This window comes from Tamandua tetradactyla, chromosome 11 (assembly GCF_023851605.1).
Source record: "Tamandua tetradactyla isolate mTamTet1 chromosome 11, mTamTet1.pri, whole genome shotgun sequence".
Lineage (NCBI taxonomy): Eukaryota > Metazoa > Chordata > Mammalia > Pilosa > Myrmecophagidae > Tamandua > Tamandua tetradactyla.
The window spans coordinates 95,526,441-95,649,871 of record NC_135337.1 but is presented as its reverse complement, the minus strand read 5'-3'; the positions used below and the strand labels follow the sequence as shown (position 1 = coordinate 95,649,871).

At 58.4% G+C, this 123,431-nt stretch overlaps 6 protein-coding genes across 20 annotated transcripts in view; 5 read left to right on the top strand and 1 right to left on the bottom strand.

Annotated features, from left to right (window-relative positions):
* The first annotated feature begins 13,982 nt into the window (after window positions 1-13,982).
* GATAD2A (GATA zinc finger domain containing 2A) lies at window positions 13,983-89,352 on the top strand. Of its 8 annotated transcripts, none has more exons than XM_077122056.1 (13): window positions 13,983-14,048; window positions 46,358-46,447; window positions 62,765-63,030; window positions 79,976-80,108; window positions 80,214-80,342; window positions 81,474-81,563; window positions 81,847-81,978; window positions 82,063-82,230; window positions 83,454-83,730; window positions 84,912-85,207; window positions 85,775-85,849; window positions 86,117-86,312; window positions 87,861-89,352. In XM_077122056.1, exons 3-13 carry the CDS (start codon window positions 62,771-62,773, stop codon window positions 87,989-87,991), a joined length of 1,887 nt encoding a protein of 628 aa, XP_076978171.1. In that variant the 5' UTR covers window positions 13,983-14,048; window positions 46,358-46,447; window positions 62,765-62,770; the 3' UTR covers window positions 87,992-89,352. The 8 variants fall into 8 exon arrangements, with proteins under 8 accessions (XP_076978171.1, XP_076978175.1, XP_076978172.1 ...); XM_077122060.1 differs by lacking the exon at window positions 13,983-14,048 and adding an exon at window positions 25,114-25,192 and having other exon boundaries at window positions 62,770-63,030; XM_077122057.1 differs by lacking the exon at window positions 13,983-14,048 and adding an exon at window positions 25,115-25,192.
* A 4,279-nt stretch (window positions 89,353-93,631) lies between these two features.
* TSSK6 (testis specific serine kinase 6) lies at window positions 93,632-95,130 on the bottom strand. The gene has a single exon (XM_077122050.1). The coding sequence runs from the start codon at window positions 94,909-94,911 to the stop codon at window positions 94,090-94,092; it is 822 nt and encodes a 273-aa protein (XP_076978165.1). The 5' UTR covers window positions 94,912-95,130; the 3' UTR covers window positions 93,632-94,089.
* A 60-nt stretch (window positions 95,131-95,190) lies between these two features.
* NDUFA13 (NADH:ubiquinone oxidoreductase subunit A13) lies at window positions 95,191-102,645 on the top strand. Its single transcript, XM_077122051.1, has 5 exons — window positions 95,191-95,849; window positions 100,809-100,887; window positions 101,899-101,970; window positions 102,358-102,427; window positions 102,495-102,645. Exons 1-5 carry the CDS (start codon window positions 95,756-95,758, stop codon window positions 102,612-102,614), a joined length of 435 nt encoding a protein of 144 aa, XP_076978166.1. The 5' UTR covers window positions 95,191-95,755; the 3' UTR covers window positions 102,615-102,645.
* Window positions 102,646-102,905: 260 nt separating this feature from the next.
* Window positions 102,906-107,536, top strand: YJEFN3 (YjeF N-terminal domain containing 3). Its single transcript, XM_077119423.1, is given in 9 exon segments — window positions 102,906-103,110; window positions 103,243-103,555; window positions 104,284-104,393; window positions 105,086-105,640; window positions 105,910-105,929; window positions 106,018-106,675; window positions 106,791-106,853; window positions 106,856-106,935; window positions 107,012-107,536. Coding segments are annotated over 9 exon segments (2,433 nt in total). The 3' UTR covers window positions 107,441-107,536.
* A 1,324-nt stretch (window positions 107,537-108,860) lies between these two features.
* On the top strand, window positions 108,861-115,925 carry CILP2 (cartilage intermediate layer protein 2). Its single transcript, XM_077119645.1, has 8 exons — window positions 108,861-108,939; window positions 109,569-109,667; window positions 109,842-110,114; window positions 110,383-110,538; window positions 111,396-111,674; window positions 112,174-112,282; window positions 112,511-112,668; window positions 112,989-115,925. Exons 1-8 carry the CDS (start codon window positions 108,876-108,878, stop codon window positions 115,322-115,324), a joined length of 3,474 nt encoding a protein of 1,157 aa, XP_076975760.1. The 5' UTR covers window positions 108,861-108,875; the 3' UTR covers window positions 115,325-115,925.
* A 6,459-nt stretch (window positions 115,926-122,384) lies between these two features.
* The window catches only part of CCDC194 (coiled-coil domain containing 194), a 6,158-nt gene continuing 5,111 nt past the window's right edge, over window positions 122,385-123,431 (top strand). For 4 of the 8 annotated variants that reach the window (XM_077122048.1, XM_077122047.1, XM_077122041.1 and 1 more), the window contains exons 1-3: window positions 122,385-122,460; window positions 122,616-122,757; window positions 122,907-123,332. The gene's annotated coding sequence lies outside the window, so the exon portion shown is untranslated. Of the gene's footprint in view, window positions 122,461-122,615; window positions 122,758-122,799; window positions 123,333-123,431 lie in introns of those variants that run through there. The other 4 variants (XM_077122049.1, XM_077122042.1, XM_077122043.1 and 1 more) reach the window with 3 other exon arrangements.

Here is a 123,431-nt window from a genome sequence, read left to right as displayed (position 1 = left end):
ACCCACGCCGCAGTGGGCACCAAGGCCGGCTCTACCCGCCCGTGGCACCTTCCAGAGCCCAGAGCCCAGAGCCCAGAAGCCACTCTCTGGCCCGTACCTGGAGGCAAAGGGACGGCTGCCCTTTGTGTGCCCGGTCCATTGTAGCAGGGCCTGCGGGTTCCAGGGGGCCCTTCCAGCAGCTAGGGCGCCTAAGGTCCCCAGAGTGGTGGCGGGTGCTTGGACGCCAAGTTTACCCGCCAGTAGCCACTGTGGGCCAGGGTCAGGCGTCACGTTCCCCACCCAAATTTGAGCCCCTCTGGCCCAACTCGGGCGGAGAACTTCCTACAGCTCTACAGCCCAGGGAAGGGTAGTGTGGGCACCCATCAAGCACGGCACGTTCTGGGTGTTCTGTCTTTGATGGCTCAGGAGGGGGCGGCAATGGTGGACGGTCCTAGGGAGTCCCCTGTGCGCTGCGATGGGTGGTTCCTTAGGCTTCTGCGGTGAAGGCCAACCTTGAGCCTCAGTGTCCCAGTCCTGCCCAGCTTGCCTACCCCCTGCCAGGCGTCTGCTGGCCTGTCGGGACAGACAGGTGGGGTGTCCTGCAGAGGGCCTGCCCCCAGGGCCCTCTCTTCCCAGGTGCTGACACCCCCAGGCTGTGGGCCTGCTGTGTTCCCCCGAAGGAGCAGGGTGGGCTTCCCCAAGCCTGTTGCCCCTCCCTAGCTCCACCCGATTCCATCACACTGGCCTGGAGCCCTTGCAGCCCTCCTCCACCCACAGGAGCCCCATCCCCACCCCCAAGCCCACCAGCCAAGCATTCTCCCCAACCCCATCCCACCTTTGGCACGTCTGTGTCTGCATATTTATTAAGCCTTTTTTTTGCTTCTAGGGTCTTTTTGTGCGTAGAGCAATTGAAATTAGAGCCTCAAAACTTACCACCCAGCCCTACGTCAAAGTGCTTTCAGGAGCTGCCCTGTCCCTTCTGTGTGTGTAAAGTTAAGGACAAAATCACAAGTTTACAGTAAAAAATTCAGTACTCAATATTTACTCCTCCACCCTGACTTGTAGACAGAAGTCACACCGCATTAGGGCAGCGTCTTGGCGTGTGTGTATGTGGGGGCAGGTGTGTGTGGGTGCAGGTGTACCCGCAGGTGCAGTGCCTACCAGCCTGGAGCCTCCTCTCCCAGTGCATCTTCCCATTAAAGAAAGTTTTTATAAAGCCCCTTCTGTGAGCCCTAAGTTTGCATGTCAGCCTTTCTCATTCAGTCACAAGAGTTTACATCTAGTGGCAAGTTCCCGTGGAGACCTCACATAGTGTCACACGTGAGGACACTGGACAAATCAGACCCTCTTGCCCGCAGGACGCCACGGTCAGCTGAGGCTCCCGTTGGCAGGTCAGCCCTCTGGGGTGCATCCACTGGGCCCCTCCTGGGCAGGGAGGTCCCCCCGGCCCCCCGGCTGGTGCCACCTGGAGCGTGCAGGCTGAGGAAGTGGGCCTGGGGCGGCGGTCTGCTACATGGAGGGGTTTTACGAATGTGTTTGGCAAAACACCTTTTACTTGATTTGTCATGCTTTATGGTTTTAGCAGACTGGCTTCGGCTGGTGCTTTGGATCAGGAAACAAAATTGTAAATACAAAGATATAAAGCCATGTCTCTGCCACTTAGCCGCAGAGCGTAGCTCCCCGTCTGTAAGTTTCCTCTGTACAGTGGAAGTGAACCGCCGCAGGAACCGTTGCTTGCGGTGTCTCCGTGGCCGTATGCCTACTCCTCTCGCCCTGAGTCATCCCCGACCCACAGAATTCCTCCACCCCATCCCCGCCACTCTGGCAACAGACAGTGCATCTGGTTTTCTTCCCAGTCATGCAGGGTGGTCCTTGGGCCTGCACTGTGGCCATCCCTCCGTGGCCTTGGGTCCCACAGCGCTCCCTCTCCAGCCACCCCGTGTCCTCACCCCTCATTCCAGGTGCCCTGGCTCGTCCCTGTGGCTTGTGAGTGCAGACCTCCCTGACCTCAGCTGGGCGGGCAGCCCTGTGTGTCCCGAGCTGGGGGCCAGGAAGTTGGCTTGTGGCCCATGCCATCCCTGAGGTGGTTCCTGTGTCCCGTGTCCACCCCAGGGGTAAGCCGGTCGCCTCTCCTGGCACCTGGGGCTGGGCTCCCAGGAGGAGGTCCACCGACAACGTGGTGCCAGGGGTCAGCTGCGCCGCCCCACGTGGCCCAGGGACACCCTCCCACGCACACATGGGACGCAGACAGCTTCCCCACTGGCAGGGCCATGTCTGCCTCCCCCAGGCCTGTCGCCCAGTACAGTGTCCAGAGAATGTTCTGGAGGAAATCCTCCTAGCAGGCAGCAATCTTCACAGCCTTTCATCCCTCAGGGGTGTTACGTCTGGATGTGCAGCTGGCCATGACCAGTCCTGACCCGAGAGCCCACACTTAACCCCAGGCTGGGGCGCAGGGTGGGAACCCCAGGAGCTGCCCAGGCACATGGGTGTTGGCCCGGGAGTACAGCTGGGCTAGGAGCTGCTTCCAGGTGGAGAGGGAGGTCAGACGAGGCCTGTCCGGGAGAAGCAGACCAGAGAGGGCCACATGCATTGGCTCATGGCTGAGGCGGTTCGGGGCTCCAGTCAGAGAGCTGGGACCTGGTCCCAGGTACAACTGTGGGAAATCGAGGCTGCGCAGGCTCCTTCTGGAAGGACTTGTCAGCACCAAAGGGCCCCATGCAGGACACACTCTGGACAACAGAGACATGCAGGCTGGGAAGGGGCAGGGCCTGGGGGCAAGAATCAGCCTTGATGCCCCTCCCCCATCTCATTCTTTCTCTGTCCCTGACCATCTAGGCGGGCGCCCACCGGAGTCTCAGCCCCCAGCCCCCATCCTGTCACCAGACAGCTGCCCAGCCCTCTCCCCAACCTCCCCAAATGGCCGCTGTCACTTGGCAGCGAAATCAAAACCAAGAGCAGTGCCTTCTGACTTCCCAAACTCCTTGCTAGCTAGCTTCTGGAATGCTCCATGCATGCTCTCCCCTGTCTTCTACCAGGGACGCTTTGCCATGTCTGCCCCCTGTGGACATTGCGTGTCCTGGCAGGTGTGTCAGGCAGCTGTACTCCAAACCAACCTGACCAGCGGTGACCAGGGACAGTCGCCCCTGGCCTAGCCCTGGCATGGGCAGCTCAGGAGGGAAAACAGCCACATGGACACTGCCCGTGGCATGTGCCCCCATCTCACACACCATGAACATAATGCCTGGGGGTCCCCCAGCCACAGGTGGGTGGTCGGAGCCCGGCTCAGGGCTCTCAGTGCAGGGGCCTAGCTGAGAATGGCTGTCGGCAGCCCGCAGTCACCAGGCCCTGGGAAGGCGGTGGGAAAATGGTCCCAACAGGCACTGGCTTCCCAGCCTCGGCCACGTCAAACACTGTGATTGAGATTCCACTACAAATAAATGGATTTCAGGTGAGAAGGTGTCCTGGGGTGAACTGTACCCCCAAACGAGACATGTTCAAGCCCTACCCCTGGTCCAGTGAATGGAACCTTATCTGGAAATAGGGTCTGGGCAGACGGGCTTGGTAATGTCCTCATGAGAAAGGGAAAATTAGACACAGACAAACAGACGCCGGGGAGAAAGCCATGTGACAGCGTAGGTGGAGAGCACCGAGGACAGCCAGCCATCCCCAGGGGAGGATTTCAGGCTTGTGACCTCTGGGACGGTGGGACAATGATTCTCTGCTGTGTTAAGTCACCCAGTCTTGGTTGTTTGTTGCGGCAGCCCTGGGAGGCTAAGACAGAGAGACATTTCTGCCTCTGGCCCTTTTGGCCAACACCTGGGCAGATGCTTCCGGCTACCCCCAGCAAAACCCCTAAAGGGCGTCCAACCAGCCACCTGGGTGCAAGACGCAGCTGGTGTGGAGAGGAGGATGGGGGCAAGCCCGCCGCTTCTGGATTGAGTCATGTCCCCCCCCGAAAGACAAAATCTGGTCTGAGCTCCCGCCCCACCGCCGGTCCAGCCTGACCCTCCAAGGCATGGAACCGCAAACGCCTGCTGTTGAAGCCTGTCTGTCGTGCCTGTGTCACAGCGGCCCAGGTACACTCAGGCCCCACCCCACTCCACGCGGTGCTGAGGAGCCGCAGGGGGCCTGGTTCCCAGGTGGGTGGCAGGCGGGAGTCACTCCCCGTCGCGGCCAGCTAGCCCTGGGGCTCTCTGGCCACAGCCACCAGGTGGCAGTGTGGGCCCAGGAGCCGGCAGGTGCCGCTGGGCAGGTCCTAACAGGTGGGGGGGCGGGGGGCCAGCACCCCCTGCTGGGACGGCCACAGGCCCCATGAGATGGGAGACGCACAGCCCGGCAAGAAGACCTGTCGCTGGACCCACCTGGCACCGGTATGGGGTGGCCTGTGCCCCACTGCCTCAGTTTCCCCTCTTGGGCCCATCCCTACCATTCTCTGAGTGGCACTGCCATTCATTCCCCAACTATTTCTGGTGTGCTTACTGTGTCCGGGTGCTGGGGGCGCAGCAGGCACCCAGAGACACCCAATCCCTGCCACCGGGGGCACATGTTCTCCCATGGATGGGCAGCGAGTGTCACCCCATCTGTGAGCAGAGCACAGAGAGGAGGGGACAGCTGGGGGCACAGGTGGGGAGGCCTTGCCCGGCCAAGCTGTGTAGCTCTGCTCTGGGCCCGGGGGAGAAAGGCAGGGTGGATGCCAGTGGCCCCGGATTGCTGGCCCTGCCTGCAGCCTTTTGAGGTTGGAGTGGGGGGCGGCTGCGTGTGTCCATAAGGCCTTGCCCAGAGTTGACATCCTGCGATATGTGCCAAGGACACAGGGCTCCACAGGCAGGGGAGGAAATGAAGCCCTGAGTCCTTGCGGTCCGCACTGCCCACCCCGCAGGTCATGGGGCGAGGGCGTGCTGGGGTCCCTGGCCTCGGGCTGAGGTTGCTCCCAGGCTCCTGTGACGTCCAAGACGGTCAGGGCTGGAGTCCAGGGCCCTGGTCCTGGCTCCCTGGAGGCCCTGCCCGGCTGCCATGGCACTGCCTCCAGGGCCACCCCTCCCCAGGAAAGGGCTGTCATTTCTCTGAGAAGTTCTTCCTGCCACCGGGGCGGCAGCCGGGCCACACCCGAGGGGCCCTCACTCACAGGCGGCTCCTCAAATGGGTGAACGTAAATTACCCTGTGACCCGCCATCCCCTCCTAGGTGTGTGCTCGGAATTGAAAGCAGGGACTCCGCGGGATTAAGCACCCCCGTGTTCACCGTGGCGTTAGTCACGAGGGCCCAAGATGTGCCCCTCGACAGGTGACCGGAGAAACCAAACAGATCCGCCCACCAAAGGAACATTCTGCAGCCCCAAAAAGGAGCAGCCCCGATCCACGCTGAAGGCAGCAAGCCGAAGGAAGCTAGGCACGGAAGGCCACGCGTTGTCTGATTCCACTTTTTTGAGATATCCGAAGAAAGCAAACCTGTGGGGGCAGAAAGTAGATTTGAGGTTATAAGGGGCCGGGACACGGGGGCCACTGCTTCCTGGGGACCAAGTTTGCGTTTGGGAAGCCAGCAGTCGGCTCCTCAGCCGCGGGGTGGGGCGTCCAAGGGCATTTCATTGACGGGAGGTGGGCCCCAAAGAGTCCCGTTCAAGTTCACACACCCAGGGACAAGGGGGCTGGGGTTTGGTGAGTGCCGGGGGCTCATGTGGACTAGATCATTCAAATCCGAGGTTGACTTCTAGAAGGCCCCCTCACTATATCTGAGCCTGGCACACTTATCCTAAAAAAAGTGTTTGTTCTTTATCTGAAGTTCAAATCTAACTGGGTACTGTGTGTTCTCTCTCTTTTCTCAAACTTTTTATTTTGAAATAATTTCAAACTAGCAAGACAGTTGCAAAAATAATACAAAACTCTTCTGGATAAAGACTTTGTATTGTTAGCTTAAGACTTTACCATAAACACATACTGAATGCTTTTATGCCTTTGTTGAGATGACTATGTTTTTTCTCTTAACGTATTTATATGCTGGATTAAAAAAAAACTTTTAAAAAAATGAAAAAAATAATTCAAAACTCCGAGAACTCCAACATAGCCCCAATGCCCCAGGTTCACCAATTTTAACTTTTTCTTTTCTTTTCTTTCGTTTTTCCTCTCTATCTTTTTCTCTCTTTTTGATCCGTTCTCCCTTCCTTCCTTATTGCTAGCTTTAATCTACCATCTATTTTGTAAACCTTTGAGAGGAACTTGTATATGCATCATGCTCCTTAAACACTTCACCCTTCCATAATTCCTAAGAACAAAGACATTCTTTTATGTACAAGTACAGTTTATCAAGTTCAAGAAATTTAACATTGAGATAAAGCTGGCGGTCTATATTCCAATTTTCCACACCTCCCAATAATGTCCTTTTGAGCTGTTCTCCTCCTCATTAGACCCCATCCAGAATCACATGTTGCATTTAATTGTCACTGTTGCCTGAGTTGCTCTTTTTTTTTTTTCCAATTTTGGAAACATACACAACATCAACGTTCCCATCTCACCCTGCCACCCCACCCCGAGCGTACCATTCTGTGGGATTCATCAGGGTTGGTTGCGCTTCCCTCATCACCCTTTACCAGAACTTTCCCATCGTTCCAAAGAGAATTCAACATAACCCCCATTTCTCCTCCCCCAGCCCCTAACCTCTAATCTACTCTCTGTCTCCATGGATTTGCCTATCCTAGCCACTTTGCAGAAGTGGGAGCATACAATATTTGTCCCCTTGAGTCTGGTTTATTTCACTCAGCATGAGGTCTTATCCATGTTGTAGCTAGCACCTCACTTTTTTTTTTCCCCATGGGCAGGCATCAGGAATCGAACCCGGGTCTCCGGCATGGCAGGCAAGAACTCTGCCTGCTGAGCCACCGCAGCCAGCACTTCCCTCTTTTTATGGCTGGATGGCATTCTACTGTAGCATATGCCACGTTCGGTTCACCCGTTCATCTGCGGAGGGACCTTGGGTTGCTCCCACCTTCTGGCTATTGTGAATAAGGCTGCTGCACCTGTTGAGTCCCTGCTTTCATTTCTTTATGGTGTAGATACCTAGGGGGTGGAATTACTTAGGGGTGGGATTTCTGGGTCCCAAGAACTCCATGTTAAACTTTTTGAGGAACAGCCAAACTGTTTCCCAAAGCAGCTGCCCCATTTCTCATTCCCACCAGCAGTGCCTCAATAACCTTCCGCATGAGAAATGCAAGAATGAAGTCAGGACATTGGAAGATTATCGATTCTAGAGAATGCATTTACTGATGAGAAGCGAGTGCCTACCATAGAATAAAATTCGTGCTCCTCCATCACGGCCTTTCCCACTTCCTCTCCTCCCTCCAGCTTGCCAACAGTTCTCTGCCCTGGGGAGGGTCTCCCTGAGGAAGTGGGTTTGGCTGTTTCCCTCCCTGGGAATCAGTGAATGCACTCACCCAAACACATCAATAAAATCCAGCGCACGTGGTAATTATCCCTTCTTCATTCTGATCACCCTCTGGGCACTCAACTGGCCCACCCACAACTGCCTATGGGGGAGGAGAGAATCAGAGCTACACTGATCACGGTTCTACCTGTCTGGTGGGTGGTCTTGCAGACCACTTCCCATCCTCTCATTCCTTCTATGCTTCTGTAGCAATCTGGGAGAAAATGAGCCGAAAGAGTGCGAGATCCCTTGGTGGGCAGAGAGCATGGATGTGGCAGAGCAGCAGGCGGGACAATCCTGGCCCGGCTGGGTCTCTGGCAGAGGCAGGGTGTTCCAGGAAGCAGGTCCCATGGCCGCTTCCCCCAGACAGACTGGAGGCGGGGGCCGGAATGGAAACACCCCTCCTTAAGGCTCAGGTGTGACGTGCTGCGGCGGGGGGGGGGGGGGGGGGCGCTCCTGAATTCCACCTAGGAGAGCGGGCACAGCTGCTGGATCCCAGCATTCTCCGCTCTGCCACTTGAGCAGCACCAAGTGACTTTTCTCTTGCTGTGTCAGCTTGTCATCTCCCCTTCTTTGGGAAATGAAAAAGATGGACCAGGTAATTTTTTAAGTTCCTCTGGGCTCTAACAGTTCCTGATAGGGAATCTTCCACGTGAAGAGGGGAGAAAGGATTAGGCATTCCAGAAAGGCGGATACCCCAGATATTTGCTGTTTAAAAGCAATTCGCCATGTGTCTAATGAATGTGTGTGCATGCCTGGTGTACATTGAAGAATGTGACTCTCTCCTCTGGGGAGTTATCATCTAGTAGAGAGAGCGGAGAGAAAAGAAAGAAACCCAGCCTACCCACTTTATGCGGTGGGTTGATACAATATATACACAGATGAAGGTTATAAACAGACAAGGCCAGCAATTGACACACTGGCGGCCCCACAGGAGGTGGAAAGGCGCGACCGGAACCGGAATTCTGGTCCCCACCACGCTGTGGCCGAAAGAGCTGGACCGCGCCCAGGCTGGCTCTGAAGCAGTCAGAGGACTTTGGGGAGGCGAGGACGGGAGCACAGTGACATCCAGGTTGGAATTCACACTTTGGTTCTGCTTTTATTCCCGCGTGTCCCGGGCCAAATCAGGACCCCTGAGTCTGTTTTCTTCTCTACAAATGGGACACTAGCCCCCTACCTCACGTGGCCACTAGGAGGGTGAGCTGCAGTGTTTAAGGGACAGAAGTGGCCTGGCCAGGGGCAGGGTTCCAAGTCAGCACGTTTCAAACTCTGTTCTACCCAACACAGGTTCCTTGGGATGTTAACCAGTGTTTTAGGAAAAAGACAACAGTGTCCCATGGAGAAACAATGCCAAAGGGAAAAAGTCCAGGTTTCAGACTTTACCCTTTGGAGATGGAAGTCTTTTTTCAAACCCTTTGTTTTCCTGATTACAAAAGCAACACAACACACCCTCCCTAAAAATGAAAGCTTTTTGATTAGGGGTGTGACATGACCGAATCCAGGATTTAAGAGGCGTTTGTCTGACAGTTTGTACGTGATTGATTCCGAGAACAATCCCCAAAGAGCCTCTGGCAAATGGCCCAGGCTGGGCCTGGGTGGCAGGATTGGAAATCAGAAGGAAGAGATGGAGAGCGAGTGAGTGAAGGAATCACAACATTTAGTAAGTGACTGAGCTCAAAGAATGATGTAAAAGAAAACTCTAAAGACTTAAGAGCTTTAAGCCTGGAATGTGGGGAACATAAAGGAACATAAAACAGGTGCAGAAGCAAAACGAGGACTGACGATGGTGGCTGGTTTAAAGCCTGTGGGGTGGGCCAAGGATGTAGACGAGGGATACAGAGGGTAAGTGCAGGGGCCTGAGACCCTGAACAGAAGCCAATCAGACTGGAAATACGGAACGCAGTCTCTATGGAGTCTTGGCCAAAGGCATTTATTTTCTGAAGAAAGGAAGAGAGCAGAGAGGGGCAGGAGATGAGCAGCCTGGCAGGATTTCCAGTTGGGAGTTGAGCCGAGACTGCGTGTCAGGCTAGGGATAGCCAAGTTCCAGAGAAGCCAATGGAAGGCACCAAGGAGGGGAGGTGTCCCCTGCACTGGCTGGAGGCTGGAGAAAATGAGGAAAGAGAAGAGTTTCTGGATGGGAAGATGATTAGGTCACTGGAGGTATCTTGAGAGAGATTTTGGTGGCAGGATGAGGTGCCAGATAGGAAGGAAGAAATGAAAGGACATTAAAACAGAAGGCTGAGCCACGGAGAAGGCAGAGAGGCACACCCCTCCAGGCAGAGAAAGGTGAGGTGCACAGGGCAAGGGAGGGAGGTGGAGGGAAGGAGTCTGAAAGGCAGCAGGACCTATGTCTCTAGCTCAGATGGAAGCACTTGTGGGAAACCAGAAAGGTTTTCTAGGCTCAGATGGAAATGCAGGTGTGCAACGCTGAAGAGTTAGAAATCAGACAGAACCTCAAGGCGAGTTCTCCTCTGGAGCCAAAGAGGAGGCTCTCTTCCCCACCTGGTGTGGGTTCGGCTCCTCCATTCTGCAGGGAGTGGCTAAGTGGGAAGTCTACTGTGTTGCATGAAACATCACCATTTGGATTTAGGAGTCTTGTTTCAGGCTATGGGCTTGTGGATGTAGGGAACATCTTTTTGCTTCAGAAAAAAGGTGACTGCTAATTCCACTTGATGAGGTCAAAAAGAACCTGACAAGACTTGCTATTGGAGTTCACATTTTCGAGCTTGAGATCTAAAAAGGCTGTGCTTCCGGGGCTCCTGATTCCTTCTGGACTCTATTCCGCATTTTCTAGCCAACCAACACCCATAAAACTGACCTCTGCTCCCCATCCCAGGGTAATCCAGGCCCAGCCTGCCTTTCTCTTGGGGAAGCAGAAGGACAGCTTCAGCCAACATCTTGACTCGGTTGTATCGTTTTTCTCAGGAAATAGATATTGACTTTTCACCACCTTTTCCCTGGGAGAGCCAAGCCCATTCCAAAGGCCCTCCAAAGGACGCAGGTTTCAGTTGGTCAAGCAATTCACGAGTTAGATCCTTCAAGGTATCACACAGTCCAACATTCTTAGCCAGCAGGGATGGACGAGGACCCTGAGAGTACCTGGCTCTCAGTTGCCCATGGATGACCCTGGAAGGCTTTCACTTTTGCGCTTAGTACCCTTCCTGACGGGTATTAAAAAGCTATGGTTCCTTCGTTGCCAGCAGCACCGTGTCCTCCTCCGTCAGAGGCCACAGCAAGCCTAGACCCACCGGGCCCTTGTTTCTCCAATCACCAAGGAGGCCCCGCCTCCCCTGCTGCCTGTAAGAAGAGCCTGGCTCCATTCCTGGTTCCCTATTTGGATGTGAATGTCACTCAGCCAGTTTGCCTGCATGGTTTCCTGGACCCGGAAGGGGTACACCTCGATGCAGAGATGCAATCATCACACACTGATGCAGAGATGCGATCGTGGCTACTACCTTGGAAGGAAAAGCACATCGTTGGCATCCTGGGCCTGTCCTTTCGTTTTTCTTTCCTATTTTTTCAAATGTCAGCAGCTGTGGTCGTGTCATCCATTTTGGCAGGCCTTTCACACCCAGCCATGATGACCCATGTGCCTTAGTTTCTTCAAGGATGAGATTTTCCAGCCAAATGGGACTCATTTACGTTCAGGATTCCAGAGTTCATGGATAGCCCTTCATCTAACATCTCTGCCTCCCAGAAAATACTTTTTCAGCCATAGAAATTCTGCGCCTTCTTAGAAAATAAAAAGGTCAGCCCTACTTAGGGGTCCCGACGTTTCCAAGGGTCAGTCTGGAAAATGCCCAATGTTACCTGAAATAACCTCACTGCATCTGGAACCTCTTTATGACAAATAAAAGTGGTTCCAGATGGGTGGCCTTGGCCCCAGCCAGGGTCCCCCACTGGCCCTTTGCTCTTGGGGACTCCAATGGACCCTTGTCCAGAACCTCCCTTCAGAGAAGCACTTCCCAAGGCTTGCCTTGGAGAGACAAGGCTCAGAAACGCTGCCAGGCTCTTAGCAGAGCTGCGCTGAGACCCAGAACCAGTGCCCAGGGGCCCAAAGCAACATCAAGGCAGGGCTAGCTCAGATGGAGCATGGAGGGGTTTGGTGGGGCAGGAGGCTGTGAACGAGGCCCCTCTGTGCCCGTTTCTCAGGCATAAAATGTAGGGCTGCTCTTTGATCCAGGTTCGGTTTGACACATGTGGGGATGTGGCGTGCGGTGCACTGAAGAACTACTCACCCGAGGATGAGGGTGGGTGCGCGGAAATGGGTACAGACAGGGTGGCCGGGACACCCCATCTCTTGGCACCGGGGCTCCCTGCCAGCCTCCCTTTGCTGGATTCATTTTCACCATTCTTCCTGGAATAGCGGCTCACTTGGAACTACAGTAAGAATCCCCTCTGCACGTAGGCACGCTGCGTTCCGGTCCCCGGGGCCCCTTCACATGCGTCCGTGTTTCATCACCTCCCGCTCTACATCCCCAGTTTTGGGGCCTCCCGGAATAGGCCCGCTTCCCTGTGCTGCGGGCGTCTCGGGCCCCAAACTTCCTTCCATAATTCGAGGATCTCATGATGGGCACCAAGCGGGGACAGCCAAGGCCCCCCAGCTGAATCCTCCCCGCACTCCGGCTGTTTCTCCTCGCTGCCATCTTTGCTCCCTCGGCTGGATGAGAACTAAGTGCCAAGCTGGTTCTTGGGGAGACCTGGCAAAGAGCTCCGAAGTGATGGGGGGCAGACTGAGACCCTGGCGGGTTTCGTGGTGGGTGGGCGGGAAGCTTCCTGGAAGGCCCCCCTCAGCTGAGAAAGGAGGTAACCGTGGGCCAGAGGAGCCCTGGTGGGGACAGCACTGGAAGGGCCACGGAAAGGTTCTCCCCGAGAAGGAAGGAGGGCAGCAGCTTTCAGGACAAAGGGGGCCTTCCCACGACACTCAGGAAGTGCGCTTTCTTCTGTGGAAGGAAGGGCCTCCCCCACCGTTCCCCAGAGCGGAGCAGGCTGCAGCCAGTTCTCCCGGGCAGGGGGCGGCCCGAGCTATTCCGAGGAAGGAAGGCAGGGGGCTCACAGCCCCTACTTCTCCCCAGACAAGGGCGCAGAAGGGTGGTGGCCCCAAGGGTCTCAGAGGAAAGACAGGTGTGCACCCCACACACTCCTTGGGAAAGGCGGTGGGCCCCGAATTCCCCAGGTTCCCCCTAGGAAGGACGGTAGGGGGCCCCCAGCCCCTGCAACTTGTCTGAGAAAAGAGAGCAGGGGTCCCTCATCTGCAAACCCTCCTCCCCGGGCCTCAGGGAAGCGGGACAGGGTCCAGAAGGGTCCCTCGGCGGGGCCAGGGAGGAACCCGAACCCTCAGAACAGGGCCAGGGAGGAACCCAAACCTTCAGAACGGGGCCAGGGAGGAACCCAAACCTTCAGAACGGGGCCAGGGAGGAACCCCAAATTCCCTTCAGTAGGGGACCAAGGAAAGGACCCCAAGATTCTCCCTAAAGGGGGAGCATGGAAAGAATCCCCCAAATTCTCCTCAGAAGGGGCCCCAGGAAAAGAACCTCAATTTCTCAGAAGGGAGTTCAGGGGGAAAGAAAACCCAATTGTCCTCAGAAGTGGGATCGGGGAGAGAGCCCCCAAGAGTCTCCTCAGAACGGGGCCGGGGGGAGAATCCCGAAGCCTCCCCTCAGAACCGGGATCGGGAAAAAGCCCCAATTCTCCTCAGAACGGAGTCCGGGGAGAGGCCGAAAGTTCTCCTCAGAACGCCGGCCAGGGCCAGAATCCCCAGGGCTGTCCTCCAGGAGCCGACCCCTAACCCCGAGGGCGGCACGCGGGACCGAGAAGGCCGCCCGGGGCCAGGGCCGGGCCGCGCTTCGCGCGGAGCCTCCTCGGAGCGCGCCGCCCGCAGTCCCGCCCGCCGCCCGCGGAAGCGACCCACGCCCGCCCGGCCCAGGCCGCCGCCGGTGCATTGTGGGTCGGGCGCCCCTGCTGAGCACTGCGGGGAACCCCCTGCCCAGCCTGTCGCCGGCCGCACGGCGCCCCAGCCGAACCGCCCTCCAGGGTCCGAGCGAGCCGGCCACAGATTGACGCGTCCCCTGGCCCCGCCTCTCGCGGTGTTCCCGCCCTTACGCCGAGGCCCGGCCCCCGCAAGCTCGGATTGGGCCTGAGGTTCGCTCAGCTCTCCCATTGGCTGACCGTCTGTCAGTCACTCCGCCCCGCCCCCACAGGCCCGCCCCCGCCGGCGGCGCGATCCCATGGGCCAGCCGGCCCGCACGTTGATTGGCCGCCTGCCCTTGTCCGTCACAGGGTAGACCACGCCCTCCACGGGGCGCGGAGCCCCTATACCCGGGCGGGACCTCATTGGCCCGCGGCGCCGCCACTCGGCGAGACGCGCCTCAACCCGGAAGTGTGCGCGGCGAAATCTGCCTAGCAACCGGGGAAGCCGGGCGGCGAAGCGGGCAATTTCAGTGCGCGGCGAGCGGCGAGGCCGAGCGGCGGCCGCTCCTCCCGACCGGGTCAGCGCCCCGCGGCGCGTGCACGCGCACCCCCGCGCGGTCGGGCGGCGGGCGGGCGTCCTGTCCTGCCGTCCTGTCTGCTGTCCTGTCGCCGCCGCCGCCGCGGGACGCGACCGGACCGGACCAGAGCGCGCCGCCCGACGCCGCCCGCGGGCGCCGGGCAACTCGGGTGAGTGCGGGACGCCGGGGGCGCGCCTCGCGGAGGGGCCACTCTCGGGGGGACCCCAGGGACTCCGGACGCTCTGGAGGGATCCCCCACTTTCGGAGGGACTGTGAGGGGACCTGAGGGGACCCTCACTCTCGTGGGGTACCCAGGGACCCAGGACTCTGTTAGGCGGGTTCCCACCCTTTGAAGCATCCCGGACTCTTGGAGGGACTCTCCCCCAGGGATCCCGGATGCTCTGGGGGGATCCCCCACCTTCAGAGGGACTGTGAGGGGACCTGCGCTCAGGGGGACCTGAGGGGACCCTCACTCTCTGAGTCCCCCAGGTCCCACTCTTTGAGGCACCCGGGTCTCTTGGAGGGACCTCGAGGGGACCTCTGCCTCTCAGGGGAGCCCCCCACTCTCTGAGGGGACCTGGATCCTGGGCGGTACTCCCAGGGCCTACAGACTCTCTGGGGGGATCCCCGACTCTTGGAGGAACTGAGAAGGGACCTGGGCTCTGAGAAACCCTGCCTCTTGGTGGGAACCCCCCACTTTCTGAGGAGAACCTGAACTCTGAGGGAACCTGAGGGGACCAGACACTCTGGGGGGACCCCAGGTGGCCCTGGATTCTCTGGGGGGTCCCCCCCTAAGGGGAACCTGGATTCTGAGGGACTTTACTCCTCTCTGAGGGGATCCCTGGCACTGTGAGGGGAACCAGAGTCTCTGGGGGTCCCTCCTCTCGGGGGCTCCCCACTTCCCTGAGCTGTTGTCCAACTTTTCTGTCGTCCTGTTAGGCACCCTTCCTTTTCTAAGGGTACCCCGCTTTTCAGGGGCCCCTTTTTTCTTGTTTGTTTCCCACTTCTTTGGGTGACCCCTCCCCCTTCCCCAAAGTGTCCCCCAACTCACTTGAGATGTTTCTCCTTCTGACAGAACCATTCTGTCCCACTTTTGATGGGATCCCTTCCTTTTTGACGAATGCACCCATGTCTCTGAGGGACTCCCCACCGTTCTGACCTGTCCATACCTCCATCGTGGTTCTTTGTTCTCTGAGGTGTCTCCCACTGTTCCGTTTCTGTTGGGTCCCCCATGATTCTGTGGGTGCCACAATTCTCCCTGGGACCCCCTGCTCTTTCAGAGGGCCTCCCTTGGATGTGAGATGTCCCCCTCCTCAGGGGGGCTCCTCGCGTTTCCAGAGCATGCCTCCGCTCTTCCAAGCTGCCCCCTCTCCTGACAGGGGATGCCCTAGGTCCCTCTGCGCTGAGGGGTTCCCCCTTTCCTGAGGGGTCTCTCCTGATTCCATAAGGGAGAAACTCTCCCCCTCCCCCCATTTCTCCTTGCAACTCCCCAATGTTAAGGTCCCCTTGTTTCTCTTTGTGTTACCCCCTACCCACTCTTCTTTCCTGCCAGGCTTGGGGTCTTCTCTGAACTTTTGTCTCAGCTTCCAGGGACCTGGCGTTTTTCACGGCTGGAAGGGAAGTTGGAACGAAAGAGAGGCAGAGAGTGCTGTTGCCTTCCTGAGGCCTGTTTGGGTTGGGGGAGTAGGAGCAGTGGCTGGATGACTCCCTCGGTTACTCCATTTTCCAGCTGCAGAGCCACTGCAGGGCTGTCAGGCCGCTGTGGAGGCAGGACGGACAGGGCAGGAGCCTTGTTTCCCCATTATCACCATGTCAGGCTGGGGACAGACCGACTTCCTGTCCCTCAGCCCTCCCTCCCGCATCACAGTAAAAAAGGAGAGGAAAATGCTCCTTTGGTTCTTCCTGCCGCGTTTTCCCTCCCTAGGCCCTGCCGTTTCCCCCTTGCTCTTTAGCGGGTCCCCCGTTTGTGGGCTACTCGTTGGTTTAAAGGCAGGCCACGAAGCAGGAAACGGGTCACCCTCGATCCAGGGAGGGAGGCGGGGGACAGAGGATTTGAGGACCTTTCTGTGAGTTTTAGGTGACTTCAGCCTAGCCCAAAGGAAGTTTTCACGTGGCTTGCACAAGTCCCTTGTGTGCTTTTTTTCCAGTGGCCCACCCTGGATTCCAAGTCCACTCCAGTAGCTAATTTTATCTGCTTTGCCAAACGCAGGGCTCTCCGGAGCCGGAGCAGATGAATGCTGGCATTGAGAGACGGTCGGAGGGACAGGGACACTCTTGGTGTGAAACCTGAGTAACTTGTAACCACTTCGTGTCCATGCACACATCTCAAGCCCAGAACGTGGGAGAACGTTCCTGAAGCGGCGCTCTCGCAGGACAGGCTGAACTCCTGTTTGGCTGGCTTTTCAACAAGTCCTTGCCTCTGACTCCGCTAGAAAGGCAGTTCCCTCGCGAGCCGATTTAGGGCTGGCTCTCTCCTGTTCGCCTCTGTCTGGGTCTGGCTTAATTTTAGTCCTTTGTGAAGACTCCCGCCGAGGCTATAATTTGAGTTCTAAATCTGTCGGTGGGCCGTGTGGACACAAGTTTCAACTCGAGCCGTTTTCTCCTGCGGAGAAGCACTCAGGGCTCCCCGGGCTCCTTGCTCCCTGTGCAGTCAAGTCCAGGCAAGAGGCTTGGTTACTGGTCTCCTCCTCTTCCTGGTCAGCCATAGGCACAGCTGAGGGGCAGGGGAAGATGGCGGGGAGCAGCGAAGGGTGTCCCGGGGTGGGGCCCGAGACGTCCCTGGAGCAGGTGAATGATTTTGAATGACACGCACAGGACCAGCCGGGTGGGGTGTGAAAAAGAGTTGTGGCTTCAGACCGGTGCCTGCTCAGTACTTGAGGGAACAAAGCGCCATGGCCATGTGGGAAGGGCTGAGCCTTAGGAGCCTCGGTGGACGAGCACGTGGAAGAATCAGAGACGATGAACGGGGGGTGCTCCACGCAGCGCCCCCCACATTGTTGGTGTTCGGCCAGGGCTCGTCCTGGTGCCCCGGGAGATTAGAGGTCCAGCCTGGACTCCCAGACCAGGAAGCCTTGGGGTCTGCCGAGGCTAAATATGCCCAAAGAGAAAGAAACCTGGAGTGTGTCTTGCAATACCCGCTGCCTCCCTGAGTCTTGTGGCAGGAATTTGCCTGAGTTCTGATGCCAGATGGGATTTGGGCTGTGCTCGCCTGGGCCCTGGCTTTTCTGTCTGGGATGGGGTGCTTTGTGGGTGAGGGCAGGCAGGGAGACGTGCGACCGCTGAGCGTGAGGACCCATGGGGAGGGAAGGGAGGCGCAGCCTCAGTGTAAACTGTCTTAGCCATATCCTGGGACTGCTCGAGCGAGCCGTCTGTCCTCACACGGTAGAGCCTTGAGAGAGGAACCCTGCTTTCCGGGTAACGGATCAGATAGGGGGACAGAGGACTGGGAAAGAGGTGGATGGAGGCATTTGATGCTACCAGGTAGTGGTGCTAGGTGTGTGGCTTGGTGCCCACGAGGAGATAGGATTCACCTCCAGCTCCCAGGAGCCCCTGGGATGGCGAGAGATGGTGCCCAGGGGTCCGGGGGTGGGGCAGCTTTTATCTGACAGCTCTAGAATCCCGGCTAGATGGGGTGGAGTTCTGCTCAGCTACTTCACTCCCCGGTAGCGGCCAGCTGACAGCTGCCCCTTGTGGCTAAAACCCAGGGGGGTGCCATGGGTGAGAGGCCGAGCCCCCCAGTGGGTGGGAGGGCCGCTTTTCTCCCCTTGAGATATCCTCATGTGCACAAGAAGCAATTGTGGGATTGAGGCAAAGAAGTTCCTCTGAGTTCTTTCAAGGGTAGAGAAAAGAAAATGTTATTTTTCAAATGTAAAGAACAAGGCAAACAACTTGGAAGGGAGCACCATTTCTGCGAAGTGCCGTGTGCCTCCCGGGTGCCACAGACTTCCCTCTGGCAGGGGTGGTGCCGCCACCCTGTCTCTTTTATCTAACAGGAAGTTTTCTAAACTTCTTTTTTTTTTTAATTGAAGGATCTTTACAGCAGTAAAAACCTAGGATAGTTAGAAACGATATTGATCTGGGGTGCATTTGTTAGATGTAATGTAACGTGGTCATCCATTGGTGGGCAGCCCTAAAAGGCATGCGGGCCCGAACACTGCCCGGCTCCTAACCCTGGACCGAGAAACTGTTGATTTATGTGACTGAAATAGCCAGGGAAGTGAGGGTTTCCTTCCTGTCAGATATGGCACCCAGGGCACTAAATCCCTGTGGGCCTCGATGGAACTGGGCAAGAACTGCAGTATGGAGCGGCCCCGTCCAGATGAATGGATGCGGTTATTTTTAATTTCTGGTATTCACTTTGGCTTCATCCTCTCCGTAACCTGTTTCGAATATGAGTTTAGGCTTTTAACCTGGGCTGTCAGGGGTGGTTGAGCACTTGAAGTCAACAAGGGTTTTACTAACTGCAGGTTTTCCTGTTTGGCCATACGGTAGTTTTTTTATTTGTTTTTTTTATTTTTAATTACATGGGCAGGCACCGGGAATCGAACCCAGGTCCTCGGGCATGGCAGGCAAGCACTCTTACCTGCTGAGCCACCGTGGCCCGCCCTTTTTTTATTTGTTTTAATGCAACTGAAACTGGATTGAAAAATACAAAGTGTTCAATATCCTCTAGCTCATGCAGCCCCCTGTGCCAGCAAGTAATTCAGTGACAGCTATTTGAGCGCCTTCGATGTGCCAGGGGCACTGGGCTAGTGCTGGCCGTGCCCTCAGGAGCTCATGACTAGCTGGGATGCCCAGTCACGAGCAAGCAAACGGGTGGGTGCAAGACCAGCATGGGACTTCCTTGGGAATATCCCGGATGTTGGGATTTTGGGGGACTGTCTCCTGGAGGTTTGGAAATGAAACCTCACTACTTCTCCAGTTTCCTCACTGGGCTCCTTGCTTCCGTCTCCCCCCACTGGAAGGAGCAGAACCGTTGGCGCTTTCCAGCCGATTGTTGACAGTAGTCAATCCGTGGGTGTAATCTCGGAGAATCGAGAGAATCTCAGCTTTGCTTGCAGTCTTTTTTGGCATATGTTTTTGGAAGCCTGTGGTATTTCTTCATGGCGAAGAGATAAACGGCTCTAAATGCCCTTCCCATCTTGCTTGAAATCAAATGAAGGCCCGGACGTTCAGAGGAGCATACCTGGAGTTGCTTAGGGCCCAGGAAAACTGAGGCTTCAAATGAATGAACTGGCTTTGCTGTGTTGGGATTGGCCTCTCGGCCAAGCGTCCCCTCTTCTCCTGGCACTTGGGAAGCCAAGCTGGAAGGCCTAGTTTGATGTAGTCCACACGGGTCAATTATTTGACAGGTGCTTGTATTCAGTACGTGAATTTGTGAGGGGAGAATGGAAGGCAGGAGTGGAAACTTGGGGCCCAGCCTCCAGGGGAGAGGGAGGGTGTCACAAGGAGATTCCCTGGGAGTCTGTCTTCTTTTTCTTTCCTTCCACTCAAGTTGTGGCCCAGCTCTGAGTCCGGAGGTGGTGGAGAGGCTGGCCAGCTGGGGCCGGAAGTGGGCGTGGACAAGTAGTGCAACTCTGCACGTGACCAGGCTCCCACCTCTGGGCTCTGCTGCCCTTGGGAAGTGGATGCTTGCTCCCTCCTCACTTCCTGTCCCCCCTCCCTCCAGGCTGGGTCCTTGGGCCCAGGAAATGGGCCCAGGAAATGTGTTCAGGTTATCACTTTGTCTCCTCTGGCAGAGCTGGGGCGCATTTGCCATTTCTAGGGGCTCAGGTAATGTACCCACAAACCCAGAGGAATGCCTGGTAGGGTGGCCAGCAGGACGGTTTCCTGTTGCATCATCTCAGTGCTTCCTGCAGGGGCTTGCCTGCGTGGAAGGCTGCTCCGGAGGTGCGTCCAGAACCTAAAGCAGCAGAGAGCAGACAGAGAGGTCCTTCGGCAGAAGCAGCTGGCGGCATGTGCACTCACAGGCCCTGTGTGCAGTAGAAACTCTGGAGCTAGGAGTTTTGGGCTTGAATCAGGATTCCCTACCCCCCCCCCCCCAACCTTGCTGGCCGTGTGATCTCACAAAAGTGGCCGAGTATAAGCGACCTGACCTCCTGGAGCCTCAGCTTCCTATTTGTGAAGCAGGGATGATAAACATGGAGCAAGAAGCCAGCGTACCGTAGGTGCCCAGTAAAAGTCATTATTACAGAGTCATGCCAAGGCTGAGTGTTCCTTTTTTTTTTTTTATTATTAATTAAAAAAAATTAACTAACACAACATTTATGAGTGTTCCTTGTGAGGTTGGCACACAGGTCTATGTGGCCCCAGTCTCCTATGGCTGCCGAAGGAGCAAAGCACCAGGGCCTGCTGCCCCGGGCTGGGCGTGGCCCAAGGCCAGTGTCTGGAGGTTCCTGGAGTGGTGGTTCGTTGTAGCCTTAATGCCCAGGGGACTTGCCACCTGGACTGGCGCTGCCTCCTGAAGTGTGCCAGGGTACCTGGGGTAGGCTCAGACCCAGACCTTAGGTGGCCGCAGTGTAGGGGGGACTGCTGGTCTTCAATGTAAACATTCATTCAGCTTGCCAAGGGCCAGGCACCTGGGTAGGCCCAGGAAAAGACAGGAATTTAACCTGGGAAGTGCAGCGAAATGCAGACTTGCAGGAAGGAGGGACAGCTTGGGGCCCAGGAAGGGTGAGGGGGAGCTGCCTGTCGGTGGCACTCCAGGAGGGAGCAGCGCGCACAGGGACACGGAGGGCTAGACCCCAGGTGTGCGCCTTTACCTGCAGAGCGGTCCTCGCCTGTAAGTCAGGGCTTGAACGGAACCTTCGGCAAGGAAAGCCCAAAGTTACCTCCAGAGGTAGAAGGCCTTATAAAACTGTGCCACGGTAGGATCCAAGATGGAATTCAAGTTAAAATACTATTTAAATCGAGTTCTTGATAAGCATCTTCTATCAGAAACTAACACAGCCGGTGACATGAGGCCTTTCTGACTTCATTGTACTCATACAGTTTTAAGAGAATGCAGATTTGGGGGCTGCCTCTGAGTTTTTTACAGTTGAGAATGGTCAGCATTTAAGCAGGTCTAAAATTCTTGCCATGTCAGAGCCATTTTTTTTTTTAAACTTTCATTGCACTTTCAAGCTTCAGGCTTTATATATAACCTCTTAAAGCATCTCTTGAGGGTTGACTTTTTACCTAAATTTGGAATAAAGATCTCACCCTCTCACCAAGCAGGAGCGTGTTCGCAGGTTAGAGAGTAGGGTTGTTTGCCGTCTAACTGCTGAGAAGGACCTACCACCTGTGCTTGTCAGGCAAGGCTGCGAGCCTGGGGGGACGCACAGAGCCCCGGGAGGGACATTCCCTCCCCTCAGTACATCTACTCGGAAAAGCTGCTGTGCCACTGCTGGAGAGTGGGGTGCGAACTGGATGCCAAGTTTAAAAACGTGTTTTTCTTCATGTTTAAGTGGAGGATGTTTGTGAGCAGACCTATGGCGGTGTGACTGGCAGTCCTTCGCAGAACAGGTTTAAATCGGGTGATTTCTAGACTCAAGACGGTCAAACAGCCTTTTTTTTTTTTTTTTTTGGTAGTTTTCGGTTTTGCTTTTCTTCAATTACTTTAGTACGCAGAAAATGCGGTTCACTTACTAACTTTTCAGAGACCTGAAATGGATCTAAATTAGGTGGGCATATCTTTCTGTAAACCACATGCAGACACAAAGGAGATGCTTCTTGCCAAATAGTGACACGTGCCAGTGAAGACAGTGGGACAGGCACTTCCGGTTCTCCGACAATAATTCTGAGCAGTTTGCATTTAACCCTTTAGGGAAGCACTTGAGCTCACAACCCCGTGCTCGCTGGACATCACCTAGTGCACGCAGAGACTCGCCCTGAGCAAGTGGCGTGTAACTGCAGACGGAGCCCGGACTCCATGTTGCATAAACACCAAATGTGTAGAACTGTGGGTAAAAACGACGCTCAGGACAAAGCAGGTGCCTGCCCAGAAAGCAGGCCATCTCGCGAGCTGTGTCCGGAGTTCTTAGCAGCCCTGATAGGGAGAGGGGGAAATGGGCATTGCTGTTTTTCTCCCTCAGCTTGTTTCCCACAGATTCCTTGTTCAGTGTCAGCAAATGACATTGGTGTTCGTTGTCGCAACTGTAACAAGTTGGAAGTATTGTCCTTTTCATAAAGAATCACTGTCATAGTCTCTTATTTTCTGGTCCTTGAAAAAAGTATCAAAAATATCAGCGTACTAAGGAAATCAAATTCACATAGAAATTAATCTTTCCCTCTCCTTTCCCAGCCCAGCTGCATTGTAACCTTACCATGTGAGCGTGCCTTTGCGTTAAATAAGAAACTCTGAAACAGTCTTCCCTCAGGGAGCGTGGTCATTTTGTCCTAAACTCAGCGGAAATTTTAGGCTTGCAGTGCTAAAAACACAAAATATGGAAACCTTTCTCGTAAGGGTGATTTTTTTTCTTGCAACTTGGTGTACTGAGCGCCAACAACCTGTTTCTTCTGTAGAGAGCGGCTCAGGAAGCGGGCCAGAGCTTGGCAGCCTCCATGCTTGGGTCTGCTTTGCTACATGAGCAGTGACTGTGCCTTCTGGGTTTTGAGAGGGAAAGGCCTTAGAAAGCCCCAAGGACCCACCGCCCAGGTGTGTCCAGCTGTGGCCTTGGCTCTGCTCTTCTGCATGCCGGGGATACTTCCCCGAAGTATCACCAAGAGCCAGCTCAAATGTCACCTCCACGAGGACTCCCAAGCCCCCTCCCCTGGCCCGGTGGGCAGCCCCTTCCTCTGGGATTCTTCAGTCTTCCTCTGAAGGCGTTTTCCACAATGCAGTCTTTCCGAGCCCCCGGCCAGCAGGTGTCTGGAGGGGCACCTGCAGGCTCCTGCAGCAAATCCCTTGGGGGAGTGCCCCTGAGACAGGCATTGGGCATCAGTGCTTACCATGGAAGGCTTCTCAAGGTTTGCCCACGAGAAGCTTCTGAGAAGTTTTCTTTGGTCATATTTCTGATTTTAAAAAAAAAGCACAAAATACAGTGCCACTAACTTTCAGAAGGTGGTGCTAATCCTTTCCGTCAATTTTTACACTTCTGTGGCGCCTTTGGCCAATTCCTGCTATAAAAGGGGACATGTTTAATGATCTATTATTAAACATGGAATTCGGCCCAAATTTCTTTTCTCCAGTCCCTCTGCTGTGCAGGGACAGACTCGGATGGTGTTTAGTTCACCTAATAGTCCGCTCGAATGATAATTAGAATATTTTTGCAGTGGTTGGGACGGATTATTCCCGCTGTTATTTGTGAGGATCTGGTCTATGAAAGAGACCAAGTTGAAAGTGAACTTAGAAAAAAATCTCCTTTGCATTAGCTATATAACAGACCTGAAGTCCGTGAACAGCTGGGCCTCCCTGAGTGTGAATTGGTGGCCTTCCCCAGAGCAGAGGGGAATCTTTGACAAAACGTTGGACCTAGCCAAAGTCTCTTAGCGGCTCTTCAGCTTTCCGGTGCTGTCCAAACGCGGTTGCATCATCTCTCAGAACCCCCAGCTGAACTTCTTTGCCCTTTGGTCCAGTGTTGGTCACACGGGTCCCAGGGCCTACAGTCCCAGCAGCCTCTGCTTCCGCCCTGCCAGGCCCTGCCTCGCTGCCCCCGTACCCGTCAGTACCTGGGCGCTGTCCTTCTGCCACACGACCAGCCCTGGGGCCGGTTCCCCCCCACTCTCCCGGCTGGGGAAGTCGGGTGCCCTGTGCAGCAGCCCACCTGCTGCCAGTGCATGCCTGGCCCACAGGGCGTGTCATCACTGTCTTGCAGCTGAGGTCTCTCGAAAGCAGGTGGTTGTCACCGTTGTGACTCACGCAGGGCTTCCCAGCCTCCTCTCCAGGTCCCTGCGTCCACCTCGAACCTCGGGTCTCGCATCTGACCGCACTTTGCCCTGTTTGCCCTAATTAAGTTGGCATTAATCAAGGCCCAGGTGAGCGTCAGTGAGGTAATATCTTGCCTGTATTGCTTTAATACACATCATCTGATCCCTCAATGTGGCGGAAAGGGCTACCACGACGTCCGGCCGCTGGAGAAGAGGGGCCATCCTGGGTTTTTGCTGTAACCTATCCTGGAGCATCGGATGGACAAGGGAGCCTCCTGAATTCCTAGGGCAAACCACCTGTTTGAGGATAAGGCAAGTTGTGTTTGTTTAGTTTTTGAATGTGAACATTTTAATTTCTATGTAGCAAAGCAATTTGCTGACAAAGCTGGGCTAGGGAAGGGTTTTGGGGTCAACAGTTTGTATTTTGTATCATTTTCCAGTTTGACGGATGCTCCCTCTTCTTTTTATACCATAAGTTGTTATTATTCAGCAAAAATTGTTATTTGTGGGGAGGGGCAGGGATTAGCCAACCGACAAACAGCAGTGACAGAAAGTTAGCAGTAGCGCCAGTCAAGACGTGCTTTTCGGAAGGCCCTGTAAAGGGGGACCACCAAATAGAAAAACTTAAATTTGTGATTCATGTTCCAAATCAGTGAGTTTGAACTCTGGGCCAGGACCCACCGTGGGTCCGAGTCGCGCTGCCTTTTCAGGGTGAAGCCGCGTGGAGCGGGGGGCCCACAGCAGCAGGAGGGGGTGCTTGAGTGTTCCATGGCGCACGGGTGTCGGAGGCCGAGCAGAACCCCTTGGCTGAACCCTGGAAAAAGCACGTGGAAAGGGCCGTTTACGGGGACCCTCCGAAGCTGAGCTGCTGCGGGCGTCCAGCGCCTCTTTGCCACTCGAGGTTTCCTGCGAACCCCGCAGAAATGGTTCCCTGCGGCGTCCGGAGCCGGCAGCCCCGGAGCGCCCCGGGGTGGGTCGCAGCTCTCTCCGGCGTCCTTACCCCTGCCCCAGGCGGATCCGTGGTGGGCTCCAGGCGCGCGTACGCCGGGGTCTCGGACCGGGCGGCGGCGCAAGGGCCCGCGTGGGGACTGGTCGCGCGTGGGGGCCGCCCGCAGCCGAGGCGGGAGAGGCGGCGCTTCCGGGGCCGGGTTGCGGCGTCCCGCCCTCCCGGCGCCGGCCCCGCCCTCGGCCGATCAGGCCCCGCCCCTCCCGTCCAGGTCCCGCCCCGCGCGGGCGGGCGCGGCGGCGGCGCCTTTAAGAGCTCCCCGGTGTTTTGGGGGCCGCGGGCCGGGCGCTGACCTGGTGCGCATGTCCCGGCGGTGACGCCGCGCCGGGCTCCATGTGTGCGGCCGAGGGGCGCATTATCTGGCCGGCGGCGCGGGCGGGCGGGCGGCGGAGCGGGCGCGGCGGCCTGGGACCCTCAGGCGCAGCGAGCGCGCGGCCCCGCGCCCCGGCTCCCCGGCCCCGGTAAGTTCGCGCACCCAACTTGGCGGCGGGGCGGGGCGCGGCCCGGGCCGGGGGCGTGGGGTGGGGCGCGGGGGGCCTGCGGGGACCCCCCTCCGAGCGCGGAAAAGTGGGGCGAGCGACCCTCCCCCTGGCTGCGCTTCGAGAACGCCCGCCGGGCGCCGCCCTGAAAGTTCTTGCGCGCGCCGCGCGGGGGGCGCGGGGGTCCCGGAAAGTTGTGCGCGCCGGTCCCGTCTGCTGCTGCGCGCCCTCCGGACCCCGTGGTGGCCGCGCGGGGGGCGCTGCTTCCGCGGGCGGCACGTGGGCGGGTAGGCGGGGGGCGCGGGGTCCAGCCGGGGGTCCCGGGCCAGCCTAACTGGGAGGCGGCGCGGGGCTCGGTGTCAGAATAAGAGTCTCGCGGCCCACGCTGCAGGGCGGCCGGCCCTCCCCCACCCTGGTCCCTCCCTCCTTCCTCACCACCCTCCTCCTCCCTCCACCCGGTTCCTCCCTTCCCCCTCCCTCCCCGGCTGCCCCCCCCAGGTCCCTCCCCTCCGTGGTCCATCCCGCGGCCCCGCCCTCCCGCGCCTTCCCTCCTGACCCTGGGCTGTTCTGCGGGGTCCTTCCCCTTTCCGGGCGCCTCCTTCCCAGGCCCTGCGCTTCAAATTTGCCTCCCGAGCCAGGCGGAGGCTGCGCCGCTTTCTTCTTCCTCCCACCTGGAGAGGGCCGGCCTCGGTGACTTGCCGGCAGCAGCTGGCCTCCTAAAGGGATTACTGCCAAGAGGCGGAATCGATCGCTCCAGCGGGGAAGGGCTCCTGGGAAGGGCCCCGGTCGGGAGTGACTGACACTTGGTGTGTGCCCGCGGGGAACACGAATGAATGGGGACCCCTCCGGGGAGGACCTGGAGACCCACGCTTGCCCCTTGGGCGCCTTTTCTGCCCAGTCTGGGAGTTGTGCAGGGAGGGCTTGGTTTTTCTAAGTAAGGTGATTATGTATCCGACCCCCAGAAGTCTGGAGGTGCGTCCTCCCCCTTATCTTTTGCGCTTTGCATTCCTAAGATCAAAGTCCTGGTGAGTCACTTGAGCCTTTAATTTCCTCTCTTCCTCTGGGTTTTACTTCTTTCGCCTTTCTTGGAGTACCCAGAGCAGGGAGGTCTGGGTTCCATGGGCCACCCCCTCCGTGACCTCTCCTGGCTGGGACGGGTGCTGGAAGCTGTGGCACAGCCCTCAGCCACTGTCTCCCTTATAGGCGCTCTGTCAGTCCAAGGGACACTTTTTGTTTTGGTAGTGGTCGCAACTTTTCTTAAAAGCCTGATTTCTCGGAGTAGCATTTACTTTTGGCTCACACACACTTGCGGAGACAATAGCTTGTTGGCTTGGAGGAGGATAAACAGTAACCTGGGCCACCACGTTTGGGTGCCTGCTAGGAGCCTACTGTCCAGATGAGGAAACAGGCTTCTGGTGCCTGGGCCCCCTGCCCAAGGCTGCTAATGGGCAGAGGGGGGTCTGGGGGGCCCAGGAGCAGTGCAGAGCTCGGCCACAACCCCAGAACATTTCCGGGATCTCCAAAGTGCTTCTGCTTGGCAGTAAGGAGTGACCTGGGGGATTTGGGGGACACCATTCTAGCTCTGTTTTGTCTGCCGAGAGCAAAGTTACCCAGCTGGCCTTAAAGGAGCCGGGCCACAAAGGAAGCCGCTGGGTGTACTGTTGTCAACCTCTGACTTAGAGGAAAGTTGGTTCTTTTCTAGAGGAAGTAATTGAGAATGGAGGAGTGGCTGCCCTCTAATTTGGGGATTGGCTAGACCTTCTCACTCCCCACTCCCACTGTTTCACCTTTTGTCCCCTGTTCTCCTCCCAGGGCCTCTGAAGGTGGCTTTGCAGAGGACTGTCGTGCCTCCTGAAAGGGGGTGCAGGTGGGAGGGCTGACTACTGATGTGAGTGCCCCGACACTTCTACCTAGATGACACAGTGCTTCTAGTGGCGGGTTGTCTGTGTTGGTGCTCTCTGCCACTCAGCAGGTGCTACACGCTTACGTTCCACAACCAGGAAGAACAGACCCACTCTCAGTGGGAAAGCCCTGGAAGGATCTATACCAAAACTTTAACAGCAAACTCTCTCAATTGAAATTAGAAATACCTTTTGTTTCTTTTAAACGACTTGTTATTTCTATATTTTCTGATCTTTTGAAAAATAAGGAAACTTTTCTTTTCCTTGAGTAACAAAACACATTTTAGAGGCTCTGACACTCAGCTCTTCAGTGGCACTACTTTGCATTATTTATGTTGTGGACTTCTGGAACTGCGAGTAGGATTTTTAAATTGATTTATCCTGTACCTAGGTGTGTGCCTACTGTGTCCCCAGCACTGCGCTGGGAGACTCTGCTCCATCACGGTCTGAGATGAGGTCAGTGGGGGAAAAGCCATGGTTTGTTTCATAAACGTGGTTAAACTTGTCAGGTGGCCTGGTGAAGGGCAGACTTCCTCCACCTGGGGCCTGGAGGAAGGGTGAGGAGGTGGGGAGAGGCAGGGAGGAGAGGCTTTCTGGCAAAGAGCACACCTGGGACTGTAGAAGGATGATTGTGGTTGGAGCAGAGAGAGCCTGCGATGAGTGAGGGGCGAACAGCCCCAGGGTTGTGTTGGGGGCTGGAGTTTAAGTGGAGAGCAGCGGGGTGCCGCTGAAGGGCACCCCAGGACCTCAGTGAGTCATGGAAAGCAGAGATGGAGATGTTTTTGGTCTGAAGGATGCTTCCAAAGGACGGGGATTGTAAAAGTAGCGGAGCCATTCTGAAATGTCAGTGTTTTCTTGCATTCGTTCTCTTGGGAGAAAATGGAGAATCATCCGCAGAGTCTTGGATATGTCAATTCCCAACAGAAGAACTTCATGGCCTTATCACTGGATTCGTTTAAGAACCAACAGCATGCTGAAATCTTAAAATCTGCAAGCCTGGAAACCCACATCCTTGTTGAGAGAGTTACTGGCTGCCTGTGGTGCTCCTGTGCCATCAGATGAAAGATGGGCAAGGTTCCTTTTCCCAGACTCTCTTCTCTTCCTGAGGGTTGAGTTAATTTAAGTGCATCGTGGAAAACTAGGGAAATGAAATATGAAACAGAGAAGGAGCTGGGTTCTCCGTGAGCGCTCGTTCCAGGCTGACAGCATCGTGGGGACTGTCTCGAAGTAGCTGCTGGGAGAAGTCCCGGGAACCAGGAGAGCAAGTTGGCGGTGTCTGCTTTTGAGATTTCTCCAGCTGCATCGCCTGCTAAGCGTGGTCATTGCTGAGAGTCGACCCTCTCAAGTTGTTTGCTATTTTAGGAAGCAAGTCTGGCCTCGGACTGCTATCATTTCAGGTAACAGGAACTCTCCTTCTGTGTGTTACCTGTCTAGAGCCATGTCTCTGGATTGAATTAGGGAGGCAAGAGGAGGCTGAGATAGACAAGAAGGCACCAGTCAGGGAGTGGGGGCGCGAGGCACAGCCGTGTGGGCACCGAGGAGCAGGAGGTCCAGGACCCTGCCTGCATGGGTGCACTCCGGGACGCGTCACCTGAGAGGGCAGTGCCAAACCGCAGGCTGCTGGACTCCCCCAGCCTCTCGCTTTCCAGGCTGTTTCCATGACCTCTTTTTTTGCCTGATGAAAATGTAGGTTAGCCTCTTAGAAGACACAGGAACGTACTCTGACAGGATACCTGGAGGCGGCCTCAGGAAGGGACTGGGGTCTTTGCCGACCCTGTGGGGCAGAGGGAGGAGGGGCAGGCTGAGGAGCCCCTGGCCATGCCGCACAGCGTGATGCGGCTTCCTTCTGCATCCTTGCCACCCCCAGAGGTGTTCCCATGTCATGGCTGAGAGTGTCTTCTTGCAGCCCCAACTCCCGGGTCCTCACGAAAGACCTGAAGACAAGCTCTCTGTCCGTGGACCACAGAGGCAGGCGTCTAGGAAGAGAGGAACGAGCGTGTGCCCAGGGGGGTCTCCCGGCAGGCTGCTTGCAGGTGGGAGCTTAGGGAGATGCTTGAGGCTGCAGGCCCTGGGCATGGCCTCAGAGGTGGCCAGGTGCAGCTGAAGCTGCAGGGAGGGTCACTCAGTGCCGGGGTCCAGTGGAGGGGGTGGGAGAAGGCGCAGCCAGCTGGGGCTGAAGTTCTCAGACCTCACTGTCTCTGGCCCGCCTTCTGGTCATGTCCTGTGGTTTGAGCCTCTAAACAGAATTCCACTGAAATGAGTCTGTGCCTTTGAGCACGCTTGGCGTTTTGTTTTAGCAGCAGACTGGCTCTTCGTGCTGCCCAGGGCGCCTGTGCACCTGTTGCCGAGAGCATACCCCTGTCCTAGTGTTGTGGGGCACCCTGGCATGGCCTCCGACAGCCTGGGTGAGCCTTGCCTGCTGGTGCCTGTTTTTGAAAAAGGGCTGACGACTCCTGCCTCGAAAGGCTGTGCTAGGAGTGTGTGGGACCAGCCATGGCCAGGTGGGAGCTCAGGATGTGCCTGGACCAGCGAGAGCTAACGTGTCATAGATGGGCCTGTTGCCACGTGTGTGACACACCTTCACTTTAGTTCGACACCCCGTCCCCATCTCCTGTGCCGCAGGCCGTGCCCAGCTTGCAGGGCATGTCACACAGCAGAGGTGCCTTGCTGATTGGCTTCACAGGCACTTGGCCCCGATGTCTTGATGTTTCCCGCAGGCCTCCCTGGAGACCAGGGATGGCTGCCGTGGTGGTGGGCCGCCAGGAGGAAGGAGGCGGCCTCTTCCTGGCCCCTGGCTCTCGGAAGCGAACTTCCTGACTGAGGGACAGGAGCGTCATCAGTGCAGGCGAGGGAAGTGTTTGCCGGGCAGAGCATGAGCATGTCCTGCCTTGGAGGGCCAGGAGTGGCCCCCTGCCTCTCCGTGTGTCACCGAGTGGACTCCCGCCCTGGTGGGAGGTGGGCCAGGGGAGCCCAGGCTAGAATCCGGTCTTCCAGCCACACAGCCCTGAGAACCCTTGAAGGGGCCTGCAGGGTGAGCCACCTGCCATTCCCCCGTGGCCATCGCTTACTTCCAACCTCAGTCCGGCCTCAGCTTTCCCATCTGTGGAGGGGTTTGGCATCTCGCTCTTGTGAGATGGCTGTGAGGATTCACTGCCACCAGGCCCAGCCACTTACCTGGGGCCTCTGAGACAAAGGACCATTCCCTGCGCTGTGGGGGCACAGCGAAGCACCAGATTGAGGGGTTTACAACAACCCTGTGGCAGCCTAGCAGGTTGGAACTCCTTGGGGCTCATCGTTAGGTGAGCTCCCCTAAAACGTGGAACACAGGGGAGCCTGAGCCCCTGAGCCGCCTGCATGCAGCCTGGGCCTGAGGCTCCTCCCGACCCAGCTGTTCCTGACATCGGGGTCAGGACCCTTCACGCCAGCACGTTCCCACCTCGGTGGCGGCTGCTCCTGTCCCTGACCCCATCCCTGAGTTTCCAGTCAGTGGGGTTTGGGGTCTACAAGAGCATGCTTTCTTTTCGTGTGCTTTGGGCACGCTCACACTGCCAGCATGTTCTTGTAAACTTGGCTGCTGCTGCTCGTTCACGTGCTCAGAGCAAACAAACGTCTCCCAGCAGCTCGACGGGGAAGCTCAATGACCCGCCTGGGGAAAGTGCTGCCCGAAGTGGGCGAGCGGGCGCTGCGGCTTGTCTCCAGGCCAGTGACCCAGGACACCTGGGCTGTTTCCAGGACTTGTGTGGTGTTGGCAGGACACTCCTACCGTAACCTCTCCTGTCTCATGTGTCATTTTATGCATATGGAGGGTTAACCACCCCCTTTTTTTATTGTGGAGGTGGCATATCTGTAACATAAACCTTGCCCATTTTAACCATTCAGGGCCTCTACCCCACCATTTGCCACCAAAACTTTTCTGTCACCCCAAGCAGAAGCTGTACCCTTTAAGCATTAACTCACCACTCCCCTTCCCCCACCCCGCTAACCTCTAGCCTACTTTCTGTTTCGACGAATTTGCATATTCTAGATATTTCACATAAGCAGAATCTTAAATGTGCCTTTAGTGTCTGGTTTACCTTACCCACCACCATGTGCGCACCGTGCGCTCCCGTTGCCGCGTCCATCTGCATGAACCTCATTCGCTTTTGTGGGTGAATGATGCCCCACTGCGTGGATGGCTGTGTTTTGTTATCCGTCCTTAGCTGATGCTAGCTTGGCTTGGTCACCTCTGGCTGTTGTAAAGAATGCTGCGATGGGCTCTGGTGTTCAAGGATCTGCCTGAGTGCCTGCTTTTCGCTCTTTTGGGCCCAGAGCTGGGAGTGGGAGCGCCCTGTTGTCTGATAGTTCTATCTAGAACGTTCCCGGGAACTGCCAGTGTCTCCCACAGCGATGGCCCCCACCACCCTCTGCAGAGGTGTGGTTCTTTCAGAGGATTCTGCAGTTGGAGCTATACCAGGGATTCTTACACCACCTGGAACCCTGGTGCCATTGTGGGGTTTGCTTGTTGTCCTTGACACCTCTGTCGGCTCAGCTGATCTTCCCAGCAGATTGTGTGTGGGGCTCTCCCCCTCCTGCCCTCTCTAAACCTTCTCTAGTAAATTCAGTGTTTAGGCTTTGTCGGTTTTCACCGTGATCCTGAAATCTGGGGAGAGGGGCAGGAGCCTCAAGTGTCAGTGTTAGGAGTTGCCTGGCTTGCTTTTAAAGTCTTCTCTGGGCGTGGATAATAAGGTGCTGAGTCTAGAATGAAGTGTGATTTCAGCCTCACTTTCTATTTGTGCTTGTCAGGACATACCTAATAAATGTAAATACTCTCGGTCGTGGAGCACAGCCATAAGTTTAGGGTTCAGAAGACTGGCTTCCTCCGTAAACGTGGTTGAGATGTCCCCAGCATGAGGCGCGTGGGCTCAGGGTGACCTGGGCAGGCTGGGAAGGGCTGTGTGCGAGGGGTCACGGGCCCCCCTCCGCTCTGACCCGGGCCCCGCTCTGCTCCGTGCCTGGCCCCGCCTGCCCCCCAGTCCTGCCAGTCTTCCTTTCTTTTAGTCCTTAGCTTTATTTTGTTTGAATGCTTTCAGGCTCCTTGTCGCTTTATTTAGGTAGATGGGGTGCGAGCTGCCCTTCTCATGGCCTTATCTCTGAGCCCCCGGGTCGTCCGTGGGGTCTGTGGTGTGAGTGGGAGCTCGGGAATGGGAAGGGAGGAGAAGAGACTGCTCAGGGATTTCAGGGTTGCCTCTTTTCCAAACCGGAAACGGCTGAGCCTGCTTGTCTTCGTCTCCTGAAAATGCAGTGATGGATCCGTTGAACACGAACCTTCAGGTGACGTGTGGGTGACCGTCTCGAGATCTCACAGAGCTGCCCTTGGGGATCTGGAGGTGCTCTGGATTCCTGTGCTAGTCCAGGGTGAGAGAACAAGGATGCCAGGGGATTGCCCGTGCCGACACACGCCGAGGGTCTTTCTCACATAGCAATTGCAACTGGAGGAGTCTGGCAGGCTGCTGATGTGGTCTTTATTGTGCCAGGAGAACTAGTCAAATAGAGTGGGTTTCATTTAGAAAGGGGAGATAGGGCATGGGGAGGCAGCAACAGCTTCCAAAGGCTGACTCCTTCCAGCGTCGGCCTTGCTTCCTTGGGGAGTCTTAGGAAGAGGGCTCCCCCATGGCCTTACCACACACAGGATTGGGTGACCCTGCCACAAAAGGCAGCATAGGTTAAGTTGTGCCTTGGGGAGGGGCGCAGAGCTGTGGGCCCCCACCTGTGAAGGTCAGGGCGCGGGCAGGCCCACCTCTGTTGTCTTGCTCTGTTACAGAAGGGTAAAGGAAGGGACTTAAGTGGCCTAGAAAGTGAGGCTGACTTCCTTCTCTTCAAGCCATCTCTGAGTCCGTGGGCCACTAGCTACCGGCTCGTCCCTGGACATCTAGTAGCGCCAGCTCCATGTTTAGTGCTCTGTGGCTTGATGGATTTGCAGCAGGCAGACACATCCTTGCACTGGAGCCACCATGCGAGTGTGTCAGGGCACCTGGAGGATGGAAGCAGGGCCCTCTGCAGCCCTGCTCTGCCCTGGTGCGCCATCCAAATGGGGCTATACTACGTGATGTTACGTGGGAAGGGGTGGGCAGTGGCTCCCTGCCATCTGCACTCGCATCTTCTGAGGGCAGGGGCGTTTTCCTCCTGTCTGGCGTCTGCAGTCTCTGGGCAGGGCTTCTGAGCCGCGGGGCCAGACCACTCACAGGGCTTGCTGTGGCCTGGAGCCTCTTGGAGCACAGCACTCGTGTGGAAGATCCTGGTGGGTAGGGCTGGGAGTCACAGGCTGTTCCTAACGCAGGCTGTTTACGCTTCATCCCAAAAGCCAGAAAGCAGCGCCTCTGGTTTCTGAGCTCCCATGTGCATTTGTGCTGGGGTGGGGTGGGGGGGATCCCTTGCTGGGAATGAGGGCCGTAGATGAAAGGCGAGCCTGAGCTGCACGTCCTTGCTTCGCCTGATGGGGAGGAAAGGCAGGGCAGGCGCAGGGCGATGAGGACCAGCTGGAGAGCAGGGCCAAGCCGCCACTAGTCTGTCCATCAACTGTTCAAGCCCCTTCCCTGCCCTCCTGCCCTCGGGGGATCGCACGGGTACCCGAGAGAAGAAAGGCTGGGGGAGGCGATCCAGGGGCCATCTGAGGAGGATGCCTGACCCAGGCCCCAGGGTGGGGTGGGGGGAGGCAGAGGGGAGGCAAGCTCCTGGCGGGTGGTCTGGGAGAAGCTACCGTCTGTGACCCTGTCCGCTGGCTCCTGGGGAAGGGCACGAGGTGGAGCTGGATATGCCCTTGCGTCCCTCCACACCTGCCCAGCTTAGGCAAAAACGTGGTACGCACCATTCAGAGAATAGGAGAGAACTGAGGGTCAGCTCGCGTGGGGGATGTGGTGAGCCAGTGGCAGGCGGTGCCGTCACAGGGACCCAGAGCCCCGCGGGCCGGTGAGTAACATGCCTTTTCTGCGTTCCGAGGATTTCCCAGCTGGGTCTGGACGCTTTTCCAGAAAGACCCAGAACCACTAAGACACTTTCCTGAAACATGTAGATGAATTATTCTAACAGCTGTTGCTTCCTGGTTTTAGAAGCTTTCCTCGTTTCACGCATTGCTCAGATGTTTCCAGATCCTGACTCTTGGGAGATTTCGGGGGAGGAGACAGGTGGGCATCCCACTGCCATGACGAAACTGGCTTTGAGGTCAGGCCGGGGCTGTGTTCTGAGTAGGAAAGGGGCCTCAAGGGCTGGCTCTGGGGAAATGGCATGGGTCTGCATGTAGCACCTGGCTGGTGCCTCCCAGAACTAATTTGGGGGTCGGTCAGAATGATGGGCAATAGCCTGGTGCTCCATGTCCAGGAGCGGCTGCAGGAGTGGGGCATGCCCTGACCGAGTCTGTCCCGGCCCCGCTGCCCCGAGGCCCTTCCAGCCATCCTCACTCGATGCCTGCTGGCCAGTGCCTGGGGGCCTGTCTCCTCTATGCTGGGCCCCCTCTGCCCTGTGGTGGCCTCTTGTGTGCTGGGCACTCTGCAAGGGGCAGTGACACACCCAGTTCCTGCCGTGGGGCCAGAGCTGTGCCCCGCCTGTGTCCCAGTTGTGACTGACCAGGCAGAGCGGACCGAGTCCGGCAGGCGGTGCTCCCTGGCTCAGAAACCAGCAGGCAGGGGCTCCGTTAGAGGCTGGCGGTGGTCTGTGCACGCGGAAGTCTGTGGGCTAGTACTTTTGTAAAAGGTGCTGACGCAGCTGCGCGTGCTGAGGGTCCTTGCTGGTCTGTGCCGGCCGTTCTGCTCTCACTCCTTGAGGTTTCCCAGTGCCTCCGGGAGGACGAGGTGGTCTCAGGTGGTTCCTGGGGTCCAGCTCAGACAACAGGCTGGGGTGACCTGGATCTGCATGATGTTGGACCTCATGGCACCCTGACCTGAGCCCATGCCTCGACTTCCCTGAGCCTCAGAGTTCCCGTTTGTGGGTGACGAGGACCCTGCGTGGGGCTGGAGGACTGCGTGGATCAGGCAGGCATGGGCCTGGTGCCCCTTGGGGTCCCACAGCCGACGACCTGGGCTGTCCTTCCTTTAGCGTGCCCTCCTCCAGCACATTAAAGATGGAAGGAAGGCATTCCAGCCTGGGTGGCGTGGGCCTGGAACGCAGCCGCCTGCCTTTCTCAGGGCCCCACCCCACCCCAGCCTTGCCAGCCATGGGCTCTAGACTGCATTTCAGACCTGGAGCAAAGCCCTGCTGCAGGACCAGCCTGAGGCCACTCGGCCTGCAGCACGTTTCTTCAGATCTTGTTTTGGGGTGCAGATTCGGGCGAATTTTGCATCCCACCTTGCCTGCCTCAGCTTGTTTCATTTGTTTGTTTGTGGGTGCATGGTTTGGGAAGCGAACCTGGGTCTCCACATGGAAGGTGAGCATTCTCTCCCATGCATCCCCTCAGCGTGGTTTTAACATGAAGCTCTCCAACCTGCAAGGAGAGCTGCCACCCTGCAGCACTCCCTGGTCGGACTATCCTTCTTGGACCTGTCACCCCCACCCCACCCTGCTGCTGAGCTCGGCCTCCCTTCTGTGGGGCTGTGGGCTCGGAGCCCCTGCAGAGTGGCAGCAGGTGTCTGTGGGGGTTGCTGGAGCGTGACGCTCAGAGAACTCTCCCCTCTGCATCGCCCCTCACCTCTCGGGCTCTTCTCCTCCATTGGTGGACAGGCCCCGCTGCTGCCTTGTTGTCAGAGCCCGGAAGGCGTGGGGTATCTGCACGCCGCAGTCCTTGATCCACTCTGAGCTGCTGTGTGTCGTGGAGGCCACAGTCACCTGACAGCTTTAGATGTCACCTCCCTTTAGTTTCTCCCTTCACCCTTTACGGCATGTTATGAGTCCGTGTTTAAGTTGCTGTGGTGCATTGTCCGAGTTGGTTGATGGAATGGGGCCCTGGGAGCAAGGCTGCGGGACAGCCAGGCCTCTCCCGAGACGTGTGGCCAGGGTGGCCTTGCCCATCTGGGCCTTTACCAGATGGTGAAATCTGAAGGACTTGGCACCTGGGAGTAAAAAGAATTGAAATCTGTCTCATGGAAGTGAGGCTGGTCAGATGGGTGTAGTTTGCATTTATATCCAAGCAGTATTTTTGGAAGGTGCTTCTCGGGCTTCCCTAAGCGTTGGGAGTGCGGTTTCAACGATAGGTGCTTTAAAGGGTTGGGGAGGCGGCAGGTCCCTCCTCCCTTTTGAAACTCGCCCTGGGTGATGCAGCTGTGGGCAGCCTGCCTGGGCTCTCACTCGCTGCCCAGGGCTGACCCCAGGTGGACCCCTAGGTGCGACCGCAGGCACGAGTTCCCACCTGCGTGTTGATGCGCTCTCAGGGATGGCGTTGGCGCTGGCTGGTGGCCAGGGCAGGTGCTCCTGGAAGCCCTGCCTGGCCGTGAGCAGGGGTGGCAGCCAGGCCTTGTCACCTGGTGCCTGCTGGGACACGAAGGCCTGGCCATGCATTCAGGTTAAAGGTGAGGACAGAGGCCTCATGGGGGTTGGCTGACACGTGTTCTCCACTGCGTGCTGCTCCCCGGGCTGGGTGGTGGGTCCTCAGCGCCCCGGCAGGTTACTGCACAGTGCCTAGGCACAGCTCTTACCGTGGTCTGCGCGGGAGCAGGCCTGGATGCTCTGCTTTCTGGGCGTTGGCTGTGGTCTTTTTTTGTTTGTTTTTGCGTGGGCAGGCATCGAGAATCGAACCCAGGCTTCGAGCATGGCAGGCGATAACTCTGCCTGCTGAGCCACCGTGGCCCACCCTGTTTTCTTCATTTTTAAAACAACATAAAACTCCCCGTTGTCACCACGTTCTACAGTTCAGAGTTCAGTGGCGATGATCACAGTCACAAGGTTTGCCACCAGCATCCACCATTGCTAGAACCTTCCGTTCCTGCCTCAGAGGCCCTGCGCTCTAGGGTGTTCTTGAGCCCCAGGTTTTCCCTTCTCCCTTCCAGAGAGAAAGCGTTCTGGAAGGTGACACGATGCTGGCTCCCGAACCTGTCTGCGAGCTGTCTTTTCGTGGGTTTACTAGGTTGTGCCTTACTCAGCTGCTCATTCATCACGACTGCGGAGTTGAAGATTCGGGTCAGAAGCCTGGTGGGGAGGTAAAAACCGTTGGTCTCCCAGCTGTGCGTTGTTTCCCAAGGAGTGCTGGTCTTCAGGGAGAATCTTGGTAACGTACCGGCCTCTGCTGCTGCTGGTAGTGCCCAGGTTGGCACGAGTGACACACTCGGCTGGCAGCTGGCCGCAGATGGGGTGCTCTCTTGATGGTGTGGCGTTGACTTCGGAGTGAACCCCTCTCCTCCCTCTCAGCACACGCAGGCCGCAGGCTGCCCAACCTGGACAGGGCATATGCTGAGCTCTGGGGGGGTTGCCCAGGAGGCCTCTGTGTGTTCTGGTGTCGCCCCCACACAGGTGGGTTTGCCAAGGAGACCTCCTGCCTGCCCCCGCCGGCTGTGGGAAACACAGGCGATCAGTTTCCTCTGTCACCCTCATTCCTTTTCTGTTCAGGGGCAGTTAACAAGTTATGCGCAGGTGCTGGGGCTGCTCCTGGCCTTTACGCCTGCTTTGGGCCCACTAGGGTCACTGCATTCGTTTGCCATGCAGCCCCTGGGGATTGTCATGTGTGGGCGTGGGCTTCGGCCTCGTGGACACCAGCCCCTGTGTGCCCGGCTTTTGGCTGACAGCTGCAAGCCCGTTCCTGCTGAGAGCCGAGGGTGGCGGAGATGTCTTCCTTTTGGAAGACCTTTGGTGTGTCCACACTCCCTCTAGAGTGGGTGGACAGGAGCTGGGGGCTCGCATCCCCCCAGGCCTGTTCAAGGGCCCTAACTTTGGGACAGGGCGGTGTGTCTGGCCTCCTCTCAGAGAAAACGTTTGTCCACCCTGTAGGCGGCTCTGAATCCTGGCAGTGCCAGGCGCTGGCTCATGGCCGTGAGGTGAGGTTGGGACGTCTTCTGCAGATGATGCTCTGGAAACCAAGGGTTGGGTTGGATTTGCGTCCAGGCAGTAGGGTGGAACGTGGGCTTGTGCCAAGTCTATCTGAGGTATATGGAGGGTATTGTGCTCACTCCCCAATTCTGTGTCCAGTGGCCTTTGTGAGTGACTTATTTGGTGTGTGGAGAAGGAGAAGTTGACACTGAAACTCGTCAGGGGCATGGGTTGGGGTGGGGTCCTAGAGCTCTGCTTGTGCCTGGGCTACAGACTCTAGTTGGACCCCTGTGGCCTCAGGGAGTTCAGAGGCGCCATGGGGTTCCAGAAGGCCTATTGCTGCATCATCTTGGAAGCCTTGGGGCCCAGGGATTCTGTGAGTTTCCTTCAGTACCTGGAGGAGGTCTGGATGCCCCCCTTGCCTTCTAGGGTGGCTGGGAGCCACAACTCAGGGCTCGTCGGGCCGGCTGAGTCCAGGAGCAGCTGAGGTCGCAGGTGGGGCCCGCTCTCCCGCGGCTCTTTGTCAGAGATGCCCGTGGGGTGTATGTGGGCTGCGTGGGAGGCAGCAAGACGGGCCAGGCCACAAGAGCCTCTCGGCGTGTTGAATATTTCTAGGGTCTCTGAACTCTAGGTGTAAGCGTTGGATTTCTGGTCACTTAGAATATGGGCTCCGTGGAAGTTTCTAGCTGCCATGTAGATAGCCAGGGGTCTTTGGGGATGGCGTGTAGGCCAGAAGAAAGAAGCATCTCAGAGAGTCGGCAATGTTTTTTGGGAGAGTTGCAGGAAAGCTGGGAGCCAGTTGCTAATGCTTGGGGTTCCTCTTGGTGCCAGGGCCTGGCGTGTCCACAGTGATCCCGAGGGCAGGGCTGGTTGGACCCCAGGCCATCAGGCCTGACCCCCGTTTCACCATCAGACACATTGGGGCTGAGCTGCTCATCGGGGTGCATCAGGAGGAGGCCCTCAGATGTAGGGGTGGTGGGGTAGAAAGGCCGAGTGTGCCACTGAACCGAGGGCAGGCCGTAGGCTCTCAGCAGTCAGGAGGGGGAGTGCGGGCGCCAGGCCCCCAGGCTTGGCCACTTTCTGCTGGGGCCTCGGGGCAGTCCTGCAGGGTGGGCTCCGCTCCCGGCCTCTTGCTGGGGTTGACGTGTTCTGATTGAAGGACGCGGTTTCTGTTTACCTGGTGGTTTTTGCCTCGCCTGCTCAGCACAGAGGTTGGGCATGCCTAACCCACCGGGGAGGTCCTCTCGCCGTTTCTCCCCCCCCTCCCCCCCGCCGCATTGGGGTACAACGATGAGTAGGAGGAGATGTTTCTCCAGGGCTGCGTACAGTCTTTGGGGAGCAGGACCAAATGGGATTCTCTCTCATCACATGTCAAGTTTTGTCTTGGTGAGTGGTTGGAGACAGACCACCGTGATGGAAGGACGTGGTGGGAGGGGGAGCCTGGAGCCAGCTCCGAAGGGTGAGCGGGAGGAAAGGAGGGAGGAAGGGCTCACCCCGTGGTGGGCTCAGCGAGCACAGAGGCCCCGCACAGGGGCGTGTGAGCATGGGGATCAGAAGACACTGGGGGAGCACATTGGTACGTATGTGAGAGTTTGTGTACAGTGTGCATGTGTGGCATATGTGCAATTGTAGTTGTGCATGTAGGTGTGTATGGCATGTTTGTGAGTATATGTATGTGTGTAGATGTGCAGCATGTGTGCAACTGTAGTGTAGATGTGTGTGGCTCGTGTAGGTGCATGTGTAGGTATGTGTGTGAGTGTAGGTGTGTGTGGCCTGTGTGTGTGTAGGTATGTGAGTAGGTGTGTGCGAGTGCGTGTGCGAGTGGTGTGTGGTGCATGTGCGTGTGTAGGTATGTGTGTGAGTGTAGGTGTGTGTGGCCTGTGTGCGTGTGTAGGTGTGTGCGTGTGTAGGTGTGTGGTGCATGTGCGTGTGTAGGTATGTGTGTGAGTGTAGGTGTGTGTGGCCTGTGTGCATGGGTAGGTGTGTGGGTAGGTGTGTGCATGTGCGAGTGTAGGTGTGTGGTGGATGGGTAGGTGTGTGTGTGAGCAGGTGTGTGCGTGTGTAGGTGTGTGTGTGTGTGAGTGTAGGTGTGTGGCCCGTGTGTGTGAATAGGTGTGTGCGTGTGCAAGTGTAGGTGTGAGCCTCAGGCCTCCAGGCTAGAACAGGCAGGCCTTGGCTGCTGCTGCAGGCATTACCCCCTGCCCGAGACTGAGGGGGCTGCTGGGGTTAGGAGCAGCAAAGCTGGTGGGCAGTGAGGGGCAGGTGCCCCCCGGGGAGCCTTGGCCGCAGGACCCAGGGCAGACCCAGGGGCCTCGGTTGCTCTCCGGCCCTCACACTTGTGGACAAAGAGTGACATCCTCGGCCCTTGGCCTTTGGCCCTCGGCAGGGCTGTTTCTTCACATCCTCCCCTGAAGTGACCAGGCCATGCTGTTCTCCCTCCCGCGGAGGGACAGGCCCGGCCTGTTTGGCTTTGGGCCACCTTGACGCCGGCCGTCTCTGCCCCTGCCTTCCCGGGCAGCGCCTGTGTAGTGCATCGCCTCTGCATCTCCCACCCAGCAGCCCGTGAGGACAGGGCTCCCGCCTCACAGACTCTGCAGAGGCTGGCAGGCCCAGGAGGCCGTGTGCGGCCCATTGCCAGGACTCGGCTCGCCTGTGATGGGGCAGAAGCAGCTGTGGCCTGCCTGGGTATGCGCTCGCCCTGTGAAACTTCACCAGGGTGTGCAGGCCTCTGCCCCCCGCCCCATTTTCGAAGACAGAATGTCTTCCTCAAGTTTGCGCTTTCCCATCAGCGAGAACACGGCCCTGAGGTTGGCCCTGTGCTGTGCTCCCTCTTGGCGGGGCTGGAGGCTTGCCCTCCTGGACCATGCAGCCCTGCCGTCACCAAGGCCACGTGCAGGTGGTGTGGTGTGCTTGGCCTGCAGGCAGCGGCGACCTTGTGGGTGTTGCAGATTGTGGAGGAGTGCCCCCAGGGCTGGGATCGGGCCACAACAGGGTATTTGGGACACAGCTCAGCCAAAGGCTTTCCGGTCCGGTGGGAGGTGAAGGGAGGCTTACGGCTTCTCAGAGGCCCGGCCTGTGGAAGGGAAGCCAGGCCTGGGTGCACCTGGGAGGTGCCCGCAGTGCTGGTCCCGGGGCGCCTGTGCCGGGCATGGTGCCGTGACCTTGGCACTCGGACCAGAGCAGCCTGGATGGACAGACTTCTGGCAGGTCTCTTTTCCACAAGTTGTAGGAGTCCCCCTGCCCCCAGCTCTTGGGAGGGCAGAGGGCTTCTCTTGCCAGGGGGAAGCACCTCGATTTTCTGTCAGTCGGTGGCTTGCCCTTCCATGAGGGCCACATTCAGGAAGATTGGGGTTTGACTGCAGGTGCCGTCCTGCATGGGGACTGCAGGTAGGCCTGTGTCCGGCGTGTGCCTGTGCACGAGTGCGTGTATTCAGTCACATGCACAGGTGCACGTCAGGGGAGCAGAGGAACCTCTTTTTTTATATATTTTTAAATTTATTTATTAATTTAAAAAAAAGAATAAAATATGCATAATCAGTAATTCACAATATCATCATCTAGTTGCATATTCATCATTTCTTAGAACATTTGCATTAATTCAGAAAAAGAAACAAAAAGACAATAGAAAAAGAAATGAAACGAACACAGGAAAGGAAAAAAAAATTTTACCTACCATACCCCTTACCCCTTGCCTTCATTGGTCGCTAGCATTTCAAACTAAATTTATTTTAACATTTCTTCCCCCTATTATTTATTTTTATTCCATATGTTCTACTCGTCTGATAACAAGGTAGATAAAAGGAGCATCAGACACAAGGTTTTCACAATCACACAGTCACATTGTTACAGCTGTATCATTATTCAATCATCCTCAAGAAACATGGCTACTGGAACACAGCTCTACATTTTCAGGCAGTTCCCTCCAGCCTCTCCATTACATCTTGAATAACAAGATGATATCTACTTGATGCATAAGAATAACCTCCAGGATAACATCTCGACTCTGTTTGGAATCTCTCAGCCATTGACACTTTGTCTCATTTCCCTCTTCTCCCTTTTGGTCGAGAAGGTTTTCTCAATCCCTTGAAGTCTCAGCTCATTCTAGGGTTTTTCTCAATCCCTTGATGCTGAGTCTCCGCTCATTCCAATATCTCTATCCCACGTTGCCAGGAAGGTCCACACCCCTGGGAGTCATGACCCACGTAGAGAGGGGAAGGGTGGTGAGACTGCTCGTTGTGTTGGCTGGAGAGAGGGGCCACATCTGAGCAACAAAAGAGGTTCTCTTGGGGGTGACTCTTAGGCCTAATTTTAAGTAGGCTTGACCTCTCCTTTTGGGGGTTAAATTTCATATGAACAAACCCCAAGACTGGGGGCTCAGCCTATAGCTTTGGTTGTCCACACTGCTTGTGAGAATATCAAGAATTCAACTTGGGGAAGTTGAATTTCTCCCCATTCTCACCACTCCCTGAAGGGGGCTTTGCAAATACTTTTCCACTCACTGATCAAATCACTCTGGGATTCATCGGGGCATCACTCTGGACAAACCAACAAAATCTCATGTCCTACCTGAGATTCCAAGTACTTGTGGCATTCAATCAAACTATCTACATAAGTTATATTAGGAAATGCACTAGTCAGAATATTAATTTTCTCCCAAGTAACCATTTTTTGCTTTAGTCTCACACAGAAGGTGACATTTAAAAATATTAATTACCATCTATTTTCAGTACCCTGCAATAATGCCATTCCTTTGTTCTTCCTCATGCAAAAACATTTTTAAAATTGTACCTTGTACATTTCACTATTAAACACTCTAGGCATTCCTAGATTATACCATCTCAATCTTGAACATCTGTCTTTCTTTCTGATTTCAATATGTCCCCAGCCCTCCTCCCTCTATCATTCTCACATGCAGCTTCATTCAGTGTTTTAACATAATTATATTACAGTTAGGTAGTATTGTGCTGTCCATTTCTGAGTTTCTGTATCCAGTCTGTATCCCTTCAGCTCCAATTACCCAATATCTTACCCTATTTCTATCTCCTGATGGTCTCTGTTACGAACAAAATATTCCGAGTTTATTCACTAATGTCAGTTCATATCAATGAGACCATACAGTATTTGTCCTTTAGTTTTTGGCTAGTCTCACTCAGCATAATGTTCTCGAGGTTCATCCATGTTGTTACATACTTCATAAGTTTATTCTGCCTTAAAGCTGCATAATATTCCATCGTATGTATATACCACAGTTTGTTTAGCCACTCGTCTGTTGATGGACATTTTGGCTGTTTCCATCTCCTTGCAATTGTAAATAACGCTGCTATAAACATTGGTGTGCAAATGTCCGTTTGTGTCTTTGCCCTTAAGTCCTTTGAGTAGATACCCAGCAATGGTATTGCTGGGTCATATGGCAATTCTATATTCAGCTTTTTGAGGAACCGCCAAACTGCCTTCCACAGTGGTTGCACCATTTGACATCCCCACCAACAGTGGATAAGTGTGCCTCTTTCTCCACATCCTCTCCAGCACTTGTCATTTTCTGTTTTGTTGATAATGGCCATTCTGGTGGGTGTGAGATGCTATCTCATTGTGGTTTTGATTTCTCTAATGGCCAGGGACATTGAGCATCTCTTCATGTGCCTTTTGGCCATTTGTATTTCCTCTTCTGAGAAGTGTCTGTTCAAGTCTTTTTCCCATTTTGTAATTGGATTGGCTGTCTTTTTGTTGTTGAGTTGAACATTCTCTTTATAAATTCTGGATACTAGACCTTTATCTGATATATCATTTCCAAATATTGTCTCCCATTGTGTAGGCTGTTTTTTTACTTTCTTGATGAAGTTCTTTGATGCACAAAAGTGTTTAATTTTGAGGAGTTCCCATTTCTTTCTTTCTTTCTTCAGTGCTCCTGCTTTAGGTGTAAGGTCTATAAAACTGCCTCCAATTATAAAATTTATAAGATATTTCCCTACATTTTCCTCTAACTGTTTTATGGTCTTAGACCTGATGTTTAGATCTTTGATCCATTTTGAGTTAACTTTTGTATAGGGTGTGAGGCAGAGGAGCCTCTTGATTTGTTAATCGTGTACTTAAGGATCACGGGATACATTTCCATAGGCTGGAACCAAGTGTAGAAGCTCTCAGCCGGTGTGAGGTGGACAGGAAAACAGTAAGAAGCGAGGCACCGTTCACCTTATGGAGCGTCCGGCTCCCATCCTCTCACCCGCTGTGGCCTGACCTCGGCGCCTCCGTGAGCCCCGCCTCGTTGTGTAGAGCTGGCTGCTGCTTCTCGTCGCCGCCCCTGCTCATTCAGGGCAAACCCTTAGCTGACGCCTGGCACGCCAGATGCAGTGCTCGACACTTGAAGTTGAGCCCGGCCTCTGGTGCACACACGACCCTGCCCTTGTGTGGTTTACCTTGTTGTGGGCCATATGCTTGTTCTGTCTACAGCAAGCAAAGGTGGCGCGTGCAAGGAAGGAAAGGCGCCGTGGGGTCAGGGGCAGCTGCTGTGGAAGCAGGAGGTCAGGTGAGCCTCAGAGGACAGAGATGGAGCAGAGGCTTGTGGGTGGAGGGGGCATGCTGGGGGTATGGGGGCGCAGACTGGGGCGGGGGTGGGCTACCAGACGAGCACTCGATTCATGGATGTTGGAACAGCCCATCGTGGAGATGGTGTGAGACACCCTGTGAAATCAGGGGTGGCCTTGCTCCCAGTGGGAGCCGCGGGGTCACTGTAGATTCTCCATGAATGACCGTTGCCCAGGGATTACGTTTTTAAAGGTCCTTTTCAACCTGAGGTACAGATTGAGGAGTTGGTTGTTGAGATGAAGTAAATCTGGGATTTAGTTTTGGCAGTGGGAAGGCCTGGAGGTGGAAGGGAGCCCGGGTGCTGGGGCAGCGTGGAGAGGACACGTGGAGAGGGAGCCCGGGTGCTGGGGCAGCGTGGAGAGGAAACGTGGAGAGGGAGCCCGGGTGCTGGGGCAGCGTGGAGAGGACACGTGGAGAGGGAGCCCGGGTGCTGGGGCAGCGTGGAGAGGACACGTGGAGAGGGAGCCCGGGTGCTGGGGCAGCGTGGAGAGGACACGTGGAGAGGGAGCCCGGGTGCTGGGGCAGCGTGGAGAGGACACGTGGAGAGGGAGCCCGGGTGCTGGGGCAGCGTGGAGGTGGCTGGCCCTTTGAGGCCCGTGGCAGATGTGGCTGTACTGAGCAGAGAGAGGCCTTCGGGGAGCCCATTTAGGGTCCTCGGCATTGACTGGGCCCCTCTGGCCCACCTGGCCCTCATTTAGGCACAGTGTCCCCTCAGGCTCACTGTCTTTTCTTTCCAAGTTGCTAATCCTTGTCCCTCTGCTTACTTGGCACGTTCCCCTGTGGCAGTGCTTGCGGTCCCTGAGCCGAATCACAGGTGAGCCCAGTTTAAAAGCAGTGGTTTCCTGTCGCTTAGGCTCCCACAGCCTGTGGGTGCTGCCAGCCAGCTTCAGCAGGCCTGCTGCTCCTGGTCAGCTGGCCGCGGCTCTGCCGACAGGGCTCCAGGAAACCCGTGAGCCTAGGATGTGTTCGGTGCGTGGCGTTCACCCTCCATACCCTGAGCCCTGGGTGTCCATCATCAAACCAGGAGTTAGGAGTCCTAACCCTGACCCTGACGCAGCCAGTCTGTGAGCATGAGCAAGTTCTGGAACATCCTGGCCCCTTAGTTTTCCTGTCTAAGACTGGCAGGGCCCTCCTCCCTGGGCGGGTGGAAACTGTGGAGATATTCACTGGGTAGTCGTGGTTAGGGTCGGAACAAGTGGACCCACCCATGGACACAGACCCTCATCTTCCCGGAGGCCGTGCTGAATCAAGCAGGTGCTGCCTGGAGTCGGGGTCTTGCTGAGGTCTGTGCCAGGCACACAGCAGAGAAGAGGTCAGACTTGGAGAGCAGACTGTGGGGGCCCTTAGCTGGCAGCGCACATGCTCTGAGACCCTGGGCACATGGGATCCTTGCCCAGAAAATGAGGGCGGGGCACACAAGTCACCTGGGGCTGCCGTGAGAACTTGAGAGAGACACACATGTGAAGTACCCACCACAGGCTTTGAAAGCTGCTGTGCGTGTAAAGGTGGTTGCAGGCCACTTTCTTTCTGCTGGTCATGTGCTTGTCAGTCGTGTTGGGCACCGGGTGTCCATGGCAGTACATTTCCTCAGCCTGCGCCAGCATGGCAGGCGGTAGGGAAGTTGAGGTTGAAATCTGAAAACTCGCTTATATAATTCCAGGGGCTGGAGACACTTACAGTTGGCACCGTGTTCCAGAGCTTTCCTATGAACTCAGGTGTTTCTTGCTGTCTTTCCCTTCAGGTTTGTTGGCACCTGCCTCGAGTTGCATGTTGACGGAGCTGCCGCCATGGCCGACTGGTAAAGCCAGCGCACCCTGGACTTGGAGGCCAGGTAGGTGCCTGGGTCTGCGACGAGCTCGGGCCTGTGCTGTGGGGCGTGGAGGTGGCTTGGAGACCTCCTGTCCTACTGCTTCTCTGTGCAGACCTGCCTACAGCTCCTGTGGCCAGGGCTGGCCAGGGCTTGTGAGGGGCTTGTCCCCATTGAAGAGCAAGCCGTGCAGCTGCAGATGGGGAGGCCTGCCCCTACTCAGGGGGTTCTGGCCGTCCACAGAGGACACGAGCTTGGCATTTGGTTGGTTGAGTAATCCTGTGTGACTGATGGCACTCTTGTAACAAAAACATGTTTCCCGCTGCTTTAAAAATGGGCGTCACACTATATAATTCACCCATTTGAAGTGTACGATTCAGTGAGTTTTTTCTCGTTTGTTTTCCTATATGTTGATGGTGCTGTGCCGGCACTACTACTATTGTCTAGTTTCAGAACATTGTTGTCACCCCCAAAGGAGGCTCCATTCCCGTCCGCACACTCCCTGTTCCCCCTGCCCCCCAGGCCCTGGCGGCGCTGGCCGACTTTTCCTCTGCGTGACGTGCCTGTTCTGGACGTCTCATTAAGTGAAATCGGGCGATGTCTGTGCCTTTTACGACCAAGCATAGCATCTCCGAGGTTCTTCCGTGTTGCATAGAAACGTTGTTCCTCTCGATTCTAAAGGCGCGAGGTCGTGGGGCGGCCCCTGCTGAGTTTCTCCGTCCTCTGTGTTCACCCTGGTCGCGTCCACCTCGTGGCTCTTGTGTTGGCGCCGCTGTGAGCACGTGTGTGGAATTGTGACCTGGGTTTTCTCTTCCTTGGGTGTGCACCTGGGCTGGGGTAGCGGACCCTGGTGAGCTCCTTGCCCCACTCTGTGAGGTGTGGGCACGCCGTCTGCATCCCACCCCCCGCGTGAGCGTCCGCCTGCCTGCGTGAGCGTCCTGCTGCCTGCTCCCCAGTGACTTGGGTCGGCGCTCCCGTCCTAGGCTGCTGAGGGTCACCGTGAGAGGAGCGCCTGTGGCCTGGTGCTGATTCCTGGTCATTGACACCGTGGGCATCGAGATGGGCAGAGCCAGCGGGGAGGAGGGGGCATGGGTGCCCCACGGCCGCACACTCGTGTCACTGCAGTGCAAGTACCTTATATTTCCCACGGAGAGTAGCAGGGAGGCTTTGTTTGTTTTTAACTTTTTTTATTGTATAGTATAACATATATACAAAGCAAAGAAGTAAAAAAGCAATAGTTTTCAAAGCACTCTTCAATAAGTGGTTGCAGGACAGATCCCAGAGTTGTCATGGGCTCCCATACGATTCTCTCAGGGTTTTCCTTCCAGCTGCTTCAAAATACAGGAGGCTGGAGGGCTTTAAATACTTTTTTATCATCACAATCGACTTTTTTTCTTTCCTTTTTTGTGAAGAATAACATATATAGGAAAAAGCAATAAATTTCAAAGCACAGCACCATAATGAGTGGTAGAACATATTTCAGAGTCTGGTATGGGTTACAGTTCCACAATTTTAGGATTTTACTTCTAGCTGCTCTGAAATACTGGAAGCTAAAAGAGATAGCAGTTTAATGATTCAGAATTCATATTCATTTGTTAAATCCTAACTTCTCTGTATGACTCCACCATCACCTTTGATCTTTCCGTCCCTCTCTTTAGGGGTGTGTTTGGGCTCGGCCCATTCGAACTTTTTCCTGTGGGAAGGGGCTGTCACTGATGTGGGGCAGGGGATGGAACCAGCTGATGTTCTGGAGAGGCTGGGCCAGGTGTCAGGACTTACCTGGACAGGGACTAACGGGAAGGTTTTGTGCTGTATCCTGTCCCTCCTCTCCATTTGAGGGCATGCTTGAACTTCAGAACAGACGTAACGAGCACCAGTAGCTGCTTATTCTGTCTGTCTGTCTGCTTCTCTTCTGTTAGCCACGAAAATAGCAGCTCAGAGTCTCTGAAGTATAGATGTAAAGAGAGGAGAGACCCGTGGGTGGATAGGGTAAGGCTTTAAGGGAAACTGCAAGGAGGTCCCTGTCAGGTCTCTCCGAACCCTGGCTGGTGGCTAGGGTGCCCTGAAACGGGTGCCCTTAGTGGATCTGTGACAAGTGAGGGCCTGTATGGGCTGGGGCTGGGGTCCCGGGCAGCAGCTGGTGGGTCTTGGCGAAGTGTGGGAAGACCCAATGCTCACGGAGAGCCTTTGGTCCCCACTTGAGCCTTGTGCTCATTCTCCCGAGATGGCAGACCCTGTAGTGCTGTGGTGCCTTCCCTGGTGCCTGCCCGGGGTGTGCAGGGTCTGCAGGACGCAGCGGGTAGGTGGTGCCAGGTGAGCAGCTCACGGGGGCGGAGCAGGGCCCGGCTGTCAACAGGTTCTCCTCAGACTTATGCATTTAGAAATCTCGGGACTTTATATCTCAGAGGGATGCGGAAGCTCGCGTGCTCTGTTGGATGGAGGCACCTGCACCCAGAGAGGACAGGCACTGTCCCAGGTCCTGCCCCTGAGGGTGGGGCCTAAGGACTCTGAGGGGCCCCCCTGCTGATGAGTGCCATGCCTGCAGGAGGCGCTGCTGAGCGGAGGGTGACCGAGGCGTTGCTGTCTGGCAGTCCGAGTTTCCAGAAGGGAGCCCCCATGGCCATCCCAGGTTTTTGTCCCCCATCCCTGCCCACGTCCATTAAGTCACCTAGGGGGAAAAAAACACACGAACAGTCCTGACACAAGGCATTTTTTGATGCTTGGCATGTCATATGGGAAAAACACACTTGCTTAATTATGTCTTCAAGCGCCTACAAGCTCGTCTGTAGATGCACTTTCAGTTGTGAAGTATAGGTCATCCCAGCTAGTAGGGTGCTTTAGGTTTCTCCACAAGATGGAATGCAGCCACACTCGCGGCCCGCAGTGTCCCGCCCACTTTCAGGTGAAGCTATGGCCGGTGGTTGGCAGGCCTCATGGGCAGGGAGGGTGGGCCGGGCTGGGGCAGGGTGTCTGTTCCTGCACGTCTGGCCACTGCGCCTGGGCTGGGGGCTTGCCGTGCCCTCGCCCTTGCAAACGGCTCCTGTATTAAGTGCCATGCCTACAGACACGCTCGTTTGCCACCTGTGTGTGTGGTGTTTGGCCAGCTGTGCCCTTCTGGCCAGGGATATTGTCCCTGCCAGGTGCCTATGCCGCTCAGTTGCTGGAGACAGGCCTTGTGCTGGGTGTGAGGTAGGAAATCAGACGGGCACAGGAAGCAATGCCGATGGCCCTCACCGCGGCAACGATGCCTACTCTGTATCTCCCTGAGGACAGTGCGCAGTGCTGCTCGGAGGCGTCGTGTCTGACTGGGGGGACCCACGGCCCCAAGGCAGACAGCATGCAGGCCAGAAGGAGGCCCTACCACACTCTGCTTTGGGGTTCGCAGGTGCAGCTACTCAGGGGGCGTCAGGCACAGCTACGGATATGTACCCCCTGCTATGTCTGGTTCTCTTGGGGCGTGGTCGCAGCGGTGGCCTGGAGACCGCAGAGTGCTGGCAGGGGAGGGCCTTGGCCACCAGCACCACCCCACCTTGCTGGTGCCACAACAAACATGCTGGAAACAACACTAGGATCTCCCCAAGTCCCACTCACGTGGCCTCCAGAAATGAGAAGCCTTTCCAGTCCTTGCAGGGGTTTTCTGTGCAGAGCCTCCCTGCCGCTGAGCCCAGGCCTTGGTGGAGCTGCCGGCTGTCAGGCCTGCTTTGGGGGGCGGCCTTTGGGCCCCCTGCTCTGGAGACCCTTTACCTAGGTGGGATGTTATCAGCCGCTGCTCCACCACACCATAAGGTGAGATTTGCATTTAGAACTTCTGTTTTATTTTGCAAGCTGCTGGAATACGGTATATAGAAATAGAATGGCTTTTCACTAAGGGGAATTTATTAAGTTGCAAGTTTACAGTTCTAAGACTGTGAAAATGTCCAAATTAAAGCAAGTCTATAGAAATGTCCAAGCTAAGGCATCCAGGGAAAGATACCTTGGTTCAAGAAGGCTGATGACGGTCAGGATTTCTCTCTCAGCTGGGAAGGCACATGGCGAACATGGCAATGGTTCTGTCTTAAAGGGCTCCAGTAAGCGACCCCACCTTGGGTAGATGTTGCATCTCCACAAAAACCATCATAAAGGCCCCACCCAAGCAATACTGAATGAGGATTAAAGGACCTGGCTTAACAGCTTCAAACCAGCCCAGATTTGAAGACCAAAAATGGCTGTTAGCGCGACTGGTTCCGTGCCGCAGGGCCTGTAGCGGTTCCTCTTCAGGGTAACGGTAGAGGCTCCCAAAGGCGTTACTGAGCAGCCACGCTGCAAGTCCTGTGGAGGTTGGGGCCTGCTGCCTTCTGGCCCTGGAGCACCCCGTAGGCTGTGGGGAGGCCCGGCTCCCCCATAGCTTCTCCCGGGCGCGCACGACCCGCCTGCCTCCCCCAGCGTCTCCTTTGCCTTCCGAACGACCTCATTTGTTCAGCAAAGATTCGTGAAGAGTTTTCATCGGCTCTTCCTTGGCGATACCTTCCATGGGCTCTCCGCCACTCACCTTTTCCCTAGCCTTGCTCTGTTCGTCACTTGTCTTCACCTTGGGATTCAGCTCTAGTAAAGCATTTCCCAACCCGCCTTCTCCTCCCTGACATGCCCTCACCCCCCTAGAGCCCGCAGGGCAGATCCCTCTGACTTGGCCCCCATTGGGCGTCGTGGCTTCTGGGAAGCAGGACCTCGGGCCACCCCCACATCTGCCCAGCCCGGAAGGCTGCGTGTGGGGGCCTGCCACAGCCCACCTAGCGCCGAGTGGATGGGTGTGACTGGCAGGGAGTGGGTTCTTCTGGGGGGCAGAACCAGTTGTCCCCTGCATCTGCTTTTCCCCGGGTGAACTTCGTAGAGCAGTCAGGTCTTTGGCTTCCCTGGAAGCTTGAATTACTGTCTATTTTCAACCTGAAACTAGTGTGGCTGTATGCTGGGAATTTGGAAAAGCTCTACTGCTCTCTCTTAACTGGCTGTAAACTTGGCAGCATGGGTGGTGCTTGAGGGAGCGAGGGGTCGGGGAGAGGAGCTGTGGAAAGGCCAGAGGCACTCTCAGGACACTTCTGGCCCCTTCGTGTGCTCCCAGGTAGGGCGGGTCTGGTCCTAGCATCTGTCTCCTCTCCGACTTATGGGGCTTCCTTACTCTCGAGGCAGGGGCTCCGTAGCCAGGCAGACCCTGAATGGGCCTTCTCTGAGTGCTCTGCAGAATCTGGAATGGCAAGAGGGGTGAAGAACAGAGCTGTATCTGCTGCCGGTGCCAGGAACGTGGTAGCCCTGGGGGCACCTTACCCCCACCTCACCCTGTCCTGTTGCGGCTCGGGCAGCACCGTTCACACTCAGAGCCCAGAGGCAGCTGGTCGAAGGGAGGTGGGCTGCCGAGGGACAGCTCCCACAGCAGGAAGAGAGCATGTGCCACGCCTCTGATGGTGAGGAGGGTCCAGCAGGCATGTTGTGCCGGCTGCCTTGGCTCCCGTGGCACAGTCGGCCCTCCTCCCACGGTTCTCGGGGCGTCCTGCTGACCACGGGGAGCCCAGGCCAGGCCCAACTTCTTTCCAGCTACAGGGCCTGGAAGCTCGGGCTCCAATGACTGTCCTGAGCGAGTTCCTTCTGACCCCCCTTGGCTCCTGCCCCCCCTCCCAGCCTCTCTCAGCCCCTGTCCCTTTGCTTTCCGCGGTGACCTTTGTCCTCAGAACTTTCCTGCATGCTAGTCCGATTTCTCTCCTCTCTCATCTGAGGCTCTAAGTTCCCTGAGGGGTGTGGATGGCAGTTTTGCTCACAGACTCAGGTACTCCAGAGTAGGAGAGGGGAGAGACAGGAGATAAAGTAAGAGAGTCACGCCTGGTCTCAGGGTCGACCCGGGCCTGTTGCCTGAGCCCATGGAGGCCGCGGTGGGGCTGTGTTGAGGTCACTTTGTCTTCTTCCCCAGCACGCTCACGCGGGGACCAGGCGGCGACAGGCACAGTGTTCTTGAAAACTCCACATACCTGTCTGCTTCTGCTCCACTTGTGGGCACGTCAGGCCCAAGGGTCTCCTGCCCAAATCGGGGGCCCAGCCCAGCAGTTGTCGCAGAGAGATGTGGGTGGTCATCAGTCGGTGGCCGGGTGGGACTTGGTGCGTGTGCCGGCCCTCCCCACCCCCGCAGCCTCGTCCCCACGCAGCGTGGCCTGCCCTGCCCAATGCACAGGCCTGTCTTTTCTGGGACCATTAAAGCTCACCCCTGCGTGAGCAGGTTTCCTCTGCAGTTCCCTCCTTCGAGTGGCCTGCTTCTCGTGAGTGTCCCCATACGGGGGTTTTCAGGACCTGGGCTGGCCTGTGCTGAAGCCAGCTGACGGCAGTGAGTTCTCTGGAACAGTCTTTTCTGACTTGTCAAAAGTGTTAACTTGAGTCCCAACCTCAGATCAAATTTACAAGCTCAAGTCCTTTTTTCAAAACTTAGCTCTGTGCAGTCAGTTCTGCTACAACACATGTTTTCCTACGCTATTGACATGCACGCATGCTAGGAGCAATTTGGGTAACACAGTTGTTGCTTTCGGCCACGGGCTGTTGGCGTCTTGTGGTGAAAAGGGTTTTCCTGGCAACTGGCCCTGCCCTTCTGCAAAGATACCGTCCATGGCTGCGTTTGGGCCACACCTGCACAGGTGAGTCTTTGCAACTGAGACCTTCTGACCCACAGAGCTGAAAATGCAACTCTGGTGCCTGAAAAAAAAGGCACTGGCAATAGGTGAACCCAGAAAACTGTTCCCAGCGGAAAGCGGCCTCGGCCCAGCACTCAGAACAAGCTTGCCCGCCAGAGATGCCACCAGCCCCCCGGTGTACCCTGCTGTGAGGCCTCCATCCTCCACTGCGTTTCCTCAGCCCTCTCACTCACCGTGACTCGTGCCACATCTGAGGCCAGCATGAGCACAGGGTTTAGGGGCCTCTGAGCCATTTGCCCTGCATCCCGGTGCTCCCGCTCAAGTCACCCTGAAGCTTTTGAGTGCTGTGTCCCAGCCCTGTTTTCCCCACGAGCCCTGTGGCTTGTGCGCTCTTATATCACACGCTGATTTTTAGGCACGTGCTTGTCCTGTCATAGCAGAAGTTACTGCACTATGAGAGCAGGCAGTGGAGGGTGGGGGTTTTGCTCAGGACGTTCTGTTAAGCCTGTCCTGGTTGTGATTGTTTAATGTCTGGCCAGGCTTCTGTGAGAGTCAGGGGGCAGTCGGGCTCCAGCTTCCTTCTGAGGGCTGCTATGTCCCTTGCAAGTCTTGGGGCTGGTGAGTTGGTTTTGGGTCCTTCCCGGCACAAGAGCGGGGCTGGGTCCACGGAGGTGTGAGGAGCATGGGCTCCAGGCCAGTGTGGGGCTTGGGCTGGCAGTGCCCCCGCCCCCGCTGTGTTCCACCAGTGCCCTTTGGCCCTACTGAGCCGCTTCTCCCCCTCTGCTGCAGGGCTTGCATGCGGGTAGGCAGGGCCTCATCCGAGGCCACTCACACGTGATAAGCACTCAGTCGGCCTTAGGCTTCGGCCGTCACCATCTCTGCCAGCAGCCAAGAGGAGTAGCCAGAGCCCAGACCCGAGAGTCCCCATGTCGAGAGGGGCTTGCATGTTGGGCCTGGTGCCGCCCAGAAAGCTCCTGTCTGTAAGATCTGCAGCCTTGTCCATCAGATATCAGCAGGTACCTGCCACGTGGCAGGCTCTGGGCTGGGGCCGCCCCTGCCAGCCTTTTCCCCGGGGGATGGCGATGGCATGGACACGCAGGCTGTGGTCTTCCTTGCGTGCAGTGGTCACAGTGTTGTGCACGTGTCCTTGGGCCCCACCCAGCCTCTCGCGCCGTGGTAGAGCCAGCAGCGTAACGTGGAGCATGGCGCTGGAGGCTGCTGCTCCCAGCCCCGACCCCAGGCCCAGGTAGACCTTGTGTTCTCACATCCCAACTCAGTTGTGGTGACAAGTGCCGTCTGCAGCCCGTGGCGGCTCGTGTGGCCCCCAGCGGCTGCACACTCCTACCCTGTCCTGATCCTGGCCAAGCGCTGGGCAGAGAACATCTCACCCTGGTGTCCACAGCCCGACCCAGTGCTTCATGCTCTTACCGTGCCGGCAGCAGCAATCCTCCCTTCTCCTAGGGTGTCCTTAGTTTTTAGGCCCATGAGAGCTTCATTGCTGCATAGTAAGGTTTCCGGGCACCTTTTGAGAAATCATTAACCTGCAGCGATGTTCCCAGCGCTGGGGCATGGAGGGACGTCCCCCAGCCTCCTGGCAACCCTTCGTCCCTTCCCAGCACCTTGGCAGTGCCGTCCTGCTGCTGGCCTGCTCCCCCGTGAGGGCCGCCCCAACACACACCTGCCTGTGGCTGAGGAGGACGAGTCAGGAATGCTTTTCTTGCCTCCTTGGCCAACCCCCCCACGGAGCCGATGCGCAGGTGCAGCGTGACTTGGTGTTCACTCCGCCCTGAAAACAAGGATGGGGAAGCTATGTGGGTAGGCGTGGGGTCAGGGCCGACGAGGCTGCACCGTTGATGTCCAAGCCAGGGCCTGTGAGGTGGGGGCAAGGGGCCCTCAGGGCAACTGTGGGGCCAGAGGCTGGGTGGGGGAGGAGGCTCTGCTGGCACCTGAGGGGCACGAGTCCCTGTGGCCTGTGACCCTAGAGGGGTTGTGGGGCCACCTGGGCACGGACCTCCAGAGCACGGGGTCCCCTCCCTGCCCTCAGTCTGCCTGTGGGAGCCATTGCGTCTGCCCCCTTGGTCTCCTCCCTCCCACAAGGCCTGGGCTACTGGAGCCTTCTCTACCCAGCCCCCAGGCGGGGCCCCCGGAGCCATCTCTGCACACCTGGGCCCACCTGTGCTTCCCGAGGGGGCACCTCGCGGTTCTGGCCCCGGGCAAGGCACCCCCAGCTCCCTTCCTTTCCTCTGACACCAAGGCTGATGTGCTCCCTTTCGAGACAGCTTAGCCTAGGAGCGTCCGATACCGACATCAGACCTTCCTTACAGCCTTCTCATGGCTGACTGCTGCTGGCCTTAGTCAGGTTTCTTTCAGGTTTTTGTAGGTTGGAAAAGAACATTTTTAAAACCTTTGTTTTGTAATAATCTCAAATTCCAGGAACGTTTCAAAAATAACCCAGAAACAAGATAGAAGACTCCAGTGTATCCCTACCTGGATACCCGGGGTCACCAGCAGTGAGCACTTGGTCGCGTTTTTTTTTTTTTTTTTTCTTAATTAATTAAAAAAAGAATTAACAAAACAATTAGAAATCATTCCATTCTACATGTACAATCAGTAATTCTTAATAACATCACATAGTTGCATATTCATCATTTCTTAGTACATTTGCATCGATTTAGAAAAAGAAATAAAAAAATAAAAAGACAACAGAATAAGAATTAAAACATTAATAGAAAGAAAAAAAAACAAAAAACCTATACCTCACATGCAGCTTCATTCAGTGTTTTAACATAATTGCATTACAATTGGGTAGTATTGTGCTGTCCATTTCTGAGTTTTTATATCCAGTCCCGTTGTACAGTCTGTATCCCTTCAGCTCCAATTACCCCTTCTCTTTTTTTTTTTTAATTAATGGAAAAAAAGAAATTAACCCAACATTTAGAAATCATACCATTCTACATATGCAATCAGTAATTCTTAACATCATCACATAGATGCATGATCATCATTTCTTAGTACATTTGCATCGGTTTAGAAAAACTAGCAACATAACCGAAAAAGATATAGAATGTTAATATAGAGACAAAAATAAAAGTAATAATAGTAAAGTCAAAACAAAACAAAACAAAACAAAAACCTATAGCTCAGATGCAGCTTCATTCAGTGTTTTAACAAGATTACTTTACAATTAGGTATTATTGTGCTGTCCATTTTTGAGTTTCTGTATCTAGTCCTGTTGCACAGTCTGTATCCCTTCAACTTCCATTGCCCATTATCTTACCCTGTTTCTACTTCCTGCTGGACTCTGTTACCAATGACATATTCCAAATTTATTCTCGAATGTCTGTTCACATCAGTGGGACCATACAGTATTTGTCCTTTAGTTTTTGGCTAGACTCACTCAGCATAATGTTCTCTAGGTCCATCCATGTTATTACATGCTTCATAAGTTTATCCTGTCTTAAAGCTGCATAGTATTCCATCGTATGTATATACCACAGTTTGTTTAGCCACTCGTCTGTTGATGGACATTTTGGCTGTTTCCATCTCTTTGCAATTGTAAATAACGCTGCTATAAACATTGGTGTGCAAATGTCCGTTTGTGTCTTTGCCCTTAAGTCCTTTGAGTATATTCCTAGCAATGGTATTGCTGGGTCGTATGGCAATTCTATATTCAGCTTTTTGAGGAACCACCAAACTGCCTTCCACAGTGGTTGCACCATTTGACATTCCCACCAACAGTGGATAAGTGTGCCTCTTTCTCCGCATCCTCTCCAGCACTTGTCATTTTCTGTTTTGTTGATAATGGCCATTCTGGTGGGTGTGAGATGATATCTCATTGTGGTTTTGATTTGCACTTCTCTAATGGCCAGGGACATTGAGCATCTCTTCATGTGCCTTTTGGCCATTTGTATTTCCTCTTCTGATAGGTGTCTGTTCAAGTCTTTTTCCCATTTTGTAATTGGGTTGGCTGTCTTTTTGTTGTTGAGATGAACAATCTCTTTATAAATTCTGGATACTAGACCTTTATCTGATATATCATTTCCAAATATTGTCTCCCATTGTGTAGGCTGTCTTTCTACTTTCTTGATGAAGTTCTTTGATGCACAAAAGTGTTTAATTTTGAGGAGCTCCCATTTATTTATTTCCTTCTTCAGTGTTCTTGCTTTAGGTTTAAGGTCCATAAAACCGCCTCCAGTTGTAAGATCCATAAGATATCTCCCAACATTTTCCTCTAACTGTTTTATGGTCTTAGACCTAATGTTTAGATCTTTGATCCATTTTGAGTTAACTTTTGTATAGGGTGTGAGAGATGGGTCTTCTTTCATTCTTTTGCATATGGTCGCGTTTTTGTGTCGTCTTATCTGTCTGTGCCCTGAGCCTCCTGATTGCTTGTGCCCCACCCCGAGGTGCCTTGTGGAGCTGGCAGGCCACGTGTGGCCCAAGCCTGTGGACCCCGTTGACAGCCAGGCCCCGTTATCCTCCCAGGGAAAGGAGCACCGTGCACCCTGCTGCCCTCCTAGTGGTCTGCGCCCACCTTGGGCTCTCAGATCTGCTCCAGCTGCCCCCCAGCCATCCTCCCCCATCTCAGCTGAAGTCGCATCCATCTCGCCAGTTGCTCAGGCAGAAACCCCCAAGCATGACCTCGTGCCTCGTCACACCTGCTGCGGGATACTGGCTGCCAGGGGCCAGGGGTCTGCAGCACCCCCAGGCCCAGCCTCAGCAACCCGCTCCTCTCCTTCCCCATCTGAGCTGCAGGATGCAGGCGCCCCTCCGCTCAGGCGGGAGGAGTGCACGGGCCACACCTGCTCCAGCCGTGTCCTGCACCCCCCCGTGCCGTCTTCTCACCGCACCATCAGCCTGCGTGTCTCCCGGGGGCCGGGGTGGCGTCTGTCTCGCTCACTGCACTGCTGAGAGGGAAAGATGCCTTAGGTCTGTCACCAACATCAGCTGTGCCACTTGCTTTTTGGTGTGGTGACTTTGTGTGATGTAGAACTTACCGCCTCAGCCGCTTTGGGTGTGCGGGTCCATGGTGTTGTGTTGACAGTGCTGCACCCCCATCAGCCTGTGTCCGCAGGGCGTTGTCATCCTCCAGAGAAGAAGCTCTGCACCCGCTAAGCGGTGGCCCCATCCCCACCCACCACCCCAGTACCCTCCAACCCACTCCCTGCCTATGAATTTGCTTATTCTGGGTATTTCACGTGAGTGGACCCTTGTAACATCTGTCCTCTGGGGTTCGGCTCCCTTCGCCCGGCGAAGGGGTTCCAGGGTGCTTTAGTGTGGGCCTGAGCGTCATTCCTCTATGTGGCTGTGGGGGGAACTGTGGTCCGTTTATCCAACCGCCTGCGATGGGCACCGGGGCTACTGCCCACTTTTGGGTGTGGTCAACAGAGCTGGGTCCGAGACCCTGCCTTCAGCTGTTTTGAACGTGTCCCTGTCGGGGTTGGGGGGGGTCAGCCAGGCCACAGAGCATTGTACATGTTATCCGACCACCAGGCTGTGTTCCAGGGCGCCGTTTACATTCCCACAGCACTTACAGGCTTCCAGTTTACCCGTATCCGACACTTACTCTCCTTTATTATTATTTTTAAAATTTATTTATTAATTTAAAAAAATTTAACAAACGAGCTAAAATATGTTATATATTAACATATGTAATCAGTAATTCATAATATCATCACTTAGTTGCATATTCATCATTTCTTAGAGCATTTGCATCAATTCAGAAAAAGAAATAAAAAGACAGCAGAAAAAGAAATAAAATGAAAACAAACAAAAAAAGATTATGCATACCATACTCCTTACCCCTCACTTTCATTAGCATTTCAAACTAAATTTATTTTAACAGTTGTTCCCCCTATTATTTATTTTTATTCCATATGTTCTACTCTTCTGTTGACGAGGTAGATAAAAGGAGCATCAGACACAAGGTTTTCACAACGACGCTCCTTTATTTTTGCTTTTTTTCTTTTTCTTTGGCTTGGGCAGCCTCCGGGAATCGAACCCGGGTCTCCAGCATGGCAGGTAAGAATTCTGCCACTGAGCCCTGGTGGCCACCCTTCTCCTTATTTTTAACAATAGCCATGGTGGTAAGGGAAGGGCCCGCTCACTGTGGTTTTGATTTGCATTTCCCCATGGCTGATGGTACTGAGCATCTCATGTGCTTGTCGACTGTTTTCATTTCTTTGGAAAAGTATCTACTCAAGACCTTAGTTTTTTGTTTGCTTGTTTGTATGCTGAATGGTAGGGATCACATTTTGTTGTTTTTTTCCACGTGACTATTCCGTTATTGCAGCACCATTTTGCTGAATTTTATTGTTGTTGCTTTTGTTGTTTTTTTGGGAAGTGTGTGGGCTGGGAGCCGAACCCGGGCCTCCCACGCGGCAGGCAGGGATTCCACCAGCGCAGCACCCTCGCGTCCCCAGACCCCAGTTATCTAAAGGGGCAGTCGATCATGTCATGGTTGAGTGTAGGAGCTCTTCTTCCATTCTGGATATTAAATCCTTGCAAGGCAAGGTGTCCAAGTGCTCTCTTGTTCCGCAGGTTGTCCTCTGGTTTCCTGAGGACAGTGTCCTTTGCACATTTAATGTTGGTGAAGTGTCCCCATCACTTCTGCTGAGTGTCCCCCCGGCGGCTCTGGACCAGGCTCTCCCGGAGGGCTCAGAGGCCCTGACAGCCTAGGCTGTGCACGTTCTGTGGGTCTCCTGGTCTCCCGGTTAAAAATTCCGGTTCCAGCATAATTCCCTCCTCCCATTATTGTAGGAGAGCTTGTTTTCTGCCTGGGCTTTCAGGCAGCCTTTTACTAAGGCCCAGCCCTGCCTCACCTCCTGTAGGTAAACTGCATCCTTGCTGGGAAGGCCTCCAGAGAGGAGGAGGTAGGAGGGCTCCAACCTTGGGACCTCTGTATCCCCTCTTCACGCAGGGCTTAGCGGTGCAGGGTCCCCCTGGGCTATGAGTGGCACCTGAGGAGTAGCCGGCCAGCCCTGGACAGGCCTGCAGTTTAATGGTCTCTGCTGTTGGAGCTGCATCCCAATTCTCCAGGGGGAGCCCAGCCTTCTCACTGGCTCCCGTGGGCCCTTTAATGCCCCCCTCCTGTTATGCTTCCATGACCTGGCTGTTTGTGGTCGGTACCTGTCGCCATGCAGCCTTTCTCCCTGGGCTGTGGGCGGCGTTGCCTCAAGGCCTCAGTCCTTCCTGCCCAGGAAGGAGGGAGCTTCCCATGGACACCTGCCCTGTCTGGGGGCAGAGTCCCCCCCACCCGCTCCCACACACTGGGCCCGCGGCCCCCAGGGGCCTTGCTAAGGCAACAGCACATCGCTATGGAGCAGGGCCCCAGGGTGCAGGCTGAGAGCGGCGGCGTGGCCATGCTGGGGGAGGGCCTCTCCCCCACCCAGCCACCATGTCCTCTGGGGGACAAGGGGTGCTGTGGTCCCTGGAAGAGGAGCCCAGGGCCCAGGACTGGGACTGGGGCTGGGGCCAGGGAAGGGGCATGGGGCAGGTGGGTGCCATAGCCGCTGTCCAGTCTGTGCCCAGGCCCAGCCGAGCCCCAAGTCTCTGCTCTGCTTTAACTCCTGATGGTGTCTGTGCCACCGCAGGCACACGCTAGCCACTGTAGGGCCCTCTGCTGGAGACCGCAGGTGGGGGAGCTCCATGGGGACCAGCGGCCCGATTGCGGCAGGAGGGGTGGGAGGGGGCAGCACAGGGACTGAACCCCTCACGGCCTCAGGCTTGTGTGCATTGGGCTGCCCTGTGCTGTGTCAGTGAGGGAGGCCTGAGGGGTGGTGCGTAGTGCACCCCACGGCCTGGCCATCCCGTGGGGCAGATGCACCATGGGGTCTTGGGCACGGGCGAACTTTACTGAAAGAAGCCCAGGGTATGGAAGGCTGGGGGTTGGGGCAGAGGCCGCTTCAGGGGAGCTTGGGGAGGGTAGGAGTCACCCCACTGGCATCAGGCCCTCCACAAGAACTGGGTGCCCTCCTGGCCCTGCCTTTGCCCCCCACCGAGCCCAGGCCCAGGGCCCTGGTGCAGCTCACAGCCTCTTGTGGCACTCCTGGTTTAGCATTGCCCCCCAAAGGAAAGGTGCTTGTGGCTCCCTCGACAAGGGAGGAGGCGGAGGCTTGTCCCCGCCCCCAGCTAGGGAGCCCCTGGTGCACGTCGCAGTCCTCGTGCCTCCTTCTGGGACGATGTGGGGTCCATGGCCAGCGCGGCAGGAGGGCAGCCCCTCTGCGGGAATGCAGCTGCACTGAGGCCTGGGCGGGCCAGCCCAGCAGCCCAAGAGCTAGTAGGGGACCCGCCCTCCAGAGACAGGGTGAGGCGAAGATGGAGCCGGCCTGGCTGAGCCCACACCCCGTGGGGACTGGACTGGGCAGTGCATGTGGTAGGAGCCTCTGGGCTGCCCCACTGGGGTCTGAAAAGAGGATGCAGCCACTTTAGCCTTCTCAGTGAAGTCCATGGAAGGGCAGGTTTGGGCAGGACCCTGCCTTGTTGTGGCTTGTTTGTGAAATTTGCTTAGGTCAGAGGCTGCAAATGAGTTGGTCAGGAGAGTGTCCCCTATGTCCCAGTGACCCCTGCATTACCCCAAACTGCCCTCAAACTCCCTGGGGTGGCAAACAGTGGTGCTTGCATGGCTGCTGTGGAGACCCAGCACCCAGCAGGCGGAAGTTCCCAAGGGCTTGCAGTGCCTGCCAGCCCCAGTGGCACGGGCTGCCCGTCGGCCTTGGCTGCCCTGCCTGGGTCTCAGCCAAGGAGCCCCTCCCTGTCCCCATGCTTCCTTGGAGAACAGCGCTCCTGTGGGATTCGGCTGCCATCCTGGTGGCTGCACTCTTTTTGTCCTCAGGCACTCTGGGGTCACAGCTACCAGTCTCTTCTCTGCAGCCCACTCCCCTAGGGACGTCGAGGCTCAGGGTCAGGGGCCCTCCCTGCGGCCCCTTTAAGAATGCGGCCTATCCCAGCCCACATGGGGCAGTGCCTGGGCCGCCCGCAGACACCGCTGCTGTCCTGTCTCCTGCCTCCTCCCGTCCCTGCGAGGGTTAACAGCACTCCAGCTTGTCGTCTGGAACCGGCTCAGACTGGTTTTCTGGAAAGTGCTTTGTCTCTCCGACTGCATCCTGGGAAGGGTCATGTGGAGCCCAGTGATGTCATGGGATCAAAACCTGACTCAGCTCTTTCTTCCTTCCCTAAGTCGAGACATGTGTGTGCCGCAGGTGCAGGGCAGCGGCCTGGGGGCGTGCCAGGCCTCGGCCCCACTCAGGGGTGGCCTCAGGGGCAGTCCCAGGGCTAGAGGTCCCCCCCAGGTGAGCAGGGAACAGGAGAAGAGCATGTCAACCTCGTGTCCCCACAGTGGACAGGATGGTGCTCTTGGGACAGCGTGACCGCCCCCTTGGATTCCAGACTCGCTGTCACATGCGGGTGCTCGAAACTCCATAGGCAGATGCTTTTGGCCTCTGTTAGCTCCTGAGTCAGAGCACACAGAATTCTGTCCCCAGGGGGTGGGGTGGGGGGCAGGGTCCCTGCCTGCTGCAAGCCCTCAGGACCTGAGGGCCTCCCTGCAGCACTTGAGCAGGCTTGCCTTGGCTGTGGCAGCTCTGCCATTGTCACGTGGGAGGAAGACACCCAAAACTCACATTTTGAGAAGTTTCCAAGAGGACAGCAACTTCATTCTGTAGAGTTAAAATGTTACCTTTTTCTCCTTCCCCAAAAGTTCAGAATGACCGAGGAAGCATGCCGGACACGAAGTCAAAAGCGAGCGCTTGAACGGGACCCAGCTGAGGGCGATGCCGAGAGCAAGAGAATAAAAATGGAGCGAGGGTTGTCAGCCCTGGACTCAGAGACTGACGGAGACTTGAAAGTGAAGTCTGAAGCAGGAGCAGGCCTGGCCCTGGGGTTGTTAAGAGGCGAGGCCACAACTGCGGGCACAGAAGGCCTGCCAGCGGGAGCCGGGCCTCTGGACAAGCACCCCTCCCTAAGGTGAGTGGAAGGTGGCGGAGGGCGGGGCCTGAAGGAAGCTACTCTGGTAGCCCCAGCATCAGCTCTGGACGGCTGTGGTACCATCTTGGCCACGGCTGTCCCTCTGGGGGCTCGTGTCCCCGTCAGTGCAGGAGGTGCATCTCCAAGGAGCATGGCACTCGGGGTCCATGCTTCTGCCCCCCGCAGTCCCTGAGTAAACAGGTGCCTGCTGTGTGCCGAGCTCCACATTTGTGGTCTGTAGAGCTTCGTGTGTGCAGAGAGAAGCAGTCCGGTTTGTCCTCTGGTACCACTAGCTCTTCCCAGGAGAGATTCCTTCGGCGTCTCCCGGAATGTGGGGATGGGAGGGCTTTTTCCAACACTCCCCGCCAGGTGTGCGGTCCTGGCGAAGGTTTGTGCGTTGCTTGCCTTTCTGTGTTCTGCCAGGTTTCACCTTAGTCCATGCACATTGCTTGAAGCGTGACTTCCACCATGTAGCTTTCTTGAGGTTCTTAACACAAAGGCTGAGAGAGAAATAAGGCTTGCTTTCCCACCCCATTTCTTCATTCGAAAGCCTCCTCCTCTTCTTCTCATAAAGAAGAAAGGAAGCCTAGCACCTGTCCCTGCAGAGCCGCCTTCCTTGGAACCCTGGTGGAAACCAGCTCGCCAGAGCTTCCCCTCCAGGGCCCTGAGGTGTGGCCCTGGTCTCCTCAGCCTGCCCTGAGGCAGCTGCTCTTTGGCCTCATTGCTCTGAAATTAAAGCCTAGAAGCTCGTTCTCTCCCCACTGACCACCAGGAGACCCCTGTGCAAAAGGCCAGGGGTGGCCCATGCAGAGCAGGTCAGCGGCCAGAAGCGCGTGGCTCCTCACCTTCCCTGTTGGGTATTGATAGACCCCGTGGAGGTTCCTGGTTCCTGTACATTCTTCCTGTTCAGTCCAATTTGGAACCCAGGCTATTGGAATCATGGCTTTTAATTTTTACTACCTGGAGATCACAGGGGGAGGATTCTGGCCTGGGGGTGTGCTATGGGCCAGAGGGGCTTTTCTAAGAAGCCTGGCTTTACTTTCTGCAGCCCCTGTTCTAAAATCAAGAACTCTTTTAAAGTTCATAAAGTAAAATTTCTCCCTTCCTCTACCTCGGCTCTCAGCTAGGAGAGAAGCTCAGAACTCCCCAGGGAGGAGCAGCTGGTGGCAGATTTGGAGTCAGAGCAGGAAGAGAGACCAGTGTTTGTGGAAGGTGTCCTGGTCCTTCCTGGGCTCCAGGCACGTCACCTGTATTTTCTCCTGTCATAACCACCCCCACCCCATCAAGTGAGTTAGTGTCTTCTGTCCTTCGGGTAAGGAAGAGGTTATGTTGGGCAACTTCAGAGCTAGGACTCAAACCCAGATCTTTCTGGTACTGAACTGCAGGGCTCTCTTGACTTTTCTCCACTGTGTCCATTTGCTTCCAAACTAAGGTCACTTAGTGGAAGCAGTGTTGTAGCTTGAAGCTGATTGGCATGGTGTCCGGTGGCATGCAATGGACAGGAGGGGCTGGGGACAGAGGTCACCCCAAGCATACAGGGTGGGGTGGTCTTGTAGGACAAGAGAAGTCTTCCAGCGTTTGGGAAGGACTCGTCCAGCATCCCGACAGCAGTGTGAGAGCATACCCAGAGCCTGGCTTTTGAGGCAGATGGGCAGGATCACATCACATTCCCTTCGTGATCTTGGGCAAATGGCTGTTGCCTTGGCTCAACCTTGGAGGTTGACTGGAGGCTGAGAGAGAATGTATATCCAGGAGTTGGCCTCTGTGCTCGGAGCACAGTGAAGGGAAGTGACTGTGGAAGCAGTGCTAATGCCTGCCCCTCGCTGTTCGGCTTAGCTGAAAATAAGATGTCATGTGTGTAGCTCATGTCTTTCCTGAGTCCCCAGGTAGGATGTTTTATTCCTGCCTGGTCCTTTGGAGAAGGGTGGCTGTAGGTTTTGGCAGAGTCATAGGATTAGGTCTACCCCAAGAGACGTTGTAAACCTGGAAATATATTCTAGAGTGGTTCTGGTTTTCATGTTTGAGTCCCCATTGAGCTCCTGGCTCAGGACCCCCTTGGGGACCCCTCTGTGTCATGGCTTAGCGGCTCCCCCAGCATCTAAGGGCGCTGTCACATCCGTGGTAGGGGCAGATCAAAAGGCATAGTTGACTCTGAGCATAGCTTATGTGGGCCAAGTTTCTTTGGCTTAAAATTCGTCTTTGGCTTAAGTGTCTGTGTAAGGCCAACATGCCAATTTTTTAAATTATTATTTATTTATTAATTTAAAAAAATTAAGAACAAACAAAAGCATTAACATATCAGTCCATTCTATATATATAATCAGTAATTCTCAATATCATCACATAGTTGCATATTCATCATTTCTTAGAACATTTGCATCAATTCAGAAAAAGAAATAAAAAGACAACCAAAAAAGAAATAAAATGGTAACAGAAAAAAAAGATTATACATACCATACCCCTTACTCCTCACTTTCAATTATCACTAGCATTTCAAACTAAATTTATTTTAAGTTGTTCCCCGTATTCCTTATTTTTATTCCATATGTTCTACTCGTCTGTTGACAAGGTAGATAAAAGGAACATCAGACACAAGGTTTTCACAATCACACAGTCACATTGTGAAAGCTGTATCACTATACAATCATCTTCAAGAAACATGACTACTGGAACACAGCTCTACATTTTCAGGCAGTTCCCTCTACATCTTGAATAACAAGGTGATAGCTACGTAATGCCAATAACCTCCAGGATAACCTCTCGACTCTGGAATCTCTTAGCCAGTGACACTTTATTTTGTCTCATTTCACTCTTCCCCATTTTGGTCGAGAAGGTTTTCTCAATCCCTTCATGCTGAGTCTCAGCTCATTCTAGGATTTTTCTCAATCCCTTGATGATGAGTCTCAGCTCATTCCAAGATCTCTGTCCCACGTTGCCAAGAAGGTCCACACCCCTGGGAGTCATGTCCCACGTACAGAGGGGTAGAGTGGTGAGACTGCTCGTTGTGTTGGCTGGAGAGAGAGGCCACATCTGAGCAACAAAAGAGGCACTCTTGGGGTTGACTCTTAGGGCTAAATTTTAAGTAGCTTTGACCTATCCTTTGCAGGGTTAAGTTTCTTATGAACAAACCCCAAGACTGAAAGCTCAGCCTATAGCTTTAGTTGTCCACACTGCTTGTGAGAATATCAAGAATTCAACTTGGGGAAGTTGAATTTCTCCCCATTCTCACCATTCCCCGAAGGGGACTTTGCAAATACTTTTCCACTCACTGATCAAATCACTGTGGGATTCATCGGGGCATCACTCTGGACAAACCAACAAAATCTCATGTCCTACCTGAGATTCCAAGTACTTACAGTGTTCATTCAAGCTATCAACATAAGTTACATTAGGAGATGCACTAGTCAAAATATAAATTTTGTACCAAGTAAATATTTTTTGCTTTAGTCTCACACGTAAGTTGAAATTTTAAAATAGTAATTACCATCTATTTTCAGCACCCTGCAGTAATGACATTCCTTTGTTTTTCCTCATGCACAGTTTTTAAATTTGTACATTTAGTCACTATCATTATACACTCCTCTAGGCATTCCTAGATTATACCATCTCAATCTTTATCATGTATGTTTCTTTCTGATTTCATTTGTGCCCCTAGCCCTCCTCCCTCTATCATTCTCACATGCAGCTTCATTCAGTGTTTTAACATAATTGTATTACAGTTAGGTAGTATTGTGCTGTCCATTTCTGAGTTTTTATATTCAGTCCTGTTGTATCCCTTCAGCTCCAATTACCCAATATCTTACCCTGTTTCTATCTCCTGATGGTCTCTGTTACCAACGAAATATTCCAGGTTTATTCACTAATGTCAGTTCATATCAGTGAGACCATACAGTATTTGTCCCTTTCCAACATGCCAATTTAAAATTATTCTGCAGGGAGGAAAAAGGAACAAAAAAGACAGAAGACATGTAGAAAAGAAATCACGAAATAGCAAATGTAAAACCAGCTGATCAATAGTTATATTAAATGTGGGTGGTCTAAACAGCCCAATTAACAGACAGGGATTAAAAAACAAGATCCAGCTCATTATATGTTGTCTATAAGAGACTCTCCTAGTTTGGACACAAATAGATCAAAAAGATGAAAGGTGGAAAAGATAGACCATTTAAGTAATTGTCATAGGAGAGCCAGAGCCACTGTAATAATATCAGATAAAGTGGACTTCAAGACAAAAAAAAAAAAATTGGTAGAGCCAAAAAGGGATAATACATGATAGAAGTATCAGCTACATCAGGAAGAAGTTATGAATTATAACAATAGATCGCAAAATGCCTGAAGCAAATTGTTGAATTTCAACAATTTCAGAGGGTGTCAGTAACCCCTTTCAATAATTGGTAAAGCAGCTGGACAGAAAATCAGGAAGATTCTCGATTGCTCAAACACCACTCTCAGCCCAGTCCCCGTAGCTGATGTTGGTAGAGGACTCTGCGTAAGGGTTGTAGAATGCATGTTTTTTTTCCCCGAGTGCTCATGGACCATTTTCTAAGACAGACAGTATGCTAGGCCGTAAAACAAGTCCCAGCAGGCCACACACCCACCAGAATGGCTGTGGTGCAGCAGTGCCGAGTGCTGGCAAGGATGTGGAGAACTGTGTAAATGCCTGTGGGAATGCAAAATGGTATAGCCACTTTGGAAAGCAGTTGGACAGAGACTGAAAGAGTTAAACATCAGCTTATCATAAGACTCAGCAGTTGCACTCCTAGAAGTGAAGCTGTGCGTCCACACGAGGGCAGGTAGTTGGGGTTCGTGATAACCATCGAGTAGAAATAGCCACATGCCCGTGGCAGACCGATGGACAGACCTCTGTACCCCCACAGTGCATTGAAAAGGACAAACTACAGTGGCGGGCGCCTTCAGACCCAGAAGTCCATGTGCCTTATGATGTCAGCTATGGGGCTTGTCCAGAAAACGCAAATTTGTGGAGACAGGAAGCAGAGCAGTGGTGGGCGGGGCAGGGGCCACAGTGACCACGGCAGACAGCCAAAGGGGTGTTTCCGGGTGATGGAGGCAGTCTAGAGCTGGACTGTGGTGGTGGCCATGCAGCCCTGTAAAGGCATTAAAATTTGTGGAATCACACTGACGATGGGAGAACTTTGTGGAATGTAGCTTCCTTTGTGGAGTGTAACCCCAGTGTGGACGTTTGACAAAGTAAGGGGCAGTTGAAATAGCTCAGTTCCCCTCGGGCTGTCAATGGGGCTGACACTCGCTGCTCACGTCCTGGTGAGTACGTTCCCTTCCATGCTTCCCTGTAGAGATTCCTTCCTGTGTCACGCGGGTGGTAACAGCTGCCTCTTTTTCCCCTTTGGGGTGGAGAAGCATTTGAGTTAGTTAAACTTGAGCATCTTCTCCAGAAGTTCCTTGTGGAGACGTTGGACTTCACGATGTTTGCGTGCCTTCCTCGCCGCGGTGCTCTGAGCTGTCAGGGCTGGAGCCAGGTCTCCGTGGCGCCGACATCACGTGTGTCCCTGGGGCAGAGCAGAGGCAGTGGGACACGGTCTGAGCCGCTCAGCCAACTTGGAGTTTCAAAGTGGTGATGCACAGGCGCACGGAGAGCTCAGGGAGTAAGACTCAGTGTTGGGGGACGTGGACTCATTGGGTTCCGGAACGGGCCAGCTCCACCTCCTGATTTTCCTAGGATGGAACTAAGGTCTTGAGAAAGGACTGCTGTGTGACCTGGGCCCTGGGTCCCGTGTTGGGGTCTGTGCAATGCTGGAGCCCCACTTTGGGTCTGTTCCAGCTGGGCTGGGCAGGTGTGGGTGCATGTGTGCCAGGTGGCACTGTTTGGGGCTCTGTGGGAGTGGGGTGCCCTGCCTGCTACCTTCCCGCTGGCCACCCCAGGGCCCTTGGTTTTGGCCTTCTCCTCTGGCCGGCATCGGAACAGCTATTGCCGCTCCTGGCTCTGGTGTTTTTCAGTTCACCTTATGCCTCGAAGCCTTGGTGGGCTGGGAGTGCAGTCAGCAACCTGGCTGTGTTCTCTCCCAGGCCTGGACCCTGGTCAGCAGCCAGGGCGTGCCCTGCACCTGGCCTGGGGATGGTGTGCTTTACTGGCACTGGTGGCTTCAGCTGTGATGCGCGGCGGTGAGCGTGCCCTCACACTGCACTGACGCCAGGGCGGGTGGTTCTACACGGTGGGGCGGTGGGCCTCCTTCTGTTCCGTGTGGACCGGGGACCAGGGAAGGGTCCCTTCCCTTTCCATGGTGGCGTCACGGTCATCGGTTGTGTGATTGTCATGTGTGTAGTTTTGTAACAGCCTCCTCAGAAGGATACTGGGGCCCCAAGTCTGTGTCCAGCCTCGTCATGCATGGAAAGAACTGTTCTGTGAACGCACTCCACTGGAACTCTGCATCCGCTTTATCACCTACCCGTCAGTCTGTCTGTCTCTCTGTCTTGTCACTCCGTTCTCAGTGGTTTGCAGATGTGAGACCATGGCCCCGAAGCACTTTGCCATGTGGAGCACGCATCCATTTTCCGAGCGTGTTTATGTCCCTCTCGTGAGGTGCTGTTCCCAAATGGAAACACAGCTCTCAGCATTGCAGGCGGGACCTGGACCGTAACCTGTACTGGCCTCACCCTACCCCAGAAGGCTGCTCTGCCTGTCCCCAGCCGCCTGGGGAGGGAAGCTGGCCGTCTGCACCCTCAGGACCAGCCTCTGCCGGCTGTGTTCTGGGGTCCACCCTGCGAGCATGTCCATTGCTCGGGCCTCTTGCTCCCCCTGCCCGTGCTTGTGCATGCGCCTGTGAACGGACGCCTGCGGGGTGCCCAGGTGGGCCTGCTGTGTGCACATCAAGACTCGCTTCTGGCAGGCGAGGGGGGCACATGTTTTCTATTTCTTTTTGTCTTTTAAAGAAGCCGCTAGGCGTTTTACCCTAAACAGCTGGATTTATACCTGGACTGAAGGAGAGCTTAGTGGCTTCACTCTTCCATGGTGGTATCATTCTTTTAAAATGTGGCCACTGGGTTTTCAGAGCAATCTGGGCTCAGGGCCTGGCCTCATAACACCTGCCTGCCACCTGGTTGCTTGAGCTTGTCACATCCTCTCTGGGCTCTGTGCCCCTCTGATGATGGCCAGCTTCCAGAAGACCAGGGAAGGGCTAGAGGAGCTAACTGTCCTTCGGGTGCAGTGGCCGCCCCCAGGCCTCCATGACCCCTGAGCGTTCCTTGTTTCTGCCCTGGCCACCTGGTGGGGGTCGGGGGTCCTCGTTGGTGATGTCCAGACCCAAACCTCAGCCCCTGCTCCCTCAGAGCCACGCCCCACAGCAGCTGTGCATGGCTGGGCAGCCCAGCTGTCTGCCGGAATGTTCCGAGACTAATGTAGGTTCTCCAGTGAGACGGCCCAGAATCGACCCAGCTGTTGCGCGGATTGCTTGGGAGAGACTCACGTTTTCACTCTCGAGGATGGGTTTGGTTTACGGCCCTTCACCCGGGCCTCCCTACCATCTTCCTTGGGCACCAAGTGGGCTTGTTGGCGTCTCGGAGGCCCTGGAGCCCTGCACGCAGAGGCGTTTCCAGGAGCCTGTGGGGACGGGGCAGTGCACCCCCTCGGGAACCGCCTGAGTCTGTGCCCTCTGCCGGGAGACTGTTGGCCAGCCCTTAATCTGAAGGGTCTGAGATCTGAAGGGTTCCCCTAAACTTTTAAAGACCAGTAGCCGACTGGGGGCTTCAGGTGGCACCACCCACGCACATAGGGTGGGGGGCGCTGTGTCTGAGCGTGTGGCTCCTCCCAACCTCACCTTCAACACACTGTCCTCTGGACATCGGGGAGTGCCGGGCCCCTGCCCATGAAAGGACATCCTCACCTGACCATGTGCTGGTCCTTACACAAAGCCTGGGACGGCAGGGATAGTCATGGGTAGTGTCCGTCCTCCTGGGAGCCAGCCCTCCTTACATGCCTTGGGGGGTGGGCAGGCCACTTCCTCGGATCACGGTTGTGCTGCTGGGCCTGGCAAGTCCTCCGAGCGCGCTCCCTGCCCGCACTTCAGGCTGCCACGTGCCTTTTCCAGAAGTCACACCTGCAGAATCTGCGGGCAGGGGTCTGGCCACCCTGCCACGCTGCACCGCCCAGGCTGGGTTTTGTACACACCGCCCTTGCCGCCCTCCTCCCTGCCGCGGTGAGAACAGTGAGACCGTGTCCAGCCTGCTGTGGGGCTGCGAGCAGGCACGTTGGCCTCTACGCCTTGTCCAAGGCTCCTGTTCTGACCCGACAGTGATGTAACCCAGTGGAAGAGTGGGTGTGGGGTGGGGGGCCATTGGGGGCACACATGGTGCCAGGCACCCTCTGAGGGGCAAGTGGGGGCTGCAGGCCTTGGGGAGGCCTGGAAGCTGCTGGAACACCTCCATGCCAGGGAAGGGAGGGGAGTGGTCAGCTGCTGACCAAGGAAGAAGAGGGAATGTGGGGTGGTCTCTGGCCTCGGGGGCTCCACACAGGTGCCCTCGCCTCGCCAGCAAGCGCCATCAGGTTCTTGGTGACTTGGGTGACCGGTGGCCATTTGCAGGTCATGAGGACAGGACAGCTCAGTCTTGTTTCCTTGTGTACCTACATAGATTTCACTGGGAAATTAACTTGACATCTATGGACAGGGGAGAATAGGAAGTCCCGTTAAACGTTTAGTCCTTCCTGCTATTCGAGCCCCCACATGGGCAGCTGGAGAAAGCTTGTGGGCACAGGACCTGCCCAGGCCAGCCCAGCTTTTGTGCCTGTTTCACGGCTGCACAGTCGCCCCGTCTGACCACAGGCAGGACCTCACACCCCCAAAAGATGGGGTCTCCTGTCGTTGTGGACTGTGCCTGCTGATAGCTTCCATCCTGGGGTACTTGAAAATCTCTATTAAAGATAATAAACCTGCTGCGAGTTAATATAAATAATGTGCTATAAAAGGGTAACTAATTTGCAAATCTCTTTCATACTTGGCTTAAGGAGGAGACAGCTGGATTCTCAGCCGCTCGGCGTTCCCTCCCTTGCGATACGATATGTTGTTTGTTTGGGTTGAAGCATGCGAGGAAAATCCAGCCTCCCACAGAGAAGCGGTTGGAAGGAGTGTTTAAGGGTCTTCTTGGGTGACCGTGGCTGTCCTTCTTTACCACGGCCCCAGGCGCGAGCAGGCGCTTCACACCCATTCCTGGCATCGTGGAAGCTGACATCTCTGCACTCGGTTTCATTAAGATCCATTGCACATTGAATATTTTGCACTCAATCTTCTTTTTCTTAATAACCTTTTTATTTTAGACAAGTTATTTATTTACAGAAAAGTTGCAGGGATTGCTCTAGGATTCCCCCAGTTGGGGTTGGTCTGCTGCTTTTCCTGCAGTCACACAGGGGTGGTGCCACCTTGCAGGGCCCCTCTCCTCGTGTCCTTCCGGACACGGCTGTCCGCTGGCTCATCCTGCAGTGCTCCCAGGCTTCTGCTCCCTGACACCCACACACGCCGTCCTCGGAAGGAGGTCTCTGCGCGGTGCCCACGTCAGCCCTGGGGGTCATGCTGCACCAACTTGGGAGTGGAGAGTCGGCGCACACGGTGGGGCTCTATCTGGGCCTCTGCTGTTGCTCCCGGGAAGAGCTCTTGCTCAGTGTGGTTTTAAAACGTCTTGAAAGGCAGGAAAGCTAGCTGAGGGAGGCTGTTCTCAGATGGACACGTCCCAGTATTCGATACCAAAAGAGTTGGTTTGTTGGTGTCGTCGTTAGCGAGGACTTGGCTTACACGGATGTTTCTCGTTCTCATCCAGGAGGTGCGTTTGGTCTTCTGGGCACTGGTTGAACTCAAACTGGCAAACACAAGTTTTCCAAATTCCCATTTTGCCTATTGGAAGCTCAGACTTCATCAGTGGTGAAGATACCATCAGGCATTCTTCAAGTGGCAGGCTTGCCTGGGTTGTGTTTGGGGAATTGCCCACTGAGTGTCTGAGTCTGGGAGACCGGCGAGTGTGTGGCGCAGGCGTGTGCAGGCCCGAGCACGCGTGTGCATGCCAGCTGCTCGCTCCGACGTAACTCCGGCCCTCACGCCCTCCACTGAGACGCTGTGTGGCCTCAGGAAGCAGCAGGTGCTTTGCGGACTCACAGAGAGGGGGACTTAGGGGACACGGGGGCTGAGGATTGACCAGCGGTAATGGAGTTGACCCTGGCCTGAGACTCCTCCAGCCGATTGTGGTGTGGCGGCCTGTGGTTCCTGTGCAGCCAGGCTGTGGCCCTTGCTCGCCCTGAGCCTTTTGGGTTTTCACTGGTGGACCTACCCTGGAGATCCGCTGCAGCCCAGAGGCCAGCATGGCCAGGGGTAGGCGTGAGTGTGGGCGGGCAGGTAGGTCCTCCTCAGGCCGTGCGTGTGCACAGCTAAAGGCCTGCTCGGGGCCAGGCATGGGAAGGTAGCACCGCCCCGACTCCGGGATGGGGGAAGGCGGACCCAGAGATAAATTGCCACAGCCCAGAAGGGGCACCAAGTATTGCAGGCCACAGGGAAGGGGGCAGTGAGAGCCTTGCTACCTGGCCGCTTCTGCTGCCAGCTTGAGGTCAGTGCTGGACCACCTGCAGGTGAAGGGACGCCTCGAGGTCCAACCAGGTCCCAGGACACCATCATCCTCAAATCTCTGTGGTTCTTATGGGCCCCTGTGCCTGGTGGGCTGGGGGTGTGGGTGGGCCTCAAGGGCAGGGTGGGACCCAGCGGTAGGCGGGGTCAGGGAGTGGCTGGCAGCAGTTTGAGGCTCAGACGTGTGAAGGGGCTCAGGCAGGAGATTTCCAGCAAAGCGAGCACTTCTCGTTTTGTCCCCAGAGTCTCGTTTTGTCCTGAGAGTCTGTCACTCTACACTGAGCTGGTGCCTTTCTCAGCTGTGGCTCTGCATAGTAGGAGCCAGCCTCGGAGGAGGTGCGTTTCCAGGTCTTGGGTGGGGGGCATCACCGTGCCCCTGCAGTGCGAGGGCTCTCCTGGGGCAGGCCCAGCCCTCAACGCTGCCACATTGCCACCCTGTCCGCTTAGGGCATTTCAGGTGTAAATAACTGTGACCAAAAGTGGCCTTTTCTGGACCAAGCCAGGTTGGAGCAGGTGGTCCTATGCGGCCCAATCTCTGCTGCAGCCAGGTGGGCGGTGCTGGTGTGTAAGCTTGGAAGGTGTGGCGAGGACCGTCACATCCCTCCCACAGAGGTGGCCCCAGCTCTGGAGCACGAGCCTTTCAGGCCACGCTGCGCTGCGGGGCCAGCATGGGAGCGGGTCTGCACAGGTCCTGGCATGTCTGTGCATGGCCCCCATGGGCCCTCCCGCTGGCCGGCCCTTTGCTTGGCCGCTGTGGGCCCTCCTGATGGCCCCTCCTGAGAGGTGTGGGGGCAGGAAAGCCCGGCTCGGGGAGGCGCCACCATGGAATGGCCTGGAGGGGATGGGGCGTTGGCCAGAGTCTCCAGCTTCCCTGCCCCTCCCAGGCAGCCTCGGGGGCTCCGTCCAGCCTAGCTGGGGCAGGGCTCGCCCAGCAGGTCACTCCCAGATCACATCCCCACCGATCACCTGGCTGGCCTGAGGCAGAGGGACACAGCGTCCCTGCCTTCCCAGCCTGGTGATGCAGTGCTGGGCTTTCCTCACAACGTCTCACCCGAGAGGGGTGCAAGTCGCCCAGCTGGGGAGGCCAATGACGGACGCGAGCAAGGGGGCCAGGCAGTCAGAGGGACCATGGCAGGCGGGGGCAGTGCGCCTCGCGGGCTGGGGGTCTGGGGAGGGTCCCCCTTACGGTTGGGTTGGTGTTGTGGCCCAGCCTATCACTCGGCATCCACCGCAACTAGGGCTTCTCGAAGGCAACGGACAGGACGGTGCTCCCAGGCGCCGGCATGGAGCTTCCAGCATAAAGGTCTCCAGGGGTCAGGGACCCAGGGGAGGCTGCAATGAACGCGTCAGGTTGCTTTCCGGTTTTGACTGCAGATGCCCCTGTAAGGGCTGTGGGGCCTCCAGCTGGCCCCTTCTCTTTGCCCTGGACAGTGCCTGGCAGCTCCTGGTTCCCCCCTGAGGTTCCCCAACAGAAGGCTGGGTTGGCTAGGGTGTCCTTTGTGTGCTGTGGTCCCTGGGGTCAGAGCTTCTGTTTCTGTGACCCTTCCCTTTCCCAGTTCTCCTCTTCCTGCTTTCTCCCAGGGTGGAGTCTTGGGGGCCCAGCCGGCTTCCAGGGGCATCCAGGAGGAAGCGGACTCAGGGCAGCGTGGGACAGGCCAGCTGTGACCCCATGGCTTGGAGGCTCACGCAGCACTGGTGGTGTCTGTGTGGTTCCAGGGCTGCCTGGTCTCACCTGAGCTATTCTCGGGCCCTCTTGGGACTGGGGAGGAGGTGTGGGGCCTCCTGCAGTGGCATGGCCAGCCGGTCTGGCCAGGCCTCTTCCCCCTCCTTCCCTACAGCCTGCAGGGACACCGCCATTACCTGAGTGGGGTTCCAGGCAGCCAGGGCATGGCCCAAGGGTGTGGGCACAGGGAACAGCAGGGAGCAGGATTGGGCAACCCTCCTCACTGCCCTCCAGCTGCAGGACCTCCCAGGACAAACCGGACCTCAGTAGCCAAGAAAAAGCCTCTGAGGATTCAGGAATACCTTTAAGTATTGCATTTCCTTGAGCAGAACAGACTGCTTACTCGTGGTCTCGGCCCAAGAGTCCTCGGCACCCCACCCCCCAGCCCCATGGCATTCTTGTGGGTGCCTGGACCCTGCCCTGCAACTTGAGGAGCTAGCACTTCCCTGCATGCTGAACGAGAGCAGGAGGCTTACCTCAGGCCTCTCTAAAGCACCTGGGTCCCCAGACCCTGCCAGCTGCGATGGGGGGGAGGTGGTTGTCACAGCCTATGGCAGGCCTAGCCCCCAGCATGACATCCTGTCGTCCGCTGCCCCCCGCCCCATGCCCGGCCTGCAACTACTTCTCAGAAACTGAGTGTGGGGTAGGCGTCCTTTCCCCCAGGTGTCTTCGTGCCCATAAGCCCTCATGTCCAGCCTGGCCGACCCCATGTGTCAGGGCCCCAGGAGATTCCCCCCTCCCAGCCCCAGGCTCTAAGGACAGCCTCCATGGGCCCTTCTTCATGGACTGCCTCCACTCACGTATGGCCCCTGCTGAGGCCACGTTGGTTTGGACCTCCATGCCCAAGCTGGGACTCGTCCCTGCGGCCTGGTTCTCTAGGCTCCCTCAGGCCTGTCAGTGCCCTCTGGGACTGAAGACTCGGTGGCCCAGCCCCGAGGGTTCCAAGAGCACAGGCTCCCCCCACCCCATCCCACCCCATCCCTGCCCACCGGCGGCCCCCAGTGGAGCTCAGGCCAAAGGCGGGCAGCCGTCAGTGCCTCCCCCTGTGCCCCACCAGTGTGGCGGGCACCCAGCCTGGGTGCTCTGGGCCTCGGCCAAGACAACCTTTTAGAGCTGCTGACCCTCCTTTGCTTGGACCTCAGGCCACCCACTGGCCAGAGCTCTTTCCCACCCCCCAGGCCTGCTCCATCCTCACGCTAAGCCAGGTGGGGTCCCGAGGATGCTCCTGCCCCTCTACTTCTGGGGGTGGCCTCACCCCTTTCCTGGGACAGCCATGTTGGGTCGGCTCTGGCTTCACAGGGCTCCATCCGATTCCTTACCTGTCACATGGGCAGGTCAAGGCCGGGCGTGTTCTCATGGAAGCCGCCCTGTGTGAGGTGATCACCTGAGGGGGACATGGTGGTCCCCCAGCTCCAGGCGGAGGACAGGCCAGCAAGTCTCTGTCCCCCGTGGGCCTGGCTGTCAGAGCCCAATGACTCAGGTGATCTGGAAGGACCTTGGGGGGCTTTCCAGGTGGGCGGTGGAGGGAACATTCCAGAGGGGAACAGTGTGTCCAGGACATATCTGGGGTGGTCCCCGGCTCTGGCTACAGGAGACCAGTTCTTGGGTCTGACAGAGCACCCCTCCCGCTCTGCTCCTAACTCCAGCAAGTTTACCACCTGCCTCCTCTCTGGGCAAGGGGTGGCCGGAGGCCCCGTTGGTGGCCCTGCCCTTTGGCCTCCCAGAGCTGCCTTCCCAGGAGGGCCCCCTGATCCCCAGGCTTCAGGCCCCTCCCCTATGTGGATCTCTACAGCTTCTTTGGGAGTCACTAGGGATCTGCTGAAAAGGTGGGTTTTGATTGTGTGGCTCTGGGGCATGAGGTCTCGTTCCTGAAGAGCCCCTCAGGGCCGAGCTGCAGGGCCCAAAGGCAGCTCCCTGGGGTCCTGGGCCCCCCTGCTGCTCTCCCACCCCTCCCCCTTGTCCGTCCTTTCCGGAGGCCACCCCTTAATGTGGAACTGGGTTCAGTCCGAGGTTGTGCCCGGCTGCTGGGTCATCAGCAAGTGGGAGCAGACGAGGAGGGGGCCAGGCCTCTGTCTGAGGGCCTAAGGGGAAGGGGCGTGGGGTATGGGTCGCTATTTATAGCCGGGGTAACTTTGTTTTCAAGTTTCTTTCCAGCATTCTCCTGGAAAGTTGACTGAGGTTGTCAGGTAGCAGGGTTTGCACAGGAACCTGTCAGAGCAGAGGGCCGGCTTCGTGGGAGGAGGCAGCGGACAGCCCACTTTGATGACAGCCTGGCCTGGTTCCCTGGACTTCTGAAGGTCACAGCAACCCTCTTTTTATCAGGGCATTTGTTACAAAGGGCCCCAGGAGCGGCTGGATTGGCCTAACAGCTTTGTTCCCACACCATGTTGCTTCCGGATCAGTCTTGGCGTGCGGACAGCCAGCTGCTGCCGGCCTCCTGACGCCCCAGGCTGGTCTTTCTCGGCCTCTCTTCTCCCATCCTCCGTGGTTTTTATAATTTAAACAAAAGCTTTAAGTACTTGTACCCTGACTGTGAGCGGAGAGGTTAGAGGGAGGGGCCTTTTCCCTGGACTCTGACTGGACTGGCCTGGGGTACCTGACCTGACGAATGAAGCACAGTCAAGTTTTTTGTCTTTGGAAACTAGAGGGCTGGCGACTCTGGGTGTGTGAAAGGGCCCCGAGCAGCCCCAGCCGCGGGTGAGCAGGAAGCGCCTGCAGCCGGGGCAGCGCCCTGCCTCCATTTGCCTGCAGCACCTGAACCCTGCCCGCCCTTCTCAAAATGAAGGTTGCGGGTCACAGACCGGTTCGAACTGGCTGTTGCCATGGTTTTCGCGTTGGGAGGCATAGTTGTGGGGTCATGTGACCACGGAGGGAAATGCCTTTGTCACGTGACTTTTGGGTGGCCTAATTAGCATACAGGAAGTTCCCTCCCTGCCAGCGCTGGGTGCTGCCGGGCCCTGGTGGGTGACGTCATCACTTGTGCAGCCACTGCACAAGCATGGGCAGGCCGAGGTCTTGCGCTTATCACAGGGGTCCTGGACACCTTCTGGACGCTCTCCCTTCTGGACTCCTCCCTGGGGGGCAGTGCTGCCCTCAGTAAGAGGGCACGAGTGGCCGGTGCTTGTGCTCTGCCCGCCTGTGCGCCCAGGTGCCTGGGCCGCGGGCACTGAGCAGCGCCTGCCCCCCGCGAGGCTGCACCCCCGGGTGAAAGTCCAGCAGCTCCTCAGACCCAGAGTCGGGGCCCCAAGGCCAGAGCAGGGGCTGGTGGGGGAACACTGCAGGTTCAAGGTGGATGGGCCCTGGGCCGGACGTGCTGGGTCACACAGACAGCCTGACCCAGACCGAAACTGGACGTCAGACGTTGAAACCCCTCCTTTCTACCCCTTTCTCTCGCAGGCAGCTGCTCTGGGGGAGGTGATTGGGGCGGGGTGTGCATGGTGGTCAGGGGGTGTCTCCACGAACTCAGGGCCTCCCTCCTAGGAGCTGCCCTCACTCAGTGGCCTCTGCTCACTGGCTCACAGTGCCACCTGCAGGACACACTGCTGGCCAGAGGCGGGCCAGGCCTTCCTGAGCCTCCTTAGGAGGGGAGCATTGAGGCCGCTGGTACATGTCTGGCTGGACCTGACGGGAGAATGAGGGGCAGGCTCTAAACCCAGCAGACCACAAGTGGACACTCGACTCGGAGAACATGGCGTCTACCCTTTGCTACTGTGTGGGCAGCTGTGTCCTCATGCTGACAGAGGCAGGACATGAGGACTCTGCTGATGGGGTTGTGGGCACTGTATTCCTGGCCCATGACTCTGCCCAGTGTGTCCAACGTGGGAAGAGAGGAGCAGGCTGCGGCCCATGGGCTGCCAGGAGGGGCAGAGACACCATCCACAGCAGACCCGGGCATCAGCAAGGACCAGCATGTTAGAAAGAGAAGGGGGTCTGGGGCTAAAATGAACAAATGCTTTCATGACGTGGTTTGGACCCAGGATGTAGGATGGGTGAGGGGGTAGGGTAAGGTCGGTGACAGGTGGGGGTGGCCTTGGCATTGGTGAGTGTGGAGTGCTCGTTCCTGTTAGGGTCAGGGGTGTGGGCACATTGAATGGGGAGCACGTGGTCAGGTCTGTGAGGGAAACTGAGTTCTGTCTTCTTGTTGGTTTCTAACGCACTCCAAGAGCCCTGGAAGGGTTGCCCAGTGGGCAGGGTTTGACCCCTTGTGGGGCATCCGGCACAGGCCAGAGCCCATGGAAGAGCTTCGCCTTGGCAAGGCTTCGCCTTGGCAGGGCTTCAACTTGGCAGGGCAGGTCGTCAGAGGAACGCCCATGGACTCGGGCCCAGCCTCCTGCTGGGGTGAGCCATGTGGCAGAGAAGGAAGCTGCAGAGCTTTCCAAAATGGCATGTCCTCCTCGGGGACAGGCTGGGGCCGAAGATGCCCTTCACTGATGGCCCTGGCCCTCCCCAGTGGTTATCCCTCCGAGCAGGGCAGGGACGTGGTGGGGCATTGGGTACAGAGCTGTCTGCAGGAGTGGCCGGGCCAGGGAGGGCCCGTGGGTAGCGGCCTGCACTCGGCCTGCCCGCTGTGTGTCCATGGGGTGCGCTCAGGGACACGTGGTGGTCAGGATGCTCTGTCAGCTAACGATGCGGTCTCTGCCCTCCACAGCGACATGAAGTCTGAGAGGAGAGCCCCTTCGCCCGATGTGATCGTGCTCTCTGATGGCGAGCAGCCGGCAAGCCCGCGGGTGAATGGGCTCACCAAGACCACGCTGAGGGAGGCCAGCGCCGAGGCCCTCCTGGTGAGCCGCACACGGCCCTGCCCTGCCAGGGCCCCGCTCTCGGGGGTGCCCCATGCGAGTGGCCGCGCACCCTCCCCTTCAACCCTGTCTTCCTCACTCCCGCAGAAAAGTAGCCCTGAGGAGCGAGAGCGGTTGATCAAGCAGCTGAAAGAAGAGCTGAGATTAGAAGAAGCAAAACTTGTCTTATTGAAAAAGTTGCGGCAAAGTCAAATACAGAAGGAAGCCGCCCAGAAGGTGAGGGTTGCGGCCACATGGGCCGCTGTCACCCCTGGGATGCTCCTCCTGGGCCGGGGATGAAGGCAGTCTTCCAGGTGCTCCTCCTGGGCCGGGGAGGAAGGCGGTCTTCCAGGTGCTCCTCCTGGGCCGGGGAGGAAGGTGGTCTTCCAGGTGCTCCTCCTGGGCCGGGGAGGAAGGCGGTCCTCCGGGTGCTCCTCCTGGGCCGGGGAGGAAGCCCGTCCTCTGAGGTGTGGGCCCAGGCACACGACAGAACAGGGACTGGCAGGCTCAAAGGCTGTAGTCCATCTCCGTCTGTAGAACATTCTGGATCCCATTATTTAAAACTCACTTCTTTCAGACGGGAAGCATTCTGTCATCCCTGGGAATGGAAAGCAGGTGCTGGCAGCAACGCTTCCGGGCATTTGTGCCGTCCAGAAAGGCCCCTTCCCCTGCAACCCCAGCCGCAGGGCTCATTGGAACTCTGTCTCTAAACACAACATAACCCGGAGGGCAGCTTGTACCGGAAGTGGCTTGCAAGGGCCTCAGATTCCCAGTTTGCTGTGCCCTTTGTGGACAGGTGGCCCATGTGGACATACTATCCCAGTGAACAGGAAAGCAGAGTCCGTTACTGGTGGCTGGGCCCGAGAGCCTGTCCCCTGAGGCTGGGGCCTTCACGCCGCCGGGTCAGGGTTTCTTTCGTTTCTCCCATTTCCTCAGAAACCTCATAGCAATGTGGGGTCCCATCTCAGCAGCGTGGGGTCCCGTCTCAGCAGCGTGGGGTCCCATCTCACACACACCTTCCCAGACCTTTCAGTATCAGGTGGCCCTGTAGTGTGAACCAGGACACACCTTCCTGGGCCGCAGGCGCTGAGCGCAGCCTCCCTGTCCACATTGCCACTGTCGGCTAGCTTTGGGGGCCGCTGTCCACCCACGTCCTTCCTGTGGAGGGGCACGGGGCTTTAACAGGCCCTGTGGGTGGCCCACCTCACCCCACCCCAACCACGGGAGCCACGGGAATTCCCACTGAGACGCCCCGCTCCTGGCAGAGCCTTCAAGAGCCGCTACTCAGAGAAGGGGCAGTCTGCTTCTGGGTGGTGCTGCTGTCAGCCCCTCAGCCCCTCGCCCCGCCTGTCTGCTGCTCTCTTGCAGCCCGCTGGCTCTTCCGGAAGCTCCGTGACCACCCCGCCCCCACTCGTACGGGGCACCCAGAACATTCCTGCTGGCAAACCGTCGCTCCAGGTGGGTGTCCTGTCTGTACTGCGGCCGGGTGCCCGGGCCAGGCCCACGGGGGCTGCACTGCAGGCAGGAGTGAGCCTTCCACAGGGCAGGGCTGCAGGGCCTTCGTGCATTGCCTCTGTCCCTCCCTGGTCTCAGCGTAAAGAGACAGGCACCGCAGATTCTTTTTTTTTACTTTGCTACTTTTCATATTTTCCTTAACCAATAAGTGCTTGTATGGAAAGAGCAAATCTGTTTCAAGAGAAACAACTGTGTCCTCCTGGGTGGGGCTTGGGGTTGCCGACAGGGCGCTTCATCACGTGTGCCCGGCAGTGCCGTCCCCCCTCCTCTGGTCCGCGGTGGGCAGCAGGCATCCTCGAAGCTGGGGCCGCAGCCTAGCACCCATATCGTCATGCCCCCCCTCGTCAGGGGTGCCCAGGTAAGCAGGGCGGGCCTCGGGCACTGGGCGGGCCTGGGGGTGTGCGGTGCCTGCCGTCACGCTCAGGTTTCCCACCCCCCACAGCAAATCCACAACATGAGACAACATTCCAGCTCGGGGCCACCCCCCCTCCTGCTGGCCCCCCGGGCATCCGTGCCCAGTGTGCAGGTCCAGGGGCAGAGGGTCATCCAGCAGGGCCTCATCCGCGTGGCCAACGTCCCCAACGCCAGCCTGCTCGTCAACCTCCCGCAGGTGAGCAGAGAGGGGGGTGGGCAGAGGGGGGCTCAGGTCTAGGGGTGTGGGAGGATAGAGGAGGCGCCCAGTGTCCCACAGACACTGCTGCCTTTGGCCCAGTGCCTGCTGCGCCCGAGAGGAGAGCACATACATAGGCATCCACACCCCAGCCTGCGCCGCAGGGATGGGGGTCTGTCCCCACATAGCCCCGAGGCAGCAGCTAGAGCCCCTAACAGGAAGCGGTGGCTCCGCGGCAGCCTTGGCTGACAGCCTGTTTGCTGCTCCTCTGCCCCTGTGCCCTGGTAAAGAACGTGGCCAGCAGGGCTCTGGGCCAGGTCCCCAGAGGTCGTGCCGTCCATCCTGTCACCCACATGGTGATGCTCTGGGCAGAGACAGACTCCCCTGTGAGGGCGGTGACTGAGCCATTCGTTTCATCCTGTAGGTGTTCCCAGACACCTGCTCTGTGTGCCATGAGGATGGATGGGGGGCTGGCCATGATGGGAGCATGGGGGTCTGCTCCCCAGGGGCTACGGTGGGGGGGGTGGAGAGGGGCAGGGCTGGGGGAAGGCTCCCCGATGGACTGCAAGCAAGGCTTTGGATGCGCCCATTTCCTCGGTGTGGTTTAGCTTAGGAAAGCTGTGAATGCTGCTGGGGTCAGCTTCAGGTCTTGGGGGAGCACCTCTGTGTCCAGTGTTGCAGGGTGAGCTGGCCGGGGAGCAAAGAGACCACTGGGGGTGGGGGTTGGCCATGGGGACCCAGATGAAGAGCACAGAGGCTGTAGGAATGTGGGGGGAAGGGGGTGAGAGAGAAGAGTGTCAGGCCGCCTGGATCGGTCCCAGGGGTAGCTTCGCCTGTTCCCATACGCAGTAAGAACTCGGGAGGTAACTAAATGTTGGCCCCCTCCACATGCGGCAGGACGGAGGCAGTGATGCCCGGGGAGGGGCGTGTGGGAGCTTCCGGTGCTGGTGGCATGATCCCAGCTTGGTGGCGCTGGCCCCGTGGGCAGGCGCCCCGAGGGCGTCACGTGATGCAGTCTGCATGTGCAGTTTGTCAGCTGTCAGCTGAGCTCCCTGACTCTGTCTAAAACCCGTCACCTGGTGGACACGTACCCCTGCACACTCGTGTTTACAAACCGCCAGGGGCTCCCAAGGCAGTTAGTTTACTTTGTCAAGTGCTGCTAGCACCGGTGTCCTTCCTGACGGGGGCGAGTGCTCCTGACCAGGCCTGTTGTTTCCCAAAAGCCCTCCCCAGCCTCGCTCAAGGGGACCACGGCCGCCTCTGCTCAGGCGAATACCACCCCCAGTGTGGGCCCCGTGGGTGCCTCCAGCGACTCACCTGCCAGCCGGCAAGCTGCTGCCAAGCTCGCTCTGCGCAAGCAGCTGGAGAAGACACTGCTGGAGATCCCGCCCCCCAAGCCCCCCGCCCCGGAGATGAACTTCCTGCCCAGCGCGGCCAATAACGAGTTCATCTACCTGGTGGGCCTGGAGGAGGTGGTGCAGAACCTGCTGGAGACACAAGGTGGGGGCCCTTCCCATGCCCAGCCCTGGAAGGTTGGTCCCCGTCTGCCACGGGGAGGGGAGTGGGGGCAACCAGACCCCACCTTCGGGAACGCGTGGGTTACCTCCCGCGGGTGGAACTGTCCTGAGCCTCTGGGAGGGAGCTGGCCCATCTCCCCCACGAAGGGTTTGGAAAGATGCTCCTGCGTCTCAGAGCTCAGGTTTCAGCACTGAGAGGGCCCAATGGGGATAGCGGTTGGGAACAAAGCAGGAAGTGAGTGAGGCAGCCAGTAGGCTCAGGGAGGTGATTCCAAGAGCCCAGGCCAAGGCTGGCCCTTACCTGGGATGGAACGGGTGGTGGCAGGAGCTGGGCAGTGAGCTTGGACCTTCAGCCCCCACAAGCCCAGTGGGTGCTCAGGGCAGACAGATGTGGGACAGCCTGAGACAGGCAACAGGTCCCTGGCTCCCAGCCATGCTGTCATGCCCCTGAGTGCAGATCACAGAAGCTGTGGGGATGGGATACATGTCAGGCGGCAGAGAGAGATGCTGGGGATGGTCCGTGCTGCCCTGCCGAGCGTTTGCCCACGGCCTGCTCTCAGCCAACAAGGGGGCCAAGACTCCAGAGGTTCCAGGGCTGCCAGGGCAGCTACTGCACCCACAGCTAGGCAGGCGAGTGGGGTGTGGCCTCTGGAACTTGCTGCCCCTGGAGCAGGGGTCCCACGCTCCATGTTGGCCACCGTTCTGACAGGGACTTCAGCTGTCGGCCTCGATTTTGCCCTCGGATCGGAGGTTGGGGTGGTAGCTGCCCCCGGGAGACTGTTGGGAGAGCCAGCCCCTCAGCACCTCCGAGCACGTGGCTGGGGACTCCTCGCTGGTCCACCAGCCGGGGGCCAGGGTCACTGGGCCCTCACCCTCGCGTGGCTGGTCCCAGCTGGGTGTGGTGTGGTCGCTGTGCTGCACAGCACAGGGAGAGTGAGGTCCCCCTGTCGGTTCGTGCACTGCATCCACGCATGGCAGGGGGGGTACTAGGAGGAGAAGCCAGGCTGACATCAGCAGCGCCTTGGAGGATAAACCCCAGGGCCTTTAGCAGTCCCACCCTGCTCCCGTGGGGCCTGTCCCTCCCCGTGACTGGTGGCCCTGGCCTCACGAGAGGCCTCCCTGCCCAGGCAGCAGCCCTCCTGAGCCGCACGCTTCTCTCCTCAGCAGGCAAGGTGCCGGCCGCCGTCCTGCTGGCCCGGGAGCCCTACCTGTGTGCGCAGTGCAAGACGGACTTCACCTGCCGCTGGCGGGAGGAGAAGGGCGGCGCCGTGATGTGTGAGACCTGCGTGACCTCCAACCAGAAGAAGGCACTCAAGGTGGAGCACACAAGCCGCCTCAAGGCCGCCTTCGTCAAGGCGCTGCAGCAGGAGCAGGAGATCGAGCAGCGTCTCCTGCAGCAGGGCGCGGCCCCCGCGCATGCCAAGCCCGAACCGGCCGCCCAGCACCCAGCGCTGAAGCAGGTGAGGCCTGACGGGGTGGGGCCCCGCGGGAAAAGCGTCTCCTTGGCGAGGAGATGTTCCAGAGGCTTCCCTCCCACCCTCGGCCTTCATCTGCCTGATTGTTAACTACATGTCTGAATTGCATTTAATGATGGTGCTTGACCGTGAAAACACTAATTTGCAGTTTCTTTAGATTTTGTAGCTTTCCCTTGCAGCGAGCCAAGTAAAAAGTGCTTCTTGTCTAGAAGGACTTTTCCGAAAGCCACGTTTGTGAGCAATGTTCTGGCTAAATTAGGGAGAGAAACAGGTTGTGGAAATAAAAGTTTTTTGTTTATTTTGTTTTTTTTTAATTTAACATTTGGCTTTCTCCTCTGGAGATCCGACGCTCCCTCGTGACCGAGTTTGTTCCCACGGGTTTCTTTCTGACACCCCTGGATGCGTTCTCAAGACCCTCCTGGCCCCTGAAGCCAGTGGCAGCCACCGCCGCCCTGGGGCGCCATCTCCCTGAAGAAGCTTCCTGCCCGGGACCGCGAGGCCATGCGCTGGCAGCAGCCAGTGTTGATCCCTGTCACCTCCCCATTTGTGTAGGTCGCAAAGCCCCGGCGTAAACTGGCGTTCCGCTCGGGAGAGGCCCGCGACTGGAGTAACGGGGCTGTGCTACAGGTCAGAACTGGGGCGCCGGCCGCGCCGCCCCCCGCACCGCGCCTCCACCAGCCCTCGCCCCAGGCCCTGAGCAGGCCAGGCCGTCGGCTGTCCCGCTGCCATCCTGTCTGTCTGCCCCCTTGTACCGAGGTTCATCTGCTCTCCTGACCTTGGACTCGCGGGGCCCCGCTGGGTGGGAAGAGCCCGGCAGCAAGGACAGGCCCCCCAGCTCCGTGCCCTTGGCACCCCTGGCCCCGTGTGAGTTGCCGCGCACTCTCTCTGCTCCAGGCCTCCAGCCAGCTGTCCCGGGGCTCTGCCGCGGCTCCCCGCAGTGTCCTGCACACCTTCAGCCCGTCACCCAAGCCACAGAACGCAGCCTCGGCCCCAGCCCTGGTGCACAGGGCCGGCAAGCATTCCGAGAGGGTTGTGAGCGCCGGCAAGGGCAGTGCCCCCGCCAACTGGAAGAAGGCCACCGTGAGCACAGGTGGGTGTCCTCTGGGGGCTCAGGCGGCTCTGCCCCCTCGGACTTGTTCTTAACAAAGAGGAACATGCACAGGCCGAGCCGAGCTGGCCCGGAAGTGCAGGCTACCTGGCCCTGAAAGCAGCTAACACTCGAACACTGGCACTTTGGGTCTTTCTTCAGTTCACTAAATAACACGCCCTAGGTAAATGACACCCCTAAGCCCTAATGACCTTCCTCTGTACGTTTGCTGTATTCAAAGTCTCACTCCTTACTCTGAGCTCAGAGCAAGCCAAGTCTGCTTTGGCCTGAGTCTGTCCCTTTGGACTTCCCTTCAGCACAGACCCTCGATTTCCCAGCTCACGGCGACCCCCTTCTCTTACCTTGCCCTTTGTTTTATCCCCTGCGGGGGAGGGTGCTCTCCTCTCAGCCTGTCTCTGAACCTGTCAGATGATGCCAAGTTCCATATAGAACAATGACTGAGGGGGCATGCCAAAGGGTGGGGGCTGGGGTTTAACTAAGTTGAGCAGGGAGGGCCCCCTGAAAGGTGGTGAGCAGAGACTGAGGGGGACACGGGCTCCTCGGCTCCGGGCCTCTTGGTCGTGGCCATCCGCCCCTCGTCCCGGTCTGTGTTCCCTCCTCTTGCGGGCCTGCCAGAAATAGGAATATGAGGGCTGGGCTTAGCGCGCCGAGGGGTGCCTGTGTCCCCGTAGTCAGCAGGGGAGCTGGGGCAGGGCTGCCAGCGGACAGGCTCCAGATGGGCTGAGTGCGGAGTTTGTGCCAGTCGAGCCGATTCATGTTCCCTGGGTGCGGGCCAGACAGATGGAGGCTCCAGGCGTCCAGGGTACTGCGGACGCACAGTCAGGGTGAACATGCTTCCATGGGAAATTTGCACGTATTTAAAGTGCGGGGGGAAAGTCAGCGTTGCAGGCCGTGTGTCCTCAAGGGAAGAAGCAACTGTTGGTTTAGAACTGCAGGGTGAGAGGTGTACGGCTGTCGTTTACTGCAGTGTGTCCCGAAAGAAGTACTCACGTCACAGCCGCCCGGCCTCAAGGGCGCTCATGCACCTGGAGACTCCACCGGGGCTGGTGGGGGGCCACAGATGGGGCCACAGCCTAGAGTCATGGCAGTTACCTCCTAGGCCAAGCTCTGAACTGGGGAGGGGGAGGGGTTATTTTCTTATCATAGAGATGCTACTTGTTTGCCGTTGGGGGTGGAAGGAGGAGGAGGCAGCAGGCAGCAGGGAGCTGCTGCCCCGTCACACAGGTGTGTGCACACCCATGCCTCACACTCAGGGCGTGCCCACTTGCTGCTGCGTGTCCTGCTTGCTTTTCCATCCCAGGTTTCCATGAGACCCTTCTCCTGAACCGTTAAAACCTCTTTGCAGGAGGGATTGTTTCTCAGGGCCACCCAACCTCCACCGAGCCTGAACTCTCTGGGTCAAGCTGTTTAAGTTCTCTTCCGCCCTTCTCGGGCGCGGATCTGCGTTGACAGTGGTGTCACTGCTGGGGCTGGGGGTATGGCCCTGGGCCGCTACCAACCCTGGCAGTGCCTCCTCCTGTGTCCTTGCAGGTGGGGCCCTTGCCTTTGTCGGCCCGGGCCTGGCGGTGCATAAGAGCTCCTCGGCCGTTGACCGCCAGCGCGAGTACCTCCTCGACATGATCCCACCACGCTCCATTCCCCAGTCGGCCGCCTGGAAATAGCGCGCGGGGTCGGGCCTCCGCCCCTCCCAGCCCACAGGCCCCCTGCACACCCTCCACCCCAGGAAGATGCTGCGCTCGCCTGGGAGCGCCGATGCGGCTGGAGCGGCTCAGCTCGGCCACCGGAAGAGCTGTTTTGTAGGTGGAGGGGGATTGCGATTTGGGAGGGACTGTCCCTGTGGGCCTCTTCCCTTCTCTTTTTGCCTTTAGTTTGCCCGTCACCAGCAGAAACACGGACCTTTGGGGGACTGGTTCTGCCCCCAGCCCCTGGCAGGCACGTTCCACCCCGGACACTGTGATAACCTCGGGCGAGGGCGAGTCCGGGGCTGCGGAGTCGAGTGGGGGCTTCGTTTATCGTTTTGCTTTTGCCCACCGCGGCCTCCCAATCTCTGACTGCCTGCCTTCGTGGCAATCTGTAGGTTGAAATATTTTTTAAATCACCTCATGATGATGGAGTTAGTGATGATTAAAAAAAAAAAGTAAACTGTGCAGACCCAGGGATCCCTGCTGGGCACAGCGTCCTGCTGGCCACCCGTGCCCAGGAGGGCGGGCAGCTGACTGGCCGGCGCCACGACTGACCCACAGGCCGCCCCTGCGGCCCCTGCTCCCGCAGAAAGCCCTCTGTTGCTGCTTGTTCCGACAACCCCAGACTTCTCACACTCAGCAGAAGAACAAACCGAAACCCAGACCTAGCCCGAGAACCAGGAATCCCAGAAGCCGCACGCTGCCACCTCAAGAGGCAGAGGAGCTGGCAGCAAGTCCCACAAGCTTGATGGGGAAGTAGGAGGGGAGGGCTGTTGTTTTCTTTGATGTGTTTTTAATTTTATTTTATTAAATCTTTTCCTTTTCTTTTCCTACTGATTTTGGTGGACAAGATTTCAAGCCCCCCGCCCCGACCTGCACCCCTGTTGGTGTAGGCTCACGCCACGTGTCCGGCAGAGCCTCCTCTTCCGCTCCCCCCTCTGAGACCTCAGGATTCAGTTTGGGTCTAGTTTAGAAACCTTTTCCCTTCAGCTGGGGGGGTGCTGTCATGGTTCGTTTTCAGATTTTTTTTTAACCCCCTTAGAATCTCCAGAAATGTTTTTTAAAAGATCAGGTCTGCTGTCGTTTTATTTTGTTTTTTCCTCTCTCTGAACATACCTGAGAAAGGGTAGAAGCCATCCTATTCGTACTTCAAATGCGGGGCTGGGGGCCACCCTGCGCAGGCCCCACCCCGTGTGGAGATGGGGTGGCCCCTCGCCCAGGCCAGCCCTGGCCCTGGCTTCCTACTGACTGCAGTTAGAGACTTAATTTAAAATCCTCATTGTAGGGCCCCCTTCAAACGCAATTATTACAACATTCTAATAAAAGCTCATTTAACTCCCTTTCTCCTGTCGTGTGAATCCTGTCGGTGTTGAGCAAACGTTTCTGACACGCAGTAAAAGATCTAGTTTTGCAAAATGTTCTGATTTTTTGTTGCATAAGGCCCAACATTTCTCGGTGGATTTTTGTTTTCGTGCATAGCTTAGATGGCTGAAGGGAAGGTGGCCCTCATTCCAAGGCCTCAGGATTTGGGGACAAGGAAGAAACTTGACAGGAGGGGGAGGGAGTAGTGTTTTTTTTTTGTTTTTGTTTTTGTTTTTTTCACAAAAAATTCAGAGTATGTGAGCGTTTAAATTTCTCGCAGTTTTCCGTGCGCCTGGTACATAAATGCCGGGCTTTCTGCTCTCCTGAGCTTCAGCCCTCTCTTGGATGGCATGGGCTGGATTTTCCCAATCCTCAAAGGAGTTGCTGAGCCGGCCTCCCCGTCGAGAGGCAAGAGGAGCATCGGGTCTCTGCGGTAAAGGTGGCAGGGCTGTCCACCATGCTCGCCTCTGGCCGGGCAGTGGGCGGTCCTGGGCCTGGCTGGCCTCTTGCGCTCGGGATCCGCGTCCCAGGCCAGGCTGTGCCTTCCTCCTGGGTCTAGGCCTGGAGTAGACCTTGTGACCCTCGCGGGGGAGCCGGCTCCAGTTCTCATCAGGGACCACATGGTGTGACTTTCTGGTCAGTTTTCTTGAGCAGAGTGTAAGATGCCTAATCTTAAGTTCATTTCTACTGTCTTGAAGCGCCGACCCCCTCCCCTCTCTCCTCTGGTTTCCCCTCTGCCCGAAACGGGTGGCTCTGCGATGACGTGCGTGCTGGGACCGTGAGCAGCCGCCTCTCCAGGTGGGTGGGCCGTGCCAGGAGAAGGCGTTGCCTAACAGGGGTGCTATATCGGTCCACAGAGCCTTGCCAGCACGTCCTGCTGCCCAGATGAACGGAGCTCACAGTTAGTGCTGATGGACGATCGGACCACCCCTGGATTATCTGTGACACAGACCATCAGGCAGCATTGGTCACTTATTTGTGGGCTTCCAAACTCAGTCCTCGCCTGTTTTAAGTGGGGTGGCAAGGGGTCAGTGAGTAGTGGTGAAGTTTCCATGGGGAAATTGGTACAGCTTTCTGTCCATGCCTGCGGACACAGAGACACGCATCCGCTCTCAGGGCTGCCCCGAGCTCTACCCATCCTCACCTTGTCTCCGGAATCCCAGAGCAGGTCCCCAGGCTGGGCGCGGCCCTCCTCTTGCAGCCAGGCTGGCCGGGGGCAGCCCCTGCCTGTCTGTGTTGCCAGCACCTTAGGGAAGATACAAAGGGAGCCGGGAGCCCCCCGCTTTCCTACGGCCCCTGGAATCCTCCTGGGTGCACCCCACGCTCCTATCGGAGGAGGGCGCCTGGGGGCGTGTCCTTGCGCACGTGGACTTACGGGCGCCTGGCAGACTTGGCAGGGACTCCTAGCTGCTCTGCCCCGGTTTCCTCTCCACCACGTCGGCCTAAACAATTTGGGCTGGGCTCTTAAAAATGACAGCGAGCGTTCATAATCCTTAAACAGAGCAAGTACAATAGGCAGTTACCACCAGCGCAGGGTATTGGTTTTGTTTTGTGGGGGGTTTTTGTTTTTGTTTTTTGTAGGGTGGTGGAGAGGTTGTCACTTGTATTGACTGTGACTCTGAATCTTTGATAATAAAAGAGAAATGTTTAATAATAGATGTTTGCCACTAAACCCAGAATGACAAATTCCAATAAACGCAGTGGCTGGACTTGATGACCCACGTTGTATGTTGAGGTGATTTTAGAACCCGGAGGACGATAAAATCGTGGACAGTGTGCCTGCACTTTCGTTCTGCCCCCTGGGCCCTGGTTCCCTGAAAGGCCATGAGCATTGCTGTGTCCCGCTTGGGGGGCAGTTGGCAGACAAGGAAGGGGGCCATGGGATGAACCTTTGGCATAACAGAGGTAGCCCCCAACCTCATTTCCCAGGGGAATGGAGCTGCTCTCCAGCTGGCCAGCCTGGACGCATGGCCTCCCGGGTCCCCCACGGGCTGGAGGGAAGAGCAGGAGGTTTTTCCTCCAGCTGCCAGACTGAAAAGCCACACATTCCCAGAACGCCTTTTGGGCTTGGCACCACACTGGGTGTCCTCGCTATAAAATACGGAGTTACAGATGCGTGTTCTTGGATGAGCACGGGGTTACCCGAACCTCAGGACACGTCCCAGGCTTGAGCAACCAGCCAGCTCTGAGACAAGCAATTCCCCCTGAGAAACCTCGAGTTCAACTCACATTGTCTTTATGAGGTGAATCGTGGCTCTATTTCCCTAGGAACTTTCGTTTATTTTTGCTGTTTCTTGGTTTTGTGTTTGCAGCAGTTAGACTCCAGCCTGCCAGCTCCACCCGGGACAAATATCCTGACTTACCCCACGCAGTGCAGTGGCTACAAGGAACATATTGTGGGGTACTTTGGGGGGGCTCGGCCCCCTTCGCGTTCCCAAGGATAGGAGTGCAGCCCAGGCCCCCTGGTTAGGGCACGACTCCTCAGCAGGCCAGGGGTGTGATCTGGGCTGGGGTCTCAAGAGCGGCTCCACCTAGGGAGGGGCACACCTGCCCTGGTCTGTGGCACCCTGTCCCCACCCCCAGCCCCATCTGTTCACAGACACAGCCTTGGGGGCGGGGGGATGTGGCAGGAGCATGATCACACCTCGTGTTGAGGATACAGAGTGAAAGAACAGGGTGTCGGGATCGGGAAGAGGTGGCGTTTTAGGCGGAGCCTTGAATGACGTGTTGCAGGGAGTCTGGACAGCCAGGCCAGGGCCTTGGAGGGCGGACAAAATGTGACACGTCAAGAAACAGCAAGATGCATGTGAGGTATAGGTTTTTTGTTTTTGTTTGTTTTTTTTTTTCTTTTTCTTTCTATTATTGTTTTAATTCTTATTCTGTTGTCTTTTTATTTCTTTTTCTAAATCGATGCAAATGTACTAAGAAATGATGAATATGCAACTATGTGATGTTATTAAGAATTACTGATTGTACATGTAGATTGGAATGATTTCTAATTGTTTTGTTAAGTCTTTTTTCAATTAATAAAAAAAAAAAAAAGAAAAGAAACAGCAAGAGGGCGGTATGGCTGGACCGTGGGGCAAGGGGACAAGGAATGCAGGGATCATGCTGGGTGCAACGGAGGCCCCTTCCCCACAAGCCCCAAGCCCAGGTCAGGTCTCCCTGTACTTCTAGCCAGAGAAGGTGGGCTTTTCTGTCTCTGCTCTGATGTGATTCAACTAGGTTTGGGGGCAAACCAGTTTCCCTCTCTTAGCCTCAGTTTCCTTATCTGCAAATACGGGGAGGGGGGGAGGGGGGCAGGGCCACGGCCTGAAGAATTTGAAGAGGGGAGGTGGAGAACTGGCACTCAATCCCTAGAGCCAAACAGAGGGAGTGAGCAGGGGCGGCACATGGCTGGACCCACTCGTTGAGCAGTGTGTGCCCTCAGATGGAGGCAGGCCTCAGGGAGAGGTGGGGAGAAAGGTTTACTGAGACTTCCCATATACTGCAAATAAGAGCCATTGTTACCACACTGCCCCAGCCCTGTGGGGTCTGCCTTTCCCCCAACACCCCTTTATCTCCACCTCCTGTCCCCCACATTTTGCACAACTTACAATTATTTTATTTGCGTGTTTTGTTTTGTTTCTACTTTTAATTTTACTGCACTTTTCACTTGCCTCCCCACTGAGGACAGGGATGGATACAAGTTTCTCTTTGCTGAGTCCCCCAGCTTGGCCAGCACTTAGCAGGCGCTCAGTAAACGCACAGAAACACAAGTGCACAGAGGACCGAATGAATCAGCTCGTCTGCCTGACCCGTGCCCAGTCTCGCCCTGACTCTGTCGCAGGGGTGGGGGCTGGGGGCAGGCCGGGACACTGCCAAGGCGGGGGACAGGCTCTGTGTCAGGATCCAGCTGTGTTCTTGGACAAACTGTCACCTGCGCCTCAGTTTCTTCAACTGTAAATGTCCAGTCCACTGTGGGACAATCCCACCCACCACACTTCCATCCTTTGGGGTCCAGTCGTCCCCCAGCCCTTGCCAGAATCATCAGGATGCCAGGGGACAACTCTAAACTCCCTTGAAGTCTGCTTGGTCTGGGGAGCGCTTGTAATCAGGATTCGAATCTTCCCAACCCCCTGTTGAGACCTGGAGCTAGAAACTCAACCTACCTCTAAAACGGGGCGCCTGCTCCTGCCTTTCCCCTGGGAAGAGTGAGAACATCCCACACACACCACCGCCGCCCCAAAAAGGTAGAAACCCACAGCTAGAACCAGATGCGAGGAAGAGCGAGTTTATTGCAGGCTCCAGCGGGGGCAGCGCCCAGAGCGCACCCTGCCCCCGCCGGCAGCCGCGGCTGCTCCGGGGACCGACGCCTCCGGCGAGGGCAGCTCCTCCAAGCAGCCTCCTGCCGCCGCGCAGCGGGCGCTCCTTCCGCGCAGGCGCAGTGCCTCCGTCTCTCGGCCCGCCCCTTCCCGGGGCCGTCGGCGGGGACTAGAGGATGCTCTCGCGCCTTCCCGCACTGGGGTGGGGGTGGGAGTGGGGGTGTTCGTGGGGGAGGGGCCAGGCTCAGAACAGGGACCGCTGCGGCCCCGCCACGGGGAGGGGAGAGGAACGGGGAGGAGGGAGGAAAGTATTGGACGCAGGGGCGCACGGCGGCTTCCCGGGATCCCGGCAACCGCGCTGGGCGCTCCTGCGTACTGCCTGGACGGCGGGGACGGCCGGAAGCCCCGCGCCTAGCCGGAGTCCCCCGCGCGCAGCCAGCCGTTGCGCGCTACCTGGCCCGCCGAGGGCCTGGCCGACGGGCTGAACTGCAGCAGCTCCGCGATGAGCGCCTTGCAGCGCTCGGGCAGCTCCAGGCCGTCGGGGTACAACACGCCGCGCTTCTGGCGCCGGGGCAGGCCGGCGATGTCCGAGTCGTCGAAGGGCATGCAGCCAGTGACCATGACGTACAGCACTACGCCCAGGCTCCACACGTCGTACTTCTTGGGGTCGTAAGGGATGCCCAGGAGCACCTCGGGCGACGCGTAGGCGGCCGAGCCGCAGTAGGTGGTGCTCAGATCCGGGTAGCCGTGGGCCTGGCGGCCGAAGCCGAAGTCGGTGAGCTTGACACGGCGCTCGTCGGGGCTCAGGAGCACGTTCTCGCACTTGAGGTCGCGGTGTACCAGGTGGTGGTCGTGCAGGTAGCGCACGGCGCCGGCGATCTGCGCGAAGAGGTCGCGCGCCTGCGCCCCGGGGATGCGTCCGTTTCGCTGCACTGCCTGCAGCAGGTCGGTGGCGGCCGCCTCCATCACGATGTACAGTTTCCCGTTGCACACCTCGATGAACTCGAAGACGTGTACGATGTGTGGGTGCCGCACGCCCCGCAGGATGGACAGCTCGCGGGGCAGGAACTTGTTGACGAAGTCCGGCGGCGCGCGCCGCCGGTCCACCACCTTGATGGCCACCGTCCCCTTGTACTTCTTGGACGTGGCCACCTTTACCTTGGAGTAGCTGCCCTCGCCGATCGTGCGGCCCAGCTTATAGCCGAGTTCGCTCAGGAGTTTGTCGCCCGACATGGTGGCGCCCGGGGCGCTCGGGGAGTAGGAGGCGGCTGCTGTCGGGGGCGCTGCCGGACTCCGATCTCGGGCCTAACCCATGGCGCTTGGCACCTGCACACCCGCACCCCCATGTGCCCACTCCCGGGCCTCCGCCGCTGCGGCGCCTTTTATCGCCGCGGTAACAATTTCTGCCTTGTGAAGTGACCGCGGGCGTCACCCCGCCTCGCGGCCGCGGGGGGGGGGGTTGACCCGCCTCGCGATGGGGGGAGACCCCGCCCCGCGGGCCCCCCAAGCCCCTCGCGCTTTGTGACTCATAATCAACCGGAGTAGCCCACTTCCCGAGGAGAGGCTTCTCGCAAGGGATCCCCGACCACTCCCGAGGGAGCAGAATCATGCCTGGGATTGGGGTGGCGAATCCTGGCGGCCGCCGCTCCCCATCCATCTCTCATCTCCATGTACCCGGCCAGTGGCCCTGTGGAGCCTCGATCTCCCGAGGGGGAGAAAACGGGCAAGGGGGCCTGAATCTGGAACCTGCTCCCTTAGGGGAACTCGGGGATCCCTCCCGGCCCACGCAGCGCCCGGACAGAAGGTGGACGTGAGGCCCTTTCCTGCAAGGACCGGGGCGCCTCGACATGCACTGAGCTACGGCCAGGCCGGCGGGGAGAGGGGATAAGGACTCCTTGTCCCCAGCGGGTCCCCGCTGCCCTAGTTTTATCGCGCGGAGGGAGGAGCGGACCCACGCCCCGGGACCACTCACTCCACAGCTCCGCAGAGACCCACGGCGGAACTTCCGCCACACTCAACATGGCGGCGCCCTCGTGACGTTGCTTCCGCCCCAAACCAGAAGCGCACGTCCTACAGCATGGCTGCTTCGAAGGTGAAGCAGGACATGCCCCCGCTTGGGGGCTATGGCCCCATCGACTACAAGCGGAACCTGCCGCGTCGGGGACTGTCGGGTCAGTGTCGCCTGGCGCCGGGGTGCCAGGGTTGGGAGCGCCGCGGCGGGGCCGGGTGACAGTAATAGTAGCTGCAGCGCTCTGCCGCCTCCTCCCAGCCGAGGAGGTCGGGCCTGCTCATCATCCGCGTTTCCTGAGGGGTGGACTGAGGTCGGGTTAGCTGCGCCCCTGACTCCCAGTTGGGGAAACTGAGGCCAGGAGGGAGGCTGCGACGCCCCCGGGGACGCCCGTGCAAGGCCGGAGCCGATACCCCGAACCCCGCGGGGGTTTATAGGATGTTCTGTGCTCTGGTTCCCCGCCCCGAGCGTGACCCGGGGATCTGTATTCTTCCCGTTTTCAAAGAGCGTTTAACATGAACAACTCAGAAAAAAATGTAAACGGCGCCCTTGCTCGAGTTACCAAGCCACTACTCGTTTGGATCAGGCTGGCGTTCCCAAGGGAGGTGGGGGGCGGCCTGGGCCTGACGGGGCCTGAGGCCCTCAGGAGGGAGTGGGCAGGGGGATGCGGAGAGGAGCAGGGAGATGCCGACGGAGGGACCCAGATGTAGCGACAGGCGCGGGAGGGGGACGGGGAAGGGAGAAGAGAACTGAGCCCGCCAGGAGCTTGGAAAGGAGAGGAAAGGGCTGGGGTGGAGAAACGGCGGGGAAGGCGGCAGGAAAGAGGGGGAAGAGGGAGGAACGGGAAGGAACAATTAATGCAAAAGAAATAGATATACCTTTGCCTGCCTGGGCTCTGAGAACCCATGCCTCCTCCACCCCTCTCAAAAAAAAAATAAATAAATAAGTGGGGGTTGAAGGGTCAAAGGGCCCAACTTTTCCCAATGAGGTATTCCATTTAAACTGGGCAGTTTTGTCAGACTTGAAGCAAGAAGGAATTTGGGGGAAGCTTCCACCATTCAGGGTATGAGTCATTGGTAACTGAATATTGAACATTCTCCCTGTTAATAGAAATATTTAATTCAAACAAACAACAACAAAACAATGCCCAGACTACATGAGCACCCAGGGTTAACCTAAATACAGCATTTAAATGCATTCGCCCTAACTCACTGAACTTTACATTTAGAGCGTGTGTTGAAGGAAAATTATGTCTCAGTTAAAGAAGAATTCATGAGTATGATGAATAATCACAGACAGTTGAAGGTCAGTGTCAGAATTTAAGTCAGGTCTTCTCGCAGACTTCTTTGGGTTTTAGTATCCTAGAACCAGCGATCAGCAGACACCCATTTTGGAAGGGAACAGAGAATGAAGAAGAGTTGGCCAGATGGTCTCCAGCCCCTGCTACGGCTGCCGTAGCTACAGCCATTTACAAATGGAAGAACATTCCTAGCTCAATGACTGTTGACTTGTGGGCATGGCTGGTGTGACCACTTAAGTGCCTTTACTCACCTGCTCTTCTTTCAGCTCAGGACACGACAAAGTCTGGACATCGCTTAAAAGTACCTGGAAAGATGCAAATCAAACCACCATGAGATGCTACTTCACACCTGCTAGAATGGCTGTTATTTGGGGGGGGGGGGGTTAAAAAAAAAAAGCATTGGCAAAGATGTGGAAAAACCCTTACATGTTGCTGGGAGGAATGTAAAATGATGCAGCCACTGTGGAAAACAGTCTGGAAAGAGTGGGAAGAACCCACTCTCGAACCGATTCTTGTACGCTGGTGTTCCTAGTCAAAAGGTGCAAGCAACCCAAGTGTCCATCAACAGATGATGGAGAAACGGAATGGGGGCCACCCCTATGATAGATACTGCTCAGCTGGCAGAAGGAGTCGATTTCTGGTCCCTGTTGTAACGTGGATGAATCTTGGGGGCATGATGTTGAGTGAAAAAACAAGACATAAAAGGAGAAATAACGTGTGATCTCACTAATAGGAAATAATTAGATAAGCACACTCATGGAGTCAGAAAACAGATGACAGGTTACCAGGGGCAGGGATGGGAAATGGGGAGTTACTGCAGCGATTCTCTTTGGGGTGATGGAGAAGCTTGGTCAGGGATGGCAGTGATGGTGGCACAACATGGCGAGCATAACGAACGCCACTGAATTGTACACGTGAAAGCGGTTAAAATGGGAGTCTGTGCATGCACAGGTGGTTCAGTGGTTGGATGCTCACCTGCCATGTGGGAAACTCAGGTTCATTCCTGGCCCATGCACCAAAAAAAGGGGAGGGAGGGGATTTGTGGTTTTGTGTTAGATTAATGTTATGACAATAAAAATGTTAATAGACGAGAGAGAGAAGCAACTTAGCCCACAAAAAAACAAAAAACGCAATAGGAATACCACTTCACACCCCCCGCAGCCCGTTTACACCCACTTAGCTTGCAGCCTTTGAGGCTGCAGAGGGGAGAGGAAGACATCCCATTTGGCGTCCAGAAGCAGCTATCCCCACGTCCCCCTTGCCCGTCTGTCCCCCATTTGGGAGCTGGTTGTTGAGCACAAGCACAGGTGGGCTGGGCAGTGGCCTGAGATTCTGTCCCTGCCCGAGGATCTCCAGCCCAGATGAGGAGACAGGGCCAGTGGTGGAGAGCAGCGGGGTAACCGAGGCCAGCTTGAGCCAGGGCCGGTTGGGAGGACTCTGCGAAGCCCCTTCCAAGCAGAGGAACTAGCATGTGCAAAGGCCCGGCGCTCCTTCCGGCTGCCGCCCCCACCCCCTGCCCTGCTTCTGTCTGAGACCTTGTGCCCCCAGGCCAGGCACCCTCTTTCTGCCAGCCCACTCTCCAGCACTTGGTGTTGGGCTGGCTCAGGCCACCTGCCTTTACTCCATGATGCTCCTGCAGCCCCTTCCATCTGCTCTCTTGGCACCTCATCTTTCCTGCCAGGCTCTCCCCTGCCCCACTGCCCTCCCACTGGGCCCAGGAGTGGCTCTTCCCTTTGTGTCTGTGTGTGTGTGTCTTTAACAACTTAACTGAGATATAATTCACGTACCATACAATGCAGCCACTTAAAGTGCACAATTCAATGATTTCTGGTCTATTCGCAGACTTACGAAACCATCATTAGCATCTGGTTTCACATCTTATTACCGAGCTGGGCAAGTTCTTTGTATGTTTTATGTCCAGCCCCATGTCACATGATTTGCAAATATGTCTTGGGTTGTCTTCACTTTCTTGGTGGTATCATTTACAGCTCAAAGGTTGTAAATTTTGATGAAGTCCATTCTGTCTGTTTCTCCTTTTCTCCCTTTTGTGTTTTTGGTGTCACAGCTAAGAAGCCATTGTCTCATCCAGGGTCATGGAGACTTGCCCCTATTTTTCCTCTAAGAGTTTTATATTTTTAACCCCTATGTTTAGATCTGGGCTCCTGTGGAGTTAATTTTCATTTCCACACCTGGTATAAGGAAGAGTCCAGCTTCATTCTTTTGCATGTTGCCACCCACATGCCCAATTGTTGAAAACTGATCTTTTCCCATTGATTTCTCTTGGCACTCTCGTCAGAAATCAGTTGACCTTAAATGTGAGGGATTGTTTTGAACTCTCCCTTCTGTTCCTTATGCACTGCCTTCCTTAGCTCAGCTGTGTGACGTTTTGAAATCAGGAAATGTGAGCCCTCCCCGTTTCTCTTTCTTTTTCAAGATGGTTTTGGTTCTTCTGGATCCCTTGCAGTTCCACGTGAATTTTATGATCTGCTTGTCGATCTCTGCAAAAAAAAAAAAAAAAGAAAGAAAGAAAGAAAGCTGGATTGGGATTCTTTTGTTTATTCATTTTTTCTTTTCTAAACTTTTCATTTTGAAATAACTCCAGATGTACAGGAAAGTGGCAAAAATAACATAAAAATGAAAGAGGAATTCCAGTGTACCCTCCACTCCCTAGATATGGATTTACCAGCTGGGAAGGAGAGCTGAGCTGGAGTTCTGATGGGATCTCCTGGAGAGCCAGAGAAGAAGTGTTGCCCCTTGACGATACTGTGTCATCCGTCACCGCAGGACGTCTGTACGTCTGTGTTGACATTATTTGGAGCGGCCTGCACACCCTGCTTTGTGTGCCCCTCGTCGGGCCCCCCACCAGGTCCTGAGTCCTTGTGTCCAACAGCGGTCAGCTTTCCAGGGACAAGTCCAAGCCAGCACTGGCTTCTCGCAAATGCGGGGGATCCTAGCCTCCTGGAGGCCACCTCTCTTGGAATCTTCCTGATGGATGGGCCTGGTTTGCTGTGCCTGAGGTCGTCCCCTGGGGTGGTTAAAATGGTGAGGCCCCTGGGGGTCTCCAGGAGTGAGGCTGCGCAAGGTCGGGAGGGCCGGCCGCATGCTCTGGGAGTGGTTCCCAGCCCTGGCGTCCCCTCGAGGTGGCTCAGGAAGCAGGGCCCCCTCATCACTCGGCCTCTTTAAGGTTGAAATGTGCCATCCTGGCTCGCATTAGCAGGCCCAGTGAGGGGGAAGTAGATAGAGCCCGCTTCTCAGCTAGAGCTGGCACGGCCTGCCGACACAGCCACCCACCTCCAGGCCTGGGCCAGGTGGAGGCGGGATGGGGACAGTCCCCTTTATCCCCTCCCCCCACAGGACAAGGCCTGGGGTGGGTGTCTGTGTGCCCTGCAGGGGTGACTGGAGCACAGCCTGCTGACCAGTCAGTGCAGAGAAGAAACCACTCCAAGAGTGGAAGGCTGCCCGGCAGGCCCCCCAGAGCCCCCCGGAGCCTGCTGGTGCCTGGTAGATATCCATGGAGGCCTCTGTCACCAGGACACAGGGCAGAGTGTCCCCCGCAGGCGCTCGCTGCCCCTGGGAGCCCCATCTGGCCCCCATGTGCAGCAGCAGGGGTGGCCCTTTGGGCAGGGGGCCTGGCCTCAGGGCAGGTGACGGGCAGGGCCCTGCAGCACTGTGCTTCTGGGCAGACTGGGGGCAGCAGCACCCCTGGAACAGACAGCACAGGGTACGTGGTCTGAGGCGCATGCCGTCCCTGGGTGGGGTTCGTGGGCCACCGTCTCCGGAGCACGTGTGCCTGCAGGGAAGAACCGTGCCCTCTCCCCGCAGGGTACAGCATGTTCGCGCTGGGCATCGGGACCCTGCTGTTCGGGTACTGGAGCATTGCCAGGTGGAACCGGGAGCGCAGGTAGGCCCCAGGGGTGGGCACCTCGGGAGAGGCCCTATCCTCAGGAGGGACTGGCCTGCCGGGAGCTGGCTGCCGGGCATGAGGCTGGAGCGGCAGAACCCAGATGCCCTGTGGAGCCCACCAGGTGGGCCCGGGAGACTGGGTGGGTGGGAGGGCAGTGGCTGTGCCTGGCCAGTAGACCCCAAGCTCAGCCCTGCGGCCTCCGAGTGCTCCAAGCCCCTGCCAGCTACTGGACAAGGAGTGCCCAGCATGTGAAGGGTACCCCCAGTCGTGGGGTGGGGCATGCTGCACAGCAAGAAGGGCCTGGCCTCCTGGGGCATGTCACCCAGGGTGGGGGCAGGGCCAGCGGTGACCCACCCTGAGCAGCTGTGGTGGGGCAGTGGTGGGAGTGGGCAGGGGCCAGGAGAGGGACCGCAGCCTGTACCCTGAAAGACGAGATACTAGGTCCTAGAAGGGGGTACCAGCCTGGTCCCTGGAGTGGCACTGGCCTGCCTTTTCCTTGGGGCCTCACCCTGCTGAACCTGGACCTGCGATAGGGGTCCCCAGTGCCATAGGTGAGGGGACAAGCCCAGACACCGGCCCCCTCCCCCCAGCATGGACGGGTCCTGTGTGTCAGGCTGCTTGCAGGAAGCTTGGAAAACTCAGGAATGAGGTTAGGGAAGGAGGTGCAATGCTGCAGCCCTCCCCCCATGGTGGCTGCAAGGTGAAGGCAGTGGCACCGAGAGCACCTGCCTGGCCTGGCCATAGCAGGTCGTGCTATTTGTAGAATTGAGGAAAGAAAGCAGGTTTTCGCCATGTAGAGGGTATGAAGTGCTTGTGGATGCTGCAGGCACCTCTCCCAGCCCCAGGAGCCCCCCCCCCCCCAGGCCTGCAGCCCCGCACCTTTCCCAGCCTCGGGAGCACCCCAGAGGCCTGCAGCCCTGTACCTCTCCCAGCCCCGGGAGCGCCACCCGGGCCCGCAGCCCCACTGGGCAGCCCCCTCCCCAGCCTGACCCGGGGTCTGTTGTACAGGCGCCTGCAGGTCGAGGACTTCGAGGCCCGCATCGCCCTCATGCCCCTGTTGCAGGCAGAGCAGGACCGCAGGTGGGTCATGGAGGGCGGCAGCCTGGGCCTGGGCTGGGCGTCTATCCTGCCCATTGGGAATCCTGGAGGAGCAGGATGCCAGCACAAGGCCCTCCAGGCCCCAGGGTGCACCTCGACTGGCAGGGGAGGGCGGCAGGGGAGGGCAGCCGCGGCCTCGCTCACACCTGTCACCCGGGAGGGGGCTGAGGCGGGACCTGCATCCCTGAGCAAGGAGCAGGGAGAAATCAGAAGGCTCTGTGCAGGGTGTTGGGGCTGGGGCAGGAGGGTGCAGTGCAGTTCACCAGGGCTGGGAGGAAAAGGGAACAGTGAGCACAAGGCCCAGAGTGGAAGGGGGGTGGGGAAGCAGCCTCGGGGTTCTGAGGCCCAGCACCTGCCCTGCGCCCACAGGTTCCTACAGATGCTGCGGGAGAACCTGGAGGAGGAGGCCATCATCATGAAGGATGTCCCGGACTGGAAGGTGGGCCCCAGGCGTGGTGGGGGCTTCGGGGAGGGGGAGGCAGCCTGCTCACAGCCCCCCTTTGCAGGTGGGCGAGTCCGTGTTCCACACCACGCGCTGGGTGCCCCCGACGCTGGGCGAGCTGTACGGGCTGCGCACCGAGGAGGAGATTCTCAACGCCAACTACGGCTTCACGTGGTACACGTAGGGCCGGGGGAGAATAAACGCCGGAGACTGCCCACCGCGTCCACTTGCTGGGGTCCGGGGCGGGCTCGGGGGCTCGGGGCCCCACCCACACTGCCGAGCCCGGGTGGGATCCTGCGCCTTGAATCGCTCTCAGGAGCCCGGGGATCCCCCACAGTCGCGGAGGGCGGGCAGGAACCCCCGCGCCCGTCGTTGCCTTTCCAGACTGTTTCCTGCCCAGCGCCTGTGCTCTGGGGACCCCTAACTCCCTCGCTCCTGGCGCGAAAGGGTTAAGTCCTCTTGCACCCACTGGCCAATGGCCGTTCTCAGCGCCTTCGCGGCGCCTCCTGATTGGCTGGCAGGCTCGGGTGGCCCCACCCCCACCCCGGGATGCGCTGAAAGGGTGGTGGCGCTCCAACCCCGGGGGCCCCCCCGCCCCGCACCTCACCCGACGCGGCTTGGCAGTCCGGTGCGGGGCCTGGCGGGGAAGGGGCTCTCGCCTCGCTTTCAGGCCAAAGCCAGTTGGGGCTGCTGATGCCACCGGCGCTGCGGCGCCAGGGAAACGCCTCCACCCGGCCCCCGGGTTATCTTGAGCACCACTAGCCGCACCCCCTTACCTCCCAACCCAAGCAGAGCCCCCTGCCCCCCCCCAGGGACCCCGCCCCCAGTCGCTAGTCCCCCTCCTCAAGCCCTCGCGCCCCCCTCATTTGGACATTTGCCCAGTCCCAATGAGGAAACAGGCCCAGTGAGGGAAGGTGCTGCCCTTGGGGCGGCTGGTGAATTTGTCCCCTGCCCCGGCCTGGGGTCTCCTCCAAACCCCGGGGTCATGGGGCCCCAGGCAGCACTGGGGGCCTCACTGGAGCCCGGGTTTCCCAACAGCCCACTGACCTCGGCCCCCTTCCCGGGACAGATGCTGTCCATAGTGTCTGGATTCAGCCTGGAGACCTCAGCACGTCCAGGCTTGAGGTAGAGGACTTTCTGGGAGCAGAGCTGTGACTTCCACTGTTGGGGGAGGGGGTGCGTTTGGATGTTCTCTGAGCACTGGGGGTTGGGGGTGGGGTGTTGACTCTGGTGCTGGGGTGCCCAGAGCCCCTGCACTCTTGAGGAGGTGCCCAAGTAAGCTGCGAGGGGGACCCTAGGGCTTTACCTACAAGAGCAGTGTCCCAAGTTTCGGGCACGGCCCTTGGGGAGGGAGGGGTGGAGCAGTGGCTGTTAGGGGACAGAAGCCTGGGCTTCAGGAGTTGAAGGTGGTGGAAGGAGCCCCCTCCCCACCTGCTGGAGTCCTCGCCTTCCTGGCTGCTCCCTCCCAAGTGTAACCTGTGTCCTGGGCCACCCTGCCTGGGGACGTTCTTTGAGCAGCTTCACCATGAGCTCCTCCCCCTGGCCCAGTTCTCCACTTGCAGCTGTAGTGGGCCTGGGTTTGAATTCAGCTGTTTTGAGGGTCACCAGGGCATCACTTCCCCTGAGCCTCCACTTCCCCTATCTGCAGTGTCTTCCTGACCAAGCTCTGCTCAGCCTGGGGTCCACCCTGTCACCTCTCATGCCAGCTCCCCTCACTGCTCTTGCCGCCTGGGTCACCTCCCTCAGTCCTCCACCACCTCCTTGAGGAAGCCCTCCCTGAGTCCCCACCCCACAGCCAAGTCCCCACTTCCCTCCTGCACCCACCTCCACCTGTGTCCCTTCCTCTGCCCCAGGCCTGAGCGGATGCTCATATTGGCCCAAGGGTTGCCAGAAGTTTGTCATCTACTTGTGGAACCCAAGGAAGGAACCCCACTGTCACCGTGCCAAACCGCTGCCGGCGTCAGTCTGGGGCTTGCTCGCTGTGGTTCTGGAGACCCACACCGCGGGTGGACATCCAGACGGTCCCACCTGCCTGCTGTGTGACCCTGGGCAGGCCACCTGCCTTTCCTGCGTCCTTCCAGTTCCTCCATTTTTCCTCTCGACCCAATGACATCATTGTCCTTATTATTATTATTGATATCACACCCTCCAGTGTCTGCTGAGCTCGGCAGAGGCCCTGGTCCCCAGTAGGGGCTCCTACCCCCGCCTCCCTGGCTTGGGGGAAGCTGGCACCAGGTGCGACTCTGGTTCTTTCAGTCCTGATGCCAGTACCCCAGCCCCCGCAGCCAGGGCCAGCCGGGTCCCACATTGGGTTAAATTGAAGTTTTTCATTTTTCCACAAGGAGCCTCGGGATCCTTGTCCTGCCTTAGGGTTTCTGGCTGCAAAGGAGTAAGCGAGGCTCGGAGCTCAGACGGTCCGTGGTCCCACTACCCTTAGGTGTTTTCACTTGAGCTGAGCACCCCTACAGGTCCCGGGGCCAGCTTGGCGGCTCCCCTCGCTTGGGGGAACAGAACCGACCTGGACTGATGTGCATGGCTGCGGCCACCAGGGGGCGTGCGGACCTTGGCGCATGGCTCCCACAGCCTGTGGGGCCAGACGGCCGGGTAGGAAAACTGAGGGACGGGCGGGGGCCTCTGCTTCTGGCCTCACCTGAGCGCCTGTCCCGGTTCCCCGCACTCTCAGCTCCCTGGAGCACAAGCTGCTAGAGGACTGTCACTTTGAGCAGCAGCACCTGGTGGAGTTGTGTGGCCACGTCAGTGGCATGGCTGTGACCAAGGCACCCGGGCTCGTCACCTGGAGCCACCCCTGCCTGTCACTCAGGTGGGGAGACCGAGGCCTGGAGAGGGTCGTTGCTAGTCCAGGTCATATAGGGACCCCAGAACCAGGGGGCTGGAGAGGGGCAGGGTGGAGGCCGGGCAGCCTCGTGGTACGGGTACTATCCCCTCCTACCTCTGCCACCTCCTGGTTCTCAACAAGCCCGAGCTGCAGGGGGGAAGCTGAGGCCTGGGTGCAGAGGGGCCTGCCTAGGGTCTCATGGGGCCAAAAGAGGGTCTGCAGTTCCAGCCCAGGTGTGTCCGACCCCTCCCCATTGAAGAATGAGAGCAACCCTGTGCCACATGACCAAACCACACTGTGCCTCAATTTCCCCATCTGCAAAGGGGCACTCAATGGTGCTGGCCTATCCATCAGTCTACATACCTTAGAAAAGTGCCCCTAAGAGCCAGGGCTCTGCCACTCAGCCTTCCCGCTGCTCCTATCCCCCCCCCCCCCCCAATTATTACCACTGTATTCTTTTCTGTTAGTAGCTTTCTTTATATGGACTCACTCTTCCTATCTTTTCAACTCAAACATTCCTATTTCCAAATGAAACTTATGACCATCCTTGGATGCGGCACCCAAAGGAAGAGGAAACAGTGAAACCAAAACCACAAAGCAAACCCAGGGTGTCCGAGTCGCCTGGCGCTCTGGCCACAGCCAGGCGCATCCCTCCTGCAGACAGTCTCAGGCTTGGCCCTGGGTCAGGAGCCCGCTGAGACCTCGGGGAGGGGACTTGAAAAGGGGGTAACGTCCCCTCTGGGTGTCTGAGACTGTAGCGGGGCTGGGCTCCCTGGAACTACCTGGGGCCCCCTGCCTTGCCTCCCTGCTGGGGGGAAGGACTGAGTCTGGGAGAGAAGGTGTAGCGAGGCAGGGCTGGGAGTGGAGCCCCAGCGCTCTTAACTCCTGCACTCGGTGGAGACATGCACAGACGCAGAAACAGGTATTTAGGGAGTCAGAGACAGAGAAAGGAAAGCAGGGGCAGGTGGAGAGGCACGAAGACACCCTGGCATTGCCAGGCTGGAAAACTCCCCCCTTCTCCCCGCTCGGACCCTGGGCCCCTGGGAAGGCAAGGCCGGGAAGGAGGGGCAGTGGAAAAAAGGTGGAGGAGCGGCTGCGGCTCAGCTGGGTAAACAAACCGCCTGACAGGGGCAGAGGGGTAGGCACATGGCCTTGGCAGAGCCTCAGGCCAGTCCCCCACCCCCCAGACCGGGCCTCAGTTTCCCCTCTGCTGCGCCCCCCTGGAAACAGGGCAGTGCTGGTGGCCTGTGGCCCAGAGCACAGCGGGGCGGTGGGGCCGGTCTGCACCTGGCACCTGCGAGTATTTGGGAGTGCAGGGATCCCCACAGCCTCCTGGGGCTGCCCCCCACCCCACCCCTGCAGAAATGGCTTCCTGGGGGTTCAAAAGGGGGACTGCTGGGCTAGAACAGGCTAGAGGGCATGGCCCAGGTGGGTCAGGCTGCCAAGTGCACAGGTCTGCAGACTGAAGCCACACGGGGGGGGGTAGGAGGGGCCACCTGGCGGGCTGGGGCTGGGGACCTGCAGGGCCCTGCCGCGGACCCCTCTCGGCCTCCCAGGAATATGAGCCGAGTGTCTCCAACCCCACCCGCCCACCGGGCCCGTGCACCAAGATCTCAGCGCCCAGTGGGAGAAGATGGGCATCCCCTTTCTGTTCTCCCTGCCCACGGAGGTGGGCACGGGGTGGGTGGGGGTCGGTACTGGGTGCATGGTGCCCAAGAGCCCCCTGACCCTGCCTGGCCTCCCAGGTGTAGCTCATTAATGCTGCCTACGGCCTGGTGGTGGACGCTGTGCGGTGCCCCCAAGCCACAGCCGAGTGACATGGGTCGGGGGGTGCCTGCACGTGGGAACTGGCCATACTCAAGCTGCTGTTCGTTCCCCTTGTGAGCCTGGGCGTCCCCTCGGGCATGTCTGCATCTGGGGTTGGGTTGGGGGGACCCCCCAAGCCTCGGGTCCCCATGTCCTTTGCTGGCCTTCCTGCTGGGAGCCCCAGCATGGATGGAGCGTCACGCCCATCTCACAGATGGGGAAAACCAAGGCCGCCGCCAGGTGACCCCGGCTGCCCCCCTGCTCCCCCTCTCCCTGCCCGGGGTGCCCGCCGCTCGGGCAGACGTGAGCTCACTCGGCAAACGCCGCGCCCGCCCTGGCCGCCACCCCGTGCCTGCTGGAGCCATTAGGGCGACCGGCAGATGGAACAAACAACAGCCAGCCAGCCGGACCCTTCGCGGAGTGGGCGGACTGGGGGACGTGGGCGCCCCCTGGCTCATCGGGACCCCAGGGCCATCCCACGGGGTGCAGCCAAGCAGGGCTGAGGAAGGGGGGGGGCTGAGGTCACAGAAAGGAGGACGCAGGTCAGAGGGAGGAGAGGACAGGGGCTGCAGTCGCGTGGGGATGCTGCCGAGTCAAAGGGCTGGGTCTAGTCTGAGGGTTAAGGTGGCCATCTCAGGCCACCAGGGCACAGAGTGAGGCCCAAGGCAGGTGGGGAGGGAGCCATGTCCTGTCAGAGGCAAGATCCTCGGCAAGTCTGACGAGAGGCTCCCGAGGATGGGGTGGTTCTGTCACCCTGTGGGGGAGGCTGGGCAGAGGGCAGAAGCTAGTCTGGGTGGGGCCGTCTGGGGGCAGAAGCCTCTGACTGGGGAAGGGTAGCAGGTGGAAATACAGTCAGAAGGCAGAGGCTGGGGCAGGGGGAGGAGGGAGACTGCGAAAAGGTGGGAGCAGAGACCGCAAAGCCTGCAGACAAAGAGGGAAGGGCACCCAAGGAAAGGGGGGAGAAGGTCCATGGGGCCAGGGCTTGGTCAGGTGGGGGAAGGGAAGCCAAGTGGAGGGCGCGCCCTGGTCTGAGGAAGGAGGCTCAGGGTGGGAGTGGGAAAGGGCAAGGGCGCGTAGAACTTGTCTCAGGGCAGCCACCCCCACAGCTGGCGCTACCCTGGCCCCCTCTGCCTCAGGCTGAGATGCCCAGGAACAGCCACGGCTCCTTCTCTGGGCACCACCGCTTGGTGGCCGGCAGCTTCGTGCCCACGGCCTGCGCCTCCCGGGTACAGGGGCACCGGCTGCCTGGTGGTGCTACGCCCCCATGCCAATAAACAGGGCGCACCCCCTTCTCGCTTCCACCTCCCTTCTGCGCCGGCTCCAAGCGGGAGTGGGCAGACTCCGGGAGGGACTTCCCACAGAGACCCCTGTCCCAAAGGGGGGAGGGGGTTGGGCAGACTTTGGGTGGGACCTGAGGCTCTAAGTGAGACTCCACGAAGGACTTCCAGTCTGCCCAAAGCCCTGCGAGCCTAAGTGCCAAGTCCGGGCCGCTCGAGGCCGGAGGAACCCGTCTGGATTCCAAGAACTTCCCGCCGGCCGGGGGGCCCCCAGTGGAGGGATGGAGGGTGGATTCAGGGAGGAACTTCCAGGCGGCCAGACGAGTGAAGGGGAAGCGCAGCCCAGCCCGAGCGCGGGGCACGGCCTAGGGGTGCGGCCCAAGTCGCCCAGTGCCAGGGGCGGGGCCCGGGGTGGGGCCGGCGGCGCGTCCCGCCCCTCCCTCAGCCCCAGCCGTCGCCAAACCTGCCCAGTCCCGGCAGCGCGCGCCGCGGAGCCCCGGCCTCCCGCGGACGCTCGGACCCGGCCATGGCGCCCCTGCCGCCCCTGCTGTGCCTCTGCGTCGCCGCCGCGCACCTGGCGGGGGCCGGAGGTGAGGCGCCCCCACCCCCCCAGCCCTCAGGGAACGCCCCGAGGTTGGCGCGCAGCATCCGTGCGCTTCCCCAGGGCTCCGGGGCATCGGGGACCCGGAGCCCGGGACCACCCTCAGGGCTCCCGGGGACGCGGGGCGTCCGTCCCAGCCCCAGCGTTGGGACCCTGAATCCACTCAGCCCGGGCCCGGGCCGAAGGGGTCGGAGACGTTCTTGTCCCGCGAGCGCTCAGGTGGGGCGAGGCGAGCCCGCTTCTCGGGTGGGGAGACTGAGGCCCCGAGCGCGCGTTCCCCCACCTTGGCCGGGCGAAGCCAGGCTGGATCCCAAGGATTTCCCGCCAGCCATTTGCGCCCCAAGTGGAGGGATGGAGGGTAGACTCAGGGAGAGACTTCCCACTGGCCAGAGGGGCTCGGAACAACCCGAGCCCACGTGGTCAGGGCAGGTCCGAGGGCGGTAGGAGGCTGCGGACCTGGGCCGGCATCACGAGAAGGCTCCCTAGAGGAGGGGTCAGCGCGCGCCGGCTTCCCGCCTGCCCGAACCTCGGTGCCCTCCACGGGACGACGAGGATGGACGTGGGGCCGCCGTGAAATTCAGCTCCTGGCTGGTCCACTCACAGCGCCTTCTCCCGCAGATGTCATCCCCACCGGGGAGCCCCCCGGGAGCGCGGGGCCCCTCAACGGTCGGTGGCGGCGCCCTGGGCAGCCCTCGCCGGCCCTGGAGGACTGGGAAGGTGAGGCGGCGGGGGTCGCAGCCCAGCTCTGCGGGTACTGGCTGGGTGCCCGACCGCCCTCGAGCCCCGTGCTTCAGGAGCTGGTAGGGGAGGCGTTCAGGCTGCCCTGGGCACAGGGGGCCAGGCGGCTTTTGGGGGCAGCGGCCCGGGTCCCAGTGCGTGCGGTCCCCGCAGAGGCCAGCGAGTGGACGTCCTGGTTCAACGTGGACCACCCGGGCGGCGACGGCGACTTCGAGACCCTGGCCGCCATCCGCTTCTACTACGGGCCGGCGCGCGTGTGCCCGCGGCCGCTGGCGCTGGAGGCGCGCACCACGGACTGGGCCCTGCCGTCCGCCGTCGGCGAGCGCGTGCACCTGAGCCCCGCGCGAGGTTTCTGGTGCCTCAACCGCGAGCAGCCACGCGGCCGCGGCTGCTCCAACTACCACGTGCGCTTCCGCTGCCCAGTCGGTGAGGGCGCGGCGGCACCAGGGGGCGGGGCCGAGAGGGGCTGGGGGATGCGGGCGGGTGCGCGAGGGGTGCTCACCCCTTCCCGCTGCCCTCGAAGGTGAGGAGGGCGCGGTCCAGGGCCTGCACCTTCGCCAGGTGCTCCCGGGGACCCTAAGGGGCGGCGAGCGCGGCTCGCCCCGCAGGCGTTGTCACCCAAGTCCCAGCAGGCTCGGGACTGATCGGGGGTGGGGGCTCGGCCGCCTGAGCCCCTTCCCTTCCCTCCCTTCAGAGACCGCGTGGGGCGCCTGGGGGCCGTGGGGACCCTGCTCCGGGAGCTGCGGACCAGGCCGTCGCCTCCGCCGCCGCCGCTGCCAGGAGCGCACTGGGGAGGCGTGTCCCGGGCGGTCTTCGGAGGCGCAGAAGTGTGTGCGGCCGGGGTGCCCAGGTAGGGGGCGGGGCCTGGAGGAGGCGGGGCCGACGGGGCGGCTCCCAGTGAAGGGGCAGGGTCTGGAGAGCCGCCCCACCAGGGGCCACCCGGAGACCCTCACTTACTTTCTGCCCCGCGCGAGGGGTCTGGGGGAGCAGACACCAACGACTGAGGTTGGCGTGCAAGCATGGGTGAGATGAGGATGCGCCGCCCCTGTGCACGGCCGCTTCCGTGGCCACCCGCAGAAGCCGGGGCACAGGCTCCCCGGGCAGGAGCTCGGGGATTCGCCACCCGCCCCCGCGCCCTGGCAGACGGGACGCCCAGGCGCTGCGGGGGCAGACACCCGGCGGGCCAAGATTCCGCTCGGGTCTGAACTCCACAAACACGGCCTGGCGAAGCCGTACCCAGGGTGGGGTTGGGGAGCCCAGTGGCCAATGGGGCCGTGGGGTCCCTACCCCACCCCCGCCTAGCTATCCCTTCCAGAGGCCTCTGCCCTGAAATTTCCAGTGGAATTTTCCGTTTTATGGAGAAACCGCGGGATTGGGAGGGGAAGATGTTCTGAGCTCAAGACCTGGCCCCTCGCTGGCCCCCTGCCCCTGCCTGGGCACTTTCTCTCCTCCTGGACCAGGCTCCTCTCACGGCTCCTTCGCTGCCCACCTGGACCCCAGCTCCCTCCCGTGGCCCAGACCTGAACCCCCAGCCCCATCTGTCCTCCACACTAGGAACTGCTCCCAAGGGAGCCCTGCCAAGGCCTCTCAGGGAGCACGAGGGGCGTCTGGGCATGTCTGCTGAGTGATCAGCTGAGCAAATAAGCCTTCCCCAGGAGGGAGCAAGGAAGCTGCCCTGCCCTGCTGCCCCCTGTACCCTACCCCCAGGGTGCAACCTCAACACCTGTGAATGCCCCGACCACATCCTCCTGGGCACTGTGGTCACCCAGTCTGGGCGGCCGCTGCCAGGGGCCCGCGTCTCCGTGCGAGGCTGGGCTGGCGCTGCGATCACCAGCGATACCCACGGAACCTTCCGGGTGTCCGGTGTCTGCGCTGGCAGCCGGATCAACGTCAGTGCCCAGATGGATGGCTTCTCTGCAGGCATGGCCCAGGCCCAGGCCAATGGCTCCGTCTCTGCCATCGTCACCATCGTCCTTGAGAAGCTGGGTAAGGGCCTCTGGAGAAGGAGCTCAGGGGAAGGGGGTAGCTGAGAAATGAGGAAAGAAGATCTGTGTGGCACCGAGCTCCAGGGAGGGCCAAGATGTGATGCAGCAGGAGGTCACTGGGGAAGGGAAGAGAGGCAACACAATCACTGGAGAAGGTGGGAAGCGAAATATGGTATCATGGGGAAGAAAGAAGGCATGACACGTCACTGGAGAAAGTAGGAAGGGAAATATGGCGTCGTGGGGAAGAAATAAGAGATGGTGCAGTTGGAGAAGGCACAAGGCTGTATCTAAATTTGGCACCCCAGAGGGAAGCGAAGCATTAAGGTGGGGTTCAGTCTTGAGCAGAAGCAGCATTACCTTGAGTTGGGGAAGGGCCAGAGAAGGTGCAAATGGAAAACGGCCCTCCTGGTGAAGGGAAATGGTGGGATCTGCCCTGGGAAAGGGTTATTGGGAGAAGCCAGGGGTGTGGGGTCCCTGACCTCTGCAGTCCCTGCCCCCAGAGAAGCCTTACCTGGTGAAGCACCCCCAGTCCCGGGTGCGAGAGGCTGGCCAGGACGTGACCTTCTGCTGCAAAGCTGCAGGCAGCCACAGGCCCAAGAAATATTCCTGGTGAGTCCCCTGCCCTGTGCCAGGGTTCAGATTGGGAGTCCCGGGAGGTGTGGTGCTCAACAGACCTGGAAGTTTCCACCTGCCTCACTCCCCTTCTGGAAGGTGGGAAATTTGGAGGGGGTGGACCAGAGGAGACGCTGCCTGGGTGTTCCTGGCCCGAGGGGCAGGGCGGATGCAGCCCCCTCCTCTGTGCCGAGGGCACCCACATGCTGCCTGTCTGGCACCCAGGTTCCACAACGGCACGCTGCTGGACAGGAGGGCGCACGGGTCCAGGTCCCACCTGGAACTGCGGGGCCTGCGCCCCGACCAGGCCGGTGACTACCAGTGTAAGGTGTGGGATGACGCAGGCGCCATGCGCTCAGCTACCGCCCAGCTCACTGTGCTTGGTGAGTGCCCCGCCCCAAGCCCGGGCGGCACCCCACATCGGTTCAGGCTAGCTCCTGACCTTCCTGAGCCCCAACCCCTGGTCTGAGCTCCCATCCCCAAACTGAATCCTGAATGCACCCAAGTTGATTCAGGCTGACCCCTGACCTCCCCAAGTCCTGACCTCTGGGCCAAGTCCCATCCCCGCCCTGAGTTCTGACAACACCCCAGTGGAGCCCCAACTTGAGATTGCCCCCTGACCTTGCTGAACTCTGATCCAAGGCCCCCACCAAGCCCGACCTCTAGGCTGAGTCCCCACCCTCACCCTGCGATGTCTCCCCAGCCCCGGGGCAGCCAGCCTGCGCCCCCCAGCCCCGCGAGCACCTAGTCCAGCTCCCCGAGGAATGCGCGCCCTCGGGCGCCGGCCCTACCTTCCTGGACGTGGGCCTCTGCCCCAACGCGCGCTGCCCGGGGCCCGCGGGCTCCGACGCCGGGTGCGGGGATGCCACCCCGCGCTGCTGCTCCGTGCGCCGCCTGGAGACCCGGGAGGTCCGCTGCTCCGGCTACGTGCTCCCGGTCAAGGTAGTGGCCGAGTGCGGCTGCCGCAAGTGTAGCCCTCCCCGCGGCCTGGTGCGGGGCCGCCTGCTGGCGGCCGACTCCGGGGAGCCGCTGCGCTTCGCCCGCATCCTGCGGGGCCGCGAGACCGTGGGCTTCACCTCCTTCCAGGGAGACTTCCACATTGAGGCATCTCCGTCCACGGAGCGGCTCGTGGTGACCTTCGAGGACCCCGGCGGCGAGTTCGCTGACGCCGTCAGGGTGCTGCCCTTTGACCCCTGGGGCCCCGGCGTGTACCACGAGGTCAGGGCCCTGCGGAAGAAAGAGCCCGTCCTCCTGGACGCCGCGCGGGTCAACGCGATCCCGCTGGGCGAGCTGGGGGCTGAGGGCCCCCTGGGCGAACTGGTCCTCCCTCCTGGGGCCATCCGCCGGACCGACGGGCAGCCCTACGCGGGGACCGTGGAGGCCCGCGTGACCTTCGTGGATCCCCGCGACCTCGCCTCGGCCGCCGCCGCCCCCAGCGACCTGCGCTTCGCGGACGCCGAGGGCGAGCTGGCTCCGCTGCGCACCTACGGCATGTTCTGGGCGGAACTGCGCGCGGCCGGCTCAGGGGAGCTACTGCAGGCCGGGCCGGTGGCCGTGCGCGTGGCCGCGGCCCAGATCTACATGCCCGGCCACGCCGAGTCTCTCAGGCTGTGGTCGCTGAACCCCGCGTCGGGGCTGTGGGAGGAGGAGGGCGGCTTCCAGCGCGAGGCGGCCCCGGGCCGCCGCGTGCGCCGCGAAGAGCGCGTCTTCCTGGCGGGCAACCTGGAGATCCGCGAGCGGCGCCTCTTCAACCTGGACGTGGCCGAGCAGCGCCGCTGCTTCGTGAAGGTGCGCGCCTACGCCAGCGACAAGTTCGCCCCCGGCGAGCAGGTGCAGGGCGTGGTGGTGACGCTCGTCAACCTGGAGCCGCGGCCCGGCTTCCCCGCCAACCCGCGCGCCTGGGGCCGCTTCGACAGCGCCGTCACGGGCCCCAACGGCGCCTGCCTCCCCGCCTTCTGCGACGCGGAGCAGCCCGATGCCTACACCGCGCTGGTCACCGCCAGCCTGGGCGGTGAGGAGCTGGAGCCCGCGCCGTCCCGTCCGCACCCGCGCCCCGCCGTCGTGGGCGTCCCTCAGGCCTACCTGGAGCGGCTCGGCTACCGGCGCACCGACCACGACGACCCGGCCCTCAAGCGCCACGGCTTCCGCGTGCACCTGGCCAAGCCCCGGCCCGGCTACCCCGCCGAGGCCCGCGGCCCCGTGTACCCGTGGCGGCGCCTGCGGGACTGCCAGGAGGCCCCGGTGACCGATGGCCACTTCCGCTTCGCCCGCGTGGAGACGGACCGCTACGAGTTCAACACGGTCCCCTTCCGCGAGGCCGCGCCCGCCTCCTGGACCGGCGACCTGCTGGCCTGGTGGCCCAACCCGCAGGAGTTCCGTGCCTGCTTCCTCAAGGTGCGCGTGCAGGGGCCCCGCGAGTACGTGGTGCGCGCGCGCAGCGAGGGCGGCACACACCCGCGCACGCGGGGCCGGCTCTACGGGCTGCGCGACGCACGCAGCGTGCGGGGCCCCGAACGGCCCGGCACCTCGGCGGCCTGCGTGGAGTTCAAGTGCAGCGGCATGCTGTTCGACCAGCGGCAGGCCGACAGGACGCTGGTGACCGTCACGCCCCAGGGCAGCTGCCGCCGCGTGGCCGTCAACACGCTCCTGCAGGACTACCTGGCCAGGCACGCCCCGGCCGCGCCCGCCGCCGACCCCGCCGCCTTTGCCATGCTGGCCCCGCTCGACCCGCTGGGTCACAACTATGGCGTCTACACGGTCACCGACCAGAGCCCGCGGCTGGCCAAGGAGATCGCCATCGGCCGCTGCCTCGACGGCTCCTCCGACGGCTTCTCGCGGGAGATGAAGCCCGAGGCGGGCACCGCCGTCACCTTCCAGTGCCGGGAGCCCCCGGCCGACCGGCCCAGCCTCTTCCAGAGGCTGCTGGAGTCCCCGGTCGCCGCGCTGGGCGACATCCGCCGGGAGATGGGCACGGTGTCCGGGGCACAGGCAGGAGAGCTGGGTGCCCCCCGTGCCCGCCGCAGCAGAGCCCACCCGTGACCCGGCCTCGCCCACTGCCCCTTGCCTCTCTCCGGCTGCCTCCCTGCCCTCGGCCCAAACCTCCCCCCTACCCAAAAGACCCTGTCTCCTGAAGCCAGCGGGTGAGGGGGCAGCGGCGGGCGCCCGGGCGGAGTGAGCGGTGACCCTGGAGCTGGGGGGGGACCCACCTGGCCAGGCCCCACGGGGCACTGAGAGAGTTCTCGGTCCCCAGCCCCCAGGCCGCCTCCACGTCTGTCGCTTCCACCCTGACTTGGGAGGCTCTGCCCCTTGGGGGTGCCAGGCCTCGCACAAAGTCCCCTCTGGCTTGCCACCCAGCTCGGCGCCCTCTCAGCAGCCCCTGTTTCCAGGCTTTGTTCTTGGGGTTATTTATTGAAGCAGATTGGCAGGCCACGGGCCGCGGCTGGGAGCCGCAGCCCCATGGAGAGGCGGGGAAGGGCTCCTCGGGGCACCTCCTTGCACAACCTAGCAGGGGAGACTCTGGGAACGGGGGTGCAGTTCTCGTGTGCCTGGTGCTTGGGGATCCCCCCCAGCCCCCATCAGGCAAGGAGTCGCGTCGCGCTGAGGCTGTAGGCGTTCAATTAAAAATGCTTCATCTCCCGTCCGCTCTGCTCCCGAGCTCTGACCGTGGGTTCACATGCGACACGCACCAGGGGACATGCGCCAGAGCACGCAGGCATGTGGGGGCCCAGAGCCACTGACCCCTCCCGTGGCCACGCAGACTCCCCGGGAAGACACTGGGGGCGACAGGTCCCGGCTGGAGCAGGCAGTGGAGCGCTGTGACTCCCCCTGTGCCTGGGCTGGAGCCACGAGGCCAGGCCAGGATCACTGATGACCCGGGGTGGTCCCGCCCTAGCCGTATCCCCACCTTACAGGCAGGGAAATTGAGGCACAAGGGACCTTCGCCTGGGTACCCCTACTTCCCTCCTCCCTCCTGTCCAGCGTGGAGAGCTGAGCCTTCCACATCCCCCTTAGGCAACGCAACCTCAAGGGAGCTGGACCTCCACACAGACCCCAACCCACCTTTGGGGTCGGCACTCAACAACCACCCCCACCCCTCAGAGAGCCGCATCTGGCCACGCCCCCTTCCCTTGGGTGCTGACGTCTCCCAGCCTTGTCCAGGTGGGGGGCTTGGGGGACCTGGCAGGGTGGAGAGAAGCTGCAAAACCCGGGCCTTGGGCCTCGTCTCTGAGGGTGGGCCCCAGGGCTCTGCTTTGGGGGGACCTCAGCCCAGGGAACCACAGACAAAGTCATGATGAGCAGACGTGTGGGGGGCAGATGCTGGCTTTTATCCAGACCATACCAGGTACCCCAGGGAGGGAGTGGGTCCAAGCCCACTGGCGGGGTCCTGGGGAGCAGCCGGATTGGGGGCCCCCCTGCAGCCGGCGGGGCAGCGCTGGCTCCTGCTTCCAGGCGGGTGATGAGGTGTGAGGCTCCCGGGCCAAATACCTTTCCTGGAAAAAGTGCCGGGTCTGCGGCTGCTGCCAGGCCTGAGCCAGCTGGGTGTGGGGGCGGGGCCGCAGTGGGGGGGGCTTCCTCCTGAACCCCCTCCCCAGGGTGCTGACAGGGCCTCCCGAGGGTGCAGCGGGCTGGGGAGGGCATCTCAGGTGCCCCCGGACCCTTGCCGACAGCCCCCCGGGAGGGAGCACCGGGCCCCAAGTTCCCACTGAGGAACCTGAGGTCCTCCACCCCCCACCCCTGCCCCAAGCCTCCCTCCACTGTCTCCATCCCCCCATCGAAGCCCCTGAACCCAAGTCCCGCCCACCACCCCCCATTTGAACGTGGGCCAGAGGGGCCTCCTGGAAAGCCATTTCCCCCACCCCCCCCAGCCACGGGGCAGTGGGAGGGGGTGCAGCCCCCCCATCCCCCACCCCACCCCACCAAGAGACCCCAGCTCCAGTCACCCTGGGGTCAGCCCGGGGCACAGGAGGTCCTTTGTCCCACCCACAGCATTTCAGACTTTTATAATTTTAGAACCAGGGGTTCTTAAAATTCCTAGCGTCGCGAGGGGGGTTAGGGAATCTTGGAACAGTGAAAGGCTTAGAACAAGAGTTTTGAAACCGCAGAATCTGGGAGGAGGAAGATAAAAACGAACACACAGAGTGCTGCCTGCACACAGGCCCCACCCCAACGCCAAATTCAATTTAAAGGCAGTTAATATGTATTTATTTTGGGGGTGCCCTGAAAAATGCTTTTAGGGAGAATTCTCACACACACACCCCACCATTTCAAAGACAAATAACTTGTAGTTCAGTAAATGGAGGCACTTTGGGGGGGGGGGTGGCAGAAAGGGCAAGGTTTCCCCAAAGGAGGGGACATAGGAATTGGGGCCCTGAAGGATATATAGGAGTTTTCCAGGTGGGCATTCCAGGCAGCAAGAAAGGCATTTGCAAAGGCCAGAGGTGGCAAATCTTAGGAGGGATGCAGAAGGGAGCTGAGGTGTCTTGGTGGGCTGGGGGTGCCGCAGAGCTGGTGAGAAGGGCCTCAAATGCTGGGCCGAGCTCTTTCTGGAACTCAATGGGGAACCACAGAATGTGCTGGAGCAAGGGAGGGCTGGACAATTTCCCATAACAAAGGTGCAGGGATGGGGTGCAGCTTGTTGGAAAGTGTTTCTTTTCTGGAACTGGGGTCTGCGGGCTCCCACACAACAGCCCAGCCCCCCTCCCCGCTAAGCTTCTTTTGTCCTGGCCGAGCAGCCCTGGCTTTCTCCATCCGGGCCTCGTGGGTCTGGCGTGGCCACCCACCATTTCCGCAGTCCGTCTGTCTCTCTCATCAGCCCTCGGTCTGGGTGTGGGCCAGTCTCAGACCCCAGAGGCTGGGCCCAGCCTGGCTGGGGGACCTGGCTTCCTCAGGTGGGGACAGCGCCTACGCTGTCACAGTGGGAAGGGAGGCAGCTGCCCGCCAGCGGGGTGAGATGGGGCCAGGTGACAGCAATGTCCCACTGCTCGGACCCTCCTGGGGCAGGAACCCAGGGCAGACCCCAGTGGGACGCAGCGCGACCCCTTCACCCCACCCACCCCGGCTATAAGCAGCTCCTTCTTTCCTTCCTCTCCTCCTCTGGGGGCTGGAGGAGGACGAGCCCTCAAGATCCCAGCTGCTTTTCCAGGGAAGGCCTGCAGCCCTCCTGTTGCGTCAGCCCTGAGGCCGGTGGGCCAGGTGCTGCCAAACCTCAGGTATGTGCTCAAAGCCTGCCCGGCAGGGGCGGCAGGGAGTGGGCTCCCACTCAGGACTCAGCCCTGCCTAGGCCCCAGCCTCCCTTCTGGCCCCAGATGGAGCTTGAGCTCTCATGGGGACAGAGGCCAGCACGGCAGAGGCTGCAGACTGCCGCTTCTGAACCCAGCTCTTCCTGGCTGAGGGTCCAAGGAGGAACCAGCTCCCAGGGCAGCCGGGTCTAACTACAGCTCCCTTGTAAAGGGGCCCAGCTCAGCTCATGCCCCTTCCCTCGATATCCTGGGACCAGCTCACACACACACATACACAAACACAGCGGAGCATGCTCATGACTCCCCCACACAGCCTGTGCCTTTGGGCATGTTTGATGGCACATGAACTCAGCCCCAGATCTGGCTAGATGAGGGGCACAGATTTCCTCCTCCCATGGGCTGATGGTTCAGCCAGAGGCTGGGAAAAACAGAGGAGGATCCAGAGAAGGCTTTCTGGAGGAGAAGGCATTTGAGATGGGCTTTGAAGGATGAATAGGAGTTTGCCAAGCCAGGATCAGATCTCCAAAGATCTTGAATGCCCATTTTAACATTTACCACTCAGATGTGAGGGTTCTGAACAGGGGAGGGACACAGTCAGACACCCAGCCTCTGCCCTCAGGGGCTTTTCAGTCAGATGGAGGAGGCCAAGCCACACCCAGCCAGGAGGCATAGCAAAGACCTCAGGTTTGGGAGGCACCTTCCATGTGTTGGCAGGTTCTATTATTATCCCCCATTTACAGTTGGGCAAACTGAGGATGCGGGAAGCCAGTCGCCTGCCCCGGACCCACAGAAGGCAGAGCTGTCTGCACCTACCCCTGGCCTCCGACCTGTAATTGTGGCCTCTGGGCTCACCCAAGCCAACCCCATGGTCTGAAGTCCAGATTTTGCAGCTCGAATACATCAGCTCTGCCAAGGGTCACGTCCCATGCATCGGGGGGCCTGGCCAGGGAGGGACCCCTCCTCCTGGGACACACAGGCCCCCACCCCCACCCCGAGCCTTTTCAGCAAGACCACCCCCTTCCCTTGGTGTTTGGCCGCTGGGGGAGACCTGGGCACCCGGGGTGCCTCGCCGGGCCTGCTGGGGTGCCTGGGCCCCTGGCCTGGGCCCCCGCCCGCTTCTGGCCCGGCTGAGCACAAACACTTGGAAAAGGCTGACCCAACGGAATCTGGGTTGCGGTCGGGCCATGGCTGAAGAAGCCACTGGAAAAACACGGAGCCCACGGCAGGGCCCGACTTAGGTTTCACCAGGAGGGAGCGGCCACCGGCGCTGCTGCCGAGGAATGTCCGCTCTCCGGCCCTTTGGAACCTGCTCTCTGGGGAATCTGGTCTCGGGGTGGCTGCTCTCAGCCCCCTTTCGTCAGGCTGTGACCCACCTTGGGTGTATCCTAGAAGACACCCTGGCCCAGCCATACTCCAGACGCTATTGGAGACTCCTTGTCTGCTTGCATGCCCCTGATGACAGGGAGCTCACCCCCTACTGGCCGTCCCTCCAGGAGCTTATAATAGGGCTGATTTCCACAGGAATCCCTGGAATGAAGGTGAGCATGGCCTGGGCCACCCAGCACCCTCCTGGGCCTCTCCCCCGACATCCCCAGACACTTAAATGGACCAGAGTGCCTTTCTCCAAAACCCACTTATCATCCCACAGGTCTCAGCACCCTCCATCTCAGAGCCACAGGCCTGGCAGGGGGTCAGCACATCCACTGGGCACCTGCTGGACACAGAAGCACTCATATCTTCTCACTGCCCCTCCCGGTGAGGCTGGTCCCACGATTTGCCCACTTTACAGATGGGGAAACCAAGGCTCAGAGGGTTCACTTGGCTTCCCGGAGCCGCAGGCACTGCCCACTTTATAGATGGGGAAACCAAGGCTCAGAGGGTTCACTTGGCTTCCCCCGAGCCGCAGGCACAGATTCTGGAAGGAGGAACTTCTCCCCTCCCAGCGCGGGGCACCCGGCAACCTCGTGTGCAGGTTGGGGCGGCCCCTGGTGGCTGAAAATGGACCTGCAGCCTGGCCCTCGTGGCTGTCCCCTCCCCTCCCCCACTCACCGCCCCAGGACCCCCTCGTCGGAGCAGGGGCTCTGGGTGAACCCTGTTGGGCCCCACAGAGACCCGTGAACCCAGAGCACGGACCTGTGAGTCAGAACCAGGCCCTGTGGCAGCCCAACATTCACCCTCGCAGCCTCAGTTTCCCCAGCTCTGCCTCGAGGTCGTGACTGTGCATGGGTGGCATGCAGTAGGTGCTCAGGAATTGCAGTTGTCTACCCTCGGTGACATGCAGGAGAAGGGCAGGGACTCCAGCTGAGTGTCCTGCATGGCCCTGTCTCCCCTCCCACGGGATCTCGCTGGCCAGCACCATCTCAGGAAGGCCTGGAAGGGCTCGGAAAGGTCCAGAAAGGCCCAAGGCCACAACTGTTGCATAAACAAAAGCTGCCTCCTCCGCCTCCTCTGAAGGGAAACGAAACTGAAAGCCTCAGCCTGTAGACAGCCCACTACTCCAGGGCCTCCAAGGCGGGAGGTCATTGCCAACAAGTGGACAGCCTAGAAGGTTCCTGTGTGGCTTCGACCCCCCCCCCCCCACAGAGGTGTGGATGGCACCCACCTTTTACCACCATTCTCCTGTGCCCATGGCTGACCCCTGGAAGGAGCTGGAGCCAGGGGGCTGCAGGCTGCCGTGGTTTCTGGGTATCCTGCTGCTCCTGCTGGCTGTGGGCCTCACGGGCCCCCTGATCTTCTTTGCAGTCAAGGCCAACAGAGAGGCCTGTGCGGACGGACTCCAAGCTGAAGGAGCGAGTTGCAACAGCACCTATGAACTGCAGCACCAGCTGACCTGGGCCCGGGAGGATTTACAGGCCGCCGAGACCCGTGCCCTGACCTGCAACCAGACTGCGGTAAGCTGCCCTGACTCCCACCAGGCCCTGTGTGGGGTGCCTAGAAACTCTCCCCAGAAATCCCCGCAGGGGCCAGGCGGAGGTGGGGGAAGCCTTGTAACTGCCTCTGGGCCCCCAGGTCAGGGGTCTGGTCTCCCTGTGGGGCTGAGAGACCTCCAGCCTCTCTCCATGGGCGTGGAAATCCCCACCAGGGTCTGGATGGGGTCCCACCAGACCCTGAAGAAGAGGCCCTTGACACTTCCACTGCACCCCTGGACCCAAAACTTTCACCAATGGCTCTGATTGGTGAAACTCCCGCTGGACATCTAAGTTACAGCCAGAAACTCCCTGTGGTGGGGTTCCGGGGGGACCTCTAGATCTTCCCAGTCACTCGCCCAGGAGATCTGGAAATTTCTACTACAGTGTGCATGTGGGGAGCCTTAAAACCCCCCTTTCAAGGATCCCAAACTTTTCCGGCCTTGGGAGGGTGGGAGGTGAGGCCATTCTTCTGGATGGGAGACTGAGGCCCGGGGAGGGCTGGAGGGATGCTGGAAGTGGATTCAGCTGGAGTCCCTACGACTCTGGAGCCCGGGAGGGGGCCCAGGCCCCAGGGCCAGCAGCCAAGCCCCCAGGTAGGGTCCCGCTCGCTGACTGGCCCCTTCTGCGCAGGTGGGCCTGGAGAACTCCCTGGCGCTGGAGAGGGCTGGGGGCCAGCAGCTTCGGGCACAACTAGAGGCGCTTCAGAGTGAGAAGGGGAGGGGGCCGGGGTTCCAGGTAGGGGTAGTGCGGGGGGGGGGGGAGGGTGGAGCCGGTGGGGGCGGGACCGGGAGGGGAGTGGTCACGGGAGGGGCGGGGCCAGGAGCCCGTGGAGAGGGGCACGAGCAGATCTAGGCTCCGTTGAGGGCGGGGCCTCCAGGTAGAGGGCGGAGCCAAATCCCCGGGAAGGGGCTGTGCTTGGAGGGGCGGGGCCGCGGTGCTGACACGCCCCCTCGGCCCCGCCCCCAGGGGAGGTTGCCGACCTGACGCAGAAGCTGCAGGAGGCCTCGGCGGAGGTGGAGCGACTGAGGTCGGAGATCCCCGCCCCCGACCACGGCCCTGACCCCACCCGTCCCGAGAACCAGGACCCCCTTCCCCCAATCCCGGGTGCACCTGGGGCGGCCGCCCACCCTCTACCCTGGAGTCCTGGGGAGCCCCGCCTGACCGCCCCCGTCTCCGCCACAGGAGGGAGCAGTGGGCCCCGGGCGCCTCCGCGGGCAACTCGGGCAGCCCCGGCCCCGGGCCCTGGATGGTCGCCACGCTCCTGCTCCTGCTTCTGCTCCTGGGCCTCCGGAAGCTGCGGGCCTGAGGTCCCCGACGCCGACCGGTGAGGAGGGGGCGGCCCGGAGCGAAGGCCCCGGGGAGTGGCGGCGGGGGTCCTGGGGGGTTGGGGGTCCAGGGCAGAGGGGGTGCCTGACTGGAGCGGGCGCGTCTGCGCGCTGGGCCTGGCCCTGAGCCCCCTTCCTTGTTTTTTAGGGCGCAGCCTGCCCTGGTCCGCTTGGCTCAGCTCCCCACTTCTGCGCCGCTGGACCGGGCCACCTCCAGGAGGCCGTGGGGACCCGGACAGCGGGGCGGGCGCGGTGAGGGGGGCAGCCTGGAGGTGGAAAAACCGCCCAGCCACCCCCCCCACCCCCGCCTGCTGCCCCAGAGCCCAGCAGGGCAGGGGGCTCCTGGGGGACGCTCTCTCCTGGGGTCTGTGGGCTCCCCAAAGTAATAAACCCCCGTTTGGGGTAAACACCATTCTATGCATTCCTGGCGTGTTCCTGGGACCTCCTGTGACTGTCCAAACCCACTGTTCCGGCTCCAGAATGTTCCAGAAGCCCTGGGATTCAGACGGTCCCCCCAGTGCTTCCCCTGAGGTCGTGGTAAAGACTCCCGCCGCTCGCCCGCCCACTGCCCTGGGTGTGTTTCACTCGCCTCTGATGCCCGTGGTTCAGGAGAAATGGGTGCCGTGACAGGGTCCCCTGCCCTGGCCCCCCACTACACATACGCAATGTGGGG

Bases quoted from the DNA above. Each gene is read 5' to 3' on its own strand.
- TSSK6 (XM_077122050.1), bottom strand. From the start codon at position 94,911: ATGTCGGGCGACAAACTCCTGAGCGAACTCGGCTATAAGCTGGGCCGC.
- GATAD2A (XM_077122052.1), top strand. From the start codon at position 62,199: ATGTCATGGGATCAAAACCTGACTCAGCTCTTTCTTCCTTCCCTAAGT. The intron at 80,109-80,213 runs GTGAGCCGCACA...TCACTCCCGCAG, and splicing joins CCAGCGCCGAGGCCCTCCTG to AAAAGTAGCCCTGAGGAGCG. The intron at 85,208-85,774 runs GTGAGGCCTGAC...CCATTTGTGTAG, and splicing joins AGCACCCAGCGCTGAAGCAG to GTCGCAAAGCCCCGGCGTAA.
- NDUFA13 (XM_077122051.1), top strand. From the start codon at position 95,756: ATGGCTGCTTCGAAGGTGAAGCAGGACATGCCCCCGCTTGGGGGCTAT. The intron at 95,850-100,808 runs GTCAGTGTCGCC...CTCTCCCCGCAG, and splicing joins GCCGCGTCGGGGACTGTCGG to GGTACAGCATGTTCGCGCTG. The intron at 100,888-101,898 runs GTAGGCCCCAGG...TCTGTTGTACAG, and splicing joins AGGTGGAACCGGGAGCGCAG to GCGCCTGCAGGTCGAGGACT.
- CILP2 (XM_077119645.1), top strand. From the start codon at position 108,876: ATGGCGCCCCTGCCGCCCCTGCTGTGCCTCTGCGTCGCCGCCGCGCAC. The intron at 110,115-110,382 runs GTGAGGGCGCGG...CCCTCCCTTCAG, and splicing joins GCGCTTCCGCTGCCCAGTCG to AGACCGCGTGGGGCGCCTGG. The intron at 112,283-112,510 runs GTGAGTCCCCTG...TCTGGCACCCAG, and splicing joins AGGCCCAAGAAATATTCCTG to GTTCCACAACGGCACGCTGC.